We start from the raw sequence: 120,617 nt of genomic DNA on the forward strand, positions 1-120,617 counted from the left end.
ACTAAAAGGACTGTAGAAAGACAGCCTCATATTGTGCCTCATATTAGAGCTGTCAATAAACATGCCCTCTCTTCGAGCTTTGGACAAAAGGCTGGGATGAAAGACTCCCTTAGAACAAACAAGTCTGGGTCTGTTGTGGGAAGACTGGAAAAAGCAGGCTGGATTAAAGTAAAAACCTTTGAGCAAAGAATTACAAATACCTGCTCCCCTAGAGTGACTTCTGAGCAACTGAGTCTCAGCTTTCTTTGTCAAAATCTTCCCTGGCCATTTTCTGTCCAAGAAAATTTCTGGCATACTTAGATTCTAATCAATCTGTGCAGCATTTTTAAAGTCAAATGACTTTAAAGACTACACAGAAATTACTTCAAATACTGTACTCAGTTGTGGGTGCCTTCCAACTCAAAATATTCTATGATTCCGTTGATTTCCCAGATTGATCTCTTTCACTGAAAAATTAATACCTAATGCCGGATTATGTGCTCAACCTTTTGTTACCTAAAAATGATTGTCCTGTATGCTGACCTTTCAGAGCAATCATATGAGATGAATGTAAGTATCACTTATGTACTTAAAATTCACCAAATGCAGCAGTACTGACTGTAAAAACAATGGTAATGGTAAATGTCATCATGCATTCTATAGAATTAATAGGAAAATGTTTATTCATGGCATGATAAATAAAGTAAAGATCACCTGAAGGTCTGCTTTTCCTCATGGAATTTACTCACTGCAGACTTCACCTGTAAGATATTGCACCAATGCAATCACCACCAAAAGGGCTTCTATGAGCTAACATTAGAAACACAGTTTGCTACTCAAAAAAGTGAAATGCTGGAACATGACAAAGCTGGTCAAGGAATAATACACAACAATATTACTAGTAATTCTTACAGTAAATCACCCCACTGACAAAACATCACTTTCCACCATTCTTCTGCAGCTAGAAATCTTCATCTTCATAAGGCCAAAGCTCACTGTATCAACAGCAATATGCAGATGGGTATTTGAATGGGAAAAGAAAAAGTTAGTTTAGAGGGTGTGTTCTAGAATCACTGGTTCTCCTAAAAGTTTTAAGTCGTTCCCATACTAAATAGTTGAAACTCATAAGCCTACCTAATTTTTTTAAAAATAGAATAGTAATACTGCAACTAAAATAATAAGATACAGTAAATGTACTGTACTAATTCAGAATTATAACATTATATTAGGATTTCAGGTGATACTCTTAATTTAGCTTTTGGAAATATACCTCTTTTTACACCTAGTAGTAAATGAGATTTGAAGAATTGTTTCCAGGAAATCCCACAAACACTTTTTAACACAATGAAACATACCATACATTTAATTACATGATCATTAAAGTTCTTTTTCTAAAGGGTACTGTTTCTTTTGGGAGATTTTTTTATATTTTTTACTTGTCCAGCCTAAGCAAATGGCAGTGTCAAAATATATCCCAATAGTACCTATTCCTCCATGCACTGCAGCTGAAGATCACAAAGTGTTTTCAGCTACTAGAATTACTGGCGTTCAAGAAATGAGCTCTGCTTCGTTGCAATTTTTGTCAGGAATTTTTACTATGGAAAAACTGGGGTGACAAAGAGACACCCGCAGTGACTGAATGCTATTATTCACTTACTTGAGACTCTGTCTGCACCGGTACAATAGCGTCCTCAAATGCAAACAGTCCGAGGACGACTGGCCTGAGGTGCACCCTGTGCGTCTCACTTGAAGCAACTGTTACAACTAAGAAATATTGACAAATACTTCTGATCAGCATGTCACCTTCACCTAGAAAGAGGCAGGACACAACAGAAAAATGGGAAGGGATTTCCTGAAATGATGGGAGGGTTCTCTAAAGGACCTTACTTCACCATCTAATTCCAACAAACGAAACTACCTTAACCTGAATCAGCCATGTTTTCTAGGGAAAAAGAGAAGACCTTAAAAAAAAAAAAAAAAAAAAAAAAAAGAGGCTGTTTTTCGGCAGCTTTGCCTCTGTCGGTGCGACATCGGCTCCGCCGCAACTGGTATTACCGCTACTCCGCCGCCACAAGCAGAGACGTGTGTGACCCGCTCAAAAACATCTCCTTTAAAGCACCGTTGTTTGAGAAAAGGAAAATAAAGGACTGACCGGGACTTCCAATCCGGTGGAATAAGCACACACCCCCACCCGCATCAGCCTTGCCCGTACCTTATCGCCGCCTGCCCGCCACCGCTGCGGCTCCGAGCTGCCGACAGAGACAATGAGCCGCTTTCAGACGTGGCCGAGGCGCCGGGGCAGCAGGAGGAGCCCGAGAAAAAGCCGATCCCCCCGGCTCCCGGAGCATCCCCGGGCAAAAGCTCGGCCTGGCAGAGGCGGTCCGCTCGCTTGCCCCGCCCAGCACGAGTAGGACCGGCACGGCGGGGCAGTGGCGCCCGCTCCGCAGCCAGGGACGTGCCGCCTGCAAAGCGCCCGGGCCGCGGGGTCCCGGCTGGCTCGCCGCAGCAGCCAGTGCTCGGCCGCCTCTCCTCCGCGGCGGTCGCGCGTGCCTCGGGCCTTCCTGTCGTAGCAGCCCCCTCCCCCCGGCCTTCACCTCCTCCCTCCATCCCGGCCCAGCACCCCGAGGCGAACAGAGCTTGGCGCAGTCGCGTCCCGCTCGCTTCGTGCGAGTAAAACGAGAAGATAGTTCCCCCCTGCAAACGAGCTGCCTGGTGAGTTAAGAAGCAACGAGGTGGTTTTTGTGTATCCTAGTTCCACCTCTTAAAAGACTCCTGAAGGATCGCTCCTATACGGCCATGTTCCCAAATCAGTTTATGCATAGGACTTTTAACTTTGAAGCTGCTTGCTTTTTCTTTTACAGAACCTTGATTAACCCTAGTGAGCCTTAATGACGAGCATTTAGATTGCTCTGTCATATGTATACAGAGATCTGTGTAGTAGCACTGTGGTGCATGGTAGTGGTTTTGACTTTTTGTTTTGCTTATCAAGCTAAAGGAAGACTCCTTGCATATAGCTTTCTGAAAAAGGCTCTTCCTTCCTAAACCTCTTTTAATGCTAGTTGCAGCGGATCTTCACGTATATATTTTCCCCATGTAGTTCAGTTTGTTGCTTAGGCTGTAAAATCTTGCCTTTTTTCTATTGCTTGGTTACGTACAAATGTAGAATGTCTCTTCAAGCTCGAGAAACGAGTCAAAACTATGAACCAAGAACTACGGTCAGTATAAAAAGTGATCCAGGAAGTCACCAAAGCAGATGTATCACAGGGTTTTGGGGTTTTTTTCCTGCTGTGGTAACATCTGCCTTTATGGTTCCATTTACCAGGCATTCAGTTATTAGTCCTAGTCATGAAACACCTCTTTGAAAAGAAAGGGAGGGATGGCTTCAGGTCATATTAAACAATTAATTACATGCCACCTGCAAGTAAATAACTCTTTTGATTGCCTCTTTTTAATGTATGTAGTTCTTTGCTTACAATACTGTAGAGTATTTTTTTCCAGTTCTCTCCATTTAAAGGAAAAGAGAACATTAAGGATTTTTTTTGCTCTGTATTTCTGGAACTAGACCTAATCTCCATTTTTTTATTTCACTTGTATTCACTGAACCGTTGCTCTGAGAAGCATCACTTGTTCTAACTTAATGTGAAAGGCTACAAAAGGAGAGAAAAGTGAGAGAGGAATTAATGGATTGATGGAGTCTTCCCAGGACTGTGGCTTTCCAGCATTAATCTCTTCCATGTTTCTGTCACTGCCTTAAACAGACTTCTGTTCAGCTTGGAGGAAGACTATTACTCATTCCATTTTTGTGGGGGTAGAACATTCAAACCCTTAAATTGTGGTCCTGTGGTCTCTCCAGAGATTTCTACCCCTTGTTCATGTCCATCTTAATGCTTGTGCAGACACATACCAAGTTCAGTCAGGGAACTGACTTATCTGAAAAAGTGATTATATATTTGGTAAAGATCATCTTCACCATAATGAACTCCCTGAATTAGCTCACGCAGTCACACAAGCACCATTACTGCTGCAAAGGAGAGCACACCAGATGTATATTAGCTTGAGATATGGGAGAAACAAGGTCACAACCCCCTTCATTCTTGCGGTGCAGTGGCTAGAAGCACTAAAAAGCAGTAGACAGTTGCTTTGACTCTGGAGATGGTGACATGAAGCCAGTTATCAGTAACTCTACGCTGCCACAGAAAGACTTCAAAGATCCAAGACCAATCTGGAGACTTTTGGAAAAGATAGCTCTCCCAGCTGCCAGGATGCTGAATTCTAGAGGACAATGGCCAAAAAGGTGGCATACTGCTAAGCTGCTCTTTTCATATTTCATAGCTGCACCATGTCTTAAGAGTTCAAGAGAACCAAAGACACTTGGAATTTTTTGCAGAATTCTAGCATCTAGAATTGTTTTAAGTTCTGTCCTGCCATAACACTGTTTTGCTAGAATTAATTCTTTAATGCAAAACTGAAAACATAATGGAAATTATGTTGTCTTCTCTTGTAAGCTTGTCTGGCATAACAAAGTTAGCCCAGAAAAAGAAGATAAAATAATCTTCCCCATGACCACCACCATCAAGAACAAGGGACACAGTCTTTCAATATTTACCAGGTGATTATAACTTTTATCTGTTCTAAACTATTAAAGTTCTGAAGACAATTATTCACTTACTTTGAAACTCTGAAGCATCCCTGGTAGAGTATTTTGCTAGTTTTCTTTCAATAGACACAAGGATTCTCTGTTTTACTATTCACAATTAATGGTCTGGTGCTACAGTAATAATGCCTATTGTAAATGGTTGTGCAAATTTTGCACACACTGTCACCCAAAACCTGGTTTCTTATTTCAACCTTTAATTTATTCATCATCCAATTTAATAATTAAATTGCTGAGTGTGTATAGCCGCAGTTACAGAAGTGCATCTCTGACCTCAACTTATCCATGCATTTTTTCATTTCATAGTGCACATAAATGCACACACAAATAACTCCTGACAACTCTAAGACTGCAGTGAATTGATTTACAAGAAGTAAAAACAGTTAATGTTGTTACTTTTAGCACATTATTTTCAGTTTTCAAGATGGTTTTTGAGGCATGTTCCAGTTGCAGAAAAATAACTAGGCTCTTCTTTAACTGTCAAAAATATAAAAATTTCCAGCTCCAAAGCAGTGTTCCTGAAGAAATTAGATGAATGAACATGTCTTTTAAAAAGGAAGCACAGAGCACAGCTGGAACATGCTTACAAAATTCTGATGTAAGAAGTATACAGAGAATAAAATCAGGTAACTGTTTCTGAATGGCACTTCTATGAAGTGTTCTTAGGCATGTCTTCAGGACTGGTGCTGTTTGTAGGCTAGTACTGGAGATACAGGAAGAACTGGTGATACTGGAATTGTAGTCAACACCTGATTCTGGAATAAAAACATCTTAATCCTACGAAATGCCCAAAGAAAGATAAGGAGGATGCTGACATACTGGATCCAGGCAAATTTAATAATTTCCCAAAATCCTGGCTGATATTTAAAGAAAGTCAAGGAGTGTTAATAGAGAAGCTTCTGATGCTACCACTGTGATATCTAAACAAAGAAGTTCATAGGCAGAAAGGCACAAACCTTGTTAAGACATCAGTTTATATCACACATGCTAAGTCTCTGAACCACAAAAACACCTAAAAGCCTTCTAACCATGGTAGGTAACAAAAGCTGTAGAGAATGTCTGTCCTAGAAGACATTTAAATCAATTCTGGGTAAAGTACCTACTTTGTGCATGAGTCATCAGGAAGTAGTTATTGTTAATATTCAGGCAGATAAACAAACCTTGGTAAGAAGTGTTCTTCATACAGATTCTTCTAAATGCAGACTTGTTCTTGTCTAAGTCCTTAAAAAGAGCAAAGAACTTAACGAACAAAGAATTACTTTGTTAAAAAAATTCCAGTCTGTCTGCACATGAACAGATGTAACTACCTCCCACTGTGGGAGTTATTATTTGTTGAGATGATCTTGCATAAAGATTTCTAATGATTTGCTTTAGGTCACAGACTACAGTATCATGCTTGGCAAGTGGCATCTGTGACAGATAGAGACAGCAGGTACTGCAGAACCAATACAAGATGTACTACAAATATTCCCTTAGAATAGGTAACAAACTGCTTTAAAGGCCTTTCTAGCAAAGATGAAAATCGACACAGGTTAAAGAAAGGCGAAAAGTGGTTATGCATGCACAACATGTTCTGAAGGAACGGACAAATAGGTATTTCATTAACTCCAGAACTGTAGCATTTGCTAAGCTAACAAAAAAAATTAAAAAAAAAAAAAAAAAAAAAAAAAAATTTACCAATACATCTGGGAAAAAACCAGTTTTCACTTGGCCTGTATGTGGTGGAGGTTCAAATAATATAACCCTGTTATGTCACAGTTTGTGCAGTTTTCAAAGGATATAAGATAACTTCCACTGGGTAATGAATGGTGGCATTAATGATAAATGGCGTATCTGTTGCTCTTCCAGTCATCCAAACAGGGCTGGGATCTGAAAAGACTGTTGTCACTAAAATGGAGAAAGGAAATATCCAGGTTAAGGGGCTTTTAGGTATTAATACACAAGTCATATACTTCACAAAAAAAGCTGCCAATATGCTAACTACTACTGTCATTTAACTATACATTCTTACCATTTCTATCCCAATATGCTGCAATGATGTTTACTAGATCATAGTCACTTGCAAAGGGACTTGTGCCATTGACCACAGATACCTGTTACAACAAGGAGACACTTTAATTATTTGTCCAGTCTTCAAGACAGTAATTCTTACACAAAGTAACTATGCCCTTCAAGGAATGAACATAAACATCAGACTTAACATCTTGGCGGAATAACCTCTTCCCTCCTGTAGTATAACAAGAAAATAGCAGTTCCAAAGTCTTAACAAGTTCACTCTGTGGAGCAGTAGAAACAATTCGGGTGTCACCTATGATACTAGGAGGATTAAGAGGTTGGGGGGGCGTGAATTGAGGGGGAAGGGAAAAACATTTCCTCACATTGTATCTGGTATCCAGTCCACAATGGTTAAGTAATTGCCTCTGGTTTAATTTCAAGTCTCCATTCACATAGAGCTGAGACCCTGGCACAGGAGAAAAAAACTGAAGAAAAGCCATGCTCTGCATCACAAAAGTTGACATTCTCTGAAATAGTGAACACAAAAAAGGAAAATTGAGGGGGAGGAGGAGGGACACAACACACTTTTCTACCTCTTGCTATCTACAAATTTTTCTACGTGGATTTATTTTTCTATGACTCCCAAGTCTCAGATCATCACCTTAGTCTAAACAAGGGAACACCAAATAAAAAAAATACCATTTTTTAAAAGAAGTGAACTACCTTAGTTAATAGTTAACTAACTTTATTAACTCAACAAAGTTCCACAGGAAATTCAGTGAAGTCCAGTGTCTGTGGCTAATGACAGAAAGATTTGACTAGCCATAACATGTAAAAAGCAGCAAGGTGACTAAACACATTCATTGGAGACACGCTTTAAGAAACTCAGCAGTCAAAATCAAGGACTTGTACTCTGCAACAAGAACCAAATAAAGAAGGTAGGTCCTTGGTTCTTATTGACCACTCAGTCCGAAGGAAAATTTCCACATTTGCAGTGCAATAAAGTGTGGTGAATATCGCAACTCTCTGTGATACTAATACCTGACCAAATACTTCAGCCCAAATTTAGGACTGTTGGGCCTTTATTCTGGGCCTCAGGCTTAAGAAGATTTCTATACCATATAGCTATGCTTGCTAAGCTTGTCCACCTGCAATCAGCAAGACTCTCCAAAGAAATAGCCTAATCTCCCTAGGAAAAGAATTTCTTGTCTGCACAGCTGCACCCCACACAGCTCTGTATTATTGCTCCTTTCAGATGTAACCCTGGGTGCTCTGTGCACTGGTGTTTTACTCTTTGCTTTAGATATCAATTATACTGCCACTTGAGGTGCAATGGCAGGGGAATCGTATTGTCTTGTCTTCCTGTAACACTTGCTTCCTCATCCCAGTTACAAGATACAGAAGATCCTGCCAGATGATTACGATGCTTCAAGAGCTGTTAAGCAAAATCTAAGGAGTTTTAGGCTGCTGCAAGGGCCTGACTCTCCACTTCTGAAAATGAACCGGTTACGTCAAGACACAGCAGTGTGTAGGAATGGACATCCTTCTGCCTACTGCAAGATGCTCTGTTATTTCCAGGTGCCACCCACACTGATACTCACTGTTGTGCACTTCTGTCCTGTATGGTGCACTACAGCCCAAGAGAATACAGAGCTTAAAAATTAAAAAAACCCAAAAACATTCCTAACAAAGTGTATCAAAATATGTAAGAGAGCTCGACTAGGAATGATACAGCAGAGAAGGAGAAAATAATATTTTTTAGTAAAATACATATTTTAGATAGACATTTCAAGTGTGGAAAGTTTCTTTTCATCTTTTGTCTAACCACTGCTGGAATATTACAATGGGTCTATACATCACAACAAACAAACCAAAAAATGCTCACGTAAAGCTGGTAGGAAAAGAGTAGAATCAGCTGAACACCAACTACATGCTCTGTTGGTTGTAGTGGAAGTTCCAATTTAAAATGCAACTGATCCATTTTGCCATCTTGATTTTTGTCTTCTTCTCGAGTCTAAACAAATTTTTTTTAAAGACAGGAATTTCTGTTAGAAAGAAAAACAAAAAAAGTAAAACCCCAGGGAATTTCCACAACTGCAGCACAGACACACCAAGGAAGCAAATAAATGGCATAGGTAGGAATGCAATAAAAAGCTACTTGACTACTTATAGACAGAGGACTAGAGACAAACAAGTCATCCACACTGATGTCTGTTATCCATTGTCTCATATACCCCTCCAGAGAGAGGTTTACTTCAAGGTCTTTTCTGCCCTACACCATCCCCTGCATGCTACAAAGCATGCCTTAATGCTGGATATTCTGTAAGACACAGTGCAAATATATGACTGATGGTCAGGCTTGTGCCTCCTGCCACTGCAGCATGCTTCTTAAATAGCCTCTATATTACTGATTCCTGACTGTGAGCCAAGGCTTGGTATCCTTGTGTGCCAGTGTCCAGTACTTCAGCTACTTGCAGATATAGCAGGGCTTGTAATAGAGGCAGTCAGAAAAATAACTGCCACCGTGAAATCCCAGAAAGAAAAGTGACTGGAAGGTAGAGATTATGTGCTATGAAGGCACGTATCTGCTTCCAAATCTAGGGGTTACCCTGCAAACTTCACATCATGATAAGCTATTTGGCCAGGGGAGAGGGGCAAAACTAATTTGAGGAAAGTAAAAAATTTGGTGTGTTCATGCAAGCCACCACCAGTGCTTACAGACATGGTTTAGTGGCAAAATTGGTGGGGTTTGGTTAATGACTGGACTTGGTCCTACGGGCTTTTTCCAGTCTTAAGTAATGCTATGATTCAGTAACACCGAGAGGAGTGAAAAGGGACTCATTAAAAATCCAGCAAATCCCGACGTGAGGCACAAGGTTTATACATAGACCTGCTGCTACCTGAAGGCAGCAGTGCCTGACGGGCCACCTGCTCAAAAGCGCCATCAGCACTCGTGCCCTGAGCCGGCTGCCGGTCCGCTGGCCCCACTCTGCAGCCTCGCTTCTCGCCACTGTTGCCGGGCAACCCCGAGTAGGCCTACCGACAGGAGCGGGACTCGGAGCCGGTCCTCCTGGAGTCTGTTGAACGCTGGGAATGTGCTCCACGCCAAGAAGCTGCCCGGGCCAGACCCGATGGTGGCGACGAAGAGAACCTCGTACCGGAAACGAACAGTGGGCTGCTCCAGGTACGCGCTCTGCTTCAGCCAGAAACCTGAGGGCAGAAACAGCACGAGGTTTCAGGGATGCGCCGGGCCCGGTAGGGCCGCGCGGGGTCCTGTGGCGCTCACCGTGGCTCCGGTATGCCAGCAGCAGCGGCGGCACGTAGGTGAGGGCCGTGATGAGCAACAGCGCCAGGGCAGCGGCGGAGCAGAGCCCTGCCCGGTAACGTGTATACAGCGCGGGATGCGAGAACAGATCCACGCCAGCCATGGCGAACAGCCCCCAGTGCCCGACAACACTACCCTTCTCAGCACGCTCTCCGACCGCCGCGCCTTCAGCGCTGCACTGGCGGAGCGTCGGACTGACGAGACACCGCGCCAATCAGCGCCGAGGGGACGGCCGGATCAGCCAATGAACGCGCACCGCTGCCTCACGGGGCCGTCGGCGACATAGCGCCCGGCAGCGGGATGGGGACAGACGGATACGGACACCTGCCGGGGCGGCGAAGTCTGTGGAGCGGCTTCGAGTGCCCCGGGAGCACTACGGGCGGCTTCGCACCCACGGAGGTGACTCCGTACACGAACGCCACAGCCCCGCCCCCGCGATCCCCGGCCGGAAGCGCGGCTGCTCAAGCGGTTGCCGGGGAACAGGCGAACCGGAAGTTCCGCCTGCCGAGCCGCAGCTGTTGTTGTGACAAGGGACCGTGACAGCGGCAGGCCCGGCACGAGCCCCCGCCCCCCGCACACGGGCCTCGCCGCCTCTGGCTTCGTTCCCCGCCCGCCTGCACCATGAAGTGGATGTTCAAGGAGGACCACGCGCTGGGTAAGGGTGGGTCCGGGCCAGGTGCTGCCTGGCAGCGGCCCCGCTGCCCTCAGTCTCCCGTGTCGCCATCTGTCGCGGTCGGCTTCCCGAGGCGGTCGTCTTGTCTGTGGGCGGATAGCCGCTGGCGGCCCTCGCCGAAGGGTGGTGCGATACCCGGGGACAGTCTCTCCGAAAAGCTAGAGAACCCATTCGGAGGCGGGAATATGATCGCGATCCCCGCAGGATCACGGCCCTGCCGGCGCTGTCCTCTCGGCCTAGGACCCCGGCAGTATTATCACTATGCAATCACTAATTACGAGTTTTGTTCACAGAGCACAGATGTGTCGAGTCCGCAAAAATCCGAGCCAAATACCCCGACCGTGTCCCGGTGAGTAAGCAAGCCAACTTCAACAGAGTACTTAAGAGGCAAAGGTGGATAAACTGTTCCCCTCCTGCCCACTCTGATGAGGTCCTCCTAAGCAAATTAATTTTCCTTTTTGTGTTCTTAGATGTTTTAAAGAAGCCCCAAACACATCTATCTACTCCAACGTTTCCTCCTCTGCCCCAGTGCATATTGACAGATAAGCTTTCTAAACACTTTCTAGGGATTTTTATGATATATCACGGTCCTGCTTTCTTCTAATGGCAATTACATCCCAGCAAACACTTTCATTGTCTTGAAGATTGTGCCTGATCCTTAGAAGGTCTGTGGAGACTCTTGAAACTTTGACCATCTTCCGTCCTGGCTACATGAGTTAGATGATATCCCTCATGTATTCCATGCTTATATATATTCCACACCTATTCCAGTCATCATGGTGAATTTCCCCATGCAAAGCCTGTTGTTTGAAGAGCCTCCTTTCTGCATTAATACCTACCAATCTGATAGTGAATGATCACTCTTCTTCCCTCCACAATCCCTTTTAGCATGTTTCAGTCTCTAGAAGACCACAGTTCACATCCTTATGTAACAGCTAGGAACATGTCCACATTCTCAACTATACTGCTTGAGTGTAAAATTTCCCACATCCCGTCTGACATGTGCCAGTTAGTGCCACTCCTGCCTCTCACCTTTTGGTAAGTAACTACTCCATTAGCACAGTCCAAAGAAGAATCTTCATTCCTATTGAGTTTTTCTGCTGCTCAGTTGCACCTAGTTACAAGATTTTCTCCAGTTGAAGTCTGCCAAGGTGATACGATCCTTGCTGTTCTCTCTTTAGCTATACCCCTCACACGCAGACTGCAGCATCCTTAATGACCATACATCTCCACAGTATCCATTTATCCATTTCAAAAATATCCTTGATAGCCTTAGGGGAAAAAGAAACAGAAACTCATAGTGTGAGTCAGAATGACATGCTGCTTTATCAGGAATGGATAGCAAGGTATAGACAGATGCAGGAATTAAATCTCAAATTGCAGCAATCCTTTGTCCTGGACCAGTGTGTTTTCTGCTTGATGGTTCAAATTGAGCCACGTACCGTTGATACCAAATAGTTGGTATCAATTTAATAGTCAGAAGTGTTTTTCAAACTTAAATGTTTCAAGTGGAATGCAGAGCTAAGGAATGGAGACCCTGGAACCTCTTGTAAACTTTATTTATTGACCTGCTCTATTCTTCCTTCAGGAATCAGTCTGTGTAATACAATAAGCATCGGGTATTTTTCGCAAACAATACTTAATTATCCTTCTCCCTGTACCTGTTGCTTTTTGTTTGGTTTGTTTATTTTTGTTTGGTTTTGTTTGTGGCCATCTTGCTATCTTTCCTTCCTGTAGTCAATTTCTGATTTCCAAAGCACTGATGAAATACTCTCAATGTCAGTTCAGCAGAATACAAAGGTAGCTTCACCAGTACCAGTACAGTGAAAGGATCACCTCCCTGTCCTCTACCTAATGTAGTCCAGGACATTATTAGCCTTACTTGTGTCCAGGGTACACTGCTGATTAATTTTCAACTTTGGGTCCACATTGCAGTAATTTCATATTGTGAGTGTGCTAAAGGTTAAGCGATGTGCATACTTTACTGTCACAGGTGTCTTTAAGGCATAATGCACCTTTTTACCCCATGACTGCCAAACACAGGCACAGGAAGTTTCAAGCCATTGTGTATATGAATGTAGGTTTCAGTGCAGCTGTAAAATCAGGTTTTACAGTGCTGAGCCAGTTCTACCTCTGATTTGGTTGCGGTCAGGAAACCTTTTTGTTCATCCCCTCTGCTCACCACTGTAAGCCTGTACGAGCAAACGATCGACCAAAGCTGTCTGTTCATACCAATCCTGAACAGCCTGACCTTCACACCTGCACTTTACAGGTCATAGTGGAGAAGGTCTCAGGATCTCAGATTGTTGATATTGACAAGAGGAAGTACTTAGTTCCATCTGACATCACCGTGGCCCAGTTCATGTGGATCATCAGGAAGAGGATTCAACTGCCATCTGAGAAGGCAATATTCCTCTTTGTAGACAAGACTGTTCCGCAATCCAGGTGAGAGGCTATTCACTTGGTATTCAGAATCATTTCAGCAAGCCTGTGCATATTATAGGGTCAGTAACACCACTCTTCGAGGCTTATTTGATGATTTTAGATGTTTGTCACATCTTAATCTCACTAAAAGGTTTTTTTCTCATGAGTTTGATAAACGTCTTATTTCTTGAGCTAGCCTGAGAGGAAAAATACGCTATGATTTACTTCCATGACAAAAGGGTGAGCTTTGCAGTTACGATGTTGTGGCACTTGGTCGAGTGCAAAACATGCACATCATCGATGTCAAAAAACAGTGATTCTCAGTGTAACAAAAAAAGTTGCACATTAAATACTCAATAGCAAATACCATAAATTTCTCTAGAAAAACCCAATAACCTGTCAGTTTACAAAGAAATTATAACATTACAGACTAGTTGCTGGTTCTTTTATTAAAATTATTTACTTCTATTTAAAAAAAAAGAAAAATTGCAATAGAAATTGCTTCTATATAGGAATAAGTTTCATTTTCTGCTACATACAGAATATAGCAGAACCAGCTACTACAACTTTTTACACAAGATACCTCAGTAACATTTAAGGAATTAGTATGTCCTTACATGCCTTAGATGTGATATTATTCATAGTCCTTAATCGTATTAAGAAAGAGTCCCTCCAGGTAACCTGATACACAATGGAGACCTGTGAGAACCATCCTTTTCTGCTTGCTTCCTTCTAACAGTACTGAGAATGCCTGTATGTCATCTTTATAACGGTACTATGGAATTGTTAGAAGCAAGAAAGAGAGATCCATTGTCTCTTCTCACATGTTCATAATGAGATGGCACATCTCAGTTAGAAAAACAGTGCTTTGATCATTCAATATTAATGTAAAAATGGTAACTTCTTAACCAGTAAACAAAACCACAATCTGTTCATGGCTCCGCTCATCTCACAGACTGAGTTTATTACATAAACTTCTGGATGAGGAGTTAAGGATGTCGGGTTGGTGATCTATCCACTACTCACCAATTCTCTTCTATTTCAAGTACTGCTTACAAATCTTCTCAGCTCCTCTTTTGGGCAGAATGATGTCGTTGTTTTCCCTGTCACTCACATCCAGTCTCCATCGTTCAGTTCATTAGCCTTTTCTCACTTTTGGTAAGTCGGAGAAAGGTGAGCTGAGGAGGCTTCATATGTGTACCTGACTGATGTCTAGTGCTCCAACCATCTGTAGATAGGTGGTTGGAGCAGCTGACCAGCCAAGTAATTGCTAGGCTTTCTTTTTGTATTCAAAACAGAGACCAATTTCCAATAAAATAAGGAAGCACTCTGACAAAGGCATCTGTAAAGAAATATAAAAAATTTGCTCTGCAGAGAGTCCAGGATCATTTCGCTAACCTAGGAGTCAACTGCTTTTCATTTATCCTCATTCTTTGTATTTTAACCTATACACAGATTTACAAGTTTTAGCTTCTATTAATCCTTGTTTATATGAGGTTCTAACTGTTAATGCTAGCAACCTGCATGAGCCAAGCAAACCATTTCTCCTTTTTTCCCTTTCCAGCTTAACTATGGGACAACTTTATGAGAAGGAAAAGGATGAGGATGGATTCTTGTATGTTGCCTACAGTGGAGAGAACACATTTGGTTTCTGAATGGTGGGTCTTGGCTACTGTACCATCCTGCTGTGTATCTTGTAAATAGCTGATCACTTTCTGTTCTGACATCCTCAGAAGTTCCTCCTCTATACATGCACTTGTAACTGGATTTATTTCTTAATATATTGCTAGGTCTTGTTTTATTAGACTGTTAAATTATAAAAAGAAATTTCTGTTGGTTTTGTGCTTTTTTTTTTTTTTTTTTTTTTTTTTTTTTTCCTTCTTCATGGCTATGAATTCCTAGAGCCTGAGTTCTTTGGGGGGGATACATTTGATGACATTGATTAAATAATAAAGCAAAGTAGTTGGGCTACTAAAACATGAAGAGAAGAACACACATTTATTCTGTTTTGACATGTTAGTTTAAGAAAAATAAAACCAGTAAACTAGTATTGGGAACACTGGATTTACTAGCTTATCCAAAGCTGGGAGCAAGATGCTGATCATGTTGAATTGAGCTAGTATGTTCTTCTTTCCCAATTAACAAACAAGTACAATAAACATTCCTATCACAAACAGGCACTGCTGTCATTTCCTTACTTTCATTTTGGCCAGAAAGTTACTCATCACACTTACTAGATGCTACACAGATGCTTCTTTTACTTACTAGACATTGTACAGCTTCTCGAACTTTAGTGTGTGTGCCTGATGATACCAGGAAGAAACAAGGAGCTCTTTGTAGGTTTCAAAACCAATAGCTTCAGAGCTACCATTATCTCACAGATAACTTCTATTTACAGGTGCCCTTGGATTGTGTGGGAGAGGGTGGAGAAAACAGCTAATTGACCTAATTGCACAGTGCTGGAGTTCACACTGATATTAAAGGGTAACAGTGGGTTGAAGAAGTAGCATCACTTTGACCTTCCTAAGCCAGCAAGGAAACACTAAATACAGTTTAGATTCCTAGTAAAAGTTTTAATTCATTTACGCACTATGTGATGCCTAAGAATCTAGTTTTTAAAATGCTTCCAGTTAAGTGGAAATTTACTACTTTCCAAATTTAAATCAAATTCATACTAACTCAAATCCCCATGAAGATCCATTATGCCTAGAATTATTTAGCTCTGCAGTCATTCACAAGTATTGTCAGTCTGTGAAATGTTCACACTATTACTGAGGCTTGTCCCAGTAACTGGGATGCATGTGCCTACTGCATCTGAAAATGTGCTGTTGATCTCAGTAAGCCTTTCATTATTCAGAATAGCACTGCACTGTAAACCACTTTAGGAAACACTGTTAGTCCTTCCATCCTGAATTACTTCTAACTCCCTTTTCACGCATTAATGTTTACTCTTAACAGAATTTTTGATTCAGAATGAAGAAAAGTGGCTTCATTTTTTTAAGTTACTTTTTATTACTGGAAAATGTTCTGTTCCTTTATGCTGAAACTTTTTCGACAGTTATCAAGTAGTATTTGTTCTGAACGATTAACAGAGGAGTAAGAAACACTTAAAAATGCTAGATAAAGTTAATTACATGGTAGCAAATAGACGTATCTAAAACTAAGGGAAGATGTTATGATTGAGATAACTTTTGGATTACCCTTCATAAGCTCCTAAAACCACCACACAGTGGCTCTCTTTAACATCTCTGTATTTTTTAGTTTAGATTTAGGAGCCCAGAAATGAAAGTAGTTGCAGAAAATGTAGGGATAAATATTCTACAGCAGTAACTTTACTTTTCATCTGCATTTACACTTAAAATGGCAACAAAACGTCAAGATGTTTCCTTTTCCTTTTCAAATGCATAGGTGAAATGCATCGCTTTAGATAGTACGCTCTTGTCAAATTATATAAAGCATTTGATCCTGTATGATCTTCATTTTCTGTTAACCCTTCAGTTTAGCACTGAATAAAAAATGAAGAAGTACCTCACTATTCCTACAGCAACACCTCATGTCATCTCCAACATAACTAAACCAGTACTGGATGAACTTAACATTCAGTAAATATTTAGTGTTCAGGCCAAATTTAGACAGTTTAGATGGTCTTTCCTCAAAAATTATCTTGCTTCTACATGCATTTATGTTAATTGTATATATTATGCACCTATCATTTTTGCAGCCCTCTTATGACATTCTCAGATAGTCTGAAAGAACACCACCACCTTTCTTTCCTCCTAACAGAATTCTCTTGCCCTGAGCAGCACAACCATAGCTCTTCCTGTAGTGCTTAATTTCTTGCAGTCGTCTTTTAACTCCTAGTGAAAGGCTGCATCTTGTTTTGGACTCATGGTTTGTTTTTCTACAAATACAGTAATTTAAATACTCTTCAGTTTACTCAGAATGTATTGGGATCAGTAAGCCTTCCAGCCTGTGTTAAGGTGAGCAGTGGAAGCCCACTGTGAAGCTCAAAACCTTGTTTTCTCAAAGCCAGTGGAATGCTAGCATCTGGTCTCATGGAACTGCAGCCTCAAGGTCAAACAGATTGATTACTCCTCCCTACTTGTTTCTATGCTCTGGTTTTGACTTCCTTAAAGATAAGCAGGCAATCTCTGTCCTGCCTTCTTACTGTGGCTGAAAACAGAATGATGTCTCTAATAGTGACGGCTGTTAAAGACATCCCATTCAATGACTACAGTTTCTTTGTCCTGGCAATTGGGATCCATTGCCCCCCAAACAAGTTTGGGACAGGCAAGGACCTATCTGGGTAATACAGATTTGCTCATTTTACACATACGGTGGGAATCTTAGTGCTCTCCTATGTTCTGAGGCTCTCACTGCCAACTGTTTGCTTGTCCTCATTAACCATGCACTGTGGGCACTTCATTCTTGCTACTTCCCTCCCTGCTAACTCTGCTCTCCCATGGCAGTCTCTGCATTCTACTGTCCTCCCTGTGCCTTACCTAGCTTTGTTTTTTGGGGTGTCAGCTATCCCAGCACAAAGGAGTGATACAGGCTTGGAACACGTCAACGGTTAGTTTCCAGGAGCAATTCTTCTGAAAGATCTGCTAACAATGATCTAAGTTTAGTTTGCTACCTTTTGCAAAAGCAGAGACTGTTCTTGGCTATCTCTGCATTTTTCCCTTCTAATTTTCAGAGGAGTTTCATGGTACTGCCAACAGCATTTCCTGACATTTTGGAATGAAACAGATTGCATGATTTAGATACTGATTTTCCATCACAGATATGCCATCCAGTTGAGGATGAGATCCTGCAGGCTTAGCCGCTCAGCCTTTTCAATGCTGTTCAGTTTCAGCTCCTTCCCTCTCTTCGCATATTCACTGCCTTGCTCTAGGCTTAAATATGTCCTCAACTCCATCCAAAAAGTGAGGTTACCATCCGCCTTCAGCACTTCAAAAACTACTTTTAAACCTAACAAGTAACAGAAAAGCAGCAGTCTACAGTTCACAAGTATTTTAGAAACGCACAAAAAAATCTTACAAGGAACAATCCTAACAGCCAGGCTCAAATTTTAGAAAAGAGTTAAAAGAATTTAAACCATGTAACTGCTTATCTGAAAACTGATGCAAGAATACAGAACTAGTCTTCCGTAACCCATTTTAATATTGCAGCTGGATAAGAAATGGGAACATTCCAGTCTGGTCAGCAGGTTCACTGCTGACATTGTTGATTAACTATGGGAAACTAGGTATGGTAAGTTAATAGTTGCTGCAAGATTTCAGCGAAGAACAAAGGTAAATTTCAGGAACCTGGAAATCTACTGACAGCTCTTTAGGTACACCTCAGAACTCTGCCCTTGGAATGCTACTTGCTCAATTACAGGAATAGCTCCCGTTTATCTTCAGCAGTTCACCCTGTAGCCCATGTGCAATGGCATCTGGCCATTTTTTATCCTCTGATGTCTACTCCAAGTCCCTAATCTCCATAATCCCTTGCCTGCTACAAACACATAAAATTACTTCCCCCTCACCAGTACAACTGGTATTTCTGCATGTTAGTGCAGGATTTGAGAGAATGGGCATATGCACACAGAATTCAAGTTGTTATTTCTTCAACAAGAGAACAATTCTTACTTGAAATGTCAACCTAAGTGTGAAGTAAAAAAGATTTGCTGCTGCTATCAACTCTCAGACCCTAATGTGATGTATACTGTTTGGTCCCATATGTATGTAGCTCAGCAGGTTGACAGCAAAGGTTGTTTAGAGAACTGCTGTGCCCATTTTTCAAATCCAAAACTATAGGATACCAAAGAACAACAACAACAAAAAAATTCAAATCACTAAAAAAAATTTAAGTTCTAAATTATCCACTTCTTTGATCTTGCTCTTGCCTTGTCCAAATATTTTATGAATTGTGGTTTACAAGAGAAAAATACAAAAGGAGAATGTGCTCAGTAGCAGTTACACAGTCTTGAAAATGCTCATGAAAGGCAATAACTGGGACAGGTTTAAGGAGGATTGCACGCTTCTTCCCCCACAACTGCTCACAATGTTGACTGTCTTGCCATGCAGATGTTAGTTGGTAATAAAGTATAATGACAAGAAACTAGAAGAGATATGCCAGAACTAGTTGGAATACTCACCAAAGCATCTCCACCTTTGCTAGGCTATTAATGAACACAAGGAACAGTGACATAAATGGCTGAGGCATTTCTGCTTTTAACTGGCCATTTCCCACAGAGGGGCATGGAGATGGACAGTGACTGAAACCCTTAAAAGCAGGTAAATGTTTGCCTGGAATTACACAGGACTGACCAATTTGAACCAAGTAAATCAGGAGTTTTCTTTCCTGCCTACAGAAGCAAAGCAGTTGAAAGATTATCTGGCCAAGTCCTGAAATTGAAACGCACAGGATATCGTAAGTGGTATTATTTGACAGACTCCTCCCCCCAGTGCTTTTGCTTCTGCTCTGGCAATATCTGTAGCTATGTTTAGTAAACAGCAGCATATATGAAGGATTCCCAGAAAAAAAAAGGCACTTTAACAGAACTAGTTTTTCCAGTTAGAAGCAATGGGGCGGGGGGACACAGGAAATTCTTCCAGGCACCAGACAAGAAGAGCTCAGTTACAGAAGTATTACTTACTAGACATTAGGGTTGTCCCAACAACAGAAAAACAACCACAACATTATGAGAAGTGGAAGAAAAAAGCAGTACTAAAATTTTCCACAGTACTGCTTCAATTTCAGTTGACATTACTTTCACTGTAATGACTATGGCTAGTAGGTCACATCCTCCAATACTAGGATGGCACATCACTGCTTCCTTTCTTTTGGAGGCATATTGTTTCATGCAGCTCAGATTTTAAGTCAACAGCGATCCTTTTCTATATTTCATTAAAAAGGGGGCTTCAACTCAGTAAAAATAAAGCATTCTCTAAATTGCTTTCCTTTTCACTCCTATCTCTTTACAGCACACACACTAGAGAGTGTCTTTTTCTGGCCCTTGAACTGCAGAGGTATCTGCTGTGGACCAGAGCTTATTCCTGGATTCACACAGTCACATGGATCCTCATGTGAAGTGCAGGTATTCCTTGGCATTCTTGACCCAACCCAGCAGAGCTTGGCTACGCAGCACTCTCCAGGCCTCTTGATAATTTAATGCAGCTTCCTTGTAGTCCCAGTAGGTTTTTAAACTCTTCATCCTGACAAAAAATGCACAAAAATGAAAACAATTCTATGATCCTATTGAATATGAGGTCACAAAAGGAAAAAAGAAATCAAACACCTAAGAAACCTGATGATCTCCTATAAACTCTGGCATGCTACTTAGTGAAATTCTCTTCTAGGGAGACTCGGAGACATCCAGGCTCTAAAGCTAGACATTGTCATCAATCTTACAAAAGGAAGCAACACAACTCTTCCAGCGCTAGAAATGTCTGTGTTTGACTGTGTGACCACAGGTTACAGAAAACTTCTATGACAGCAAAAACCGTAGAAGCAAAGCTGAAAAGGTGGCTAGAGTGCTTTGAATTGGGTGGAAGTAGCCTTACTTAGTGTGGTAGAAAACTGGCTGTAAGGGAAAAGGACAGAATGAACTGGACAGTTTTTCTTTTCCAGCAAAAAATTAACAGGGAAGAATAAGACAAAGGAGAAAATAATCTCTTTTCTTTCCCTAAAGCAAAAGAGACTCATCAGTTTTGGTGTTACTCCCCTTCCTCAAGTAGCAACTATGCCCCAAAACCTCAGCAGAACAATTGGTCACTCTGCTGAGTACATTACGCCAATGATTTTCAAAATAAAGAAATTCAGGTCTAGAGTATCTGAACACAAGTGCCTGTAAGACAAATTCATTACGACTTTTTTTCCTTTCCTTGCATTCTGTTCCCAACTTATTTATCTTCCTTTGCCAAAACATCTGTCAGCCACATGTGATATGCAATTATTTATACATTAAACCCAATATGAAGGGAAGAGCACAGGCAGCATGACCTTCACCAAGAAAGATGAAAGAGCCAAACTACTACAGGAATCTTAATCTGTGAGGTCTGGGAACCACTGCACTAAGTTCTAAAACAGGCTTTCATGCTCAAAGGCAAGTATGATCACCTCCCGAAAAACCCCACAGCTCCACCATTAACAGCAGACTATCAGAAGCTGTGCTTGAGGCACTCAGCATTCTGCTATAAATTTATTTTTAAAACACTGTGATAAGCAAAGCAAGCCATATTATCTATCCTTCAAACCTTGTGTTCAGAAAGGTGTAAGAGTGGAGAACCTGTCTATGCCATTGCTGAATATGGGAGACATAGTCTCTGAAAAAACCTGCCCTGCACTCTTATCACAGCCAATCCATTTTGCTTTCTCTACCTCTTTCACATTAATCATATGCTGTGAAACTAACCTCTGAGCTGCTCTCAAAAATTTCATGTAAGGGCCACACTAGAACTTTCCCCCACCTGGCCAGTGGAATGGTCACAGAACCCCATTATCAGTACTGGATCTGGAACTGGAATCCTCCATACTGTGAACTGAGCAGGAAGAAAGAATAGTACAATCTTCATTGTGATGGCTCCTGACTACAGTTTAAGAGGATTAGTCATGCATTTAATAAGCCAAGCAAGAAAGTCAGGGCAGGTTTATTTTACAATGTCTCCCTAAGATTCAGACAAAGGGCTATACAGCCAGCCACATCTTGAACAAACAGCAATGCCTGGAGACTCTCTACAGTGGATGCCACTGTATGACAAGAGAAGGTGTTCACTTCCCCAGGTGGCGACTAAGGCATGTTTTTTCCTAACACCAGAGAAAAAAACCCCAGTAATGCAAAAAACGTCCCTTGTCACATCACCATCAAGTGATCTGCAAACAACACTGCAGAGGATTTTATGGAACAATTCAGATTAGCAATAGCACAACACTTTACAACGGTGTGTCACCATTCCCTGGGCAGCAAGCATGGAAAACATGAAAAGAAAAAAAAGAAAAAAAAAAAAAAAAAAAAAAAAAAAAAAAAAAACAAAAAAAAAAAAAAAAAGATGGATTTATGCACTAGTAATTTCAAAATGGTAACATGTGAGAGGGAATCAACAGAAGAAAATTAGGTGGCGGTAACAGGTAGCAAATAAACAACATTAGAGTCAGTCTAGCTAGAGAGATGAGAATTTAAATAAAGCACAGAAGACAGATCGTAAGAATTATTGCAAAGGAAGAAAGGTGGCACACCGTAATACAGTACTATCTGGTTCTTGGAGAAGTAGCTCTTGCCAGCCAAACATCACCTCCTTCTGAGTCTTACGTGAAAATAAATAAAACTAAATCCTGAAAAAACCAAATTGATGAATGTCATGCTTAACATCTTATCTAAGATATACTACTATAAATACCTAAATTTGCCTTTTAGAAGAGTCAGCAAAGTTCTAGCCCTAGCAGGCTGTCTACCTGTTCCAATTTAATAACACCCACACAAATCTTTTGTGTGAAGAATGAGTAAGAAAGTCACAAAAAACAGGAGAAGCAGCTTTAGATACAAACACACACCAAAAATAAAAAAAAGGAGAGAAAAAACCAAACAAACAAAAACAAAAACAAACAAACAAACAAACAAAAAAAAACAACCACCAAACCAAAACAAAACAACAAAACCCAAACAAACAAAAAAAAAACCAAAACACCAACACCACACACAACCCACCAGAATAAGTTCCAGGTAAAGCTTTAAACTCCCCAGTTCCTATCCTAAGTCTGACAGTGGACAACAGTAAATGAAGGCAGTGTTACATGAAGAATAACCCTTGTCCTAATATACCCTACAACTACAAACAAGCTGTTCAGCAAATCTGAAAATACTACAGAATGAGCTTTCCTTGATGGAGCAGAAAGATGGGAGGCAAGAAACACAGAAGTGGACTAGAAGAGTTATAGAAGGAACTTAGGGTCAAAGTGGAAAAAGGAAACTGGGTGACAGCACAGCCTTTGAGCCAACCATTTGTGGGAAGAGATAACAAGATACATTTGAATGCGAAGAAAATAGAAAACTGGGTAACAATGAAATATGCAGACATTTAAAGAAGCAAATTGAGCATGTAAGATTTCTTATCTGAAGTTCGCTCAAACTCACACTCCAAGAGGGAAAGAAAAATCAAAATATCAGAATACCGTGTAGAAAGGAAAAGGGAAGATGGGAAAAAAAAGCAACACAAAGACTTTTTTTCTTTTGCTTTTTAAGTGAAGAGGAGGAAAACCAAAAGACTTCAAAGGCAATCAGCTGTACAAGCTGACTAGTGAGCTAGCACTTCTACTGAGTCTGTGCAGAGTAAAAACAAGGTCACATCTGTGAATCAGCTGGACTTTGTCAGGAGAAGCCCAGACAAAAAAACAGTAAAGGACAAACAAGTCAAAGGAAATTACAAAGCCAATGGTCTAGAAAAGCCCTGAGGTGAAGTGACTTTATGTAAGCAGCATGCAATCCTGAGTCACCTACCCAACCATGCACGAGTTCACAATCTGTTTTGAGGAAATTATGATGGCTAAACATGTGAGGACAAACTCCCACCCAAAAGAGGTTAAAAATTTAATATTTCAAACTGATTTAAGGACAAAGTACCCCTACTTATGGAATCAGTTGAAAGCATCTCAGCAACAGCATGGTCCATGTTAACACCAAAACTTTGAAACACTTACGAGACACTCCTATAGACACAGAAGGTAACTGCAATCTTTAATTCAACAGAACTCAAAAGCAAGCAATATCCATTAATTAAAGATCCAGAATGCACTTACTTTGGGTAAGTTTGCTGGATCTACTGTCTTAGTACCATGAAAGGGTGAAATGGCCTATCTCAACTGCTTCTAGTCACATAATTGCCTCCTACTTCCTTGGCATGGGTTTTATCTGTTTCAGATTTCCATTGGCCAGTGAAGTTCATTAATCCAAGAGAAAACATAGAAGACAAGGAAATTGTTTTCAGCCACATTACCTAACTGAACTTGCTCATCATGAGATTGGAGAAGTACTACTGATACAAGGGAGAAAACAGTAATCTATAGCCAGTAGCAGCAGAGAACTGCTGTGGGACCAACGCCATCAGCAGCTACAAGCAGTTAAACTGGGTCAAGAGTTGGGATAACTGCATCCTAAAGCTGGTGAAATTATATCTAGAAGTAAGTCTAAAATAAAATAAACCTTCCGTTGCAATGGATTTGCAACCTTCTACATCTCCAAGAATCTCTAAGCCAAAGAGAACTAAGTTTCTGTAGACATGAAACTATGCTTTACTTTATAGTATACCACCAAATACTTAATGCACCTAATATTATGCCATACTGGATGATTACTGCAAGCAATTAACCCCAGTCTGATAAACCAAATTTGTTTTTAATAATGTAAAGGAGTATCTCAATTGCGGCTTCCTCAGACAAAAGCTACTTTATTTTCTTCCCAAAAGGTCTCTGTTTATGCAACATATCCAGTGCAGAAAGAGCCCTATACACTAGCTCACCTTACTAGCTCTCACTCTAAGATGAAAACTAATTTTAACCTAGACTTAAAAAAAAAAAAAAAGTTTTTTTTTTTACTCAAACTCTTCCTTCTTGTGTATCAAAAAAGTGGAATTTGATAGAATTACTGAACACCAACTAGATACCAGTAACTTCATGGCAATCTTGGGATGAAGGGTTTGAATACCACCAAGGGCAGAGAGTTGCAGGCAGCTGATCTAATAGCTCGTTTTCAAAAAAGACACTACTTCCTCATCTTGCATCTCTATCCATATTTTTCAAGTATCAAAGTTTAACAATGTACTTATCTAAAATAAGATTCATGAGCAGATACTGTATCATCACAGTACTCTTCAGTTTCATTAGGATAAATCACTCTTCTAAAGGCAATTATATGTCTTTACCGTAGAGTGTCTGGTAGATCCTCTTGTGAAATACTTGTCACCAGCTTTTGGAATCTATGGAAGAGTTCCACTTTACAGATTTTGGATCTGATATAAAAAAAAATTAAAAATTAGGATTTCTGATGGAAAAAAAAACATAAATTCACTCCACCTTACAGCTCACAGCAGCACATCCCAGCTAAACATTTTTGATAGAAAGCATTATGTTCACTTCTCAAAGAATGTAAAAACTTCTCTATCATTTGACTTTTCCTACCCATTCAAGCTACCCACCTGCCTTTTCCCTTAGTTTTAAATGCTATATTGACAAAGAGCTGCATTGCCCCCATTCTCCCAGGCAGCACTCACCAGTTTGCAGAATGAACATTTTAATATCACTCTCTTATCTGCATGAAACTGCACTGTCATCGGTTCACAGCTGCAGTAAGTTTTAGTCAGAAGGACTAGTTCCAAAGCAGATCAAACAAGCACAGGACTCCAAAGGCTTTTTCAAGCAGTTAAACTTTGTATGATTCAAAACAAATTAAAAAAGGAGCAGAAATATCTGGAACAATGCTGATGTTTTCACAATGGTGACAAGGACACACTGAGCAACAGCTGCAGAGCAGTTAAATAAAAAAAGGCTCATCAAAAAATAGAGTGAGTCAGTTCGAAAGATCTTTAGGAGCTATTATATACATCGCTCAACTTTGAGACCTTCTCTTTTCCTAAGGGGTGGCAACCAGAATCACTGTTTATAAAGTGTAGTTTGTTTTTGAATGGCCCAGCTGTTTCCTCTATTTAACTATCTTTGCATACTTGTCCTAACGATGACTGATTCAGTTCCCCAACAAGTGAAAGCTGATTCTCCAGAAGCACTGACAACAACAACAAAAAAACCCCACCAAAAAACCCAAAAAAGACAACGACAAAAAAGAAAAACCCAAACAAACAAAAAACTCCCACAAACACACCTTCCTATGTTGCTAGCATGTATTTTAAGAACATCAAAAATGGCATAGTATCACAGAATCTCCACAAGGATCATTAAGTCCAACTCCTGGCTCAGGAAAATCCCAATAATCCCAGCATGTGCTGAGAGCATTGTCCAAATGCTCCTTGAACAAGAACCACTGCGACTACTGCCCTAGGGAGCCTGTTCCAGCACCCAACCACCCTCTGGAGTAAAGAACCTTTATTTAATATTCAGCCTAAACCTCCCCTGACACAGCTCCAGCCATTTCTCGGGCCCTATCACTGGTGGCGAGAGAGCAGAGAACAGTGCCTGCACCTCTGTGTCACCTCACAAGGAAGTTGTAGCCTGCTGTGAGGTCTCCCCTCAGTCTCCCCTTCTCCAGGCTGAACAAACCAAGTGACCTCAGCTGCTCCTTGTGGGGCTTCCGCTCCAGACCTTTCATCATCCTGATGGCCCTGCCTTTGGACACTTACAGCTTTATCTTCTTATAGTCCTGTGCCCAAAAGTGCCCCCAGAAGGTGAGGCCACACCAGTGCAGAGCAGAGCGGGACAATTCCCTCCTTCACCTCGCCAGCAATGCTGGGCCTGACGGCGCCCAGGGTGTGAGTGGCCCTGCTGGTTGCCAGGGCGCTGCTGACTCATATACAACCTGCCATCAGTCAGGACCCCAGGTTCTTCTCTGCAGCTGCTTTCCAGCCTCTCATTCCCCAGCCTGTCCATACATGCAGGGTCACCCTGTGCCATGTGCAAAAACTGGCATTTGTTTTCGTCAAACTTCGTATGGTTGGTGATTGTCTAACCCTGTTATTTGTTCAGGTCTTTCTGCAGGGCCTGTCTTCTTTCAAGAAAGTCGGCAGCTTCTCCCAATTTAGTGTCACTGGCAAACTTACTTAGCGTACCTTTGAGTTCTGCATCCAAGTCATTTATTAGGATGCGGACAAGCACTGGCCCTAAAACAGGGTCCTGCTGAACCCCACTGGTGATGATGGTATGCAAAGATGCCCTAAAATTCAACTTTATGTGTCAAAGTTTCATCTTGTAGTTTTTGGTGGTTTAGTTAATTAAGCATTAACAAAAGCACATACAAGACATTTACCTACAAATTCCTTTCAGTCAGTCAGCTTTACCTTCCTTGGTATTTAATGTTATCTAACATACTGAAAGGGGAAAAAAATCTTAAACAACACCTCCCAGCAATCACCCTGAGACTCCTTGAGAGGAAAAAGAATGTAGAAATACAAGTCTTGTTTATTATTAAGCACCATCAGTCTCAATAAGGCTGTAAATTCCTTATTTTCATTATAAAAGTTCCTTTTGTGACTGTTTACCTCAAAAGCATAAATAATTTACTTGTTTGCTGACACTGCTTTTAATCCTGATTTCCTAAGGAAATGTTTCTATTCACACAGCCTTGTAGGCTCTACTAACTTTTGAAAGTTTTAGTGAATTTCAAGTACGTTGAGAAGAGGATCTTTCAACAATAATTGAGTTCTTCCACTTTTGTGCTAATTGTCAGCTAGCAGATGGCTCTCAAGTTTTACAGCTGATGCACAAATGCTATGTAACAAATTTAAGCCTACTCAGAAAAAGGGGTTAGCTCGTTTGTTTGATCTTTCACATGTCTCCTAGAATACTAACATACTGCATATTGAAAATGAATATTCTACAGGAGTCTGTCTTAAAAGATGCACTAAGCCACCAAGGTCACCTGTTTTAGCAATACCCCAGACACCAATACTGGTCACAAACCACAAAGTTCCTGGTCCTCTTCTTTCCACTGAAAATTTGGAAATACTAGGATATACCAGGATAAACTTCAGACAAATCAGGCCTAACTTCAAGAAGCTCAGAATATGCAACTTGCAGGCATATGAATAAATTCTCCAAAAGAACTATCTAAACTGTATTTATTTAGCTATTCACCCCTCGTCAGGATTGTCATCATCCTCCCAAAAAGTCTGGGAAACAAACAATAAGACCACTGATAAATTGGTAGTATAATCAGCCAACAGCTGAAACAAGAACCCCAACCCTCAAGCTGAATTTCCACAGAACAATGATAATTTTGGCCACCTCACCTAAAATGAAGATAACATAGAGATGGAGAAATTTATCTGCAGATGCTTATGAGTAATCCCTCTCAACCTCAAGAAAAATACGTAACTATTTCTTTAAACTATGATTGCTGATAGAGGATTTCTTAAAGAGCACAGTGCCAAGATGACAGTTGGAAAGGTGACATGTTCACATTAGGAATATGCTGCCATCATTTCAATACATTTTCAAACTTTAAGGCAGAAAATTATGTTTCAAAGCTACACTTTTAATGATCCAGGACAGCCGGCCTGACTATTAAAGAAAAAGAAATCTCTAGAAAGAGAACATGCAATGCATATATTTCCTTCACCGTCAGCAACCAAAAAAAATACAAAGCAAAAATTCAGTTTCCTTCAACAGTAAACATCCTTTTAATAAAAACTGATTCCAGTCCCTCACCACCATTATTTACAATGTTCTCAACAGTGACAAAGAAATAGGATAAACTTGTTAATTCTCATTTAACTTTCACTATTCCAACTGCCCTCTCTCCCTTACACAGCGACTCTTCCTTCTCCCCTGCGCTCTACCTTCCACCTGCTTCACCACTCTCTAGATTTCCTCCTGCTCTGACAGCACCAACATGAGCTGACAAAGGCGTGTAAGCTAACAAATAAACTATGTGCCTAGATACTACAACACTCTCACACCTGCTCTGATGGCTCCCAATCCCCTTCTTTGTTGTTCCCTGGCGGAAGCCGTCTGAGGTGACATCCAGAGGTTGCTCAGGGACTGCACTCCAACTGATAGCTGTAGGAGAAATTGTTATGAACAAAAGAAGATGCTCTTATCACAAAAGGAGAACCTTTCCTTTCATTTTATTTGTTCATGTGTTGCTTCCCAATATAATTCAAACTAGAAAGAGGACAATGGTGTTCTAGGGCCAGAATTCTAGTGTCTTAAAGAATGCTTCATTTAAAAATATGAAAACACACACACAGAGCTTTCATCTTAATTAGATCATTTAACAATCCATGCCTCTAAACATCTGGCCTTCAGCTTTGTAATTCTCCATTTCTTAGGGGGATTCTACTATCTTTTGTGCATCCTGTCTGGACAATGCATGAAGAAATTTCCAAGTTAGATGGCTTATTTTCACATCAGGCTGTGAAATATTGCCCTAAACTACTTATACCAGTCACTCTATGTTTTACTTCTTAATTCATTGTGTGCTATTATTTTATTGTGTACTCTAAGTAGTTTCATGTTTGATAACTGACATACACCAAATATTTGTAGACTGTACTTGAAAAACATTAGCTAGTAGTCAAATAAAAATAATTTGTTGAAAGAGATAGCAAGTGCTAACAGCCTTAAACTCTACCCCAAGTCTGAGAACTTTGTAATCATCTCAGACTGTAAACTTCTTAATGCTGAAACTCTGCATATAATACCCTACAATTTCTAAGTAAGGTGCAAAACATCAGCACAATGTCAACAGAAACGGACATGTTCAATCTGTCCCGCTGTAGCATAACAGCAGGTTCTTCAACTTCTATTACCAAGAGACAGCTTCTGTTCTCTAAATTCTCCCTCTTCTCTGTCTTCCTAACAGGCAAAACAGTTCACATGCACTCACTCTAAAGACCACCTTATTATTCAAGATGCTCAAAGACTGCTTTTGCTACTCACTTTTGTATTAGAATTCAGCTGTACGCTGCAATTGTTGCATTCTGCTAAGTGCCAATTGTACTTACACAGTGATTCAAGTACAATGCCGTATCACTCTACTAAATTACAATCCTATGTATTTGAAATACTGAAACATATTTATGAAACATGAAATGTAATTGAAACATGAAATAACATTATAGACATATGACTTGTATTAAATCCACCCCATGTGAAATATCTAAAAATCACCTGGTTAGAGGATATCCGTTTTTGACAAGCAGATACGAAGATACTTAAAAATTAAAACATTTTCCATTCACTTTTTCATAATTATCTCAAACTTCAAAGCTCTAAGCTGAACAGATATTTTCTTAAGATAACCCCTGAAATACTCCTAACAAGCACCTTTCAATACTCTGTGAAATAGCCCTAGATTTTGGGTTTATTCTGATTTTTACTCCTTCAAGAAAAGAAACCACTTGGCATGAAAAAAGCATGCTAAGGCATCATTCACCTTTATTTAACAGAATGACCTGAGAAGTGTACAGCAAGAAAAGACATATACTGAATTTAGTCACAGGTGCTTTCAGGCCTTTTTTGCTAACTCAACTGGCACAATTTTTCAGTGACGAAATTTGTTTCCTATCTCACAAAATTAAAGTTTTTTCTACCTGGCACTCATAAATAACTCCAATTTGATGAATGTGAATACCATTAGGGAACCCCTTGTCTCCATCCTATTTTACTGTTAGCTCTATTGCAATAGAAAATTTCCCAGTTCTGATTCAGACAGAAGATTATACAACAGCAGAAGGCAGGAATGTCCAAGTTAAAGAAACTGCTTAGCCATACACATGGAGTGGCAATTACTTCTTTTTTTTTTTTTTTTTCCAAGTGAGATCATGTTGCTAAATCACATTGAGATTTAAGCACTCAGTCATCACCACAACAAAAAATGCCATGCCCAAAATATATAGCAATACAACTTTTACACTATACTACTCTGTATTCTTTCTTCATTCACAGATGAAGAAAGCTCTTTGGAGCAATTACAAACACAACTCAGCACGGCAAGCCTTTGTTCATTACCAAGGAGAATGCAGAACTAACTGAAACAAGAAGTCTTTTGTTTTCTTCTTGTACTCAGCTTTTGTTTCTCCTAATTATTTTCTGTCTTTGTTTAGATTATAAATTCTTAATGACATTAACCAAGTGTTTATTCAGTCTGAAAACTCCCTACTGGAAACTAGAGGCTAAAACCAATATTATTAACAATTAAGTCATGACCTGAAATGAAATTCTTGCTTTTCATTCTTTGCTGCTAGTATACTGGCAAGGAATGATGTTCCATTCCAAACAACCAAGCCCACCTCATTTTTATTCAGACTTCTGCACACAGTTATGCAACTAGCCCAACTTAACTCACCTGCGCTGCAAGGAACAAGTTTTGTTTTGCTGTTAGTTTGAACTTCCTGAATTGCCTGACGGCTATGTTCAAATTGAAGATCTGATTGCAGCAGCTTAACCTCCTGAGTGAGAAAACCATTTGGTAAAGATGACACGTGCTGACACCTAAAGTAAATACAGAGAAACGCAAGTGATTTTCAGTATGTTTTTCCCAAACAAGATCATTTTGCACAACTTCCCTTCATTATCTAAAACCCATTTCTTTTACATTAAAACAGAATTGAATGTGAGTTTTATAGGTGAGACAAGGAGGTTTGGTGGCATTTTTCCCTTCAGATAAATATTTATTAAATAAAACCCCAAAGCCACATTAGTTTATTAGGACCTTGTCCATCCTGAAAAAGTATGATGAACTGGATTTTAAAAAGGTCTAGTTAAAAGCTATCGTAATCAATTAAGTATGCAGAACAAAAACTGCAATACACTTCTGCAATCACAAAGAACAATAAAAATCATCCAGCATTTACACAGTCAACTGCATTACCTCAGGAACTGTTTTGGAGCTTAAAGGCCTATAATCAAAGCCTAAAGACATACAAAATACACTTAGAGTTGCATGTATAATCTTATCTTTGTTACCTTAAATTACCATTGCATAATGAATGTCATTAGGATCATATGAGGAAAACACAGGATGTATTTAATCACTACAATATTTACACAGACCAGAAATTAAGACTGAGATTCATATTGTCAGATGCAATGGTCTGAAAAGTGCCTGACTGCACCAGGACTAACAAGGCTAGGCAAATTCTTGTTACATGTTACAGAACGAGGAAAAGATTATACAGAAAGCTCCACCGGGTACATAACTAGAGCTTCTCCATTAACAGACTGATGACATCTTTTATAATCATCCTAGAAGCATGCAGAGGTAGAGAGAAAAGGAGTTACTAAATGAAGTCAAACCTTTCATACGAACTGGTCTAGTAGCTGCCGCTTAATGGTTCAGCTCCCTGTTTTTGTTTTCTTGCTCTCCTTTCCCTTCACTCTGCCCAAATCCACTTACTCTTCTCTACTGCTCTACTGATTTAGCCTTCCAAGTAAGAAAAATATCCACTTCCTATCCTTCTTGCTGGGATAGTCATCACCAACTGAAGAATCTGAGGAGAAAGGCGGCCAGTGCAGACCAGGTAACTTTCCACATCTTGTAACAGTGCAGTTCGCCTCTCAGATCTCCCTGAGGTGACAGGCTGTGTCATGAGGGCTCTACTACTCACAGCAGGGAGAAAGATCAGATCTGGGATGTAACTGAGATTAAGCAAGCAGACGAATTTTTTACCACCATGAAAATGCATATAAGCTTTGCCTTTCCAGTATAGCACAACTGTCTTCTTCCAACTGACCAGTACAAGCTGTCACATACTGTGTGTCCTGAACCACTTCAGTAAATCAGAGAACAGCTGAGGTGAGAGGGAACATCTTGTAGGTCATCTAGGCCAACCACCCCGCCCCCAACCAGGCAACCTACAGCCACCTGCTCAGAACAGCAGCCTGATTGCTTTTGAATAACTCAAAGATGGGAGATTCCACAACCTCTCAGGGCAACCTCTACCAGCATTCCATCGCCTTCACAGTAAACAAGTGTTTCCTGATGTTCCAAGGGAACCTCCCATGCTTCAGTTTGTGCCTATTGCCTCTTGTCCTATCACCAACACCACTGCAAAGAGGTCACTTTGGATGGCAGCACAATGCCCTGGCCAATCAGCCACTCCTCAGACTTGAGTCTTCAGCAAACTGCCTGAGCATACAGTCTGCACCATCATTCAGATCACTGATTAATGAAGATATTAAATAAGTTTGGACCTAGCACTGATCCCTGGGGTACATGGCTACTTACACCTTTAACTACACTTTGCCCAGTGATCACCACCTTCTGGGTCCAGTCATTCAGATAGTTTTCAATCCATGTGTCTGCTCATCCAGCTCACACCTGAATAGATTATCTATCAGGATCTTACAAGACACATTATCAAAAGCTTACTAAAATTCTAATATTTGTATGACATGCATTGTCTTCCAAAGCTCACTGTCTCCATACACATCATCTGAGGAGAGCACTTACCTTTCAATAACTGCTCTCCGCATAGCTTCTTGGCTATATGGACACTTCCCCACTACAACTGCTGACAGATACACTGGATACTGCAGAAAATGCATCAGAAGAGCTCCTTGACACCCTAACACATTCCAGCGAGCCAGTTTATCACTGCAGGACATAGAGCATGTTCTGTCTCCTCGACCTGGCTTCACTCGTAATAATCCCACAGAGTGGTACCCCAGCCCAGGTATTCGGGCATCATCCAGCTCTCCAGGTACACATTTTGCTCCAGTTCTGTGAACATCTACTACCTTTGGTTCCACTAAGCCAGTCTCCTTAACAGCTGTTTGCATCCCTGCAGAACATTCACAGCTCTTTTGATTTGTGGTGTTGTCTCGTTTCATAGGTTCATGTTGAACATCCAGGTCTTCCGGAATTATGGAAAAACAACTACCATCATCAGTTTTCATTCTCTTGATTACGTGATTACTTGTCATCTTCTCTGACTTCCTTTTATCTTCAGGACACAAGTGATTATGGTTACTTCTACATTCTGCTGATTGTCCAGCTGCATGACCTCCAGTCATTGGCTTAGAAAGCTGGTTCTCTGGTTCACTGATTGGAAAAATAGAAGCATCTCCACCTGGAACAAAAGAAATAACATAATAACATAATATTGGCCGAAAAAACATCTTGTGACTGGAACACATCGTACCTGTAATACTACAACTACTAGCAGCTTTCAAAGTTCGCGCTCATCAAAACTTAGGAACTGTGAGAACGCATTTTTGAAACACTGTCCTGTGCAACACTGAATCAAATCGCACCGAAATTTGAGCTAATATGTGCTTCATTTCAAATTCTGCATTCTGCGCAAGAAATAATCAAGAAAGCAAAATTTACGATCTAGAAAGTAAAAGGTAATAAAGGCATTTGACAGACTACAAGCAGTACTGAAGACTCAGAGGAAAACCTGATCTAATCAAACAACATGAACCTCAAAAGAATAACGAAAGAATAATCTGTCAAATAAGGGTGAAAACTTTAATCTGTATGACTGAAACAAGCTCAGAACCAAAATGCTGAAGCTCAGCTCAAACCAAAGCAAGCCTGACAGCCCTGTATCTGTTTTATGTGAGAAAAAGAAAGTAACTATTCTCACTAATAAATTTGAAGACGTAATTTCCATTCTCAAATGCACTAATCAAGAAAGATAATATTGCGTATTCCAGCAATGCACTCCAAATCATGAAAATGTATGAGCAACTAACTCACTCTATGAAGCACTGATGAGGCACATTTTGCTGTGTAACAGACTAGCAGTTGATGAACACACCAGTGAGAGAGCATGGTAACATCAAGATGCCTGATACATTGGTAGACCGAGGCCACATTCCTCCATTCTGTCAAGAGAATTTCATCTTTGTGGTTCTGATTTTTTTAACACAAAGCATGTTTTCCATGACATTCCCTAAGAAGTTTTGTGTCAGGGAGCTAGTGATGTTTCATGAATGGGACTTTTTTTCCTGTTTTTCAGGAGTCTGGTTTTGGTTTGTTGGGGGGTTTTGTCTGAGTCGATGTCAGCTTTTTTTTTTTTTTTTTTTGGCTTGGTTATGGGTTTTTTGTTTGCTTGCTGGTTTGAGGTTTTTTTGTGTTTGTTTGTTTTTGGGGTTTTTTTCTTTGTTTGCTTCATAGGGTTGGGGGTGATTGTGGTTGAGTGTGGGGTATCTTTTCTTTGGCTGTTTTTAGGAACGGTGGTAAATGTCAGTATTTTTTATTAAAATTTTAATCCAAGGAGATAACGTTTGAAGCAAAGCAACAAGGCAATGTGGCAGGACCTTTAACAAGTATGTTATTTTCTGGAAAGGAAAATAATAGCTATTATAGTTTAAAGTAAAACATGTCACTATATAATGACCAGTACATCAGACTTACTGAGTTCTCATTAATCACATCCAGTGAGAAAAAATGCCAAATCTATCTGTGGAAGAACAGTCATCTTCAGGCACATATCAGTAACACGAATTACAGCCTCACTCTCAACCCAGGCTAAAGAGAGACTAAAGAAAGACAAGGGGCAGAAAAGATTCTACAAGTGGGAGCAATATACTAGGTTCACTCCAGCATACTCACATGGGGTATGACTGGAGAAGAAAATAAATATGATATTTGGTTTGAGTTTCCATTTCCCGGTTTCAGTTCCTGGACTAAAGATACATTGCTGATGGGAAGCTGCAAGCCACAGCTGATGGAGAAGATACCTGTTAGGGAGAAAGTTTTCATGAAACATTGACCTCACTTTTGATGCATGAAAAAACAACAAAACTTTGATGGCCTCTAGTGCGTGTTCTTTCCTGATGGGAGTCTACCAAGAGCGAATCAGTTATGCTCTTACAGAGAGATGGCATCCAACATAATAAACACATCACTGGAACTTTAATAACAGACCCTCAAAGAGTTGGATTCAATGGACTTAATGCTAATCGTCTTAAACTGCATAAAGGTCCTCACCTCCCACTGCATATGCTTTTATCAACTCTGCAACTCATATGATTCAATGAGACTCAGTTTAGTGGCAACAAGAAATGTACTCATCTCTGCAGAATTACTATCCACCTGACTCAGTTTCCTGAACCAGTTTATACCACATAAACAAGAGGACTGCCATATGGGAAAAAACAAAAATTCTATCCTTGACTAGCAGTCATCAAATCTGTGTTGATGTCAAATGAAATCAGATCCTAATTCTTCATACAGAGGCTCCACAAGAACAAGGAAAAAGTAAGCTTTTGTGAAAAGGCCTTAACACCATCTAGAAGTACAAAAATTAGGCTAAAATCCTGCTGACAACAGGAAAAAAGTGTGTTGCCCCCACAGAAGTAATATGGTCTTTCACCACATTCGCATATCTGAAGGTACAAAATTTGACTATTTCAGCAGTAGGTCAAAACGATTTGTATCACAACAACCTCAGGTGGCACTGAGTAACAGCACTGTTACAGCTTGGAGTAAAAATTAATTCACATCTCACCTCTGGAAGCTCCTCTTGGCCACAATTTCAGCATGGCTGTCATTCAGAATGTCTCCTAAAGCAAAAGCCAAATGAGAATACTAAATCATTACTAAAAAGAAGACAAAACAAATATTACATAGGACAGCTCTCCATATTTGTTAGTATCTGAAGGTTTACCACTGGTTTTAGAGCATTGCAAGATATTTAAACTTCCAATCACCACAAAAGGAGGTCAACAGCCTACACAAATTAAGGACAAAAATAGTCTGCAGTAAGTCAGAGACTTAACTGAATACCAAATTTTAACTCTTCTGATACTGGAAACCCTTTGAGTTGAATAAACACTACTATCCTTCAAAATCTTCTTGACTTTTTCAAGGGTAAATCTTGATATTCTCAAAACGCATTCTTGCCAGAAAATTTCAAATGTTTGTTAAACTCTTGTTTGAAGTTTCTTTTTCAACTATGTCCTTGTCCTGGTTTGGGACAAATTTGGGAGAAAACGCCTGTAGAGGATTCCTCTAAGGAAGCAAGTCTAGGTGGCCCCTCCCTCTAACTGGTCCGGTAAAAAAAAAAAACCTCTTTGGAGAAAAGTGGAAAAAACTATTTTACTAAACAAATGAAGTGCATACAAGTATAAAGAATTAATAATATGAAACAATAAAACTTCTCCTTCTGAAGTGAGATGGCAAATTGAGAAAGTCTTTGCCGTGGGTGTAGTTCGTCTCTCTCTCTCAGTGTCTCTCCTCAGTCCCAGTTCCTCTGGCGCTGCTGGAAAATACCGAGGTCCAGGCCCCGGTGGGCCGCAGGTGCAGCCCCCAGTGCTCCCCTGGGTTTTCAGTCTAGAGCAGGTTTAAACAGTTCCAAGAAAAAGGAAAAAAAAAACAGTCCAGGGAACTTTTCTGCTCTAGCTAGCTGAAACTAACTAAAAGCAAAAAAAAGATCTCTGTCCTGCAGTCTCTCTAAGCTTCTGCCGAACACCCCGTCTGCAGAAGAATGTGGAGGAGTCAGGCAGTTTTTTCAAAACAAACTCTGCGCTTCTCCTTGCTCTTAGAACCAGTCTTAAAGGCACAGGACTCAATATACAGCACAAACAGAACAGACGATTGGGGATACAAGCATCATAAAGTTACCCTAGGACATTCCACCCCTTGTATCCCCATATCGTCAATTTACTAAAACTAATATATACTCCAGCTCTACACACACATACTTCTATATAAAAAACAATATGCAATATACAGCTACATACAGTGGCAGTACCATTCAGCACACAGCGATAATTACACACGGTTCTCACCTAACAATCAAATCTCCCTGGGGTACACATCGTGTGGTTCCATCTTTCTGCATTACCAACCATGTGCAGCCTGGTCCCTGAGCAAAGACAATCCCACGGATGGGATCTTTTGTACTTGAAGCAGAATTGATCCAAACTGTCTTCCTTAACAAACCTCTTACATGTACTACTGGGACTTTCTCTCCATCTACTGTATGTAGGGACTCAGATTGGGCAGGGCTTGCTCTGTTGGTGGAATTTGTAATTATTCCCAAAATCCCAGGGCGATTTAAGCTATTTTTCCTGCAAATAATTGTGATATTTAATAAGTTTGCACATCTCATCTTCAGCTTTCCTACACTATCTGTGTAGGAAACTGCCTGTTATGGTATGTAAAGGAACAGGAGCTACAGATCATCTTTTATTTCACAGGTAAAAGGCCAAGCGATAAAAGTCCTCTTTAACAGTTTAGAAGTGATCTAACAGATCCATTAACATGACCTGCCACCATGCTAAAAATGTTATCCTAAGAGGAGAATATTTTGTAAATTTGAGATCACTGAAGATAAACAATGGCAAAATAAAACTAGTGTCACCTTTTCCTAGTCAATTTTCTACTTAGAGCCTTAATATCTAGAATGTAAATGGTACATCATCATAATGACTGATTTTCCTAAATCAGTCAGAAAAAATGTCTGTATTAAAACTCTTCTGAGATGACCAAATCACAAGAAACATCCAAAAAATCTAATATACAGAATTCTACTTTCTTGTCTTTCGCTCCACTAATTAATTTCAAAATGAAGGACATTACAGAGAACATGAAGTAGTCTAAACCAGATACAGGCGAAACCCTTTCTCATATCTCAGTCTAGTCCTCCTCTGAAGTCTAAAGAGGGTAGAAAGCCCTGTACCTACAGATGCATGAACACTTCTACCCCTCAGCCACTTTTCAGCATTCATCATTACTACTATGGCTTCTTCCTTGTCCTAGCAGAGGAGACAGATATATCATGAATTAAAAAATGGACATACAGAGCAAGAAAAGTCTCCTACAATGCGTAGTTAGAAATGGGAGTTGTGAGAAGCCATGTATCTATCCCATACATTTATTGTAACACACTTAAAACTACCTAGTGGTAATATATAGTAAGGAAGGAAACACACAGTAAGGAAGAAAAACCTTATTAGTACCTTCCTGCTGGTTAGTACCAGCAGTGGTACCTCTTGTATCAGACTGCAACAGGTAACCAAAGCACAATTTTCCTTATGTTTTGTTTTAGTTACGAAGTCTTTGAGCATGCAGACTGAGGGCCTAAAAGATACATTTCCAGATATAAAAAGTGAATTCACCTTTGAGGCAGCAAGTGCAGCAAACCTTCATGGCAGCCACTGTGGCTGCCTAAGCTCCTCTCTCGTTGATGAAGGAAGGTCTACCTTACCCTTCTGGCTTCAACTCAGAACAAGTCTGAGTATAATGCCTTGGACATTTTCATTGATTCTATGACACCAGCAAGAATGAAGGTAGCATAGGTAGTCTGTTCTAGAATTTTACACCATACTTACCAGTTTTTTCGCATTTTGTTTTGGCCAATACATTTTGTTCCAGTTCCCATAGCAACAACTTCCTTAGTTACTGAAAAAGAAAAAACATTAACTGAAAAAACTATCACCTCTAACTACTGGCAGAACCATTGCTCTCATACAGTCATTCTGGTAAGACAACACACAGAACACTGAGTAGAAGGGAATGTGCAGAAAGGCAGACCATGCAACCTTACAGAAAGGAAACCATCAGACTGAGAACAGAATACAGCAGGCAGAAGCACATGTGCTAAGAAGTCTATGACTACATAGGAGGAATGCTAATACAGGCTTGATAGGCAAGACAGTACACAGCAGTCACTGCCATAACATTCCTCATGCACATAAGAAATAATAAATAGGGGAAATAATCTGCCTGACAACACTGAAGTGCCACTAAGGGAAAAGATGATGACAAACTAACACAAATACAAATCTGTTACAGGAGAGCAAAGCTTTCTAGGATTCTATCTAATTAAACACGTATTTTCAAGAGTTTATATTAGGAATTCAGGTCCTGCTTACACTTTCACCATATATTGAACAGCCAAATGAAGACTTTCATTGTCTAGGAATGGTCTAGGAAGAACAGCATTTCACCAAAACCACCTCTTTCCAGACAGAAGTTGTGAATTGCAACAATTGCAAAGTTTACAATCAAGAAGAGTAAAGAATTTAGGTGGAGACTGAAATGGAATAGGAAGGGGGGCATGGTTTTTTTTTAAGGCGTCTTAAAACAAACAAACAAACAAACAAACAAAACCAACCCACACCTTCTCTGCGCCTCCCTTCTCTCCCACCGCTTTCCCCAAAACTCATTCTTACCCTGCAAGTTTCCTGGACTATCAAAAGCCTCTCTTTGGGTTGCAGACTCCACTTTGACAACAGCTGCTAGGGAGGTCCATTCCCTGTTTGGATCTGGTTTCCCCTGCTTAGGAAGTCTGGTCCTATAATGCAGGTAACATAGCCCAGCAATTTCATCAGCTGACCACATGGCTCTTGATTCAAGTGCAGGTTCTACACAGAATTGGATTCCATCACAACACTTCAGTAACAACCCCCATCTCTTCAAACCCTACCATCTTGTTCTGCATGACAGTTTCCTGCACCACATTTCAATAACAAAGACCTAACTGCATCATCCCTTTCAGGACTACTTACAGGAAATAACTTTATTCCAAACGAAAAGAAAAGAAAAGAAAAGAAAAGAAAAGAAAAGAAAAGAAAAGAAAAGAAAAGAGAGAAAAGAAAAGAGAAAAGAAAAGAGAAAAGAAAAGAGAAAAGAAAAGAGAAAAGAAAAGAGAAAAGAAAAGAGAAAAGAAAAGAAAAGAGCTAGAACCCTAGTGCAGCAGCAGGTAAAGCTGCTGGGTTCCCAAGGCTTCCCACTATGCAGCAACCAACCGCATGCATCACGCCGCCGGCCCGATGTGGTCTCTGCAGCTCACCTGAGGCGCCTGCCACCACCTGCCTCCTTTCGAGGCCTCTCCCCTTGCGGAGACCAGAGGCAGCCCACGCTCCGAGGGCGCTGCCGCCGCTCGGGCGCACCTCCCGCCGCCCCGAGCTCAGTCTCTGTACGCCCCCCCACCCCCGACCCGCGGGGACGCCGGCGTCGCCGCTCCTCGCCAGGACGGGCGGCGGAAACCGAACCGCCCGGAGCGCGCCGCGCGCAGACCGACACGCTGCCCGCGCACGCGCAGCTACTTGTCACGCGCGGCAGCTCCTGCGCAAGCGCACAAAGACTCAGACACGGGCACAGAGAAAGCTGCCTTTATTGAAAATTACGCGCCGCTTCCGAAGCCCAAGCGGAGGTACCCTCGCCGCGCTCGGGCTTCACGCGCAGGTGCCCGCGGCGGTCTGGAGCCTCACACAGAAGTACCCTCGGCGGGCTGCGCCTCCTTCTTGCTGTCTTCCGGTTTCATGGCGGGGAAGAGCAGCACCTCCTGCGAACAGCGATAGCATCAGCAGCCGCGTCGACCGGCAACACCACATCGCGTGCGCAGGTCTCGCGAGAGCTGCCCTAGCCCTGGCTCCGCTGCTCAGCCACGAGCCTCAGAGCTGAGCAAGTGCACCAATGAGCTTTTCCCAGGTGGGATTCTGTGTCTTAAAAAATCTTAAACAGCTGCATTGTCACGCACTGGTTTCGTTGAAGAGATGGGTTGAAGAGATGGCCAGCTTTACCTAATCCTATTCCCTGTTCCCTGACAAAACCAGCAACAGGAAGTCACTGCCACTGCTTATGCTTACCTTGATGTTACTGGAATCTGTAAGGAACATGGTCAAGCGATCAATTCCCATGCCCCAGCCAGCTGTAGGAGGAAGACCATACTCCAGTGCGGTGCAGAAGTTTTCATCAATAAACATGGCTTCATCATCACCTGCAGCTTTTGCCTAAATGAGAAAATTATTACTAAAATGTGAGTTGTACAGAGATAGACAGTGCCACTCCTGCTAACCACTACCAAAAAGGAGGAATACTGCAGTTTGTAGCAACCATGTAACTCATGAAACCAAACCCCAGTAGAGCTCTGCAAATGAAGAGCGGAGGAAGAAACCTCAGCACACAGAGAACTCTGGAGGTCCTTTGCACAGTGCTGCCAAAGTAGCTCTAGACTCGATTCCCTTTCTGACCTCTAAGTTTCCATCCTATCTCGGCAAGGCCCAGGCTCTTTATTTCAGTAAAAGCCATCTTTCAGAGCCATATGGCAGCAGACAACAGTAGAATGAAATGCTTTTAAAGGCTTATGAAGTTCTTCATTGGTAGCAACTCCCCTGTCAACGTTTGCAGAAACAACGAAGAAGCATAACTGGTTGAATCATCAGTAGCTGCTTCACAAATAGGGGCTGATTTTTCCTCTCAAGTAGAAAGACTAAAAAGCCTTACACTGAGATAGTAACTAATGCACCTGACCCTGACAGCCTCCAAGTGGACTAAAGTTGTAATAATAAAAACACAGATTAGCCAACCATCTCAAATTTTAAAAAAGCCAAAAATAAGTGTCAAACAACAGCAAACATTTTGCTCACAGGTTCAAGGGATGACTTTGCAAAGACTGTCATGGCAAATTTTTCTCCCTGAAATTCTGAAATCCAAACTGTCATCCTTCATCTCAGTCTCCACCTTAACATTAAATTTTGAGGCTAATTTTCATAATACATATAATCACGTCTTCAAAGTCTGGCTATAATCATGAGAGAACTGCAACAAGCATACATACAACAGACCAAAAATTAAAGATATCTGTAATGTTATGCATTCTGACTGAACATTTTGAAATTTACTATGAAGTAAGTTAGTTAACGTAAATCTATTTTCCTGGTTTTGACAATTGTTTAAAACCTCTCAGGCACTGTGAAGTCATTATAAAGAATATGAAGACCAGGAACTCTGTTTCTGCCGACCAGATCATTTGACCTCAGTCATGTGTGGCCAAGCATGCATTCAAGGATATGTATACCACATTAGTAACAAAATGAGTTTCAGTCACTCCTTTTTGCAGGCTTACATAGAGAAATCTAGTATTATAAATCTGCAAGCCTAACAGTTCCCAATGTGCACTTCTATCCTGTGAGTCAACCTAAAATATTAGTACACTGTTCAGGAAATTAAAGTATTTCTTACACAGCATTCAAACTCTTACTGGACATGAAAATTTGTTAAGAACCTAGAAGTATAATGTTGTATGACTACATAAATACCTAACTGGGGAAAAAAAAAAAACAAAAAAACCCTTTCAACCTGCAAAACACACAGAAAACTTTTACACAATTGTGTTTTTCCAGATTAGTACTTTGGGTGGAATCAAAGGGAAGATATTTCAAAACAAAGTTGCACTAAAAAACTTAATCAACAGCAGTGTTTGACTTTGTTTACCTTAAAGAGCAAGGTTCCTATAAATGGAATTGAATTTTCATGACAGGCTTCCACTTGAGCGAGAAGCACTCACTCAAAGTAGCAACAACTCTTTTCAGCAGTAGGTACTAATGACAGATTTAGGACAGACATAGGAAATACTCTTTGCTTACATGCCTGTATTACATTCACTATCAGCAAGACACCATACCTTGGCCTGATCCTCAAAAAGTTGACGCTGTCGGAAAGGATCATTAAGTTCTGTGTATGCATTACACACTTCCTTCTTCATTACAAAGAGTTCAAAGCGTTCTGTTAGTCCCGGAAGAGAGCGATGCCTATGTGAAGTAGACAAAACAACACACCTTAAAATAATCATACTTACAGAAGCAAACATCACATACATTACTTAGGGGCATTGTCACCGAGACACACAAAGCAATCACACGCAGACAAGAGATTTTCGCAGAGGTTCCTCTGATCCAGCTCCCAGCTGAAAGAGAGGAGAGAAAGACCCCTTTGTTTATTCTTTTACTTTTATACATTTGTGGGTCTAGCAGAAGATTGGCTTTTTGGGGTTTCCACCCCTCAGCCTCAGTGGCCAGACGAATTGTCAGTTACAATTGTTTTCAGGTTAGAAATATGCAAACAAAGGACAAAGAATGAAAAACAAAGGATTTGTTTATATTACTTCTGTGGGAAAGGTAGAAAAACTGCTCTAATATTCTACAGTAACTAAAAGATCTGACTCCATTTATGAAAATCAAAAGGCTAATAAAAAACTCAGAAAAACCAGGGTAACAGGGCATCGCTCACACTTAGCACTAACAGCTGTCAAAATTTCAAAGTACTAAGCATCAATACACCTCTTCCCTGGATGATGGATTTCACAGCTCAGGAACCAATGTCTATTTTAGTTTGTGTTAGAATTCCCAAACTATTACACAACAACATCAAAATCTCTGTTTTCACATAAGCAACGCTGGTGGTTTTTTGAAAAAAAATTTTTTTGGGGGGGGGGGGGGGGGTTTGGTTTTTTTTTTTTTTTTTTTTTTTTTAATGAAGTAGATTTGAATTTGAGTTACAGACTGACCATGTGTCATACTCTTACCATTTAGCAAGTGGACTCATGACCTGTGGGTGATCACAGATGAATGTAGGGTTGATACAGGTGACTTCCAGGAATTCACCAACTAACTGGAAAAACAAAAGTGAAACAATTACGCAGTGTACAATTATGCAATTTCCCAGGACTGCCTTCACCAAGCACCCTAATTTCCTCTCTTTCCCTACTGAAGAAGGTACCAAAAATATGAAGAGTTTCCTAGTATTTCTGGTTATGATGATGTCTTCATCAACAGAGAGTACGTCCTAGTCAGGTAAGGAAAAACGACACAGCAAAAACAGTATAATAATTCAGTTTGCACATTACAGTAAGGGATAATAGGAAAAGCATCAAAAGAACAGCCATCAGACAATACTTGGGTACAAAGGAATACAACCAACAGAACTGTATGGTACTCCTATCCTTTTGGTCAGCTACATACAGATACACATATCTCACAGACAAAACTGACCTAACATAAATCAAATCTATTTTAACCACAAGAGACCAGCCTGAGAGTTTTTTTTATCCAACTAAAAACCCCTAGTGCTCAAGTTAAGCAGACATAAGTAAACTGGTAAGCAAACTACATTTTGGCGTAGACATGAAAGAAGATCTTGACACAGCCAAGTTTTCTCACTGTACTACAACAATATCTCCATTGCATTGCAGCATGTTTTTTCTGGTGCAGCTAAACCTTTTGTTCTAAGAGACTTCTGTTGATACAGGGAGATCCTCAAAGACATTAGAATTATAAAAACAGTGCCTTTACTTACTTTGTCAAGAAGCCTGGCTGTTGTCCTGGGAGGTGGACATTCAACATTTCTCTCCACACAAAGATTATCAAAGAACCTGCGTGTTTCTGAAATTGCAGAAAATTAGAACAGCCATCCCAACAACCATTTTTTGCTCTTACTAGATCCTTCAACACTTCTTAGTGACTTGTAAGATCTCAGTAGTAGACATCATGGAAAACATGAACTTTAACGTAAATCTACAGAAATAGTGTTTGGTTTTATTTGTTTACAGTAAAATAGTAGTTATTTTATACTTAAGAAATTTGACGACAGTTAAGCACACACCACCTAACTGCTGGACAGTATTATTTGGGGGCTTTGAGGGAGAGAGGAGGGAACTGGGGGGAAAAACAGTCACTATAAATTATTATGAACTTGTTTCTTTATGTCTCTCAATTTCAGGAATAAAATAGCACGTAATTACATTTTTAAGAAAGGCCCAAATAATCACAGGCTTGGAAACTCAACTGCACAAGGGAGAATGAATATGAAGCAACAAGCAGGAAATCTTCAACAGATCAAGAACTTCCAACATCAAGCCTCCTTTGAGTATATCCTTTCATGTGTACTCAACAAAGAAAATGGCAAAAGAGTCAGATCCTGCCAAAGTTGGCAAGTAATGAAGGCTTCTTTCTGGACTCAGGTAAACCCACAAAACCAGAGAAAGAGAATCCTATGTGTGAGTACTACTTCAAAAAAAGCAGGTGGCAGACTGCAGCCAGAGAACTTGTAACCTTTTGCCCACTTTCTGTTAAGGAAGAATTATAGGACATTCATACTCAGCATCTAACCTTCAGTTTCAAAACACTCAGTTGATGGAAACTTCACTCCTAGGACCTTTTCCAGATCATACACCATGCTAATTCGCCGGAAGGGAGGAGTAAAGTCTATCTCATAGGCCTGTCCATCTTGACCATCTGGATGGCAAGTGATCTTGTAACTCCCAGTAATATGCTTCACCATCCCTGCAAAAGGAATATGAGGTTTATAAAAGTATGCTACATAATAATCAATTCTCCCAGAGATTCTTACTCATTTTTTAATAGTATCGCATACTTCACCTGAAAGCAACTTCTCTGTAATTTCCATTAAGTCATGGTAGTCTGCATAAGCCATATAAAATTCACAAGTTGTGAACTCAGGGTTGTGTGTCAAATCAATTCCTTCATTCCGGAACTGACGCCCAATTTCATATACTCTGTCCAGACCACCAACCACCAACATCTAAACAAAATGAAATTCTAGTAAATACACTTTCTCAAAAGAACCTAAGAGAGCCAAAACACATGCAACTGCAGCACAACCTTACAAATCTCATTCATGAGACCAGTCCACCTTTCTTCAAAATTAATCCTAATTTTACCTACATTTGCTTTTTTCAATACAGTTTGAAGAACATAGGCCTAACCATAGAGGCTTGCATTTTACCTTATGGTAAAGTTCTGGAGCAATTCTCATATATAAATTCATATCCAGTTCATTGTGGTATGTGATAAATGGTTTTGCCACAGCACCACCTGGAATTACATTCATCATAGGAGTTTCAACCTAGAACAAAAAAAAACAAAAACAAAACCCACACTGTTCTTGTGAAATCTGTTTCCAAACCAGAAGTGCATATATCAAACAAACAAACAAAACCAGCTAGTTCTGATGAAAAAAAAATCTGTATTTCACTTCTTGTTCAGCAATTCAGTATATGAAAACAATTCTGAACTAAAGTGCACTGAACAAAAATGCACTTTTTTCACGCAGTCAATAATAACAAATTATTTAATCCATCTGTTGCTCTGAAGAGTCATTCATGTTTACAACAAATGTGAACCTACTGAGTTCATGTTATCAAAACTGGGAACAGTGCTGTGGCATTACCACAAAGTCCTCTCTCTACACTGCATAAAATTAAATTCAACACGGCCAAGTGCAGTTTCCTGCACCTAGGTCAACACAATCCAATTCTGCCCACAGGACGTAGAACTGGCTTTTCTCTCCAGAGGCCAAACAGCATTTCAAAGATGTTGTTTTCACCCTAATTTACTGAAATGTGGGAAGGACAGCAATAGTTTGGAGTACTACCTTGATAAAAGGTTCCCAAGCCATAACCTTACCAACTGATGAATAATCTTAACTTTACAAAGAGAGGAAACGAATTGCTCCCATTTCATTAAGGTGATAACATACACCATGCTGAGGCAATTATTGTCCGTTCCATAAGTACTTTGTATTATGGGCCTGAATATAAAACATCCTTGAAGTTAATAAGCTGTAAATACATCCAGTACGAAGACTGAAGCAAACACTGATGCCTTACCTCAAGAAAGCCCAACTCATCTAGAAAGCTACGAAGGTAAGTGATGATCTTTGCACGGGTTATAAATTTCTGCCTCACATAATCATTAAGAATTAAATCCAAGTATCTTTGACGGTATCTTGTTTCCTGAAAAGAACATGTATTTTTAGAACAAACGAGATAAAATGTCATGCCAAAGGAAAAACAAAACCGATATTCCTTTGTTGACTGATAATATCAGCAGGTAACAAACATCATCCATTCAGATCTATCTGTGGCATTCTTGCCCATGGCAGGGGTGTTGGAACTAAATCGTCTTGAAGGTCCCTTCCAACCCAAACCATTTTATGATCTGTCAAACTGGCTCCAAGACTGACAGATATAACAAATACCTTATCTTTGAGGCCAAAATGAAGATGAGGCAACATGTGCAAGCATGGAGACAAGAGAGTGATTTCACAAGGAATAATACTCAGTTCCCCTTTCTTTGTTTTCCCAGGATTCCCCTCTACACCAATAATGTCCCCACGACGCAGCTTGCTGTTAACACGGAAATATTCTTCCTCAGATTTGTAGAGGCTGTAATTGCAAAACAAGTGTAAGCACATTTATTTAAAATTCCAAGCACATTTGTTAAAAATTCCATTGTTTAATATTCCAAACTGTCCTCAAGTGTCTTACAAGACAAAATCCATTATATATATATATATATATATATATATATATATATATATATATATATATATATATATATAAAAAATTTATTTTAAAAGGAAGTCAACCACAAAGGAAAAGAAGCAAACATTACTTGGCTGCCTAAGCCAAACCATAGATCAAATAAAATACTCACATACAGATATCTAGACCCCAGAATGCAGTGCAGTTTCGAATGCTACTGGGAATAACTCTACTTACCTGGAATTTGCCATGACCTGCAACTTGACTCCTTCACCACGAAGATCATAGAAAATCAGTTTCCCTCCAGCAGCACGTTTTGCATGGATTCGACCTAAATATCAAAGTATGCTAGACATCAGGAAGAGTTCCTAGCAGAAAGGATAAGGGGGCAAAAGCCACAGTACTATCACCTAGAATCATCGGCTCTGATCTATTCATTATGTGAAAGAAAAACATTAAATCTCAAAATGAAAACGAGTGCAAAAAGGTCTGTAAAAACTTTGGGTGATGACACCCATGTTACAACCTGATCCTATAGTTGCAAGAGAGGCTGTAAAGGTCCATTCAGTCTGAAGGATATGTCCTGAATAGTTCAACACTACTACAAGGCTTTGTGACTGAGTAAGAGATTAGCAAAACTCAAAAAAGACCAACCCATCAATAAAAGCAGCTAAGACTACATTCTTCTGTATCCCAGATAAACTTTTACCTGCCACTCTCACTGTAATGTTTGTCAGGTGATCTCCTGGCTGCAGGTGACTGTACTTGTCTATAAAATCTGAGAGAGATAAGTCAACATGGAACTTGTGGGGATAAGGATCTTCATTGGAGCCCTTAAGCTGTTGGACTGCATGGCTACGGATCTTGTAGTATTGCTGTCACCAGAAACAAACAAAATCAAATTATATTATTAGAATCTGAAAATACGTTACAGGCTATGAATTAAAATGCAGCTGCCCTAATGTAGGAATAAACATCTCTCCCCTTTTAGCTGTTTAATTACCCATGAATAAAAAAATCAAATGCAAGCCAGTAAGATTTATTTCCAGAGCAATATGCATGGTGCCAGATGCTCACATTTGGATCCAAGCTCTCCTCATCAGTACCAACATTATCCTCAGAAGTCAAGGAAGGCTTATTTGAATGCTTTTCACTCTGCTCTTTCTGCTTTGCTTCTTTTTCAGCTGTTTTTCTCTCAGCCTTTAAACGTCTCTTCAGTTCACTGCAAAAAAGAAACCGGATGGATCAAGTACTCTAATACTTCTATAGGGAAACGATCGACAAGATTCTGCCAAACTCTAACTGTACAAATAACCCTGTCACTTCTCTTACTTTTCCCAATAGTCAAAATAATTCTTAAATACGCTCAGTGATTTTCTACTTTGAATTCCTTCAGTTTATCCCCTAAAATACAAGCACTCAGAGAAAGCGAAAGCGAAATTAACATAGTTTGGACAGACCTTGAGGACGCGTGCCTACGCGCTCAAGGACTTGACACACTCCATTTTATCCGTTAGAGTCTATCAGCCCTACGCAGCGTGTAAGTGAAAGAAGATAAACTTCCCCCGAAGTAACGTAGGGTCGCCGAAGCCACCATCGCGGTCCTGCCTAATCCCCGATGACCCTCAGGCTCTTGCCGCGCTCTTGACCCCGCCTTCCACGACTCCGTAAGGAAAGAAGTGGGCCAAGCCAGACGCAAAGCACCGACCTGCTTTGGTCATGAAGCGCCTGCTGCCATCGGAGCGCGGGCGCGGCCCTCCAGACCCAGCCGCGGAGCAGCGCAGCGCCGGGGCTCAGCATGGCGCTCCGACGGGCGCCTTGACGGAGACACGCACCGGGTCAGCTGGACACACTTCACCTTCACCTCCCCGGCCCGGCCCCACCTGATCACCCGCCCACCCTCACTTTTTGCTGATGTGCGACTCAATCTCCGCCGCGTTGCACTCTCGCGCCGCCGCCGCCATCTCCCGGCTGCCGCCAACGCCCTTCCGCCTGCGCACGCGGCGATGGCAGAGGGCGGAGCTGGGGCGGCCATGGCGGGCGGCCAGGCCGGGGCAGCGCGGTCCCGGTCGCTGTTCCTGTGGGATGACGGGCGTCCTATGCGGTTCTACCTGCGGCCCGGTCTGGCCAAGATGCGCCTGGCGCCCCTAGTGCTGGCGGGCGGCGGGAGGCTGTGCCGGGTGCAGGAGCCGGGGGCCGTGCTCCTGGTGCAGCCCGGCGAGGCGGCTCCCGACGGGGCCGTCTCGACCGAGTACGTGACGGAGTGTGTGGAGCGCAACCAGCGGCTGCCTCTGGAGCCGTTCCTGCTGGCCGCCCGCGGCCGCCTGGCCTTCACGGAGGCGGAGGATGCAGCGCTGCTGCGGGCGGTGCGCGGCCAGGGCACGGTGCGGGTGAGCGGCCGTGCGTTGTGGATAGAGCTGGAGCGGAGCGGCGTGACGCGGCACAGCTGGCAGGCCATGCGTGACCGCTACCTGCGGTACCTGCGGCCGCGGCTCTGGGGTGAGCGGGGGCCACAGCGGCGGGGCAGGGTTGCGAGGGGCCGTGATGGCGGCGACGAGCGTGGGTCCGGGCCCCGCTGAGGCCTGGCAGACTATGCCCGCGTGTTTCCGCAGAGCCCCCGCAGACGGAGGATCCCACGCAGATCAGGGGTCTGTTCGCGGCAGCTAATCGGGAGTTCGAAAGCACGGAGGTGAGCGATCGTGGCCAGCCTGGGAAGCAGCAGTGCTCGCTTCCCCGGCGCCACAGATCATACAATAGAAACTCGTGATTAACACATGAAATTAGTTTGCATCGCGATATCCCTTCTGCTGTGCCTAAACTGTAGGTTCCTGTGAGCTGTCATCTATTGGGTTTGCAATAAATGGTGCCTCACTGGTGCATTTTTTCTTGATTCCCTATCCACGTTAACATGAGGAAGTTTATGTGATGGGGGTTGTCACGTTAAAAGTTGTATTGGCAAATGGAAGTCATCCTTTCACCTCAGGCAAAAGAACGTTCCTCCCATTGCAGCCACACCTACTTTTGCCTTTTATGCATAGTTTTTCAGATTCTTCCTTACAGTTCATGCATTTCTGTGATCATGTGCAGACTCATTAACAGATATGGCTTTGCTTCAGTCATTAACTTTCACTATGCCTAGTAATTTCTGAGGTTTTAATATACTGTAGAGTCAGACTAAAAGGGGATTGGTTGCAGTGGTAAAAGATTTGCCAGCAAATACCGTGTCTAATTGATGATTCCATTTCTCTTACTGTTAGTCAGAAAGTGACTCTTCAGATGTTGCAGAACTTTCTATGCAAGATGGAGTGGAAAGGTCCCCAGGAGAAACAGCATCCGATCTGAAAACTGGGCCAGAGGACTCTGCCTTCCCTCATACTCAGTTACAAAGGCAAGAAGGACCAAAAAGCACTTGTTCGTCTTCCAGCGTGGTGGGACAGGTAGTAAAAACTATGGAGCACTTCATGGAGAAGTTTGCTGTGGACCTGTTCACTGTTACACAGGCCTTTCTGAAAAACAGCGGTGATGTGGAGGCTACTTCATACTTTCTGCAGACAGGGCAGCGCTTGGATGGGTGCCCTGTATGGAGCAGAGAGGATGATTTAGAATTGCAAAAAGATGATGAACATGTCAGGAATAAGTTGATAGCCAGATATGGAGCCGAAAACGTAGCAAAGCGGATTGTGTTTAGAGAGAGTTAACAAGACGACATTACTGATTTAGTACAGTTGCAGGAATTTAATGGTAATTTCAGAAACACAGTGGAAAATTTCATCAATGTTCTGAAGTTTCAGAAATGCTTTAAAGTTTTTTTTTTGTATTAAAAGGCTTATTTTGCATCTCTGCAGATCTAAGAGATGCACCTCTTTAATCCAAACAAAGTAAGGCTTTTACCAGGCTATATATTCTAGTTGGGAAAAGTACACCAGTTTTCAGGGCTATGAGTAATAGTTGAAGTAGGAAATGAAAGTTAAGAGAGAATGATCAGAGGTTATGTATCTATCACCTAAATTGTGTTCGAGAGAGAACACCATTGCTAGGATACAGTCATAATCTAAAAAACTTGGTACTTTTAGCCTGAAATTGTGCTCTGGTTGCTTATTTTAATATTATTTGAAGTGAGCCCTAAAAATCTGGAATTCACTCTTGTGAAATGAAATGGGCTGGTAAAGGCGAAGATTGTTTTGTCTTGTGGGGTTGGTTGGTTGGTTGGTTTGTTACATCTCTAAAGGGTTAACATTTTGGGGTTTTAGCATGTTCTGCTGTGGCACTCAGAAAATTAAGGTGAATTGGGAAATGGCTGATGTCAAGCCACGTGAAAATCATACCAAAAATAAAAAACAACATCATGAAAGTGGTGTTTCAGGAAGCCACTGCAATACCTACTGATTATTTGAGAAGTTACCGAATGTAACCAAATAAATGCTAAAACAGCAGTATGCAGTGTTTCACTGGACTGAAAAAGTGAGAATTATTTGCCATAGTCATGCTATTCAGACTTTCAGCAATTACTTGAGATTCATGTGGAAGCTAGACAAGCACTTAAGGAGAGAATGCAAGACAACATAGCAAATAAAGTAAATTTTTTAAATTATTATTATTATTATTAGAAATGTTACTCTCTTGGTTTGAAATCCAGGTTTTGCTGATGACCAGGTTCATGAACAGAAGACCTGTCACTTCTTGCAGCTGAAAACTCCCATTGTAGCTTGAGCTGTGAATGCATCTCAGCAGCACCATAGTGTTGCAATGGTCTTGTTTAACAAAACTGCTCCAGAATTCAAAGTGAGAAGTAGAATACATTAAATAGCTGCAGTATAAAATTATCATATTACTCTGTCTTTTGTAATTCTAAGTGACACTTACTTAGAGTGAGTTTGTCATATTGGGGCAGTTAGTCTAAGGTGCAGTATAAACTTCAAGAGTCCACCTACAATATTTTTGCCCCTTGCAGAAGCGATGTGAACACATTGTCTAATGCTGAGAATCTTTCCATGTGTGCTTGGTGCACATTGATACTAAGACGCAAGGAACTAAGACCAAAGACCGTAGTTTTACTCAAGGTCGCCCTCCTTCATCTGTTACAAATTCCTGAGAGGCGCTGCTTATCCCACAGATTCACTTGCTTGTGCATGCACATAGGTCTAGGTCCTCTTTTACCGGGTTAAAACCTGGAGGACCCAGAGATGATGGTGATACTGTATGGTTCTGCTTCTGTTCTGTCTTTTCCCGTTTAAAACCCCTTGTTTTCTGTGCTTTGTCTCAACCTACAACACAGTTATATTCCTTTCAAACATGCTGGAGACTCTTTGGTTTTCCATATTCATAATCAAGTTCCTGTACTATCACAAAGGTCAGAAAGGTTCTTTTTGTAGCTCAAGAAGTTTCTGTTATTACCTGGAGCAGCAATATTTGTATACCTGGAAAAGTGAGCAAAGTGGCAATGCACATACAAAAAACTTTGAGTTAAAGACAGTTCTACAGCCAGAAATTCTGTGTCTGCAAACTGTTTGGAATTTGGGTATTTCCTATTTGCTTCCTTTTAGAGTTAGCCCACATTCATCAAAATCAATTAATTTCTGTGCTTTCATAAACTAGAGTTATCAATGAAAAACTGATTGTATGCACCAGTTTGAAGAGCAACAGACAGGAATAACCACAGCATTCAGCTTTTAAATGTCCTTTTGACTGGAGACTACTGCGTGTTACATTTCATTAGTATAAAAAACAGTTTACTTTTCTAAACTTGTACAATGTAATCTTAATGTTTGTTTCTGAACAGACTTCTGTGATCTTTATTGCTATGCCAAAGGACATAGTCATAATTTTACCCTTCAGCAGCACATATTGAGATTTTGCAGGGTTTTGTTTTCTTTTCCTCCTCCAAAAAGTATTTGAAGTTATCTTTGCAACATTAAGACAACTTTAAATTTTCATGTGACCAGATTGGCAGCAGACTTTCCTGTTTCCAGAAAAAAAAGAAATCTTAGAATTTCTGTAATTGACGGAACCTACCTAAAGGCTGTAATAAAGATATACTGAAATCAACAATCCGCCTTTTCTCTGATTAAGCTTAGGAAGCAGAAGGGAAAGTAATTTTCAAGACGTACATTAGGGAATGCATTGTATGTTGCTTTTACGACATTTTTTGACTGACTAGAAACACTGTGAAGATTTTTATTTGGGTAAATAAACACGTGATACAACAGAATTGATTGCATCCACTGAGAAGAAGTATTCATAATAAACTTAAGCCACTCAGGCTGACATTGGCTAATGGAGAGATAATTAGCAGTGTTCTGAAAAGAATATTTTTGCTCAGAATCCAGCTTCTTGGCACTTTAAGTAGGAGCTATTTACTATAATTTCAGTAGGAATGGGCTTGTAGCTGAATATGTTAAGATCTATTTTAAAGGGACTATAAAGAAAAAACAGTGGCTCTGTGCCCCTCCGGCACAGTGCAGCTCCCATTTCTTCTCCATGTCATCTTGCCTGCCCTAAATTTGCATAAACACAGTGGTAGATACCTTGCTTTCAGTGAACTTACTACCACAATGCCAGTGCTGCCTGCTCAGCATGGATTTTGTCCTTCAACAAGATACCTAATAAGAAGACTATATTATTTCCATAATACAATATCTCACCCTTTTCAGGGATTAGGAGTTTAGCTCTAGGAATGCAGATACCCATATTGCTAAGGTAGCTCTGTAAGACGTGTTAAAGGGACTCTGCAGTTTGCACATGGAAGAGGATTATCAGCAATAGGTATCTGTAGGCATTCACTCCTCCCCAAATCTGGTAGCAAGTTTTTCTCCTTGTCTTCTGGAACCACTTAAAACCAGGTGAAAACAATTCTGTTGTTTGGGTTGAATTATATATTCCCATTGGAGGTGGGAGAATGGCATCTCCAGTGGAGAATGGCATAGTCCATTAAACATTTTTTTGTGCTCCAAGACAGGGAATACTCTCACCAAATATTTCAGCAGGCTCCTGATCTTTGGTTTCTTCAATCCACTCCCATTAACTTACCTTCTCAATTTCAGTATTTATGCCAATGAATCTGTGTCTTTGCCTTGCCTTAGGATCTCAACCTTAGCATGAATTCCTTCTGTCAACCCATGTGAACTGTGGGAATTTCCAGGAAAACAACTATTCTTGAGTTCGAAAGCTTGAAGACAATTATTTCAGCTAAAAAATGAATGGATTCACATAATCCCAGAAATGGTTTCCCACATGAGACCAAGGAGTTTTTATTTTCGGCAGTAGCTGGTTTATTCCATTCTCCCCATCATACAGTAAGTGAACACAAACATTTTCCCACCTTTACACCAAGGCTGTATGCTCAAGCACATGAATGGAGCAAAAGGAAAACTGGACTTGAAAAACTCAACCATTCAAACAAACACAACAGACAAACCACACCACACACCGCAAAAAAAAAAAACAACAAAAAACCAACCACAACCCACCAACCCACAACGACAAAAAACCACACCCAAAACCCGACATCTTTCCAGAAAACCAAATGTCCTGGTCATTCTTGCATCTTTTCTGGCACTACATATCCTGTGTGGCAGCATGTCAAGTAATGTTTTCTTTATTCAGCTTCCTTTTATATTTCCTCTTCCTCTGCAGTGCAGTTGCTACATGTGGTTTCCCTAGTCTTCAGCAGTGGTCTGTGGGGGAGTTTGAGCTTCTGCTATCTTGTCCTACTCCTTTGGCATTCTGTGTGTTCCAACCTAACCATAATTAAGGAGAACAAACTTGCATTACTTTAGCCTCTTGTGGCTGAATCTCCAGGGGTCTTGGAGAATTACCCTGTGTTGCTGAGAGCTCTCCTGAATGTAGTCAGGGTTCTTGTACACTTGTCCTTGCATCCATGCACATCCATGCACACCCTCCTATACTTCTATGCCTGCACCTCTGTCCTTTTTTGTTCTAGTGAACACTCTTGTTCTGCAATTCAGCCCTCTGCAGCCTTCTCAGAGTACTTGTAGAGGTCAGCTTTTCTGCCATTCAAAATTTGATACTCAAGGAGTTCTGGGCAAAACAAAAGATCCAAAGACATATTTTTCTGCTCTGCTCTTCTTCCGACTGAACAAGCCGGTAGCCCAGCAAATCCATGCATCTTTGCACACATTTTGCACTTTTTCTATTTTCTGGAAGGGAAGTGTCTTTCTCCAGGCTTGGGATACTCTCAGTGCATCTCTCGACCCAATATCAAAGGCCTGTGCTCCACGACCCTTCCATGGGTGATGTTGTGGACCCACTTCTGAAGCTCTGGTGTGAAATGGAGTTCTTGCAAAACCTGTACATCTGAGCAGCCTTTGCTAGTGGGTCTCTGACAATGTCTTCATAGCGAACCAGAAGATACCGGTCTTTCAGGAAGCTTGGAGCGGCCTGACTTCCTGCCTTGTATATCTCAACATGGCTTTTGCAGATTACTTGCATTGTGTTGTAGGGCCCCATTTCTCCCTTTGTCTTCTGAGACCCCACAACAATATTACTGTCACGTTCAGGTCTGCCACTGTATTCTCTCGGGACCTGAACACAGCCCGAGGATCACGTACCAAGTGAATGATTTTGAGGTTCAGGGATGGATCATTGAGAAGGGGATAGAGAACTTTCAGGTCAAAGAACCGAACTTCCTTGATGGCAACATGACTATAGGTTTTACAAGCTTCCTCCACCTTGCTGAATGGATACTTGCCACAGATTGTTTTGCAGTTGCCTGCAGTGATTATGTCACTGCGACTGAATAGTCACATGCAGGTGGGGAGCACAAGGCTCGGCTTGTCTCCCACTGAAATAAATCAGACTTCTTCTTCTGGCTAGACATGTAAGCATCAAACACAGACATGTCACACAGAAAGACCGACCTGACTAAGTCCCCGCACTGCCATGTGTAGACTTTGGCACTGTTCGGTACATCTTAACCCAAACATGCCATGCAGGTTCCATCAGGTAGAAGACGCTGGGATGCTGGCTGAAGATTTGTCCAGTGAGGAGGATCCTGACCGCCAGGAGGAAAGAATGAGGATGTGGACAGAAGAAGGTTTTTTCTTTCATGTGGTGCATTGTTGCTGCAGGGTAGGAAGTGGATCAGAAGGAAGGACAGAACTACCAGAATCAGGAGAACCTGCACTCTTCTAGACTTCACCATGATTGCAAGGGACCTGCAGAGACAGAGGAAGCTCAGCATCACACGATGAAAAGGCAGGATGTGGTGCATCAGGCTCCTGGGCATTGCTCTGCAGGCACAGGGGTTCTGGAAAGCTGCCACACTACTAGTGACACTGTGACAACCACAGCACCAGGTGTCTTTGCAAAAGACAGAAGTACTGCAGGGCTGAAGGTTTTCTGCAGCAAAACCACTGTTTGTCAGTAAGCCATTCTAATATAGTCTTAGAAGATACTGAAAATCTTGTCTGCACACTTTTTAATCAAAGTTTAACAGCTAGTTGAGTGCACTGAAGTAAATCAGTACAGATAAATGTGTACATGTACGTATCTCTGCAAACATCCTGCAATTTTATGAAGGAGGGATGCAAAACCTCGCTTTTTGTGGAGAATTCAACAGTTCCATATTTACTTTTAAAGCACCTACTCTGACCAAAATCTACAATTATTTTTTATGGCCAAAATGCTGTAAACATACAATGTAGGTTTCCTTTTGTTTTAATTATACTCCTTTTGAAATTTCAGGAAATATTGTCGCCACAGGCAAAACTTCACATACCAAAGGAGGAAGCTTGGCATGTAATAAATCCAAGAACAACAGTATCTCCTCCACAGAGCTTTGTAGGCAATTTTGCTAGAAAGATGCATCTTTGTGTAGGCAGGCTTGAACGGCTTACCTGCCCTACTAAGCCCCTTCTTAGCCTAACCCCTTTTAAAGACTGTCACCTGCTATCCCTCCCTCCCTCCAATCCCACTCATCCTATAGTTCTTGTATGGGGAAGATGTACAATAGAATGTGCTAGTTGAACTCAAAGGTCTGCCCAAAGCTGGCTCCGTGTTTCGTACACTAAACCTCTCTTCTGCCTGTGGAGGATGACTGAATTATTGGAAAATATCTAATAATTTTCATCCCACTGAGGACATGGCATGAAAATGCCACAGAAAGAACTCATAGCCTGAATACCAACTGGCATAGGAATCTGCAGGAAGCACACCACTGAAGATGGGATCTGAGGCAGAGAAAATTTTTTTTCTTTTTTTTTCTTTCTCTTTTTTTTTTTTTTTTTAAAGTACATTAAAGTGCACTTTGCCAATTACTCTTATCTTATGCACTCTCCTGTCCCCCAGCAATGCCTGACTGTGCCTCAAATAGAGGATGGGCGTCCACAGCATTGGCCACCCCTGGGAACAGGCTTCTTGGGCAGGAGCGCTGAAGCCCAGGCAGCATGGAGTGCTCCCCATCACCATCTGCAAGGTTGGCAGTTAGTTAGCTGTGCCACAGTGGAGACAGACCTCTCTTGCTAGTGCAGATGCTTTATATTTTCCAAGGTGAACTAAAATTGAAAAAACTTTTCTGGTTCCTAGTCATGGTCAGTGCTTCCAGGGAAATGCACAGCAAGACAGGACAGAGAGAGCAGGACCTTTAGGGCAGAACGTTAATCCTAAATGAATGAGCATCCGAGCCCAGGCCCTTACAGCTTTGTACCCTGCTTTTGTGCAGTCCACAATTGCAGGCGACTCAAGCAGCTATGCAATTGTGGACCATGCAGAGCAGCAGCCCCCCTACTCAAGCAGCAGAGGTATAAAATGACTCAGCTGCAATGCAGACGCTGCTTTCCCTGCTACATGCTTGCCATGTCATCTGGGTCCACAGTGATTACCAATGTTCCCAATGTTTCCCTAACCTCCTCCTTATGCCCTGCCTCAATTTTCCTCTGCAGCAAAGCTTTTAGACAAATTACACGGGGTGCCTCCTCCCATGACTTCAGCTCCTCCAGTACTGGTGTTTTAGATTTTCACATACAGTCACTGCTGCTAACCAACAAGGAACACCTGTGTTGGTTAATCTGTGCCTCCAACATACATGCACAAATTGTCTTTTTTATCTAAGTTATCTTCTGTGCATTTGTGTTGAGATTAGGGTTTATAAGGCAGCAATTATAATTTCTCAGAGTAAGGAAAATACCCAGCCTGATGGGTAAGTCTGGTTGATGCCAATAGGCGCTACCACAACATGGATTTTACTTTAGTAATGTTTTGTAAGGATGGGCTGTGCATTTAGTGAGGGACCACATCATTCTTGTCTCCTAAACAAGGAGCTCTCTAATTTTTTGGGGGTTACACAAATGGCCTGTAGTGTTCAGGTCTGACAAGGAGCTGAATCAGGTTGCTTTTTGGACCAACCCTAGGAAGAGCTGCAAACAAAAGACTTGTAAAAATAAGTGATACATCAGCTTCTTCCTTCCAAATGAATACAAGCAGTGTTTACCAAAAGTCCTGGCTTCCAAATGAAACTTTGATGATATCACTTCCATCTGACACCATTAATACAGTTATTCTAACTCCTGACAGGGTTCCTGGAATATAGCTAGAAGCTATTAATTGAGAAAAAACTCTCTTGAGCAGACATGAACAATGGCATGAAGGTAGATACCCTGGCAGATTTAAAACCACAGAAAGAGTTGCTTGCTTGGAAACCTACATGTGAAATTGCCTGAGTATGAGAACGGAATCAGGTTTTTTTCGCGAAGCAAGAATATACTTTATCTTGAATCAATCAGGGTGGGATAGCTGGATGTTTTAGACATTTCACAGAGTGACTGCTTTTAATAGAAATGACTTCATAGGAAACCACAGTGTTTCAACAGCTTCTTCACTCATATAAGAAATAGTGGTAATAGTTGCCTTCACAAGTTTGTTCCACAGAAAGTAGAAAGACTGAAATTAATTGTGTGCCTGATGAAGAGGAATGAAAGAACAGCATCATACTATGCTATCTATCATACATTCCCTAATATGAGAGAAATACTAATTATATAACCTTATTTTTTACCACTGTATTTCTCAGTCGTGGGAGCTGAGATTGTTTCTAAACTAAGGTCTCAAGCTTAACCACATTTTCTCTACAGCAAACATCCAGAGTCACCAGTGATTGCGTTAATGTCATATACCAAAAGCGGAAATATAAAGCCCTCACAGAGCTGCCAAGTAAAGATCAGCCCGGAATGGTTGAGGCAATCTCAGCTGCAGAACAAGAAAAACACCTGTTACTGTGTGCTAACAGAGATGAGCTAAGATTTGGCTGAGAGCAGAAAGAACTGGAAGAATCTCAGGGCACAAAGGATGCAGTATAGAACCAAAAAATACAACAATCCATGTCAACATGTTAGTGTCTCCCACAGCAAAGGTATGAAAATACTGCCTGAGCAGCTTGTTTTGAAAAAAAAAAAAAAAAAAAAAAAAAAAAAATTAGCAGAGTCTTAGTCTTTTCCAGAAACACATGGGGACCTTGGAAAAGCTTGATCCTGGCAAAGAGCAAGTGTTACAGAAAGCAGCAAGCAGCCCAAGGGAAGTGTACCCACAAAACACTGGATACTCAGCACTGGGCGCCATATCCCCAGATCACGGGTTTATTGAACACGTGTGTGTCTCTGGCAAGTGTGAGACAATTACAGCCCAAAACTACCTTGTGCTGTGCAAACTAATGTTGAGTGCTCTGGCCAGTCTGAGGGAGTTCTCCAGACATGTACAGGTTCCCCATTGCTGCAACAGCAGAGGATCTGGCACCTGAGAAGCTCCAGTCACTGGTCTTTGATGGCACTGACAGTTGCTCATGGTTTTTTCAAATGCTGCTTGAATTTGGTCTGGTCAGTTTCTGCAGAATTAGTCATCTGCCCATTCAGAGGTGAGCAGCTGGCATGACTGTCACTAGTGGGAAAAGCTGAGCAGGAGCACTGAGAAGACTGTCTGGAGAAGCAGGAACTACCCTCTAAGCCAGACCCAGAGCTTCTGACTGCAGAAAATTGTCACAATTTGCTGGCATCAAGAGCATCCACACTAGATACCAAGAAATGGTTGAAAATCTCACCTTAACAAGTCCTCTTGAAGCACCACCAGACCTGATTCAAGCAAAGTTGCCCTCACACACGTTCACTGCTGTGGTACACACGCCTCCAGGCAGTCACACGCACAGCTGTGCATTCACGTACAGGTGCTCTGCCTTCATGCTGGGATCTCATATACACATATTCTTAGCTCCTACCTACACCTGTGCCTGCCCCTACCTCTCCTCTTCGTGTACATCCCAGCTCTAAGACTAACTGCTCTATATTGCCCGCCTACTTTGACCAGCCTTCAACTAGAAAACTCCACCCTGCACTAAACAAAAAGTACGGAAATGGCAGTTTCTTGCAGGGGTGTGAATGACCAGGTGCTGCTAGTAAAGGAACAGGGCCAGAAAATTAATGAAGGAGACTTAGAGATACTTTTAAACTCCTGTTCAAGCCCCACAAAAGACTGCTGCCTGTAAGATCAGAAAACAGGGTGGTCTGTAGAGTGTCAGGGCAAAGGACAAACAAGTTGCAAGGAGGACCAGCTTGCCCACCATGAGTACAGAGATAGGGCACACTTTCCCACTATTGCTCTGGTTGCTTGTCATGTTGTCAGCAGGTGCAGATTCACATAAAATCTTTTTGACTCTTCTCTGTCTGTAACTTGCTTGAATTAAACATTTGGGGGCTGGGAAAGAAAACTGTGTGAAAGGACAAGCTATGAAAGGAGACGCTGGACTTGGCCTGTTAATCATTCACAAGGGTGCTGGAGCTACAGTGGGACCTGTGCCAGAAAGGTAGTGAAACAGGGCAGCACTGGGCTCAAGAGAAATACTTGCACCCAGAGACAGTTGCTTTGGGTCATTCCTATTCTAGATCTTATAGATTCTGTCACACAGTCTGGAGAGATATAGACCTCTTAATGGTGTCCTCTTTGTGTTCCCAAAGACCCCACTGCTCCTTTCAGGTCAAGTGGAGTATAGGAGACAGCAAAAGAAAAAATCTGGGCAAGGCTGGTGCTTCCAGCAGGAGGGACAATCTGCATGGGGCAGGTCATGCTCCCTTTCACTTGTTGCATTGCAAACACAGATGGTCAAGCCCTAGTAACCCTGGGCTGGGAAACAAGATGAGAAGTTGGCAGTGGTGCAGGTAGGGCCCCGTGAAGGACCACACAATGTTTGGTGCAACCTGGATTTCTGCTATGTGTTCCCATGCCCTGCACTGACACACAGGATTTACCCGTATGTCATTAGGTGTTAGAAAACCTTTGTAAAGGCCACACCACTTGAGTGGCTCTTCCTGAAGGATTATTCCTCCCTGGCCAGCAGTTGCATGAGCAGAGATGTATCAAAACTTCTGTTCCAGCTGCATGTAGTTTGCCCAAGCTATGCTGATCCCTTGGCATCAATATGTAGGCTTTATGATAGCACTGAATACTACTGTGCAGTCATCTTGCCAAAGGGTTGAGCAGATTTTTCTGCACGTATAGACACCACGTTCCAGTTATTTGTCTGAGCTTTCCACAAGGCATCCTCTGTGGTATGAGCAGTTGCACAGAGGAGGAAAATGTGCTCTTCCTTGGATTTGAGATTTGAGAGGACAAACTGGTCTGGCACACTGTATTTCCTGAGACCTGCACATTGTGACACTTGAAGAAGGAAACCTCTGGCTCCTGAAAACAAGCGTCATTCTCCCCAAATGTCTGACTCAAAAGCTATATAATGCAAAGCAGAAGCATACAGGGTCGGAGTAATCCCAAGCACAAATATAGGCCATGTGGAAAATGGACTGATATCAGCCCTAAGAAGAAGGACTTGGGGGTGTTGGTGGACAAGAAGCTTCACATGAGCCAGCCATGTGTGCTGACAGCCCAGAAACCAGTCACGTCCTGGGCTCTGTGTCACCAGCAGCATGGGCAGCAGGATTGAGGAGGAGATTCTTCCCCACCTGGAATTCTGCATCCAGCTCTGGGGTCCTCAGCACGGGAAAGACACAGGCCTGTTGCAGTATGTCCAGGGAATGATGCATTTCTATTTTCCACCTTCCCTCTGTGGACTCAGAGACTAGGGAACTCTGCTTTCAGAAAAGAGCCTTTTTTGGTAGGAATGCTGTATACATCACCCCGGTTGCTTTAGAAATCATCATTCATAGAGGATGGAGAGAATGCAGCAGTGAGGGAAGCTCCAGAATGCATAGGAGCAGAGGTGCAACCTCTATGCTAAATTCCAGTCAGAGCAAGTTCTTTTTTGGGCCAGAGAAGATGTTGCCTTGTATGCCTTCCAGAACAAGGAAAAATGAGACAAATTACTGATATGATGTCCCGTATGGCAGCATCTCTCCAAGGACAGACTGGTGTGCCTGCGGCTTTTTTCTTGTGTCTGAGGTAAGTTTTAAAGTTATATTTTATTTAGAAGCAGTTTGAGATAAGTAGACTTGTCTGAATTAGCACATAACCCAAGTTGTGTTAGGCAAGAGCAAGGATAGTGGCTGACCTTCTCCGTCTCTCACCTTTACACAGTTGCAGTAGCATTATTGTCTTCATTGTAATGCAGCAATTTTTCAAGTTTCAAGTGGGGAAACAGGAAAATGAGAAAACACGAGAAAAAGAAGGAGGTCACATTACTAACACATTACAGAAATGGGAAAAACAGTAACAAAAAAAAAAAGTATTTCTTCAACTTTGAATTAATTTCACTTGTCAGCTTCTGCCTTCTTTACCTACATAGGCAGTCTGAAATTGGAAATCAGCACAGGAACAGAAATTGGAGCAGAACAGCGAGTGCAGAGTTGAGAGAAACAACAGCAACAAGCAGACCTGAAGCATGCATAGCCCATGCAATGCACTGGAGTGCAGAGGACCCTGTGCCAGCACCAACTGCTTTTGTCAGGTACCCAGGAAATTAGTCATTCACACTTACTGACAACACCTCTTTGCTTTGGCAGAGCTTCAGGGAACACTGACCCAAGACAAATAAGTAAACAAAGACAATATATGACAAAGTAGAGGGCTGGTATAGATCTGGGCTACCAGCACTGTAAGAGCTCATGCCAAACAGCCAAACCATTAGGAAGATCCCCGTGCTTCTGCCCCTCAGAAGGCTCTCCCGGTGCTGGGGACCGAAGCTGAAGGCTAGTGTAGAACATACAACCTCAACCTTGTTCTGACCGGTTGTTAAACTTAGCTAGCTTCATAGGTGCCTTCTAGCTACCCTGCTGAGGATGTGTCCTGTGTGGCTGTCCTGTCAGTGGCATGACTTTGACCATGCTAAGCCTTCCTTCTCTTCTCCAACTCTACACAGTGCAGAGCTCCTCTACACTCTCACACTCTGATTTACAAAATCCCTCCCAGTCACCTCAAATAAATACTGCTTCCCAGCCCACTGCTGCCCCCTCTTCTTACATCCACAGTTTCTTCCTGGCCACTTCTCAGGCTTGTGGAAACCTGTATGTGCCTCTGGTGGGCAATGCCACCACAGCAGGTCAGTTCCGTTGGCCCCTGACAGAGCAGCACACCCTGAGAGAACAAGATTATGTAGTAGGCCTCACATACAAAGTTTTTTGCAGACACCTTCTCTTGGGGCTCCACTGCCATGCAAGGCTCAAGCCTTACCTGAGCTCCCGGAAGAGCTGGGTTCTGGTTCACAAGCGCCTCCACCATCATCCCCCAGACTGCTTCCTTGCAACCATCCTGGGTCCAAATCCGTGAAAACCACATCTTTGCACTGCAAGTGCACAGCATGGCTACATGATGGTAGAGAGCAGGCTTGTGTAGACAGGCTCTTGTAGCCAAAGGCCATGGCCCCAAGGCAGGAAGACCCTCAGGCACTCCTCTGGTCTGCAGAGCTGCTGAAGGCAGTCGGGGCTGCTGGAAGAGGGAGTGGGCGAGGCCAGAGCCAGGAGCCAGGCAACACTGAGGTTCCTAAAGCACCTGGGGAAACTGATGGTCTCACTGCTGGCAGGTGCAATTTGTCCCAGCTTGCCTGCAGTGCCAGTTTCCCTGTTGGGGTTGAACCTACTGCCAGCCCCTTTGGAAGCTGAGGACTAATACACTTCAAGCTGAGAAGTTCCTTCCTTTCCCAAAGAGAGCACTAGGCATGAGGTTGTCTCCTTGCCTAGGTCCCCATATCTGAGGTAATTCACCCTAATCCTAAACATGGCCACACCAGACATCACAGAAAAGAGCAGATGCACAATGCAAAGCCTTGTTGCTCCCCAGCTAAGACACAGAGGATGACTGTGGATCGATGTGTGAGCTGGCACAGGCAGGATGCAGGAACAACCACAAAACCACAGATGAAATGGGGGGTCAATTTCTTTCCATTACCTCACCAACCTGGGGATCCTCCAAACAGGAACCAGGTGGAGGCACACAAACAAGTCCATGCTCAAGAATCACCAAACCTGTTGTTTTCACATGTATATCAGGGATTACAGGCATAAGTTTATGACTGAGATTTGATCTTTACCACAGCAAAGAAGAAATGCCAAGCATGTGCAGGGGGATGGTTCTAAGTCTAGCACAGGCCTGCCTTATGTAAAGACAGATGTACCACTTAGGGTACCAAACACACAAGACTAAAGAGCTATTAGTATAATATATGTGTTTTTCTACAATTCACCTGCAAGACACTTGAGTGTATTTACAATCCTCCTTGCCAATCTTCCCTTATTTTTCCACAATCAGTTTTAAGGGCACCGGGGCAGTTCTGCTAAAGATCTGCATATCTTGTCTGAGCACCCCAAAGAGCAGCTTCAGTGTCTTGACTTCTTCCTTGGTCTCAATGCTGAAAGGGGTTTTCTTTGGCACAGAGTACCTCCAAACTCCAACTTAGGCTAGTTTGTAAGGCTGGCAGGCTGCTCTAACCTACACTCACACCATGACGCAAAGCGTCTGTGCATATAATGCCTGAAAAACGATACCAGCACATTTGTGGTTCAATGCTAGTTTGCTATTGCATCAGGGAAAACCTAGGTGGGGTCAAAAGGTAGCAATATGTTTACAGAAGATGACAATGGAGGATGTGGCCTTGAGAAATCTAAATATCCTGAGACTGATGAGGTATATATATGCCTATGTCTCTGGCTTTCTCAGCCTTCCCAGTCAAATGCTGCTGGGTCAAACAGAAACAGGATTGTGTTAATTTTTGCAGAATATTTGCATGTTACCAGACATCTCTGAGGGGACTCTGAAAGAAAAGGGGTTCCTGAAGGAAGAGTGATCTCAAAGGATCAGCTTTCTCTAAAACTGGAATCTGTTTATTAGTAATGGGGATTAAAGCCACAGAACCGAAGTTACATGGAGAAGAGTTGAAGAAAGTAAATGGTACTCGAAAGCTGTAGTAGGTTCAAGATAGCATAACAATGCAGCGACATCATGCTGTAAAGGTCTCCTGGTCCAACAAACCCTACACACACCCCCCTACTAGTTACTTGTCAATATTTTTTCTTAAGCAGCTCAGGTTATTTGGCTCTATTTGAAGGTCTAATGGCAGGACATCTCTGAAGCTGTGTACCATTCACCCACAGCTGCAGATTCCCTCTCTTTTAGTTCTGGGATTACTTTCTTTGAAAGGAAAAGATGTAGCGTGGACACTCAGCTGACATGTAAAAGACCTTTTAATACACTGCTATCTTTCTTATTTAGCTCTCCCCTCTAATGGGACCCAGATTTTGTACGGAGCAAAGTAAGGGGAGACAATTACAGTTACAGAATCTGGAAGGACTGGCAGTGTGTAATCTAGAGGTTGCTCGCTTTTCCTGTCGTTGGGGAGGCAGGGTTGGCCTGTGGATCTTAACTCTGTGGGAGGACAGGTGAACAGAGCTGAAGGTGGCAACAGGAGGCACTCCACATGTTGCCCTTCTGACAATTCCAGAAATGGCTCCCTCGCATCTCACCAGAATACGTGTTGCAACAGGCATTATCTCCTCCCATTTCCATTGAGTAAACAGACAACAGGCCACCAGTTCCTTATTACTCTACGTATTCAGCAATCAGTAACCCTGGTACCACTGGCATGTCACACGCGTGACATAGAGTATGAACCATGGGGTGCCACCCAGTGATTCACCACTACAGCAGGAAACACGTGCCAAGCCTTGAATACTTAGGCGTGGCTGGCTCCAGTCCTGGGGACAGTTGCCTCCCTGCAGCAGCAAGCACAGCACCCACTGCTCTGCCAGGGTCCACAGTGGGGGAGGCTGTAAAGGCCAAGGAGAAGGTGCAGACAGAACTGTTCTGTGGGAGTGGACAGGCTACCACAGCAAGCTGCCAGCATCAGCAGGGCAGGAAGGGCTGGCTCCCGATTGTATCAAGCTTGCAGGGCTCATTCTGCTCTCAGGGCTGGTAGGTTTCTTTGGGGGTCTGAATCACTCACCCTATCCCTGCTGGCACACAGGATGGCCCTGGGCAGGCAGGACATGCCTGGGGCATTGCAATAACATGGGGTGAGCAAAGGTGACCCACACAGTGACCAAGCCCAACCTAGTGCAACAGTAGGACAGTGAAGGACTGCCATGTCAGAATTTTTATTAATAAAAAATTACAATAACTTACTCCCTTTATCACACAAAGGGCTCATTATAAAGAGCTCTGGCCTCCTAAGGTAACATAGGGAAGTGAGAAGTGGGTACTTTTCTCTTATCCTCCAAGACAGCAGCCTTCTCCTTTCTCCAAGGGGAAGTGTGGCCAGCACAGGAGCCACAGGCCAACAGGGCCTTTGCCACAGGGCCCAACCCAGGAAGAGCCTTCTGCCCCTGCCTGCAGCTGGTTCACAGGTGCACAGATCAAGACAGGGCACAGATGCTGAGTCTACAGAGACACGGGGGACTGGAAGCAAGAGGATGTACAAGCTCTAGTGGGGAGGAGAGAGAAATGTCTTCTTTCCGTAATGCTGAGGAGTCTGTGGAGCACAAAAAGTGAAGCAGCAGGACAGTGGCTGCTTACAGGCAGGGAGAGGTGGGGCTGACTGGAAGCAGCTTTGCCTGCCCGGCTGCCGCCTCATACAAGGTCTAGCCTGACAGGGGCAGGGGGTCAGCCGTAGCTACTTGTCACATTCCAGATCCTGGGCCCCCTCAGCACCCTGGTAGTGCATCTCACAGAACTCCTGAATGCGACCACAGGCTTCCAAGATCATCTCCTCCGGCACGGTGATCACTACGCGGAAGAAGTTCGGGTACTCAAAGCACTGAAATGAGAAAAGATGAAGCTGGCAGATTACCTGGGATAGTGCCAGTTTTAGAGCCCTGCCTTGGCACCATGAGCTGCAACAGCACATGAATATGGTCAATGTAGAATAGCAGGGCTTGGTTCTTGCTCCCTTAGAATGTTTTTCCTGTTCCAAGCAAATCTCCCATCTCCATGTAGACATGATGCTGCGAGGGAGACAGGCCAGAGGACTTTGTGTGCAAACCAGAATGTACAGGGAATGGGCTTAAAGGAGAGGGCTGGAGAATACTTAAGGCCCTATCCATATCCAATGTTGGAAGCGAATGCAAGGCACAGATGGTCTCAGCCTTCCCTATGTCTGCAGGGGTGGGGGACTGGAAAGAGACTGAGGAAAGGAACATAGGTGGGAACACTTCTCTGAGGGAGCACCTTCAGCAAGGGGGTATGGGGATATAAGGAGTTCAGGGATACTGCTCTGCCAGCTTGAGAAATACTGGGCAAGCCTGGAGTTGGGAAGATCCTGGCAACCTGACTGAGTGCTGTCAGTGAGCCAGAGACACACAGCACCGGGAGCTGACAGCCAGCTCCCCTACACAGTATGACAGACCATGGACACTTGCATACATAACTCCCAGCCTGTCCTCAGAGCTCAGGGATGCAAACCCCTACAGCGTCTACCACCATGTTTTGGCCTCACAGCTCCTTGGGGCTCTCAGTGTTAGGCTCACCGTGGCTGGCAAGCAGAACACAGACTGCTCCGAGATGAGTCGCTCAGTGAACTCCACATCGTTTTCAAACTCCGGGAAATGCTCCATCTCAATCTCAACCTGCAGCAGAGGGATGTAACATGGCAATCAAGGGCACCAAAACTATCTACAGTGTCCTTGCTTACATACATGGCCCAACGACTTCCCAGTCAAGTGCAACTGTCTGCCCTCAATTTTTGCTCATGATTTGGGCTGCCTGGGATGCAAGGGAGAAACATATAAATGAAAACCGGGCTTCTGAAAAAGCCTTCATTAACTACCTAAAATGGCATTTTGGTTAAATGCTGCTTCAGTAAAAAAAAGACACAGTAGAAATTAGAAAAGACATAATAACCAATAAGAAGTGAAAATGAATAAATAAGACATTGTGACAGAGCTTGGCAGAGAACTCAATACACATTAATAGTCCTGTCATGCAAGAAAAAAACTTGCTTTGGTTTAAAATAAAAATAAATATAGCAAGGTCTAGAATATCATGAACAAAATAAATCCTTGTAGGATGATATAACTGGTAAAATGACATGAAAATGGTAAAATCTTCAATCAATATGTATTTTCCATATTTGGAAAGAAGGCAGCTGTCCATCTTTCACATAAGACAGTGCTATTCTGGCCATTTGTTTATAGAATCCTAGAATGGTTTTGGATTGAAAGGGACCTTAAAGCTCATTTAGTTCCAATGCCTCCAACTATGGGCAGGGCTGCTACCCACTAGATCAGGTTGTTCAGGGCCCCATCTAGACTGACCTTTATAACCAAAGAAGATTTTAAACATCTCATGAAAATGTTCTTAAACAGATAATTTGAGAGATAATTTGCATACAGAAGTTCTGAAAGAGCTAGTAGAAAACAAAAATAAACACGATTTAATTTGAAATAGACAGCTACTGCAGAAATACAGTAAGTATGAAAGAATCTTAGAGCTGTGCCTCTACAAAAAAAGCATAACCAAAATGTGTGGCTCTGGGTAAAATTGGAAACAGGGTCAAATAATAGGGATTTTTCTACAGAAATGGGTGATACATGTACTGCAGTACTGTCCAGTTCTGAGTCCACATTTTAAGAGTGAATGAAAAACTGGAGACATTATGGGACGGAACAAAATAAAAGGAAAAAAATTAAAATGTGTTAAAGTGTCATAAATGTCTCAATTGAGCTTGATGAGATGAAAAAGGAAATTTCAGCACATTATAAATTTTAAAGCAAACAGGCATGGGAAAAGGCAAAAGAAGAGCAACACCACAGGCAGAAGACAGGCATGCTAGTATGAAGAAGGCTACAACATCCACAGGAGGTATGATAATCTGCCTTGTTTTTAGAGGGGCTTCTGGTTACCACCTGGCTTTGTATCCAGGTGAAACAGCCTTGTCATGCAAAGTACAAGTCACAAAGTTCTGTGCAGGAGCAAGTGGGTTAAGTGTACTGGCCTCTGCTCTGTGAGCAGAGAACAGCATAACCTGGCCTTCTGAAGTGACCAAGGGATGCATTCACCGCACAGGGCAATATTAGAATGCACAGTAATGGAGACCTGTGGAAACACTGACCAGCTCTGGCAACCAGACCTAGTGTGCGCGTTGGTGGTCCTCACTTACCATCAGGTACATGGCTCCAGCAGGCCTGACAGGCTGAAGGCCAGGGATAGCTGCTAAGGCAGCATAACAAAGGTCAGCATTAGACTGAAAAGCAAAAAGGAGAAATTTCAAACCAGGAGAAATTCCAGGAAGCAGCACAGTGATTGGACACCAAACTCTGGACCACGTCTACAAACAGGTTTGCCTACTGCAAATAAAGGGACAACAAATGCAAAAAGCATGGGAGATCATGGCCTTGAGTACAGCAGGGGTTACTGAGCTGAGCTCAGCTAGTCAGGACCATCTCCTGCTCAGCAGCTCCAGCTGCAGAGCTAGGCTGCCTGAAACTTATAACGGCCAGTATTTCCACCCATTACACTGTCTCCTGCTGGAATCTGATTTGTTGGGTCATCCTAATGACAGGCAACTGCACCTCCAGTTTGGGGGGAAGAGAGGAAGAATGATGAACTAGAGAGAAAGGACTCCCTCCAAACAATCTGTGAACAGACCTTCTTGATCTCTAACAGCCTGTTTACCTTGAGGATGCTTAGAGTGTTGTGGTAGAACTCAGGTGGTGTTCGGTGCAAGATACGCTCCAGTGCTCCTTGGACAATTGTACAGGGTCCTAGGATCCTTTGACTCAGTCTTACAAGGCCATCCCTGATCTGAGAAAATATCATATTTGCACCTTAGATGATGCTTCCCTAAAGGAAAGGAACAGCTCCGAGGCTCACTTCCTGTGTTTCTTACAGCTGTTCACACCCTTCTCTTCAGTGAGCATAGAGACTACTAAAGAACATTTGTTTGACTACATGCCAGGTTTAGCACACTATTTACAGTATCATTCTCTGTTCTTCCATTGAAGATTGAAATGCCGACAGAGACAACCTTTGGAGCTTCCCAATCTGACTCAAACCAGAATATAGATAATACAAATAAACCCAGAGCTGTTCCAAATTCAACTTCGCATTCCCTTCGGTTTGTGCCCACAATCCACACTTTCAAGGCCAGGTAAGGACAATCAACATTAGCTTTTCTGCTCACTCATTTGGTCCTCTCTTCTCCCTCTTCCTCTGCAGAGAGCCTTCTAGGTGGAAAGGTCACTGCAGTAGATGGTTGTCCTTGTAACACAGCTGAAAAATAGCCAGATAAAGTACTGGCAGCACTGCAAGGTGCTTTGTTCTTACTTTTCAGAGAAACCACGTAAGAGCACACAGACCCCACGCATGGACTCCGCATTCCGGATAAGCCATGCAATACTTTCAGCGCACACTGGAGCTATTTGAGGAGTTAGAAGCATAGAAAAGGGACAAGGCATGTATTAATGAGCAGCAGAGACACTGAGTGAGTTACAGTGTAGATGTGGGTAGAAGGCCATGTCTGGGAGCAGATGGAGTAAGGAAAGAACGTGAAAGAGGGGCAGAAAAGCTGGTAAGCACAACTGGGTGACACCCACGTGAAAGCAAAAGAGTAGTACCTGCCTGAATCTGTTAAAGACCTGGTGATCCACATACTGAAGACTGCAAATCTGTTGCCATGACAGCAACTCATCAGTTCTCACCTCATTACCAAAGATGTCTCTCCTGTCATGAATTAGGATCCAGCCCATCCGCCAGCCAGGGACTAGCCATCGCTTTGCCAAGCCACCACAGGACAAGATTGGTACACTGCTGCTGAGGGTTGCAATGGGCTCATACTTGCAGTCAGCAAATACCTATGACCAGAGACTGTGTTAGGGCTGTCCCTGCCTCTTACTGTGAGAACTGGGCATGTGCATGGGGCTTAACAAGAAGGGATGACGGGAAATCATTGGTGAAAACTCACAGCCTCAAAGTATGAAGATAGTAAATGCACACACATAAAAGCAAGCTGTTTGGGAAGAGGAAGGGAGCTGGACACGACAGGTTCCCCCTAGGACTGTGCACCAAAGGACTGGGAGCTCCAGGCACAGGGGAGTGGAGCTGTCCCTCACCTCTAGAGACCTGGCTGCCATGGCCAAGGATTAGGTGCATCAAAAAGGACAGGTAGCACTGGGAGTGCAAAGGACTGCAACTGACACTCACCATGTCTCCGTAGATCTCATCAGCCAGGATGGGCACACACTGTCTTGATGCCACTGTGGAAGAGAGGGCATTCAGCCTGGCCACCTGCATGCTTCATGGGAACAGGCTTGCCCTTTGCTTCAGAGCCTGGCAGAGCTCTGGGGGAAGCTCTGTCTCAGGGCACAGGGTCCCTATCTTCCTTCTACAGACTGTTTATTTGGAGAATCTGACCACTGGGGATCCCTGCCCTGACTGAGCCTAGTTCTGCTCCAATTGGTGGGGACTGGCAGCACAGCCCTCCCTGTCAGGACAGGGTTCAGGAAGCACAGGGCTCCTGTGAACACTCCCCACGCAGAGCCAGAGGGGAGAAATGAGCAGTACAAGTCACACAGAGTTTTTGAGGAAGACACATGCTCTGCATGTTCTTGCCTAGATAAGACAGCACCTCCACACTGAGCAAGCCCTCATTCCTGAGCTGGAGTCGATCAGAAGCAAAGCCCTGGGCCATGGTACTGCAGTGACTGAGACAGACCCTAGATTGCAACCATGCCCCAGGCCCCAGAAACATACAGGCAGTCTCACCTGCCAGGATCTCCTGGAGGTGCCTCTTGCTGAACACAGAGCCACAGGGGTTCGATGGGTTGTTCACAATGAGGCAAGCTGTTTTCTCGTCCACCAAAGACTCCAAGTGCTCCAAATCAATTTCCCAGGCCTTCTCTGGCTAGTGAGTGAAGAGGAGGGGAAGTAAAAGCTGAGGAACTGGACATGCCACACAAGGTCAGGTGTGCCAGGTCACCCAGGGTTACTCATGTTGCCTTCCCAGGCAGAGCCAGGGTATTTCTGAGAGGAGAAATGGCAGGGCTGCCCCTCCCAGGGCCTGTCACCACTTACCAAGAGGTTATAGAGTTTGACCTCTATCCCCATAGACAATGCCAGAGTCTTGTAGAGAGAGAAGCCAGGCCGTGGCACCAGGATGTTCTGGCCTGGGTTGGCCAGCACTGCCAAGGCAAGCTCTATGGCCTGGCTGCAGCCACTTGTTAAGATTACATCCTGCAAAGAGAACAGAGAGTCAGTGGGAAGCATAGCCACTCTGAAGTACTCCAGACACACAGGAGTGATATAACATCCAGGCTCAACTCTGCCAGGCAGAGCTTCTCAGCCAAAAAGACAGTGCGAGAACCTGACTGAAAGCAGGGAAACTTCAGCTGGTGGAAAGAACAACCTCCTCCTGGGGAGGGTGGCGGTGAAGGGCTCAGGGAAGGGATAAGAGCAGCAGAAGGCCACTGTGGGACAAGATGATTTGGCTAGCTTTTAGTCCTGTAACTGGGCAGGGAAAGAGAGCTGGGGTAGGGGCCCCATGGTCTGCAGGCAGCAGCACCCTGTCTGCACTGCAGTGGGAGCACCTTGGCTGGGCACCAGTACCTGGGCCTTCAGTGGTGCCTCTGGGCAGTTGTAGTATGCAGCCACGGCTTCCCGGCAGGACTGGTAGCCTGAGGAAAGAGGAGTCAAACATGGAAGGGAGGTTTTTACAGATTCTTTCCTTCTTGTTACCAGTACTGTTTCTTTCTTTTTACCAGTACAAGGTTCACAGCTTCTGCCCAGCTGGGGAAAGCCCATTTGGTGGTGTCCCAGGGTGGCAGAGACTGTCCTGCCTCAGGCCAAGCACCATGCAGCCCCAAGGCTGGGCCAGGGTGGCTGGCCCCAGCACATCCTAGGGACAGAACTGATGGGAGCAGAGTGAAAGGTAGCCAGGGAGATTTCTGAGCCAGAAGGAAGCCAAGTGTGATGACATGGCTTTCACTGTCTAGTGATGGCACTGGGGCAGCCCTCCCTGTGACTAGACAGAGGGTCCCATGATACAGGCATGATCTATGCTCTGTGCATGCTTTTGGCACTAACTGCAAACAAGGCTCATGGTGTCAGTGAAGTCAGGGAGCCCAGGAGGAGTCCTGGTTAAGATTAGAAAGGAGCTTTGCTATAGCTCATGGCAGGGACACACACTCCCAAAGCCTTCTGGGTTCCCAGTGGCTGGGGCAGCAAACAGCTTCTGCAGGAGCTGGCACATGACTTCATCCAGCTCTCAGAGGATGAGCTTTGTCAACTTACCAACAGATGGAGCATAACCATTGTACTGCCCGGAGTCCAAAACCTCCTTCACAGCCCGTGTGACCTCATCATTTGTGGGAAGGTTTCCAAAGACCGTCGGGTCTCCTTTTCAAAGATTGAAAAAATAGTAAAATTCTTGCTGATCTGTGATAGGCACAGAGCTGTGTGGTTGTCTGACCTATCCCTTCACGTTTGCACAAACTTTGTGCTTCAGAGCCATGCAATCTGTCAGCCACACAGTTGACCCAAATACCTGGCGGCTTCAGCCACAGGACTATGCTCACCTAAGGACAAGGAGATCATGGCTTTCTTTGGGTTGGGTTCCACCTTCATGCTGTCTACGATGGCTCGGACAGGATTGAAAGTCTTCTTTGACATTTCAGAAGCCCTGACAGCCCATCTTGGCTTCCGACCCTTCACCTTCCTGGTGATATGATGTTTCCCAGTGTTCTTGAGATGAACATCTAGCTTCGGGGCATGATCTCCATGGCCATTCACTTGGATCAGGTACGAGTCCATCCTGAGAGCTGTCAGTGCAAAGTGAATTTCCTGGGCTTAGTTAACACATGTCAAAAAGGGAATCTGTCCATTTGGGGATGCAGCCCATAAGTAAAACTTCTAAAAGCTGTAGACACTACCTACTGCCTATGGAGAAAGCAACAGCAGCAAGTAGGGTCGTACTTGGTGCCAGGATGTAGAGAAACCCCGTGCACAAGTGAGAGAGTGCACTGTATTGACAGTGGGAAATATTAAGGCACTTCTCTGTGTTAGCTGCACCATTGCCTAGCATGGACCTCCTGCGCTGAAGAGGAGAAAGCCAGCAACCAAGAATTACCACCATGTTGTAGTCACTGCTTGAGTGCTGATTCAATATTCCACTGACAGGAGGACCAGGTCACTCTCTCCTGCCAGCTATCAACTCGCACACCTCAAACTCCAAACACAAGGGCTGGCCCACTATGCCTGTTAATATCCAGAATGTTCCTCCAGTCTACAGACAGAAATGTAGCACTACGAATCAAATATCAGATGCCAAAATGGTAGTTCTTCTTCCATGTTATCACGATGCACTGAGTAGTGGCAGGATAGAGCTTAGACACCTGCTTCTGCCAGCAGAGAACAGCCCAGCCCAGAGAGCCTAGAGCAAAAGGCATTGCTTAGGAAATGGAGCAAGACTGGTATGGCCAAGAGGGAAATCCATGAGGCAGCACCGGCCTAAGCAAACGGCCTGTAGTTCAACCTAAAACTGAGTAACAAGCAAGGCACAGCAAGGGAACAGCTGCCTTCAAGATCCAAAAATGGACACAAAAGTGACTTACACATTCCAGCATATTATACCCAGAACATGAGCTAGACCAGGCAGGAAAAGCCTAACTTACAAACAGCTGATGACTCAGGGCTTTCCAACTGCAGTTTAAGGCTAGGGCACAGAAGAGGCAGACCTCCTGAGACACAAAGTCCATTCTTGCTGATACTGGCACACTACCTTGTAATCCTGCCACAAACTGCTTACGCTTTCTAGTCTATCCTATTTCTCTGCGCCACTGAATAGCAATTCAGTGAACAGTGGCCCTTTCCTAATAGTAGTTACATAGCCCCACACTCACAGATACAACACAGCTTCCCCTTCCTTGCCACAGAGACTGAGCCAGAAGGGCTGTAGTGTTGCCTGGTTCAGGCAGGATTTGCTATCTGAACAGACTTCTCACTGTTTCAGTGAAGTTCGCACCTAGAGATGTCCCATGCTGCTGCAGTTACTCTACCAGTGGTGCCCTATTTATATATAGATATTTATATTTATTATTATTTATTTACTATTATTTACTATATTTATAGACATTTATAATTATTTTATTATTTATAAACATATTTTTAAATATATGCCATTTATAGCAAACCAGGCTGATCTAACAGGGTTACAGAGCAAGACTTCAGCTTTTCTGCTGAAACCTTCTGGCTTTCCCTTCCACCAGAAGAAAGTCAGCTGAAGAAATATACACAAAAAACTTAGCCTAGAAATGAGCCATGTATCTCTGTTTCACAGCTGGGCTGTGTCCCAAATATGCAGTCCATCCCAGCAGAGCCCTTACACCACCCTGCAACATGGCTCTCCTGAAAAGGGGAGCTGTAGACACAGGCTCAATAGGTATCTTCAATGTAGGCAGCCAGGGAAGAACGCCCCACTATCCACCTGAAAGAAGCAAGGCACCAGAGCACAGCACTTTACCTTCTACAGCACAGATAGGGAGACACCAACAAGCTTAGGGGTCCAGTCCCTAGTTTTCATCCAGAACAAATCCCCTTGAGAGGAAAGTCCTGTGAATTCTTGCCCATGAAATAATCCCCAAAACTGGGCGTTGAGACTAAATCATTTAGCCATTGGCTCACAGAGAGGGCTGCTCTCCCCACCCAAAAATGACCTCTCCTCCCCTTTGCCACTGTAGTCTTTTCAAACACCTGGAACATGGCTGTGCATTAACTCTTTCTGGGCATAGCCAAAGGACATAGCTTGGCTTTGTGAAGTGCCTGGGCTGCCATCCTTTGCTATCACTTTCCTCAGTCTGCAAACACTGCTGGGGGCAAATCTGCAGAGTCCAGTATTCTAGCACTAGCACTTTGTAATTCATTGAGAGTGGACTGATGGACCATAAAGCTTGTGGAAGCCATCAGTCTGCTCTATCCTAAGAGTTTCTGGGATCCCAATGCACCAGCTGACAAACACCAGTTTGTGGCTTCATTACAATTGGGAGGCACCTTCCTCAACAAACTAAAGGGAGGAAAGCACTAAAGGGAGGAGGCACCAGGACCTGAAGGATTAAAGGAAGAAGCTGTCACTGGTTTGCAGGGTGGTTTTTTTGGTTTTGTTTGTTTTTTTTGTTGCTGCACGACCCAAGTAAACTCACAATTTTGGCAGCCAGCAGAAATTCTCTCCGTGAGAGATGCAATCCTTCCCTCTTTAATGGTACTGCAAACCACAGAAAATACCATTCCTATAAGGCCCTTTTTGGCTAAGTGATGTGAACCTATGGCTTCCTGTCTCTCAATTCCTGCACGGCTAGGATAAATGAGAGACATCTGCACTCTTCCTGCCTTCCAAGGGCTGCTCCAAGTATTCCCTTATCGCCATGGCAACAAATGGCCAGAGACTAAAGAGTTGCTCAGGGACAACAGGGACTTGCCAACCTTCGAGCAAAAAGACTGCTGATGCCTTCGCTACAGACAGAGACCAGTGGTCGCTGTGAATTTTACCTTTTTATACCTGCACCTGAGTCGGAGGAGAAAGGACCTTGCATTCAACCCATGCTTACTACACAACCATCAGCAAGGCTGCCCCTCCCCAGGTGATACGAGCAAACCCTTCTCTCAGTGCTGTGGCTGGGCTGCCACTGCTGGGGAGCCATGATCTGCTGTCGACCCCAGTACTGTAATGGGCACTCCTGAGGCCACAATGGGGGCCGAGGATTCAGGGCTGGAGGCAGGTTGGAAGGCAGTGGAGTGCAGACAGCAGGTCTAGCCAGGATCCTTAGTCACAGACTAGAGGGCAGACTTCCCCTTGCAACCAGCCCCAGGAATAGCACCTTTCAAAACACTTTCACAGAGAAACATCTTGTATTGAAGCTGTTTGGACTGTTTTCTGCTGGGGGCTGCACAGTTTCTCCCTTCTTTCATCTGAAACCTGACACAAGTAACCTTCAGAAGTTTATGCAGGCCCTCTCCAAGCACCTGTGGGTTATTTTCTCATTTCCCCCAGCTGGCCCCATCTCTTGACATGCTGCAGCCCTGGCAGGGTTAGACATGGCACTGGGAGGCCTCAAGGACAATGCTCTATGTCCTGCCTAGTAACAACCCCCAAACTGACGCAACTAGAGCTCTACCCGTCATACTGCACACAACAGTGGGTTTCAGGGGAGGCCACAGTGGAAGCCTGTTGCCAAGGGGGGATGGTGAGGGAAATTTGGCCCTGGAGCCATAGGAGACTCAGTTACATAAGGCTGAGAACCTGGTGAGGAGCAGGGTGAGGACAGAAGTGTACAACGACATCAGTGGGCTTCTCCTGATATTACAATGCCCTTCTTCTCTCGCTACACGACTCCAGTCCTCCTCCAGATGCCTTCGCATGGAGCATGCAGCCCCTATCCTCCCACCGCTTGTTGTGCACAGGGCCTCCCAGGAGGGAGCATGAACACACAACTCAGCACTTCGTATTCTAGAAATATGGCCAAGCCATCCTTCTATGGTGTGGTGTAAGAGGCAGCCATATCGTGCAGGATGTATTTCTGCCAGTAAGGCTGCTGTCTCTCTGGTCTTTCAGGCCCTATGCCCCCCACCAGCACCCCACCCCAGTGACTTGCCTCCACCCTCTGCAGTTTGGTCCTCTGTCCCAGCAGGTCAGCCTGATGGTATCTTATGTGTACCTCTTCAGCTCCCTGTTTCTGGTATAGCTTGAGCAACTGATATTTACCTCTTCCCATTGGAAGGAGAAACTAGTGATAACTTCAGCATTTTTTATGGTACTGCCTTTCTCTGGTACCAGGGTGCCCAGAGTCCCTTTTCTGTGAGCAGAGGTGAAGCCAGTAAGAACAAGCAGTTTGGCTTCCAGACTGAGCTGCAGCCACAAAGCAGGGCTGAGAAACAGCTGCTTGAGGGGAGCACAGGCTCAAGCATTGCTGCACTGACAAACCTGTCTGTGTCAGGCTGCAGACAGGTAATACACATGGATAATTTTGCCAATTTAGGGTGTACTGCTGCAGGGACAGACACTTAACTAGTACTCTGCATAAAAATCCAACAGGATTCAAATCACTTCACTTGTTACCTCCTTATATTTTGCTTTTATTTCCAGCAACTTATGTCTGCTCCTTTCAGACACTGGTATAGCACCAGCCAGTTCAGGTTGCGTGTGTATCTTGATCTCTGTATTCCCACTTAAATCAGTTTTTAATAATCAATTATATGATTTTTCCTTTATATATATATATTTAAATCAATTTATTGTTAAGGTCTCAGATGACAAACCACAATAAAGCCTCCATGTCTCTCATGGATTTCGTGTCTGTTTATTGATTCTGATGGCATCATTATAATACTGCAGCAGGTTTTCTGAAACACACGGCACAAGCCTTGTCCTTAACCGGTCAGGTCACACAGGCACTCTGAAAATGCATATATTCAAAGTTAATGCTGTCTGATGGTGTAGGAAAGGCTGCTGTGCCAAATCTGCATATATCTGCGTGCGCCTCGGATCAAGTGATGGTGATGCTTGAGCCTCCAGCAATCTTAATTGCTGAAATGGAGCATAGCACCTGTTACCACTTTGCATAATCTGAGCAGAAAAATCAGCTCCAAAAAAAAGCCCAGCTACGCTCTCCAAAGCTGTGCAAACACTGTGTTTAAGAGCCAGAAAGATGGCACAATCCACAAAGAGTGGCTCAAAGCCAGTAATGGGGTAATTAAAAAATATTTTTTAGCTACTATCTATCTGCCTATATTCAGGATCAATTTTGATTTGATCTCAGAAATAAAAACCTGAAATACACTGAAATTGCAGTCTAGCTAGAGATGCCTATTCTGGAAAAACATCCTGAGTACTGCAAGTGGTTTGCAGGATGTTCTTGCCACCTATGTGAGCTGGGCTTTGGAACGTGGAGCACTGGCATCCAGGGGCTATGTGGTCTCTGCATTTCTTTTGCAAGGGGAACAAGGCGGCTCCCACAGTGCACAAACGGAGGGCACTACTGCAGGGACAGTGACCCTGCCTAGGCTCCTGGTAAAACTCTCCTCTGCAAGCCCTAGGCAGATTGAAAACAGCTGCATTAACACACCTTAATGAGCACCATGTCCTACTGTTTGCCATTTCCCTCCATCAAGAAAACCAGGGAATGTAAAAACCAAATGCTTTCATGACTATGGCATCTTGGGTGCCTCCCACAACATGAGCACCTGAAAATGCACTGCAGGCAACCTGATAGCAGCTGTGCTGGGCACAGCAGACTGCGCTCCCCAGCCACAGACCACTGTGGAGCTGGGAGGGGACAGAGTCCAGCAGGTACAGGAGCCTTTGCTTGCTCAGCCTGGGCACTGAGTCCACAGCCAGCACGCTGAGAGAGACGGAGTACGCTCCGGGTTTGTGGGGAGTTGGAAGCACCAGTGAGCTACAGGGCCAATAGCCACGGTGAAACACTTGCAGCTCCTGTTACAGATGCCGAGAGGAATGTTTCACAAAGCGTGAATGTTACTGGTTCCTGAGTACAGGTACAGTGAAAGAAAACATCTTGTCCAGACTTGTGTCTGTTTACATCCAGGTAAATATTATCCAGGTAGGTGCATATCCTGTGTTTGACTTATGACTTCAGAGACTTGAGCTGTTGCATGATATGTCATGGCAGCTGTCCTGCAATGGCCTTGAAGCCACTGGGACAGTGACAAGCCAATGGGGGTGGGGTGGAAAGGGGCACAGTGGCTTTGTGGAGTGAGATGACACTGTGAGCTTGAACTGGGTGGCATGGGCAGCACCAGCACTTCTTCCTCACAAGAACACACAAGCCAGCCTTCTCTCAACTGAATTAGAGTCCCAGTGATGGAAACATACCATCTGCTGACCAATCTACTCCTGCAACAACTGCTCATCTCCTTATAAAATGGAGGAGTTGGAGTGTGTGTGAGAGACATTTAGAGTGCCTAAAATACATCCCTTTTGCTTCAACCTAAGCTCTGCTTCCTGACCATGCCAACAGCAGACAGAGTGAAAAAAATATTTCCCTCCTCTTTTCAGCAGTTTTTTACAAGTTTGCAAGTTGTTTAGACACCTATTAACAAGCTCGCAAGCTATTAACGGATGTTTGTTATTTCAAATGAGATGTCTGTGATCAATCTCTTCCTCATAGGTTGTATTTCTAGAGATTTCTTTGCTTTCTGCTGAATCCCCTCCAGATGATCCACTCACCTCTGGAAACACAGTGCAAGACTGAGGCCAAGCCAATGCTGAAGTGGGGGTAGAAGAATTTCTTCACATGTCCTACATGTGACATTCCTGTTCATACACCCTAGAAATGTTAGCTTTTTCGCAAGAGGATGACATTGTGGACTTGAGTTCAGTTTGTCATTCACAATAACCTCCAGTTCTTTTCTACAGTACTGCTCTATCGTCATCATGCTGCACTCATTGTCCCTGTGATTATTTATCTATGTAGGACAGTCAATAAATCTGGTTGTGGTGTTCAGCAGTGATTGTGCTGCAGCTCCCAGCTGCCTCAAACTGGAGACAAATGAGGCAGTTCATCACTTGCTCCTACCACTTTACCCTCCAAGTTCCCAGGGAGGGCACTGAACCAGGTCAGAGCTCTTGCTCTATGGCAAGTCAAACCAGGCCCTTCCCTCCCTTAGTGCAGGAATATCAGAAGTAGCCAGAAACAAAGAAGATAACAATAATAGCAACAACAACAAATTATTACAAAGAGAAGCCAAAACAGTGGTGAAGATTAATACTGGTATCCTTGGCTTCCTATTGCTCTGTTCTGCTGATTGGTATTTGTTGCAGTGAGAATAGGAATCCAGAAGATCATGACTGAGTTCAGCTATGGTACTTTGAGCAGGAGTGAAGTGACACAAAGCATGCTTTTAAGATTTCTCATTACAGCAACAGAAATTAAATAAGACTGACTCACTTCTACAGTATCTTGAAGCTCGTACCTCACTTGTTAGCAGCAAACACTCTAGTAAAACACTGAACACATCTCCCAACAGAGCAATACTTCCTGGCTCGGTCTTTGAACAAGTAAATCACATGCAAATCCAAAGAAAGCTTTATCTCAGTTTGTTAGATGACTAGCAGCAATACTCTGCATAGGAAAGACTTATTTCATCCCTTCTTGTGACTCATGATTATTCGACTTATTTCTTCACGTCCCTTTCATGTCAGTTAAAAGCTCTACTAAGCAAACTACTGTGCATGACCCTAAAAGTTCACAAAGGGTTGCTAAAACTTTTAAACCCACCCAGCAGGAGGTCTGCTTTCTGGCACGTCAACATGAGTGATGCAACATATGCAGATGAAAAGGTGTGTGCAACAGCCTCATTGCTGAGCACCTGCACTATCTCCAGAGTCCTCATAATAATTTCCCTATGGATTCTCCATTTTCTAACTTAGCACACAACTTCTGTCCCCTCTGTGTGAACTGGACATTGAAATGGTTCTTTTGTTTTCCTTCTCTCAACCTAAGTAAATTTTAAGATGCATTTTTCAGATCTCCGGTCCTTTGTGGAATCAAGTGAAATGTTGAGGAGAGTGTTTTCCCACAGTGCTGAGATGCACTTTATAGGCTTTTCACAATATAAAGTCTATTGGGTTATTGCTGTTGCTCCTGTAGAGATGGAAGGGTGAAACAGTCTTACTGTTGCCACCAGTTTTACAGATAGAGGAAATGTATTTCTGCATCTTGGAGACAAATTTGGACCTCTCAGGGCACATATTCAGGTACTGTGCCTTACAGTGTAACTGTTTTCCCAAAAATGTGTTTTCCTAAATCTAATGAAAGTATTATTTACCTTTTCTTTTTTTATTTTTTTTTTTCTTTTTAAATTTTTTTTTCCTGTAAAAGCAAAGAGTTTTACAGGCAGTATTTGGTCAAATTCTTGAATAAAAGCATTTCCTCTGAATGTGGAATTTTCTGTACTTCCAAATTGTCTGGCTGTTTACTCTTCTCCCTGTCCTTATACAGCTCTGTTCCCACCAGCCTTGAGCACTGCTGACACTTGTGCATGGGTGAGATCCTGGACACTTGCCTTCACTCCAGCCAGCATTAATAACCACAGGAGTAATTCGTCACCTCCTCTGCTGGCAGGTGATGGCTGCTGTGCTAAGGGGTCTGCCAGGATGGGAGGACAGACTTGCAGCAGGACATTATCATCAGTACAAAGGTCCCATCATATAGTCTGAAGTGTCCTCCAGGAAAAAGAGACAAAAAGGGTCTTTTTGGTTCTGTATGGCTAAACATAAGGTAATGTATCTAAAGAAAATTATCTGAACGTGGTCTGCCAAGGGCTGAACTGGGATCTGACAGTTGCACTGCAGGACAGATCCCAAGGTGTTAGTGACTGTATCTGGAGACACAGGCTCTGTGCTGGGGCAGTTGGAGAAGCAACAAAATGCTGTGCATTGCCAGGACAAGATAGAGAGGGTTGTTTTGCTGTGATGTAAACGGCTCGTGCACTTGTGTCTTGAGTGCTGCATGGAGGTGCAGTCACTGCATCAAAGTATGGGTTTAGGGGAGTTAGGGCAGGCCCGAGAGGCTGGGAGTGGGGTTGCATACGGGAACAGAGAGGAACAGATGAAGTTTACAGAGGCAGAAGGTGGCAGAAAAGCTGAATAAAGAACACTCACCAAAACTCACAGCACAGGAAAAAGTAGAACTTGTAGAATTGTGAAAATTTAGTTAAATTTAGTCAGTTTCCAATTGGTACTAACAAGCATGTTCTGTGGCAGGTGGGAAACCTTGAGACGTTTATCGCCACAAGGGGCTGCGGGGACAGTCTCCGCGGAAGCGGGCACACACGCCAACAGCTGGCGAACCGTGCGCAAGTGCCTGAAGACCGCGCACCTGCGCGAGGAGCTGAGCACCTTCAGACGGGGCAGGGTCTGGCCGGGCCGGAGCTTCCACCACTTTAGAAGCGCCCGCGGGGCTGAGGCGAGCGGACGAGACGGAGTTCAGCGCGCCGGCAGTACCCCGTGGCGGCCCGGCCGGCCCCCCGTCCCCAGCGCCGGCGGAGCGGGGCCGCGCCGGGCCATGGCGGAGCGGAGCTGCCCCCGTGCCGCGCATGGGGGACGCGCCGGGCCGGGCGGGCGGTGAGAGCAGCGGGCGGTGAGGGGAGCGGGCGGGCGGGCGGCCGCGAGGGGTGCGGCTCGGCGCCGGGTCTGAGCGGACCAGACTGGCGGCGGCGAGGGGCCGGGGCGGGGGCCGGGCTGGGCGGGCGGCCGCGCGGGGCACGGACGGGTCACTGCCACCCTTGCCATCATCTGTCCTTAGCGCCGTACGCGGACCAGAGGCAAAGGTGCCGCGGGGAAGCCGCGCCGTGCCGGGGTCGCTGGAGCGCCGCCGCTGCCTGTACCTGCGCACGGGCCGGGGTGAGCGCGGCCGGCGGAAGCCGCTCCCTCTGTCCTGCGAGGCACAGCACCAGGTCCGGCTCCCTCCCGGGCGCTACTTTGTGGCCGCAGACTCACCTCAGCCTCCCCTACAGCCTGCTGCCAGATGGTGGAGGTCCTGCTCGCCGCCCTGATCCTGGTCTGCAGCTCCGTGTCCTGTGGCTCGGCGGGAGGATACACCGGCCTCCCCGCCCTGGGGGGCATCTACTACTACCAGTACGGCGGGGCCTACAGCGGCTTCAGTGGAGCGGACGGGGAGCGAGCCCAGCAGCTTGACCAACGTTTCTACCTACTGAAGCTGCCCGTGGCAAGGGCAGCGATGGCCGTGGGAGGGTGTCTCCTGGTCTTCCCTTGCGTTCTTATTTTGATTGGTGTTCTGCGGGTCCCGTGGCACTTCCCAGCATTGCTGCTAATTGAATGCACCCTGTACATAGTGATTGCAGTTGGCACAGTGCCTGCTCTGTACTATTTCCTCCATTCTCTGCTGACCGTTTATAATTCAACAGTGTGCAAAGAGAGAGAGCAGCTTTATCAAAGCAAAGGCTATCAGGGTTTCTGGTGCAGCCTGCATGGGGCAGAGATTGCTGCTGGCCTCTTGGGCTGCATGGCTGCCATGGCATACCTGCTCAGTGCGGGTCTAGCAATCAGAGATTACAGGACAGTTCATGAACAGAAACAGAAGCCACTGCAATTATAAGAACTTTCAAATTATTCTTCCACTCCAGTAATGGTCTTGATTTTTGCCAGTCTCCTTACTGAGATGAAGTAGTATACTTTCCTTCTGGACAGTGCAGCCTTAACGCTACAGAACACTCACCAAGCTGGCATAGCTGTAAATATGGTAGAGTCAGGCTATTCCTAACCTGAATTTGCATTATTGAATTATTAGCGACTTAAAGCTGATGCAGTGGGTTGTTTCTGCTTCTCAGGCAGCCCTTCCATCTCACTCTCAGGTGCCCCCTTCTCCAGTGAGGCCTTGCTAAAAGTACTGCCACTACATGCTTCTGCCAGTTAACAGCTTTTTGTAGCTGAAACTGTCTTTACAAAAGGCATGTGACTTTGCTGAGAAAAGAGCTCTTAAAAACAACAGACCGTGGTTCTGACAGCTAAATATTCTGTCCTTGTAGGTCTCTTGGAATTAACAGGCCAGTGTGAACATGACATTTATAAGGCAATGAAAATATCCTGAAAAAACCTTGCAAACTCAGTCTTACTTGTGATACAATGCCTTTTTAAACTTCTGGAGAGGGCACATTTTTGTATGAAATGGTCTTTTTATATAACTTGTATATAAGAGTTTTGCTTAAAAAAGATTCCCTGAATTGGGAAATCAGACAAAAGCTTTATGAGATCAAATGGGTGATTTAATATAGAAGTATATGCTTTCAAAATACATTTTCAATGTACAAGTTGGAAAAATGAGATGTTGCCTTTTTTTTAGAAAAACATTTCTAGGAAATTTAGCTGGGAAAAGTAGCACTAGGATCACCAACTCATGCCTTAAAATGAAATTCCACTTCAGAGACGTGTCAACTATGTGCATTGTTGGATGGAACCACTAGAGTCTCACAGATGAGTTCTGCCCATATTAAAAAAACTAAACACACCAGAAACATGCTTTGCCTTGGACATAGCTCTTCTTTCACTGGCAGCAGTGACTAAATCTTCACAATTACCAAAACCATGGAACACTATTAGAGCTAGAGACACTAAAGTAAAATAGATGCCAAATAGGAACATACAAGGTGCTTTGGGGTTTGTTTGATTTCTCCTGCCTTTTAGCATTGAGTGTCTGAGCACAGGGATTTATGTGGGCAGTCCACTGTGGTCCTAATTCTGTTAACATTTCTGTATTTCCTTTTGCTGCAGCTAGAGCTGTACAGTGCTATTGAGAGCAAGTTCAAAGGGCAGGATTCCTCTAGGAGGAAACAGAAAGCTGCCTTATTAATTGGTAAGCCTAATTCTTACCTTCACAGTGTTCTGAAAGAAGGTTTTGTATGGGAGGCTGATGAGTGAAGTAGCACATAGAGCTCAGTGAATAATCTGCAGCACAGCCGCTGCAAGACACAGCTACCTTTGACCTGGGTATTGCTGAGATTTCTTCCAGCACAGTAATAGAATCAGAATAAGCTGTTAGATGAAAGTAAAAATCTTTATTGCTAAGTCAGCTGAAAATCCAATGCAAAAATACTCTTCCTTCCTGAACTTCTCTATACATTTGAAGAAAGAACCAATGGACTAGTGTTTTCCAACAATCTTACCTCATTTGCCTTTCCAAAGTAGTACATAGGCCACAGTGCTGAGGGTGCATTCATTGGACAACTTGCTCCCATACACAATAAAAACAGGGATTGTTACGGGTGCATGCTAGAGTGGAATACAGAAAATATTCTCCTTTTTAAAAACAAACAAACAAAAAGCATGAAAAAAGATTATTTAGTAAACAGTTGGTGCACTGCAATATTTAACATGCGCCAGGTCATATGAGTCGTTAAAAAGGTAACATTTTAAAATGTGAAAAAAGAGGAAAAATACAGTTGAGTCTTCAGAGAGCAATAGAACAGCAGACAATGATTGCACAAGACCAAAGAGGTGATCTGCCTGAAGAAAGGCCTTTGGCAAGTGACAAAAAAGCCACCAGCACTATCCAGAAAGAGTGCAGAAACCCCACAGGTCCAAAGCCTTCAGCGGTGTGGCTGAAGGTCCTGTGTACCATGGAAAAGATTTCAGCCTTCACAGCAGCTTGTCCTGAGGGAAATACTTCCTCCTTGGAACAGGATGTTATCCTCCCATCTAACTGAAGATTCTGCTCTGGTATGAACAGTCTGTGATGCTGCCTCTATCAAGCCTGTTCCTTGCTCTGGGGGCAACTTGGAGGCTCTTACCTTTAACACCTGGGCCCCAGTTACACACCACTCAGTATAACCTTTATGGGCTCCTTTTACAGAAGCCTTTCTGGATGGGATGGGAGAGGACAGGACAAAGCAGTAGCTCCAGAGTACCTTTTTCAGCAAGCATGCTTATCAGCAGAGCCAGAACTACTGAAGAGATGGACCAAGGAATTCCTCAGCCTCACTAGGCTGTGGCTGCATGCAGTGTGGCAGGGCTTGCATTGCTCAGCAGGGACAAAACAGCCTGAGGATCTCAAGGTGAGAACCTCTCTCTAACGGCAAGTCTGAATGAGTGGGACATTCTCAGTGATGCGGTTATGTGATGATCACACAGTATCTCTGCAAACTCCAAAAACAAAAATCAGGGAAGGGAATGGAGAACAGGAAGATAACTGGGAAGACACTTTCTACCCTACCCCACCCCACCCTACCCTACTATGAATCCTTCAGTAGACTTGCCCTTTCACACCTGTTCCACCTGCAGCAGTTCTCCTTGGGAGCTTGAAATCTAAGGCAGTGTTAATAAATAAAGTAGGGGAGACACAGAAGGGGGCAGAAAAACAAAAGACAGTGGAGAGAATCACTCTGTTCTATGAGTTGTCCTCGTCACACAGATGAAGATAACCCAGCCACACACCACTGTCTGACCAATGTCAGGAAAAAAAACCCATTTCTTTGGATGACGGTGACCTTAAAGCATGTCTCAGCAGTTTGAATCTTGTGTTAGAAAATCCAAGACATTTGCATGAAAAAATGCTGCCAGTGTCTTTACTGACACTCTAAACTGGCCTAGGAAAAAGCAGCACTTTTTGTGATGAACAGGCACTATTTTTAATGCATGAAAAAGATTTTAGATGACTGGAGAAAAAGCATCACAATGCTGTGGCTGAAATGGAAAAGATTAATCCTTGTAAGAAGCTCACAGAAAATATGCAGAAGCTGCTTGAGGACACCGGTGCTTGTCTTAGTCAAATAGAGGAATATTATTTGGTACAGATAAAGTCACCTCAGCCTGGGCTGCCCAGAGTTCATAATAACAGCTTCAGAGAGATCTCTGGATTCTTCCTGGAGTGTAAGAAAGATAATAAGCAATGTCTTCCATGACAGTTCCCACCCATATGAAATAGGACCTGGGTGTATTTAAACTCCCTTTCTTCAAAACTAGAAAGAGCACTGGAGAAAAGGTCCAAGTAGGAATTCCTCCTATTCCATTTTGCCACTACCTTTAAGAGGTGCAATTCAGAAATCTGCACGCTCCATTGCAGAGCTATGTTTTCCTTAGTCCTTCAACACTGAACTAGGTAGAGCCAGTCATTTCTAACTCCTTGTGGCAATTCTGCATGCAATACTACTGGTTCAGACTGGCAAGGACACACTGGACTTTCCATATCAGTGCAAGAAATAGAGACCTGATTTGCATTAAGGTGCCACTCATAGTGCAGGGTTTGTCAGTGTCTTCCCCAGAAATAAGGGTTTCTGCATCAGTCCCATACCGAATGAAGGCTGTTCTACAGCCCTTTTAAATATCAGAAGGTGTGAGGCTAGGCACAGATATTTGGTAAAATTGTCACCAGCGACAGAATCAAAAGTTGCAGTCAAATACCTTGGAATGAACATTTCCTGCATACTTAATATGATGATAACATGAAAGAGTTTTGGGTTTTAGCATTTGAATATTTCCTGCTGTTGTTCTTCTGCCTAAAGGATTCCAATGCTGTTGTTTCTGTGATTTTAAGAATTAGCTTCAACCTCCAGTTCCAAATTAAACAGGTGTTTAAACAACCAAAAATTGTGAAAGTTTAAACTTTTTCCAAAGTGGGGTTGTTTCATGATTACACTGCAACTAGCACAAAGTATATCTTAAAATGTTGCTCCTCATGCATGATAAAAATGCCTTTTTTCATGTTGCTCCTCATGCATGATAAAAATACCTTTTTTCCTAGTGAGAAGACATTCAAAGTGCTCTGAAATCTCTGTAAAACTCCAATAGATTTTGTCAAAATATCTGTATTGACAGTATTCCACAGTCTGCACAGTATTTCCTTCTAAGCAAGGCCCAAATTTGATCCAAAAATACACAACTCAAGCCTTCAGATCTCTTCAGAAGAAACTTTAAAGTTTTCTTCATAAATATAATTAATGAAGAAAAGGCACTAGCCCACATTAGAGTCAGGATAATTGCACCACTGACATGACAGACAGCTGCTATTCAGCTCTGTCAGAAAGGAAGACAGATCTGCATGCTACAGACGCAGTGGTCTCCACAACCCTTATCCAAGATGATGACATAGGCAGCCAACTTACACTCTGCACCAAAAATCCTAATGGAAACACAAGGCATCTGAGTGCAGACTGGCCAGCTCATCATTAGTGGGACTGTTTTAAACGTCTTTTTCAGTGCTGATAAAAATGTTAATAAGATGAAAAGTTCAAATTTTGCTTTTGTGCAGAAGGCTAAGCAGGAACAAGTATACTTTCACCTTGTTTGTGGCCAAACTGGGCACATACCATGAAATGCTGGTTGCTGCGTATTTGGAATATGACTCCTGTTTCCAGAGGCAAGCAAAGACACTGCAGCTGACAATGCAGAAGTTTATGTTGATGGAAAAGAGCACTGAATGCTTCTGCCAGTCTTAGAGCAGCACACCGCTGTTTACAGCTTGGCTCCTCTGACAACACTGAGACAAGCACAAGCTCTTGGCTTTATCCCATGTCTTCTGGATACAGGAAGCCTCTACTGTGAAGCATCCATGATGGTGGCCAGGTTGCTGCTGAGGTGGATCTGTACTCTGCAGCTATAAGCACTAGATTTACACATTGCCTAATCAACTAGTCCTGAGCTGATCTTTCCTATGCTCCGTATAAAATGCATTGCTTGGCACCTGCTTATCACTCAGCTATGCATTTTCTCATGCTGCACAGAATGATACCACCATAACCTTCACTCTCCCCTACACCAGTGCTCATCAGAACACTGGTACCCTGAGTCCTCCACTGCCCTAAGAACATCCACTCGGAAAAGTCCACAGCATACCTGCTGTGGAGTGCTTTCTCCCCTAACCCTAAATAATAAAGTGCTGGGCTGAAGGGGAAAAGAACAGCTTAAGTGCAATAAATAAAAGTGCTTGCAATTAATGTAGGAAACCATTCTCAGATCAGCTTCATTGCAACTGGCTGTATTCTTTCAAGGAATAACAAAGTCAGGTGCTGGGGGGGGAGGGTGGGACACTAGAAATATTCACAGGACTCTAAACACTGAACATTTCTCCCTCAGCAGCCTCCTCACCGCCCACACATATACACCAGCCCCTTTCCTGCAGAGCTGGCAGAACCTCAGAATTCAAGGACTTACCAGACAGTCCCTAACACAGAGCTCAGCTACTGATCTGTGTGCTCAGAGAACAACTGACACCCTGCAGTAGTTAAGTGGACAGCCCAGACTTTGGCCTTCCCGATTCTTCCTCAACTCCATTAAGGAAGCAGCAGGTGCCTGTATTCCTTGCAGATCCCAGCTCCCTCAAAGGGCAAGACAGCCCTTATGAAACAGAGCTTCCGGGGACAATGAGGGAGTGGTACTTGCAGGGTTACAAAGCTGTGTCAAACTCCTCTGGCAGGGGTGCTGCATGTTGTTCTTTCAGCTCCTGATCTCCTCTGTCCTCCTCGTGCTGCTTCATTTGTTCCTTCACTTCCTCTTCTAGATCAGGTGGCACCACAAATTGATCTTCTGGCTCCATCTGGGATGGAGCAGCAAAATAGCCTGTCTTCTTCTTGGGTGCCTCTGTTGCTACTTCAATGAGGTTGAGGCTCTCCTCCAAGGGCACTATGGAGCCATTGGAAAGCTTCTTTCCATAAAGACAACATGTGGAAAGAGATTTTTGGAGTTCACACTTTTCCTTGATCCCTCTCTGCACGGTGTTGCTGTTTACACTGTTCTGCCTCCGAATGACAAGTACAAGCTCAGAGTCATCCTCTGGCCCTGGAGCAGAAGAGCTATACTCTGCAGCAGGACGTTCTAATTCCAGACCCTTTCCTTTACAGCAATGGATGTCCACCTCTACCTCCACTTTACTGCCATTTGTCATCACACCTTCCACAGGCTGCTCATCATCACTATCTAGACCATTGTCAGACTGGTTGCTAGAGAAGGTGGCACTAGAAGGTTGGCGCTGGAAGATGCTTGAAGGGGGCACAGGATGTAGGCTGCAACGTCGTTCTTGTCGTGGTAGCAAACTGCCATCGAGACCAACAGCATTGTGTTCATCTGATGCAGTAGAGCCCACCTCACTGCTAACCTCAGAAGCAGAGAGTTCACTGCTGAACTCTGAAGAAATTCCACTGCTACATGAAGGTGTTGCTGGTTTGGTTGTGGTAGAACTAAATCCCCCAGGCCCTGTCAGAGTGAGGCCATGCATCTCACACGTGCAGTTGTCCTCACTGATGTTCAGACATATCACCATTGCACCAACATTGTCTTGGCAACCATAGCTTTGGGCTAAAGTGCAGAGTTTCTTTGCAGCAGCTAGTGGGTCATGTAGGTGCCGCACAGCTGAGACAGCCTCTGCGTAAGAAAGGTGTTCCCAGAGAGCTTTGTTCCCTAGAAGTAGCAACTCATCTTGTACAGTCAGTGGAATAGAATTGACGTGTGGTTTGGGCAGGATCCAAGGATGCAGGTACGTGCAGCCCAGCATCCGAGTACAGCAAGTCACACCATTGACTTTATTGTCCTGCAGGCAAGAGAAACAAGGCAGTAGCATTGGATGTGCTATTAGATCATTTAGAAAGCAAACTTTCCCCTGCTCATATGCTGGTTTGGAGCCTCGAGAAATGCCAGTTACACAGCTGCAGCACTGAGAAAGGATCTAGGTGCAAGTAATACAGCGCAGGCATTCACTATGCCTGATGACCAGGTACAATGACTGCCATCACCCATGCCTGGCAATAACAGACTTTTATCCCACAAGACGTTTGTGCATTCTGAAGAATTGGTAGGCAGACTATTCTGAAATGTGCAGCTAGACAACCTGCAGTACAATGATCAGAGAGTCTCACTGATTAGTCTTATGTGAAACTTATTTTTTTAGTACAACTGAGATAGTGACTTTTGACTTCCCCAGTGCAAGACAGAGTACATAGACATTAAACGGTTTCTGGGTATTATCTGAACTATTTCCCTCTTTATTAATATATAACTGCATTCTGAAGTGTGGACACTTTTTTTCCTGAGGAAAAAAAGAACAAGTAGGTATCTCAAACTGTTTCTGTAACCTGGATATATTACCCTCTTCTGCTAGATGGTCCCCTGGCCAGCCTGGCAGTGGTCTCTCATAAAGAGAAGTGCCCACAACCCTCAGTCCCTTTTCCAAGTCAGTGTTTTGAATTTAATTTCAGTGTTCTTCATTTCTGTATCCTCTGGGTGTCAACACTGCTGCTGCTGCCAAGTATTAAAACCCAGCAGACGAGACACACAGGGAAGTCTCTTATACAATAATTTCACTTTTCTTTTTCAGAATCCAATAATGAGCCAGTTTTTTAAAACTATTGAATGTGCTACATTAATCCCATAGTTATTTTCAGTCGGAGTGCTATGGCGCAGTGTTACAACACCTAGAAGAGATGTAACACAGTGACGTATTATGCTTAGGAAAAATACTTCTATCTAGCAATTTAATACTTCTTAAAAGACTAAGCATAAAACTAAAGTGATCAGCACTGATTCTCAAGATCTTTACAGACCTATTTTACCCACTCTTTGGCACTTCCCTGTTATTTCCAAGTGTTTAGAAAGTTAACTTTTATAGAGTTCTCTAGAAATCATTTTAACACTTTTGCATACTCCATATCATCCTGTACCCACAGTTCTTAGGCCATAGTGTTTTAGGAACATGCAATTTTGAACAGCTCATCAGCAAAAGAAGCAGAGCAGGAAGCACTAGACAAGTCATTCAGAGCCCTCATGTCACCCTCTCCCCTGTAACGTTATGCAGACAGCTGAGCTCACGTATTTGTACCAAGCTTTTACGTGAGCATGGAAGCTGAAGTGGAAAGGGTCCAAACCAACCTCTGTTATAATGGCTTTTTGCCCCTTGACTCTCCTGGCTTCTTCTGAACACTGTTCAAAGCTGAAGACTTTGGAGAGAGGCATTGCTTTTCCACTTCGGCACAGAACAGCTTGGCACGTCCCCACATTGGCCACCGTCAGAGAAAAGTTGCTGGCTGGATCAGCCACCTCATTACGAATGTAGCAAAGGACAGCAGAGGAACCCAGCTTCTGCCCAGCCATGCCCAGCTTCCTGTTGGAGGAGAAGGTGTAGGAGGCTCCAGACTCTACTGACAGGCATTCTGGAGGGCTGCCTCACCCCACCTAACATATTGATATACCTATGCAAGTCCCACCAGGACCAGCTTGCTCACTGTCCTACCTGTGGGAGACCAAGAAGGTGTTGGACATGAACATGGTGTCAGACTGCTGTACCTCCTCCAGGAGCACATCGGCCATGGTGCACTGCAGCAAGCGTGGCAGTTCTTCGTTCTTGTCACCATCGAACATGCCATACACAGCCTCCACCCCCTCTGCAAAGCTCCCCAGTGCCAGGGATGACACACACAGCCTGTCAGAAAAGCATACAAACAAAGTTAATACGTCTTCTCAAAAAATTATCTTGTTCTCAAAATCACAGCCATCAGGCACCTTGCTGTGAGTGCCATTCTCACAGGGCAGCAAAGCCACTGTCCCTACAGTCACTAGACTGGGAGACATACAGCTTCATTTTGTTATTGGAACGCCCAAACCCTCCTTGACCACATGCAGGAGAGGGCAACAGGCACAGCTGGCAAGAAAAAATGCATCTTTTCTGGAGAGGGAAGGAGAGTCCAAGCGCACTGGGATAAGCGTGAAAATTGAGGCAAAAGGTAATGTGGAGACATGAGATACCAAGACTTAGTAAGAGATCTGGAGAGACAAATGGTTGGATGAGCTCTTGGGCAAAACAGGTCTGCTTGGGTGCTCAGCAGTGCACTCTGGCCAGCATCCTAAGAAAGCAGTGTCAGCATTCAGTAGACCACAATACTCACTTATTTCTTTGGCCTGCCAGCTCAGCTACTCCGTGACTCCAGAAGGCAGAAGTGAGTGCCGAGTCGGCCGTGAGGGAGGGCTTAGCATCAATCTTCAGTGTGGTAATGTGACTACAGAAAAAACAGAAGTTATGCTTTTCTAGAACCTGCTGAACAGGCCTTAGGACCTTGTTCAGTCTAGAGTTTTAGATAGCAGTCTGTGGAAAGAACTGTACCAAGGAGAGGAGTTTAAGGTCTAGGTTTTCTGGAGATGTCTGGCTGCTTATGAGAGAGACACCTGGGAAAACCTCATACCACCTGAAAAATTCCCTGCTCTGATGTTTCAGACCCAGACTTTCCCCTTCCCAAAGACAGTAAGTCTCAGCTGCCTCAGGCAGGGAACATTATACCACTATGCAGTGATAAAGTACTTTTACTTTACTATCCCATTTCCTCTCCTGGCAAGGGTTACCCTTCCCTGTGCAGGTCACTACAGGGTTGTCAATGTCAATGGCTCACCTGAAGATATCCAGTGTCTTGTGTTCTAGCACCAGGTTTGTGTTTCCACTCAAATCCAGCTCTTGCAAGGCACCTGGCAACGCCTCAGGGATTAGGATTTCAGTTAACTCATTGCAGCTCAAATCCACAAACTGCAGTAGCAACAAACGGCATGACAAAGAAAATACTTTTTTGTTGTGTCATGTTATCAGTTACTCCAGTGCTCCTTACAAACATCATACAACCCTGCTACTTATTGTATCTCACACACAGGTCATGAAAATGGATCTACTTGTCAGAGGAAGAATGATTTATAAGCAACTTGCAATAGTCATGACTCCAGTACTGAAAGACTACGTCACATCAAAGATAAAAGAAGGCCTCTATATGCAAACCTGCCTAGCTATGTAACACTGCCCACTGTCTCAAATGCAAGAAACCAGAAATGTCAGAGATGGGGTAAAGGTGAATGAGACAATCTTTGAGCAACTCAGAAAGGTGGGAGATCTAGAATGCATATCCTGTGGTCTCTTCTCAAGGTGATCAAGAAAAGTCATAGAACCACAGAATGGTCTGTATTGGAACAGATCTTAGAGCTCATTTTGTCAACGTATCTGCCATGGGCTGGGACACCTTCCACTACAAGAGGTGTCCAGCTGGATGCTCCAATTCCTGTCCAAACTGGCCTTGAAACTTCCAGGGATTGAGCAGCCACAGCTTCTCTGGGCAACCTGTGCCAGGGCCTCCCCACCCTCAAAGGAAAGAGTTTCTTCCTAATATCCAACCTACACCTACTCTTTCACTTTAAAGCCACTCCCCCCCTTATGCTGCCACTCCCTGCCTTTGTCCAAGGTCCTTCTAAAGCTCTCTTTTAGTCACTTTATGTAGTGGAAGGCTGCCATAAGGTCACTCCAGGCCCTTTTCTTTTCCAAGATGAACAACCCCAAACCATTCAGTCCATCGCCACAGCAGAGGTGCTCCAGCCCTCTCTGACCATCTTAATGGACCCACTCCAACAGGTCTAAGTCCTTGTGCTGAGGACCCAAGAGCAGCCCTCCAGGTGGGATCTTATCTGAGCAGGGCAGGGGGACAGAATCCCCTCCTTACCCGCTGTCCATGGCTCTGGGGATGAGCCCAGGATGTAGGGGGTCTCTGGGCGCATGGGGCATGTCCAGCCTCTCATCCAGCAGCATCCCCAAGCTCTTCTCAGCAGGACTGCTCTCGACCATTCATCCCCCAGCCTGGACTGATACCAGGGGCAGCCCTGACCCAGGTATAGTACCTTGCACTTAGCCTTGCTGGGACCTCCTGTTCTCTCCTAGCAGTTACTTCTCATTCTATAACCCAAACTTTCCCCAGATATCTCTTTATCTTCTCCATATAAATACCTGAATACGGGGCAAATGCAGGATTTCTGGGAAAATGCTGATTTCATTAGAGTGTGCAAATAAGTGTATGAAGTAGCTTGCACATTTGCAACCGTTGTAGGAATTGTTTTCAGTTTGTTGCCACTCAGATTCAGTTCTTCCAAGTGCTCCAGCTTACTAAGTTTGCTGAAAGGGAAACAAAAAAATTCTCTATCTTAGACATGAACTTGTCACTTTCAGATGCTGCAAATGAGGTATCCATTTTCTGATTTACTGATAGGAGACCAAAAGTCGTAGGAGATGCTCTAGTAAAATGCACAGTACACAAGCCTGGCTTGGATTTGTACAACAGACAGACCCTTGCAAAGCACACACACATGCAACACAACTAGTTATGTCCCTCTGGATGGCACCTCTACTAGGACAGAAAACCTACAGCCAAGAGTACCCTGTGCCAATCCCCCTTAACATGCTTCTCCTCACTTTGTGTGTAGAAATGTCAGGCTTTTGTCATCAAGCTACAGGGAGAGCATCTCGCTCTGACTTTGACTCATACAATCATGGGGAGGTGGCAGCTTCCTCCTAGGGAGCATTGTCTTGCCCAATAGCCTTACTGACTTACCTTGCAGGGAAAGTCTGCAGGTTGTTGTTTGCCAGATGCAGGATCCGTAGGTTTGGGTGTCCCACCAAGACAGGTATGCATTGATCTGTGAGGTTGTTATTAGTCAAGTATAGCAGCTGCAGCATGCTCAGACTCTCCTCCCCTGTACATGTGGAGGGCAAGGACTCCAGGCTGTTTGCAGACGCATTCAGGTACCTGAGGCTAACCACAGCAAGTGGAAAAATCAGACTTCACATCATCCAAACCACTCCATTAACACCAGGAAAAGGAGCTGTACAAATGCCAGTAGCAGGACACAGCGGTTTACAGCAAACAGTGAATATTGAAAAGCCCATGGGTAATATACTGGGTGGAGCAGACAATGTAATACTTTACCTAGACTCTTTAAAGAAGGGCTAACTCCTGTGTGAATAGACAGTGATGAGGGACTGTGTACTTGTAAAGGGTCTTGTTGTTCTCCAATGACCTGAATCTTGACTGGCTTCTTTTCTTTTGCACCTGAGTTTATGACTACTTTTTAAAGACAAAGCTCTTCAGGCAGCCTCTGTTTTCCTGTAATTACACAGTAACATGAACTGATTCCTTCAAATCAGCTTGATGGCTTCCTTTATGGCACCTGAATAACCTCCCCATAAAGGGCACACCTCATTACCTCTTATGCAAATGGCACCTTGCAAGGACAGTAATACAGGTGCCATTTTCAGTCCTTACACTCCAAAGGATAATGCAGACAAATGACGTTTGCTGCTGACACTCACTTCAGAGCTTTGACGAAGAGTGTCTCTGGGAGTTTAGTCAACAGGTTGTGCTGAAGGTCCAGCACCTCCAGTGGAATGTGTTCTAGAAGAGGTGGAAGGCTCTGCAGACGATTGTGCCCCACCATCAACTTCCGAAGACTCAAGCTTCTGAGGACCCTAGAAAGACATAGGGTTTTCTATTTAACTTGTTTCATTCCTCTTGACATCCACAGAGTGGGAAAGGTAGTATTTAATGTACTTAATTTGATTGTACACCACGGAAAAATTAAAATACGCTGATCCATAAAATGTAAACAATGCCAAAGCAGAACAACACACAGGGTAAGATGACTCCGTCTCTCTGAATGCTTGGAAGTGTACCTACATTTCCCGCTACACTAGTGCTGATTGGAATCTTGTGGTGCAAGTGGGTGTGCGCATGCCCAGCATTCTCTCAGGCAGACAGGGAAAGAAGTCACAAAGGAAGGCCTTAAATGCCTGTTGTCACTCGTAGATAGAAAGAAGTGCTTCCACAGTGCAAACATAATTCAGAGCTTTAACTAGTGGCTTAGCACTCCTGTATTATTTCTGAGGCAGTAAATTATTCTTTGCATTATATACTTAAATTTGGGTTCCTTTAATCCATTGGATTGGCTAAAATTCTCTTCTAAGTTCTCATTATCACATCCTTGTTACGTCCTTTTCTTGCTTTTGATGTATATAGTTTTTCTGTGACAATCACTAGAATGTTACTGCTGATCACGTCCTATGCCTCTTGCTTCAACTTCTCCAACCCATGTTCTATATTTCTTCCCCGTTAACCACTTCTTCATTCAATTTTAGTATAACTTACCCTAGACACTGTGTCATTCATCAAACCACACCCCCACCAAACACCCTTGTTAGGCTAAGAATGTTTATGCTTTGCTTCTTCGTAGGATAAATAACTGCAAAACTGTATTAGTTCTTGGCTCTCATTCACTGTGTTTCTGCAGAAACTGAAAGGGATATAGGGAGAAAGGAGCTGGTTGACGGTGTACTGTGAAAGCTACATTTGAGGTCAGCTGAACTGTCTCTTTGTGATAACTCCATGTCAAAGGTAACAGATGAAGTTTCTGTGGGACGATGCAAAATGTATTAGGGTCTCACCTATGACCTGTGCTCACAGACAGTATGATATAGATCACAGCAGCATGTTCTGTCAGGTGCAAATAGCTGCAGTAGCAGCCAAAAGCACAGGATGGAATTACCTAGCTCCTATTGTTTAAAAGGCTGACCTAGAAACTGGCTCTTTCCAACATTTGAATACAGAGCATTTTTGATGCTGCATAGATAACGTAAGTGGATTGTATCTCGACACAACAAGGAATGAAGCAACTGGAATAGCACTGATTCTCTCTTCCCAGAAAGCCCATTGTAGGAGAAAGCTCAGCTCTGTTTATGAAAGTTTTTTGACCTTGACGGAAGCTCCAAGAGTAGGTTGTAGCTCACATCCAAAACTTCCAGTTTCTTTGCTTCACAGGCCCAGTCTGGGACACGCTGTAGTTGATTGCTGAGAAAAGCAAGTGGGAAAAGCTAGAAACCAGCACGCCATATGGAACAGACTTTAAATGCTGCATGATTTTAGTGACAGTGAAACTAAAAGCAACAGGCAAAAAATTAACAGCATCTGAGTTAGTCATGTGGAATTTATCTCACAGCTAATGCAAACTGAACTGGTTCATGACTTAGCAGGGCATCCTATCATGCAGGTCTCACAATGCTGCTCCAAGAGCAGATGTAGGCAATGAAACCAACAGCAGAGATCACTGGCAGCTACTCTAAATATTTGATCCATGGATTCCCCCACCTCATTCAGTTCAGTAAGCTGCCACAAGTTCAGTGGTCCCTGCTTGGCTTTTTTTTTTTTTTTTTTTCCTGATCACAGCTGAAGGACAGCGAAGTCATCTGAAAAGGTCTCATACTGGTTCAGAAGGGCTTCCGGTCTGGGACACTTTCATCATTGTTTAGTGCTGGGCTTTAAAGTTCTGTTGTGTTTAATTCTCTCAACTATTTTAAACCCTTAAAATCTCTAGAAAATTTTGCAAAAAAAGCAAAGGTGCCCAGATACTTGTGTTAAATTCTGTTGTGTATGATCACTTACTGAGAGAGTTCTAGACATGTCAGTAGACCAGGAACTGGATAAATATTGACAGCTGTCAGACCTGATGAAGTAAAGCAAGTAAGTATGATTGCAGAGCTTTGGAGAGAAAACAGCACAGACAAGCAGCGTAGCTATCAAATGAGACTCACAGTCTTTATGGAGACTCAAGGTCCCCACTGATCCTTCCCACCACAGAGTTCACACTTCATACACCTGCCATATGGCACTACAATGTCTCATTTCTCCACGTGTCATGTGGAGCACCAGAACAAGAGAGAACTGTACTTTTCTTTGTGGGCTCCCAGACAGATCTCAGTGGAAGATGAATTCCTTGGACATAACACCACAGCCTCCACAGTGTTATACAGCCTGTGTACACACATGCATATGTGATCTGTATGAGCTAACCTCAGAGGACCCATCACATTAAGGTTTCACCACAATAACATCAGCGTAAGTATTTTTTTAATGTGTGAGAGAGGGCAAAAGGCTGTTTTCTTTTGCTCCCAGGGCTTAAAGGGAAAAGGCAGGTGAAGAAGACAGAGACATACAGTTTCTGTTGGCATACAGGGCCCGAAGGGAGAAGCCGCTCAGTGTCAGCTCTCTCAGCTTATTTCGCTCGCAGTGCAGCTGCTCCAGGTTGACCAAGGAGCTCAGATCCAGATCTGTCATCTGATTGTCTCGTAAATCCATGTAAGCCACAGATCTGTTCCCCTCCTGAGTGTCAGCTGCTGCTCTCTTCAGGTTGTTCAGCCTAAACACTCAGAGATGAGTTAAAAAGTGAGAAAATAGGACACTGAACACTGGACATCAGTAAGAAGAGAGAAGAAAGAAGAGGAAAGGAGGAATTCTGGTGAAAGCTAACACCAAAGGTGAGCACAATGAATGAAATGCATGACAAGCAATGGTGAATTTCAGGCAGTGAATACAAACAAAAACATGTCCTTTGCCTACACTGCTACACATAACAATTTTAATGAATCCCAAATTCTTAAGAGATTTTGAAGAAAGACCCTGTCTTGAGAACAGAAACCAGGCCAAGGAGCAGCTACTCTGCATGGACGAAGGGAGCTAATGCAGAGAACAGAAAACTTGCCACACACAAAAAGCTCTTTGTCCCTTTCTGAGAGATCTGCAGTTGTAGCAGCCTGGAGAATCAGGATCACATCTCTAGGACAGGGAGGCAAAAAAGGGAAGCAGAGATCAAGGTTTTGGTACCTTGAGCTACCAAAGCTCAAGGTAGCAGTAAATCACAAGAGGAAGCTAGAGGGCTGGGTCACATTCAACACCTGGCACTGCTCAATTAAGCTTGCTTTTCCAATTGGATTTTGCACACCCTCAGAAACAGAACTCCATAAAAGCGACAGAATTGGAAAGAGAAAAAACTGAACCTAGTTTATTGCAAAATGTACCAGAAGTTACACAGGTCCTCTACTGTAAATGGAAAGTAGCAACCTGTTTTAGACAGACAACAGCACAGTTTCACCCCTCACCTCAGGTCCACACTTTTGATGTGACTCATACGGTTCAGCACCGTCAGGTCCAGGGTCTCCAGCAAGTTCCCTGCCAGGGCTAGTTTGTCTAGGGTGACAAGTTTCTCACAAATTGCTGGCAGTTCACAGAAGTTATTGAAGGAGAGCCCAAGACAGCTGAGCTGCTGCAGGTTTCCCATCTCTTCTGGTAAGGATGTGAGGAAATTGCCATCAAGCCAGAAGGTCTGGAGACTGCAATGGTGAAAAAAAGAAAGAAAAATCTGCAAAGAGCAGGGAACATCACATTTAGTATTTTTCGTGAGTTTCTTTGTATAGTTAGCTTGTCTCAATGTGGTTATTTTTAAAGGTACCTAAGAGCTAATTTTATTCTTATACACGTAAAGTTACTGAAGTACTTTTATCACACATGTAATAGGCTTGGAACTTCCAGTTGTGCCAAAGATTGTAAGTTAACATCATCAAAATACAAATCAGTACTTACGTTGGAATGTAAGATATTTAGTTAATTACTTGGTTTTCTACAAATGGCATAGTTTAATCACACCTCCTACCACACTAATGCACTAGTAGAAGATTTTTACACTCTAGTTGTCCATTCCAACACACATTCAGAAAAGAATAAGGTAGCTTTCTGTTGTATGATTTTGTATGCTGTATGATTTCTATTGTATGTTGTTTCAAAGGCTGTATGGCTTTTGAGACTCAGATCCAAAAAATACAATTTCCTTATATGATTATATTCCAATAGAGGCCTTTCTGTGTTTAGTGGTGGCAGAAATGAAATCTGAGGCCACAAAAAGTTCTTATGAATAAGAGCTCGAGGAGTCATCAAAATAACTGCACCCATAACTAAGCTGTAAACCTCTAGAAAGTGTAAGCCTACATATGGCTTTTACCTCACAATTTGAATATGGCTAAAAGATCATGCTGGAAATTACTTGCTTACATCCACTGTGGCTGCAGACACTTCTTTTTTTAAAGATACAAGCTGGAGGAAAAGCAGGCCACAACAAACCAACTATTCAACACTGACGTTTATCTATACAAATCTACTGACAGTCTTGCAATGAAATTTACCGAAGCTTAAGCTCTTATGCATTTGGGGTAGCTACCGAGGAAAACGGACAAGGCTCCAGCAAACACTTTAAGACAAAATTTTCAGAGGGGATTGCTCAAGTATTTTCATGTTAAAATCTTCTAACACAAAAAGCAGCCAAATCTGTAAAACACAAACATAACGGTGCTGACAAAAATCACTAGACCCCTGTGAGAAGTTACCACAGAAAAGTTTTCTATAATAAATTAAAACTTCAACAGAAATTGCATCAGTACTGAAAATATTAAATTCAAATAATAAATGCAGAAAGTCATACAACTCTACAGCTGCAGAAAAATGAACATAGACTTATTTGAGAAACAATGCAATTGCTTTCAGTGCTTTATTTGCAACAAGTTTCCTCATCTTTTCTGCACCAGCAGCTGTGATGTTTTAATAGTAGTGATTAAGGGATTGCACATCTTAGTTCTCAGCCTTCTGCTGGAGTCAAATTAATCATTCAGCCTTCACGGACAAACCAGGCTGCCTAGAATTCACACTTTCAGAAACAGTACCTGCACATCAGTAGTGCTCAGCTGAGGCACCAAGGGTATTTATGATCACAGATGTAAAGAACGTACTCACTTCAACAGTTTGCCAATCTGACTTGGCAAGTAATGAAGTCCATTACAGGAAATATTAAGCTCTGTCAGAGTAGAGATCTCACACAGTGATACAGGAAACTCTCCCAGTCTATTATGAGACAAATTCAGACTCTTCAACTGAGAAAACCTATTGGCAAGAACACTAGTTAATTCACAAAGCTACATGTCTAGAAGCAAAAATACACAAATCAGTCAAAAATTCTTAAGTCTTTGTACACTGGTGATACAGTCAGCTAACTCATTACAGGAATACCTGCATAAATTTGGGTTTAAGTCATTGATATTTTTCTCAGTGGTCATGCTGAAAGTGGTCAGATACCATGGGTTTACTGCAAAAACTGCTAACAACCTTCTACCCCAACTTGACAAGCTTCCTCATAGCGACTAAGAATAAGGTGACTAAAATGCTCAGTTCAAAAACTTTACCTTAAAAGAATTAACTACAGTAAGAATCTACAATTACGTAGCTTGGGAAAAGAGGAGTTGAAAACCGTCATAGGGACTATTCTGAGAATAAAACAGAACAGGGAAATCCCCTTTCCAAGCTGGGTGCAGCAGAAAGCCAAGCCAAGTTGTAAAAGGGAAAACTAGGAAAGCCCAAGACCTACATCCAGAGGTCCTTAAACAAGATTGCACAACTACAGTATCCCTTGCTCAGCAGACTGCATCGACAGCCCCACAGTCACGACAGTCCCATCAGTGCTTGAGAAATGGTTACCTATTTCTAGCTCCCTCAATCACCAGGTCCAAAGAGAGAGAGAAGGAACTTAGCATGGCTGGGGTAACCTACAGCAGGGTTCTTCCTGCAAGAGTTCCTGCCTCCTTCTAAAGGAAGCAAAATTATTGTTCCCTGTGTAACAGCCTCCTCATCCCAAACTGGAAGCACCAGAAATTAATTCAGTGGGGAAATTAATATCACACTGCTATGAGATAACTGCAAATTTCATGTACTAGAGAACTACTTCTTGGAAACACATAGTTATTCATCTGCCTCACCTACCCGACTTTTCCCAGGCATTGGCGAGTAGCTCTTACTTTGAAGCAAATGTTTTAATATAGGTAAAAAAACCAAGGTTAATTAGTTTGAGGGAGAATTACTTCTAGCTAGAGATGTCTTGAAATATAGGACTGAAAGGTTTTGGAGTTGTTTTCTTCTTTATAGTGAGCTTTTTTGGATTCAAAATACTTGATCTGTGTAGGAACTGTTGCTTAATATTTCTCTATTTTGCTTTATAACCTTGGGGGGTGTTGTTCTTTTGAAAGAAGGAGCATAGCTGAAACTTGGACAAGGCATGTTTGCTTTGGGCACCCCACCATATGAATAAGGTCACAGGCATTTTTGTTCGCTGCAGCCACAGACTCTCCTTGTACTGCAACTGAAACCCAAAGAGAAAAAGATGCTATGTTGGTAAAAGACTTCCTCAAAGGAAGGATGCAAAGACCTAACAATGATACAAAAATCAGAAACTTGCACACAGAACTCCACCACAATATTGGAAAAGAAGAAAACAAAGAGAATGAACCTAAAGATTTGAGCTATCCCATTGGCAGGTTCAATTTTTTAGGACAGGTCCCAGCTCTCAGGGTTTGGAATCAGGAAATGCTTTAATAAAACTGCTTTCTCAGGAGCTCTGCAATGGCTTTGGCTACACCTGTTCTTAGCACCAAGCAGTGTTTCTCTCTCACTAACAGCATGGTAAGAAGCTGCTCTGAGAGATACAGCATTAAACATAACAGCATAACTAATGTTTAGAATACATCCCCCTGCAAAAATATCAAAGCAAGCACGAGAGGGGGATTAAAATTTCCAAAAGCTGAAGTGAAATTGGTACATTACACAGTTTTGTCTGAAATTCCTCCAGCAAATTTCCATACTCAGTGGGGAGGACAATATTCAAAAGTCTTTTGAGTTCTCCTTCTGTTCCTTCCTCTTTGCCTCAGTAAGTTCATACAGTGATGTGGGAGTTAAGTGGAATGGAAATGGAACTATCATTCAAGCTGTATATATGAACCAGGTATTATAGGGGATAAAGATCCCAAAATCGTTGTGGCGCTCCAGGTTTTGGGTTGTGCTCTCACAGGGCATACTGAGACAGTAAAGAGGTATGGAAACACAGCAGTGAATCTTCCATGGGATGACCATCCTCTGTCTAGCAGCCCAACCTGGTGCTGCCCTGAAATATTCCCAGTTTAACACATCCTGTTCTGCCACCAAAGCACGCCAGCACAAATCTGTATCAACTAGCTAGAATGCTGACAAGAGACATGCAGATGTATGCATGTGTGCGTACACACCCATATCAACGAAGACCAGATCTCAGTGTTTTTCAGACAAGGGAGATACTTGAAAGGCACTACAATACATAAAAAATAAGCCAGGAGATGTAACAAAGCAGGTAGGCTTATTTAATGCCCTTTGCTTAACATTTTCCCTTCAGCTAATTATTTTTGCTTCATTATTATAGTTATAGGCAATTAGACTCCTAGAGCTTGAAAGTTACTCAGAGGAAGAGGTCTGATCATTGTGAAAAATTCTGCCGCTGGGAATTCACAGTCTTGAGGCACTGAGAGCACCTACTGCAAGTGAGAAAGGGTCTTCTTGTGGTGCTGTAATCTTAGAAGCATCCTAAAAACCTCAGATGGAAAATCTTTTCAAAACGCAATGAGCAGCCTTATGTGGGCTACCTAATGCTACCTGTTTATTCAAGATTATGCATGAAGTGAGAGCTTCTTTTATGGCTTTTGTTTGTTTGAGGATTTCAGCTTCACCAGACATAGTCACTGCCAAGAAAAGAGTTGAGTTTCTGACAAGTCAGATTTCTTGTTGACTACATGCAAGGCCAAAAGAAATTTGATCCTGTGAAAATTTGATCCTGTGAACCAAGGATATTGTGTTTTAGAAAATTAATTTCTGACGTGCTTTTCAAAATCATACAAAGTATTTCAAGAGACAAGTAGAAAACAGAATCTTAAATTATTTTTAGCAGCTTCTCCAGTAACGGAATCTATTTAATGGAATAAATCTATTAAATGGAAAACTTTTAAACAAGTTTGGAAAACCAGACTAGACTCTGGTGCTCAAGGAAAATGTAAAGAATTCTCAAAAGCGAGCAATTTTTTTTCCTTGTATACCCTTATAGATACCTGGGCATCTCATTACTCTATAGGAAGAAAAGTGAAATAGCACAGTAGTAGGCCCCTAGAGATAAAGAAAACAAAAACACACCATGTCGCACCCCACACTGAAAAAAAAAAAAAAAAACCCACAAAAAACCAAAACCAATAAACCAAAAATGACAAAAACAACCAGATCTCAAAACCACCACAACAACAAACCAAAACAACCAAACAACAAAAAAGCAGTTTTGCAAAGTTTCTCCAAATACATTTTCCTTAGGGCATAAAGTGTTCCAACCAGAGCCATTGGACAATATTACTATAGACATCCTATCAGTTTTCAAAATTCATAGAGCAACTCCTTGAATTCTATTTAGCATGGCTGGTGTACATATCAATCTCAGACTAATCTCCCCCTACATCTTTATGATTTTGGGGAATTAATTTAAAAATATTTTTGTAAGACTCCTTCACTTACCTAAGATGACTACATCACGCTTCCATACCATCACATAACTGCTACTCTCTTAAAAGCAGATCATCACAAGTTTCCAAAGCAAAGCTGGAGTCTCACAGGCCCTCTGCCAATTCCAAATACACATTAAGAACTTGCCGAAACAGGGTTTTTCAGACCTAAACTTGTTCTTACAAGCACTTATTCACAACAGGAGCATTATGCTTTTCCTTCCCTTTTATTTTATAGCCCAAGATGTTCTCTGCTTAGCAAGCAGCCTAATATTACTACTGCATCTTGTCCATACAAATGGCACGTCACCCCACAAGGCTTATCTCAAATCAGAGTTAGCCCAGAATCTGTGGAAGAGAGCTCATGAATACTGTAAATTGTTGGAAGTTTATTCCTGCTCACGCTGCCCAGTTCTGCTTCCAACCCCCTCACTTGTTAGAGCTTCCTAAAGATCAGGTTTTTTGCCATGCCCAGGAGGACAAGCAATACTTCACTCCTGTATCCACATGTCAAGAACTGCAAATGTAGAAGAAAAATGATTCTTTGCAGACCTGCAAAGAGAGTCAAGACTCCCTGCTCCACCTGTTCTCATAAAATTGTGGCGTAAGTTGAGGTAGGTGATATCTTGACTATAGAAGAGGTGCTCTGGTACTTCCTCAAGGCTGTAGCATGAAAGGTCAACCATGCTGAATCGCATGGACACAATCTGAAAAGAAAGAGAAAAAGCTGCAGCTATGCAACAAATTTTCTCTGGAAGTCTAAGGGAAAGCCAAAGAATACAAGTAGTGAACAATTTGCAAGAACGTGAAAGAACCCCTTGCACCTACCAGGCAGAGCCCATGCAGGAAATGGGAGTCCATGAAGTACAAGCCTATGCCCTTTGCTACATCCCTGACAAGGATGCATAGCTGGATACCAGCCAGGACTCACACAAAGCCCTGCTCTGTTTGGCACTGGGCACAATGCCTAAAGGTTAGGCTGTAAGAAAGCCAATGTAGTAGAGGAAAACAGATCTTTCAGGAAACTATTCAGAAAGCATAATCTCCAAGTGCCTTCCAAAGGTGCAAGAAGCAACAGGAAGCAGCTGATTTTCCAGTTCAGTTCTCTGATGTTTACAAAACCTCTGCCTGGCCTAGCTGCTTCTTCTGTACTTCTAGCTACTTTTTTCTTTTATTAGCTTGTTGAGGGTATAAAATTTGAAACATAACTTGTTATAAAAAGGCTTCATAAATTATGGTTTTGCAACATTTCATAAAATCTCTGCAAATCTCAGATGTCCTTTCATTAAGCATGTTTTGTTTTGACATCTTTGGTGCTTAATTTGATATTTTATGACCTGCTTTATCCTGTACTCATTCTGTATTTCATAATACTCTTGCTGACCTACCATCTCTCTGTAATTCAAACCTATCAGGGCAGCCCTGTGAAGGTCCAGGTTATACTTCAGGTATGTTCAAGTATGACAACAAATGCAAGCTGTAGGTTTCTACGGCTGTAAAGTCCCAGTCCCTGTGGTTTGCTCTAGGGACCTGTGATTAAGTTAGTCTCGTAGGTGCAGCAGAGGTTAAAACAGCACAAGACCACTGCTTGACATTGTTGCACAGGTAGGAAAAAAGAGAAGGCTAACAGAAAAATCTCTGTAGCCCAGAGCATGAGGGAAATCAATCTGGAAAGTGTCCTGGGTACTTTCTCCAGCATGCTGACTTCATCTCTGACTGCAGACCAAGCTTGCATCAGAACACCCTTGCTGTGGTGTACCCTGCACCCACCATCCAAACCACACTGCCCGCAAGGCCTCACCGTCGATGCTTGCCGGTGCCACCGCTGGCACTCTGCCAGCGTTTCAAAGGAAATGTGGTATGTCTGAGCTTGTGCTCCAGCAGATGTGAAAGCAAGGGTGTACTGCCGACGTTTTATCTCTTCTACCTGCAAAGGGAGAATTGACAACAGTCTGCCTAAGTGCCAGCAATTACAACTGACCTGAAGTCTAGGGTGAGGTATTACTGACCAGTAACATTGCATTTTGCTGAAAATACAGCTGCAAAATCACTGGAGAAAAACACAGAAGCAAATCCTGCTTAACATCTTTCTGCTGAAATGGATATAAGAAGTAGTAATTTCCAGAGTGCCCATTCATGACATTGGCTACTGCTGTGAAAGCTGAACTAGTGTCTCTTCATTTTATTAGCCTTCAGACTACTACCTAAGCAAAGCAAGTGGAAAGGGGTTGGGCAGATTAATGCAGTAATCTGTTAAAAAAGCCTATATTAATCTCTTGTGGCTAATTCCCATCACTACCATTTCTTCTTCCTTCCTAGTCTACAGGGGACCAACAAAACAAAAAAAAAAGCCTTACCTTCCCTCCAATGAGAGGCAAGATGTGCATCTTCCCTGCATGGCTGTCCTTCACCGAGGACACAATGAGGCACGTACCACAGAGAGTCACTGAGCGCTCTGCCCACTTGTGCAGCTGGGTCTTTCCTTTGCGTACGTTATAGACTCCAGAGAGCAGGATGCGATCCAACTGTTCCACTTGACATGGCTTTTCTGAAGAAAAAGGGGACATTAGCATTTACTGTCCATATGTTCTTCGTTCTCATATGTGAGTACAAATAACACAGATTTAACATGCAAAACCAGCTGTTGTAAAGAACACACAGACAAATTGCACTTTAAAAAAAAGTCTCATGCAGAGGACAAGCAACATCCTCAGTCAGCGCAGGAATGGTGGCTGAGCAGCATCATTTATGCCTCCCAGAACAATGTTAAAATGGTCGCCATGCAGTGTGTTTTTAATCCACAGGTAGTTACAGACGTCAGCAAACCCACTGCTTGCCAAATATCCTTCATTCAAATACAACAGAAGAGTAATTTTAACTCTTGTTGAGCAAGCTAAAGTCACAGAGACCATTAAATAAGTGGCTTCTACTGGACTTTCAAGGAAGGCCTGGAAAATCAGCTACAATCAGCTACACCAATCCTCCACTTTCCCCCTCTGCTCCGAAACCATGACACCTATGCTAGAGTGGGTCAAGGGCAGCCGTGGAAAGAGTCAGGTGGCTGGAACACCTCTCCTATGGAGACAGGCTGGGAGAGCTGGGGTTGTTCAGCCCGGAGAAGAGAAGGCTCTGGGAAGGCCTTCTTGCAGCTTTTCCCTATATAAAGGCAGCTTATAAGAAAGGCATAGAGAGACATTTTACAAAGGCCTATAGTGGCAGAACAATGGACCGTGTTTATAAAATGAAAGTGGGCAAATTTACACTGGACATAAGGAAGAAATGTTTTATGGGGAGGGTGGGGAGGGCCCGGCAGAGGTTACCCAGAGAAGCTGTGGCTCTGTCTCTGGAAGTGTCCAAGGCCAGGCTGGTGGAACATGTGAGAAACGTGGTCTAGTGGAAAGTGTCCCTACCCATGACAGGAGGGTGGAACTAGATGATCTTTAAAGTTTCTTTCAACCCAAACCAGTCTGTGATGCCATGATTCTAAGTAGCGTTTCTCTGGTTAAAATCCATTACTTCCTCCCTTATGTTCTCAGCTGCAGGCTTTGCAAACTTACTGTATCATCCTCCATAGCATTCCCTCCAATTCCTACCCTACCTTTGAGAATCACATTTGCTTGTACTTCCTTAAAACACTCTTCAACCCTTATACTTCTTCCTTCATAGCCTTCTCCTAAGCAGACCAACTAACCATGCTGACTGAAACTACTCAATTACATTTTCTGTCTACTTGGTTCCATGAAGTTGAGTAGCTGTTTGTGAATCCTCAGCAGTTCCTGCTTGACATACCCAAGTTTTTGTTTTTTCTCAGAAGTTCTCCATACCCTTATCCTTGATGCCTCTGCTCCTTCCAGCTGAAGTAACTTCTGACTCCCTTTTCCTTGCCCCACAAATCCAGACTATACATGTCACGCTTCTTTCCATCTGTTACACTCCAAGTTTTTCACATATATATATATTTGTATATATACAGTGTATATACACTGTTTTGCCTGTTCTTACACACAGCTCCTGGACAGAAAGGCTCTGCCTCAGATAGCAGGGTGAAGAAGCTGATTGCTTATAAATGCATTTTTTTGACACTGAATAACCAAAAGATGGCTAGCAGCTTAGCCTGGCTGCCCAGATCCACAATGCAAGAACAATTTTCCATTAAAAGCACTTTGATTTTCTTTTTCTGAAATGCAAAAAATACACAGGTGAAGTACTTACAAGTAAGGCAATAATTTCCTTATTATATTTCCTCATTCTTATTTCTTTTATATTTCCTCTTAACTTCAGTGAATTCTCTTTCTGACTGCTAGTACTATATGCCTACAGGTCTGTGCCTGTTATCTGTGGCTCCTTGTGTATACTGTATCCTGCCCAAACGAATTCTACAGCCCACACTCCAAAGTCTTTCTTCTGCAATCCAGTGCCCTAGTTTTCTGATGGCAGCCTGCAATATTGTTAACCAGCTGGCACCTTCCCTCTTCACTGTTTAAGGGCTGTGGAGGTATTTGACCAGGAGCTTCCTTGCCCATAGCCACAAACTTTTGTCAATACAATCTTCATGCACATCTAAATGAAACGGTCATATGTTTCTGATCCCAGTGGGAGCTCCAAGTCATCAGCTTCAATATTTGAAGCTAAAGACAGCAGAGCAACCTTGTGCCTTCCTGTGGACCTGTCTTTTCTCAAGTCATAGACAGGATCAAGAAAACTACAGAAGTGTGATATTTTTCCTATTAATCTTGAAAAGGTTTTATTTTAAGAAATGCTTACTGGTACTGCAAGTGTTTGATGTAGTCCTCTATAAACCCAACACGCTGATGACTCAGGCTTTAACCGAGTTCCAGCTCATAGTTACAGCTGCAGGAACAGTGACAGTATGCACACACACAATTTCTTACCACTGTAAAAGCGAATCATACAGCTGAGATCAGAGTTTGCTGCTTCTTCTTGCATTCTGAGAGGATCATCAAAACCCAACCCAGCCAAGTAGTCATACACAATCTGAAGGGGTTTTTCTGTGGGCTCCAGCCTCCTGTCAAAACATACAAGAAAGAAGTTTGAGAATGCAAAAAAGATTAAACAAGTCTCAGTACAGCTAAAGTGTGACACACCATCTGTTCTGCTCCTCTGAAAAGGTCTGGCAAAACCGGAAATACTGCACAAAAAAAGATGTCAAGTAATTAAAAAATCCTATGCATAATGTCTCAAAAATATAAAAGAACCCTTAAATTTTTCTTCCAAATGCAGCTTGGACTAAAGCATTTGAAGAATCCTCATGAAGAATTACTTAAAAAAAAAAAAAGACAAATTTCCTACTCTCTCCAGCTCATATCAGCGGCTAGAGTCTTATGCTTTGGCAAATTAACTCAACCAGTACATTTAGAAAGATGTTTTAGAACTATGGCAGAACACAGGAAGGATTCAGTGGCTAGCTCGAATAAACAGCAATAAGAGAAAGTTCTCGTGAAACATCCAATTTAGTATATTCAGAATGGAAAGTATGTTTTCTGGTCCTCTCTTTCTTCTCACTTTTTCCAGAGACCCTGAACTATGATTTTCTTCAATAAAAACAACAGTTTCTTGCTAAATTACAAGTTTTATTTTAGGGAAAAAAAATAGTGTAAAAGACTAAGCACTGAAAATGTTAGGTAGGAGTTAAAATATATTGTTCCAATGGTCTACTCATTATTCACCATTAAAAATCTCCATTTTTAAACAAAAAGTGCCTAGCTTCAGATTACAGTCACTGGATCTCAATTGTCACCTCTTTTTTAAACAGGAGTTTATAAACCATGCCACTAAACATTTCAAACGTCCTCTTCAAGATAAGGTGCAAGCTGCTTTTAAAATTATTCTTGCAGTAAAGTGGGTCTACTTTGATTCAAAAGAATTTTTACCACCTTTTTTTTTTTTTTAATTTATCCCTACTCTGTAAGCACTAACATGATTGTTCCCTGTACCATGCACAGACTACACAAAACCACACATACACATTGGTTCAACTCAAACACTTTTCTGTTCTTGGATCAAACCTGCTCTCGACTCATATTCCTCCAATGCACAAGTCCTCCTGAACTGCATCTTTTGGCAACTTATAGCCTCCTTCCTCTCCTTTGCAGTATTTAGTACACTTGTCTTTTACATAAATATACCTAGTGATACTGAAAAGCAATGTTTTCCAGGGAAAACTGCACGCTAAACCGTCTAAAGCAATCTGCTGCACTGGTTTCTCATTAGCCCTCATTCCCTACATCCATGCCCTCCTGAGTTCTTACGTTTTAGCCACAGGTTATTAACAGAGCAAACCAAACAACGCAAGTTTACGTTTCTTCCTTCTAACAGCTCCTCACCCAAAACAAGATGCTTACACGGAATAACAGTTTCAGTTTGTAAGATATTAACCAATGAGTTTTACTAGTTTGTGCATCGCTTTTCTCCCAATGACATCCGAACACAGAACCTCTGGCATTTTGCGTAGGAAGTGCCTTTAAAGGTCATCTACTCCAACCATCCCACCATGGACAGGGACATCCTCGACTTCAACAGGCTGCGCAGAGCCGAGTCCAACATCTCACTGCAATGAATGACTGAAACCTTTGGCAACTAAGCTTGAAATTTTGAAGCATCAAGATTGAGTTTGCTAGCTAGGACCTGTTTTCCACGAAGCTTTGTTGACTAGCACATATCATTTATACTGCGTGTCTTAATAAGAAACATTTCACTGCTGTATGTACCAAACCTTTCCACTTCTCACCTCTTCTCAAGAATAAAAACATTTCTGATTGCTCTTAATGATTATATCAGAGTATTTCCACTATTACTGACAGATCTACAAATATCATCAAATAATTAAGGCAGGACTGATTTCATAAAACATGCACCATTTACAAGTACCTAGTCATTCAGGCTTCCTTTGGAGTCACCAAGACACATCTCAAGAAGTAAAATGACCTCAGGTATTTCAAGCAGATACAATGCAGCTCTCACTTCACATACAGAACCTCCGGATCAGAAGAAGGATTACTCAAACAAAGTTTATAGCCTGAAAAAGCAATGTAGTTGATATGCAGCTGACCTAGAAAACCAGTTCTTACTGCTCAATGCTCACTAAACCTGTTTAGGGCAAGTCTGCTCCCTGCTTTTATTTTACACAGAAATACATCTACTTACTAGCCAGAAGCCTTGTATATCAAATAACCCCTTTCCTCTCTCTTCAGAAATTGTCTGCTGGAGCTCCTATTCACTGGTAAGCTGATGTCAGCTAAGATAGAATTCCTGCACAATAAGCATGAAAAGCTGACTTATTAAATGCTGTTTCTTTGCCTGTTTTGTAAGATGGACATGGGACAAGAGATTGCTTCAAAAGAATGAAATTACATCAATTCTTCTTTCTTCGCAGAGATTTCTTAAGCTCAAATGAAGGATCTCAGCCCTTTTTAGTATTGTCTGTCAAAATTTACAAGCTCAGAGCAAAGTACATCTACAAATACGTAGCTGAGGTTTATCTTATCACGTCATATTTTTGCTATAGAAACAGATACCAGTAAACACAACACCAAACTTTCAAAAGAGCTGTATGAGGTAATCTTGGAAATGACAAACCTGTGTATCTGCTTCCTGTAACACGCAAGCTATCAGAAACTGGAATGAATAAATAATAGATTGCATTGAACAGCTGACTTCCAATACAGTACACCTGACGTATTGTATACCCTTCAGCATAGAATCCAAGAATATGAGAGATTTGACTGGATTTCCAGCTACGTGGCCCAAGTTTCCCTTGGCTACCCCTAGACTCCTGTTCTTCTGCTATTAGAGCCTTATGCTTGCCAGGAAACAGCCTTTCCAGCGTGAGACCCATGGCTCAGGAATGTTAAATGCTTGAGTGCCACTCACAAAAAGAACATATCAAGTAGTCTGGACCTAGACTTCCCAAGGGAAAAAATAAATAAACACTCAAACTTTACTATTTGGTTGCTGAATGGATCGAGTCTTTTTTGAGTACACACTGAACTACCTATCTGCACATCAGAATTCAGGAAGAACACTAATGAAGTAGAGGGATAATTTGCATCATATGAAAAACACCTAAGTCACATTTGTACAGGTTGCTCAATGCTCCCTGAGGTACAGTGCTGTGGCTCACCCTCCTGAAAAAGCTGGATACTCTACTGTACCATACTTACCCTTCTGGAGATGAGATCTGCTTTTTTTCCTTTTTATTCTTCTCATCTTATACTTCAGCAAGAATTAATGCTGCAGGGTTCCAAAGTGCTAATTTGAAAAACCCTTAATCTTCTTTCTTGGCCATATAAATCAAACTGATTTGCTCTTTGAAGACATCAAACACAATGCCTTTGGTTTTGAAACAAAACCTTTCTATTAAAGCCACGTACAAAAGGAACATTGGTGGCAAAATCTCTATTCAAGCTCAAACCTCTAGTGCCATAGCATCATTCCCATCTGAAAACCAATCACATGAATAGCCCATTCTACTGCACCAGCTACGTTTGCTGGTCAGCGGCTGCACGACAAAAGCCTTCCCAAAAAGTCTTCTGATTTCTGGAAGCTGTCTGTAAAACATCCCAAGTTGCTCAAACCTCACTACCTGGCAATAGAGTTTTGAGTTTACAGAAAGATCTATACCCAAAAAGTCACAGGAAGCAATGACTGGCCACTCTGCAGAGGAAGTGGAGATCAGGGTTAGATATTTCATGAAGACGCGGTGGAAAAGGTGCCTGACTGCCTTCTGGCCCTTTGCTGTGCGCTGGACCTGTGACCGAGGAACACTGGGGCAGAGCTGGGTACGCGACTAATAACACTCACTGGGTCTGTAAATAAAACCGTGAGCAAACCAGTCCATTACCTATGGATCATGCTCACACTGAGAAAGGGAGCAGCTCCCTGGGTGCTCTTGGAGACATTCTGGAGACCTGGAGGAATGGATTACTGGTCCAAGTTCTCATTAAGAGCCATGTGATTCAATAACAAAACCCTGGACATGTGAGCAAAAGGAAAACCAAAAGCTGTATATAGAATGGCAGTTTCCACGTGGAATTCCTTCACCAACTTGGTCAAGACAGATTCCAGAAGTAACAGTTAAAATGCAGTAGAAAAATAAGCTTTCCTTTCAAAAGATAGCAATGTGGTGCGTATTGTGAACACATTACTAAAGTAATTGGTAAAGTTTGTTTGAGGAAGGAATTATCTCAACATGGCACGAGGATGATCTTGAGCACTCTGTCGCCTTCACCTGGACATGCAAGTAGATTCCATTTAGGCCTGCTTCCTGCTGCTAACACTGAAGCAATTCTGGTAACTCTCATTTCCTTACCAAGAACAACTCCAGTAGGAAGTAATTCGAGGATCTCTTCTGTGACAAACACACTGAGAATTACAAAGAACAGACACATCATAACCAGGAACTCTTCACAAAATTTACGACAATTCTGACCAGTCCTAGACATACCAAGAGGCAAAAAGAATGGGAAGTAATAATTTACAGCTCAGTACTTGCTTCCAAAGGACTGGCAGCAGATCCAGTTTGCTAATCCAGTGCAAAATCTGCCACAAATCAAAGACAGGCACAGGTAGATAGCATGACAAAAGAGAAATTGCAAGGAATTCAAATGCAAAAACCACTTCAAAAAGCTAAATAAAGTAAAAATGTATCTCTCTCAACAAATCTACAAGCTTTACCTAAGCTTTTTCATGATCTGTACTAATGGGTCTGCTCTTCCTTAAAAATGCTGGAAAATCTGCTCGCTATTAGGGTCCAAAACATGCCAACTTCCTTTACAAATTTTTCAAGCAACACACAGAGGTTTTCAGCTGCCTCGGTGGCTATGTTCAAGTGTCCATCTGTTCCCATACAGTGTTTCTAACTAATCCATCCTTACTTCCTAAAACCCTGACCAGGGCAAGGCAAACGGTTCTAACTAACCTTTTCCAACAGTCAGTTTTAAACAGAACCTGGTCTCTCTGCATCTCCCACCACTAGCGTTCCCACCCCCTTACAGAGCAAACACACACCACAGCTTTAAAATTTGGACACATGCAACCTGTAACTTTGTCATTTCACTATAAAAAATCCAGACACTAGCTCTGTTCAAAATGCATTGTGTCTACAGCTTAGCCTTTAAGTAAGGAGACCACAGCAATTATTTGCCCCTGAGAACAGGAGTGGTAATTTTATAACTGAATCTTAAGTCCAGAAGAATCAGTGCAAAGTTTAAATCATAACAAACTGAATGGGAGCCTCTAAATCTAATGGAGTCCATAACACACTCACAGCATAAAGATCATGCACATTAAACCCTGAGCTATCTATTTTCAGCCTAAATTGACTTCAGGAATAAATCACAGCATTTGATGCTTAGGCCTTCTTTATATAACCCTTGCTACAATTTCCATCTGCCTTTAATTATTTAGCTGGCAACTCTTCTCAGCAAAAAAAAAATTACTAACAAGTATATATTACACGACATTATTGTGAAAGCACCTTACTTATTTTGCTGACTCAAAATAACCATTTACAGCCTCTTAAATAGATCAGGTTGTTCAGATGCTAAAATTCCCGTAACACAGAACATAACAAAGGAATATATGAATGGGTGCCTCTACCCAGAAAATGAGGACATATTTCTGGCTGGTCAAACCCTCCCTGTTAAAACACATAACTACGAGGTGTGTTTTCACCACTATCTAATTTTTATGAAGTGCATGACTCAAGGCTGTACCTGACTGCCAGCTACTATCTCTGCTTGTTCCCTACCTGCTGTGCCAACAGGCATAGATAGGCACACGGTGAACAGAGCCCTGCAAACCTACACGAAACATAACTCAGTCAGGTTTATCCTTTCTCGGCCCTCACCTGACCAGGTCTCCATGAAGCTGCAAAAAGAGGTTTTTCCTCCCTTCTCCGTCACAGATCTCCGAGGCTTGGGTGTCCACTGTGCAGAGGACCAGGCGCAAGTCCGAAGGAGCCGCAGCTGCCGAATCTCTTCCATAAACGTACACGCAGCCTCGTCCGACGTCCCCTTTCAGCCAGATCCTCTCACGGGAACCAACCCGACTCCTGCTCTGGCAGCTCCTGCTCCCGGTGCGCTTCGCGTTCCTCTGCAAGGCAGTTCAGAACCGAGCGTCAGCACCGCCTCCGACCCGGCCCCGCACAGGCAGCGGCCACCGGGATGGGAAAAGACCAAGGTCGCGGCGGGCAAGTGCCCCCCGGCGTCCCGCAGCCGACTCCTCCCCAGCCCACCGAGTCGCCCGGAGCAGCGGAGGCCTCGGTCCTCTCCTCACCTTCAGCACCCGGATGCCGCCGCGGGATCCAGCCCGGCCCCCGCGTGCGCCTCCCGGCGCCGCCGCCTCGTCCTCCTCGGGCTCCTGCGCCTCCCTGGGCCCCGGCCCAGCACCCGGGCCCCGGCCCGGCCCGGCCTCCCCCATCGCCGGCCGGACCGCCGCCCTGGGCCCTCCACGGACCCACCCCGGAAGCTCTCGGGCCGTCCGGCCCAGGCCCCGCCCCGGGGGGCGGTGGGACCGGCAGTCCCCGCTGCTTCCCCCCGGAGTCGCTCCGGGTCGGGGCCCCCGAGCTCCGTGTCTGTGTACTTCCACCAGCGAGAGGTGCCGAGGGCGAGCCGCTCGCCAGCCGGGCGGGGAAAAGGCAAAGCTCACGTGGACGCTGCAAACGCACCTGTCATCGCTCGCCCTTCATAGAGCTCCAGGGTCTGTCACCATCAGCGTCCCGCAGCTGGAGGAGCTGAACACCATTCTCCTTCTGCCCTGCGCGTCCATCACGTAAGCTCTGCCAGTGTTAACTAGTGACTCTACTAATGATGTCATTAACTACTAGTGACATAATTATCTACCAACATCATCATGACAGTTTGCAAGACTTTGAGTGTTTTAGGGCAGCTACTGCTTCTGCCCTAACAGGATCAAGCACATTAAAAAAAACCCCCCACCTTCCCCACAGGGAAATTACATGTTTGAAAAGACATGAAAGGTCATTTAGTTGAAATGTTACTGTGACTAGAAAACACAAAGCAGGCACAGGCAGGGACAGAGATATGACAACAATCCTTGTCGAAGAGGCACATGAAGAATGAATGGGGTCTTTTACGAGCTCCCAGAGCAGGCTCCAAACACATTCCCTGTGTTCAGATCCCACCACACCTTTCTAGCACCTGGACAAGCATTGCTGCTCGTAACTAACACAGCTCTCTCTCAGAATGGTATTCCACAGGAACTGCTCCAAGTATTTTGCAACTGTCCACTCATCTTAGGCTCCAAAAATTCCTGTAAAGTTTTTTCAAAACATTAAGAAGCAAAACATTCTATCCCACTGTATTTGCAGAAAGCAACAAGGCAGTTTTAAATCACTGAATATTGACTCATTTTATTAGTCACTTCATAATTTGTTTCAACCAAAAGACAATACACACAGCAAAAGTCTAATGCATCCCATGTAAATGTTTACATCTGTTAAGCTCCTCACTCACCTACGACTCAGCATTTACTTAAATTTTTCACATCTCAAAAATAGGTCTCCATAATTTTGAGTGCCAACAGGTACTCTGCCTCAAATGGCATGTTTTCCACTTTAAATTCAGTGGGATTGTATTCTAGTAGTTTTTGTTTGTCTTTTTTTTTTTTTTTCTCTCTATACTGTCAAAGAGGTGGGATGGGGCTCTCTAAAATTTAAATTACAACATCACAAAAGAAAAAGGAATATAGTGAAAGTTAAAAGGGAAGCAGTCCAGCAGCTCCTTCCCTCACAGCCTCCAAGTAGAAAATGAACACATGAAAGTGCACCAGCATCGTCACTGCTGCCACGGCTCACAGCTAGTACCAGCCTTAGGGAAGGCACTGGTATCTTTCCCAGCTGCTTCAGCATCTTCTGAGTTATAGATCCAAGGTACTGTAAAGACAGTCCCCTCACTGCTATTGCTTCAGTAAGTTGTTCAAGGCCATATTTTGTGCCATCAAGACCTGGACAAAGTCAACTTTTAGGACCTTTTCATGTCTCCTCCCCCTTCAGGCCCATTATGGCCAGTATTGTTTCTGTCATTTTTTGACTCAAAATACATTCACTTGGAAAAACAGACATCCAGTGTCTCCCACTTCCAAAGCTTTCCATGCAGATACTAGTAAGATTAGCCATGAAGTCCGTATCTTGCTGCCTTTATATCCCCCTTACACTGAAGCAAGGAAAACGTTGACCAGACCTGTAAGAATTGTTGCATTCCACTGGCAGGAAGAGGACTCAGCATATGCTTGGAGTGCCTCAGACATGCAAGTATGCTCCAGAGGAAAACCACAGCAGCAGCACAGAGCTTGAAATGCACATGGGGGCCAAGGAGCAAGCAGCATTATCTGATATTGCAGATGGGGAAGGTGTGAAGCCTGGCCTTCCTTCTTGTGTAATGTCAGCATCCATCCCTTAGTGAGGAGGGGAGAGCTCCAATCACAACTGGAATGTTTGGCTGATAAAAAGAGTACTTCACAGTCAAGAGATGGCTTTCTGCAAAACGTATTTTGGGTACACGCATCCTCCAGCTCGACTCAAGTACATGATAAAATGCCCATTTTCCCACAGACACAGTGCAAGGGTGGCTGTAGGAGCCAAGAACACAAAGAATTCACCCTGCAAGCTTACCAGAGACAGACAGCAACCCCCAGCTGCTCTAGGGGACAGAAAATAAGCATGACAAGAGGGACAACATACACTGTTCCCAACTGTGCTGCAACAAACTGGCCAGGCGAGAGACCATTTTCTTCTTCCTTCCCATCTAATTTCCTGTACCAGTGCTCTTTCCCAGCAAAACCAAAGGGAGAGCGAGGCATGCTGGCTTTCAGTACGAGTGACCATGTACAACTCTGTGAAGAGAATGGGAGAGCTTATGAGGAGTTCAGGAACTAAGGTGAACATTTCCCGTTAGCTTTTTATCTGGGATGCCCTCAGAGCTCACTGTGGTATGGATTTAACATGCCCAGTCCTAAACCGTGAGTTTGAGCTAATGGG

The 120,617-nt window shown here is 43.1% G+C and overlaps 10 protein-coding genes across 16 annotated transcripts in view; 3 read left to right on the forward strand and 7 right to left on the reverse strand.

The window, feature by feature from the left end:
- LOC120757929 (carbohydrate sulfotransferase 6-like) overlaps positions 1 to 2,336 on the reverse strand; it is an 8,478-nt gene extending 6,142 nt beyond the window's left edge. The window contains exon 1 of one of the 3 annotated variants that reach the window (XM_040075663.2): positions 2,192 to 2,336. The gene's annotated coding sequence lies outside the window, so the exon portion shown is untranslated. Of the gene's footprint in view, positions 1 to 693; positions 714 to 1,636; positions 1,772 to 2,191 lie in introns of those variants that run through there. The other 2 variants (XM_040075659.1, XM_040075662.2) reach the window with 2 other exon arrangements.
- A 1,533-nt stretch (positions 2,337 to 3,869) lies between these two features.
- Positions 3,870 to 10,340, reverse strand: TMEM231 (transmembrane protein 231). 2 transcript variants are annotated; one of them, XM_058422136.1, is made up of 7 exons: positions 9,915 to 10,330; positions 9,669 to 9,838; positions 8,514 to 8,642; positions 7,012 to 7,155; positions 6,645 to 6,726; positions 6,410 to 6,520; positions 3,875 to 5,492 (listed from the first exon to the last, which is right to left on the reverse strand). In XM_058422136.1, exons 1-7 carry the CDS (start codon positions 10,054 to 10,056, stop codon positions 5,308 to 5,310), a joined length of 963 nt encoding a protein of 320 aa, XP_058278119.1. In that variant the 5' UTR covers positions 10,057 to 10,330; the 3' UTR covers positions 3,875 to 5,307. The 2 variants fall into 2 exon arrangements, with proteins under 2 accessions (XP_058278120.1, XP_058278119.1); XM_058422137.1 differs by lacking the exon at positions 7,012 to 7,155 and having other exon boundaries at positions 3,870 to 5,492; positions 9,915 to 10,340.
- Positions 10,212 to 15,219, forward strand: GABARAPL2 (GABA type A receptor associated protein like 2). Its single transcript, XM_040075665.2, has 4 exons — positions 10,212 to 10,608; positions 10,920 to 10,975; positions 12,899 to 13,071; positions 14,615 to 15,219. The coding sequence occupies exons 1-4, from the start codon at positions 10,575 to 10,577 to the stop codon at positions 14,703 to 14,705; spliced, it is 354 nt and encodes a 117-aa protein (XP_039931599.1). The 5' UTR covers positions 10,212 to 10,574; the 3' UTR covers positions 14,706 to 15,219.
- On the reverse strand, positions 15,194 to 40,580 carry ADAT1 (adenosine deaminase tRNA specific 1). Its single transcript, XM_040075666.2, has 10 exons — positions 40,446 to 40,580; positions 39,826 to 40,017; positions 38,985 to 39,052; positions 36,156 to 36,211; positions 35,258 to 35,385; positions 33,149 to 33,767; positions 31,043 to 31,188; positions 28,653 to 28,752; positions 24,951 to 25,037; positions 15,194 to 20,252 (listed from the first exon to the last, which is right to left on the reverse strand). Exons 2-10 carry the CDS (start codon positions 39,992 to 39,994, stop codon positions 20,120 to 20,122), a joined length of 1,506 nt encoding a protein of 501 aa, XP_039931600.1. The 5' UTR covers positions 39,995 to 40,017; positions 40,446 to 40,580; the 3' UTR covers positions 15,194 to 20,119.
- A 171-nt stretch (positions 40,581 to 40,751) lies between these two features.
- On the reverse strand, positions 40,752 to 49,730 carry KARS1 (lysyl-tRNA synthetase 1). Of its 2 annotated transcripts, none has more exons than XM_040075007.2 (14): positions 49,626 to 49,730; positions 48,798 to 48,942; positions 48,430 to 48,595; positions 47,958 to 48,051; positions 47,435 to 47,621; positions 47,064 to 47,189; positions 46,181 to 46,300; positions 45,814 to 45,976; positions 45,544 to 45,717; positions 44,732 to 44,817; positions 43,962 to 44,047; positions 43,062 to 43,188; positions 41,245 to 41,388; positions 40,752 to 40,940 (listed from the first exon to the last, which is right to left on the reverse strand). In XM_040075007.2, the coding sequence occupies exons 1-14, from the start codon at positions 49,682 to 49,684 to the stop codon at positions 40,863 to 40,865; spliced, it is 1,755 nt and encodes a 584-aa protein (XP_039930941.1). In that variant the 5' UTR covers positions 49,685 to 49,730; the 3' UTR covers positions 40,752 to 40,862. The 2 variants fall into 2 exon arrangements, with proteins under 2 accessions (XP_039930941.1, XP_039930940.1); XM_040075006.2 differs by lacking the exon at positions 49,626 to 49,730 and adding an exon at positions 49,429 to 49,596.
- TERF2IP (TERF2 interacting protein) lies at positions 49,709 to 52,658 on the forward strand. Its single transcript, XM_040075010.2, has 3 exons — positions 49,709 to 50,219; positions 50,333 to 50,409; positions 50,978 to 52,658. The coding sequence occupies exons 1-3, from the start codon at positions 49,727 to 49,729 to the stop codon at positions 51,416 to 51,418; spliced, it is 1,011 nt and encodes a 336-aa protein (XP_039930944.1). The 5' UTR covers positions 49,709 to 49,726; the 3' UTR covers positions 51,419 to 52,658.
- Positions 52,659 to 55,225: 2,567 nt separating this feature from the next.
- Positions 55,226 to 56,886, reverse strand: LOC120757579 (carbohydrate sulfotransferase 4). Its single transcript, XM_040075012.2, is given in 10 exon segments — positions 55,226 to 55,797; positions 55,800 to 55,843; positions 55,846 to 55,962; positions 55,965 to 56,016; positions 56,019 to 56,233; positions 56,236 to 56,478; positions 56,481 to 56,642; positions 56,645 to 56,722; positions 56,725 to 56,779; positions 56,782 to 56,886. Coding segments are annotated over 10 exon segments (1,182 nt in total). The 5' UTR covers positions 56,881 to 56,886; the 3' UTR covers positions 55,226 to 55,680.
- Positions 56,887 to 67,242: 10,356 nt separating this feature from the next.
- On the reverse strand, positions 67,243 to 90,871 carry TAT (tyrosine aminotransferase). 3 transcript variants are annotated; one of them, XM_040075009.2, is made up of 12 exons: positions 90,760 to 90,871; positions 74,663 to 74,905; positions 74,379 to 74,483; positions 73,695 to 73,762; positions 73,164 to 73,322; positions 72,855 to 72,993; positions 72,294 to 72,346; positions 71,792 to 71,944; positions 70,767 to 70,895; positions 70,252 to 70,335; positions 68,621 to 68,719; positions 67,243 to 67,911 (listed from the first exon to the last, which is right to left on the reverse strand). In XM_040075009.2, the coding sequence occupies exons 2-12, from the start codon at positions 74,895 to 74,897 to the stop codon at positions 67,768 to 67,770; spliced, it is 1,368 nt and encodes a 455-aa protein (XP_039930943.1). In that variant the 5' UTR covers positions 74,898 to 74,905; positions 90,760 to 90,871; the 3' UTR covers positions 67,243 to 67,767. The 3 variants fall into 3 exon arrangements, 2 of the variants coding, with proteins under 2 accessions (XP_039930943.1, XP_039930942.1); XM_040075008.2 differs by lacking the exon at positions 90,760 to 90,871 and adding an exon at positions 84,595 to 84,730; XR_009208219.1 differs by lacking the exons at positions 67,243 to 67,911; positions 68,621 to 68,719; positions 70,252 to 70,335; positions 90,760 to 90,871 and adding an exon at positions 84,595 to 84,730 and having other exon boundaries at positions 70,791 to 70,895; positions 71,275 to 71,944.
- On the forward strand, positions 84,184 to 86,120 carry MARVELD3 (MARVEL domain containing 3). The gene is made up of 2 exons (XM_040075011.1): positions 84,184 to 84,219; positions 84,612 to 86,120. The coding sequence occupies exons 1-2, from the start codon at positions 84,192 to 84,194 to the stop codon at positions 85,211 to 85,213; spliced, it is 630 nt and encodes a 209-aa protein (XP_039930945.1). The 5' UTR covers positions 84,184 to 84,191; the 3' UTR covers positions 85,214 to 86,120.
- Positions 86,813 to 118,039, reverse strand: PHLPP2 (PH domain and leucine rich repeat protein phosphatase 2). The gene is given in 21 exon segments (XM_040075005.1): positions 86,813 to 92,131; positions 93,466 to 93,697; positions 93,827 to 94,015; positions 94,479 to 94,589; positions 94,977 to 95,107; positions 96,344 to 96,400; positions 96,402 to 96,425; positions 96,427 to 96,508; positions 96,945 to 97,145; positions 97,703 to 97,858; positions 99,138 to 99,233; positions 99,825 to 99,885; positions 100,376 to 100,578; positions 101,318 to 101,548; positions 102,999 to 103,145; positions 107,153 to 107,307; positions 108,402 to 108,527; positions 108,958 to 109,148; positions 111,493 to 111,626; positions 117,468 to 117,712; positions 117,896 to 118,039. Coding segments are annotated over 21 exon segments (4,056 nt in total). The 3' UTR covers positions 86,813 to 90,991.
- Positions 118,040 to 120,617: the final 2,578 nt, after the last annotated feature.

The sequence above is a fragment of the Hirundo rustica genome, chromosome 11 (assembly GCF_015227805.2).
Source record: "Hirundo rustica isolate bHirRus1 chromosome 11, bHirRus1.pri.v3, whole genome shotgun sequence".
Taxonomy (NCBI): domain Eukaryota; kingdom Metazoa; phylum Chordata; class Aves; order Passeriformes; family Hirundinidae; genus Hirundo; species Hirundo rustica.

Bases quoted from the DNA above. Each gene is read 5' to 3' on its own strand.
- TMEM231 (XM_058422136.1), bottom strand. From the start codon at position 10,056: ATGGCTGGCGTGGATCTGTTCTCGCATCCCGCGCTGTATACACGTTAC. The intron at 8,643-9,668 runs GTAGGCCTACTC...AAATTTGTTTAG, and splicing joins TCCGAGTCCCGCTCCTGTCG to ACTCGAGAAGAAGACAAAAA. The intron at 6,521-6,644 runs GTAAGAATGTAT...TCTCCATTTTAG, and splicing joins AGCATATTGGGATAGAAATG to TGACAACAGTCTTTTCAGAT.
- GABARAPL2 (XM_040075665.2), top strand. From the start codon at position 10,575: ATGAAGTGGATGTTCAAGGAGGACCACGCGCTGG. The intron at 10,609-10,919 runs GTAAGGGTGGGT...TTTTGTTCACAG, and splicing joins CAAGGAGGACCACGCGCTGG to AGCACAGATGTGTCGAGTCC. The intron at 13,072-14,614 runs GTGAGAGGCTAT...TTCCCTTTCCAG, and splicing joins AAGACTGTTCCGCAATCCAG to CTTAACTATGGGACAACTTT.
- ADAT1 (XM_040075666.2), bottom strand. From the start codon at position 39,994: ATGTGGTCAGCTGATGAAATTGCTGGGCTATGTTACCTGCATTATAGG. The intron at 31,189-33,148 runs GTAAGTGCTCTC...TATTTACTTTAG, and splicing joins CGGAGAGCAGTTATTGAAAG to GTGTCAGCACGTGTCATCTT. The intron at 20,253-24,950 runs GTAAAGACATAT...ATTTTTTGTCAG, and splicing joins GATCTACCAGACACTCTACG to GATGAAGAGTTTAAAAACCT.
- KARS1 (XM_040075006.2), bottom strand. From the start codon at position 49,520: ATGCTGAGCCCCGGCGCTGCGCTGCTCCGCGGCTGGGTCTGGAGGGCC. The intron at 45,718-45,813 runs GTGAAGTATGCG...TTCCTTTTGCAG, and splicing joins TACAGAGAAGTTGCTTTCAG to GGATGGTGAAGCATATTACT. The intron at 44,818-45,543 runs GTTAGATGCTGA...CTGCAATTTCAG, and splicing joins TGAGTGTTTTGAAACTGAAG to AAACACGCAGGTTCTTTGAT.
- TERF2IP (XM_040075010.2), top strand. From the start codon at position 49,727: ATGGCAGAGGGCGGAGCTGGGGCGGCCATGGCGGGCGGCCAGGCCGGG. The intron at 50,220-50,332 runs GTGAGCGGGGGC...GTGTTTCCGCAG, and splicing joins CCTGCGGCCGCGGCTCTGGG to AGCCCCCGCAGACGGAGGAT. The intron at 50,410-50,977 runs GTGAGCGATCGT...TCTTACTGTTAG, and splicing joins GGGAGTTCGAAAGCACGGAG to TCAGAAAGTGACTCTTCAGA.
- TAT (XM_040075009.2), bottom strand. From the start codon at position 74,897: ATGGACTCGTACCTGATCCAAGTGAATGGCCATGGAGATCATGCCCCG. The intron at 71,945-72,293 runs GTGAGTGTCAGT...CTCTGGTCATAG, and splicing joins ATGAGATCTACGGAGACATG to GTATTTGCTGACTGCAAGTA. The intron at 68,720-70,251 runs GTAAGTGAGGAC...CCTCTGCTGCAG, and splicing joins CTGGAGCCATGTACCTGATG to GTTGAGATTGAGATGGAGCA.
- MARVELD3 (XM_040075011.1), top strand. From the start codon at position 84,192: ATGGGGGACGCGCCGGGCCGGGCGGGCG. The intron at 84,220-84,611 runs GTGAGAGCAGCG...CCTCCCCTACAG, and splicing joins CGCGCCGGGCCGGGCGGGCG to CCTGCTGCCAGATGGTGGAG.